Raw genomic sequence first — 144179 nt, 5'->3', positions numbered from 1 at the left:
TTCACTTTCTTTCATGCCAGCATGGGTGGTTGCAAATGAGAAAACGTAAGAGCCGTATGTTACCTCCGCTCCAACATAAAAAAAGAAGAACAAGAAAAGGAGACAAAGAAGGGTGTTGTGGTATTTAGCTCTTCGAGACCTCTGAGCAGACACTTTTGCTTTTTCCCACTTGGAGCTTTTTGTTAAGAACAGAATGAATAAAAAGAGAGAAACCACAAAAATATAAGCACCAATAACAGCATAAGCCCAAAGTAAATTCATATCATCAGGTATTCCAAGTAGAGGTTCTGAGTCAGCTTCAGGTGACTGGTTGAAGGCAGAATGGTTAAAGTCAGCCTCTGTGTGGTTTTCAGCAGGCACCACCATGCCCAGTGCCAATTTAGCCAGCAGTGGAGCCAAAAAGGCACCCAAGGCAAAACTGAAGTGTAAGGCCTGCATGTGTGGGGCTCCTTTGTCCCCCCAAATAGCCAAGATTAGGACGTTACCACCTACCAATGAAAGACGGGGAGAATGATTTAATTATAGTAACTTCGTAAAGAAAATAGTTCAATACTATTAGAAAGAAGATGAGTCTATTTTACATGGCACAAGGATTATAATATTCTAAGTTATCAAGTGTTGCAACTAAGTCACTTCTATGATTAAGGAACTCTATCCCATCAACACCAGAGAACTCTAAGCACTGTAACATCACACACTCACAAATAGAAGTCTACAAGCTAGTAAGCCACTACTAATGAGCCAGGCACATTAGCCTAAGGCTTTTCTTTTTCATAATGCTGTTCTAACAGCAGGCTTAGGAGGGGAGGCTATTTATACATTTATTTATAAATACTTTAAATATATACTGCCATCAGATAGTGGCCAAATTATCAAATCCTTCTGCACTTGCAACTGGCAGCCACTTGAGGAAAATTATTTATGTATACAGCAGATGCGAAACACACGTTCAGGAACTTGAACAGTATAGGATTCTGCTGGGCCCATTACAGGAAACAAGGAACAAGGATACTCTTTAACATCTGCAGTTACACTGCCTGTATAGCTACAAGGTGAAAGGCAAGAAATATCAAGTCTTATGTTTTCTTATATAATTCCATCCTGTAATTTCACAACCAAATTAAGTCCAAAGTAAAAAATGTTTCCCTAATCTATCAAAAAGCAGTAGAGCAGGGAAGAGAGGGACAAAGCTGGTTTTAGGGGTGAACAAATGTCACATGTGTTATTTAGTATGTTTTAAAAGATTTTAAGACACAAAGAGATGATCTCCCGCACGAGGGCAGGAACTTTGAGAGGAAAAGAAAAGAAGGAAAATAACAAAGTACAGGTTTCTCTTGGTTCAAAAGGCAGAGTGCATTTTAAACTGGATAGCTGCTTCTGTGCTTCCTCAGCCAAGTAATCGTTCCAAACTTGGTTTTACCTATTAACCCATCAATTCCTCCCATATTGCAATGATAATATTCTATCCCCAGGCGAAAGCCCACTCATTTGCCCACATGGTGGGGAGTCGGGGGTAGTGGTGGGGGTGGCTTCCCTGTTTGAATACTGTAAATCAACAATCTCTCAAAGACCAAAATTCTCTGAATTCACCCTGCGGTTAGCTGCTCCACAACCGGCACCCTACTTGACAAGAAGAGTAGTTGCCAGAAGGGTGGTTCTGACTGGGAGACCTCATGACCAACTCAGTAGATCAGTGTGTCATTTTAGGGGACACTGCAAGTGATGATTTAATATCATCTGCTCTACTTTTTTCTAGTAGAAAGTCCCTACTCCCAGAGATGGAGGGCTCACTAACCTGTATCCAGAATGCCAATTGAAACACCAAAGATGGACATCATGACAATCAGTAACACTGCGGTCTTACAAAATGGAACAAGATAAAGACCAACTGTAGTTGCAAACATCGAAATCCCTGAGAAGAAAGGTAAAGGTCAGCTATAAAAAACAACATTCATGGAAAGAGTCATGGATCAAGTCAACATCATAAAAACTCAAAAATGTGAAACAGGTCAAATTAAAATTGAGTAATAAAGAGTAGATGAGAGGTTCAGCTTCTACTAATAGTTAATTTAAAAGCTTTTAATCATCTTTATGGACTAAAAAATATAAGTTATTCTAATATAAATACATTCATAGTACTGCTAATAATCAAACTATAAATTATACCACAAGGCAAAATTTTATAGCAAAACAGACAGCTCAAAATTTATTTAAATGTTTCATATTTAAGAACCTAAAGAGATTATTAGATATGAGGTAAAAAATAAAAAAGACAAAAATTAAATGCAATTACTATAGTAGTTTGTAGTAGAAATGTATTAAATAAATTAGTTTGGGGAACAGGGAGGGAACTGTAAGAAATACATTCTTTCAACCCACTTTGGAAATCAGAGGGATTGTTTACTCATTCATCAATAGTAAATTATTTTCCTTACTTCCAAAGCCATTTTATCACATTAATCCAGATTTCCCTTAAACATTTATTCAAAAAAGAGTAAGCTAAAAGCTTTGCAGTGTATTTCAAGGGTGAGGTAGAGAGATCTGGGGTCATCATTAACATGGGGCAGGAGGGACAAAAATTTACCCTTCATCATTTCACCCACCATGTCCTCCCACCTTCATTCTCAGTCCTAGGTCTAGTCTGGGCAAATTTAAAGAGTTCATTCTGATCTGTGATGGCCCTAAGAGAACTGCCCTAAACCCTGACAAGCAGAGCTCTTTGGACATCCAGTATGTGATCCAGCAGTGGTGCCTAAGGTACAGTGCAGATTGTGAAGGCTAAGGATTGCTAACGCATGCTAGGACCAATCCAAATTTCCAGAGCAGTCTAGCATGGATTCCCAGTAACTGCCAAGATGAAAGCCGACACCAGGGAAACCTGATTTCCTCTGAGGATGCCTAAACAGTACACCTTTGAGCTGTCAACCATTCTGCCCGTTAGTATATTTCATATTTAAAAACAAACTGTAAATTCCTTGAAAGTCACAAAGAAGTTAGAATTGATGTTTACTTACCCAAAAGTAGAAAATGATTCATAGTGTCGAAAAGAACTCCACCAATCACAGAGCCACCCAAATATCCAAAGGCACGGCCCACAAAAATCAGAGAAAGACTGCTGATGTTGCGGTTCACATTTGTTGCCAAATCTTGAAACGTGGGCCCCAGAATAGCGACACTCATTCCCTAAAATTTAAAAAGACAGAACTTTTTACTTACAATTACTAAAACAATATCCATCTATGTAGTAGTTTTTTTTTCAGTATTAAAAATGGAGGAGGGGATTTCAATGTAATGTAGGAGGTTAAGTTCCACAGTCAGGATACATTCATGATGACAATACTAGTACTCGAGAGCTACAGATTCCTATTTCAGGTGTGCCAAATTCTATTGTTTTTCTAGTTTTGACAACTCTGTTTTTTTTAATTTAATTCTTTTGGCTTTTTGCTGCAATTCTATTTCCGTTTTTAACAATACCATGAAAGACTATAGTACTTTCTATTAACAGTAAAATGTAACATTAAAAATTTTTTGAAATAGTATTGTATAGTATACTGCATGTACAAATATCACAAGAATTTTGACATTAAAAATTTAAGTTATCAGGGGGAGGGTATAGCTCAGTGGTAGAGTGTATGCTGAGCATTCAAGAGGTCCTGGGTTCAATCCCCAGTACTACCATTAAAAAATAAATAAACCGGATTACCCACCCCCCCAAAAAACAAAACAAAATTTGTTATCAAGCCATCAAAATATTATTCCCATTTTTTGATGTTGTTAAAACAGCAGTATTCCTGGATGGGGTCTTTCCTCTGAATTACACATATAAAACATGCAAGAGATAAACAATTTGAACATTTCTAAATCTACATTTTTCTTCAAAGAAAACCCAAGCCTCAGGAGCAGTCTGCAAGACCTCTCTAAGAGAGTATCACATACACATACATGCAATGAGTTTAAAAATAAAATTTTATACAAGGGTGATGTAATATTAGCAGGAATTAGGGGTTACAGTTGTCTTTCATAGGAAATTCGTTGGACACTTAAAAAAATGTTTCCAATCGGTCTACATTTCAAAAACAAGTGATTCTAACTGCACTGCTTTGCTCTAAACGCTTGAGTGTAGCCCCTCCCCTCCCCAAGCCTGAGCGGTCCCCAACTAAGGGCAGGCCTGGGCAGAGGCGCAGAGTAAAAGCCTGCTACAGGAGGGAAGGCTGAGGCCCAGTTCTAACCAAATTAATTCCTGCCTGCAAAGCACTTGACAACAGACCTGGCACAGTGAGGCCTTACCAAGCGTCTGCAATGACTTTTCTTTAAATCTAAATACTCTTAAGAATCAAGTGTGGCTCAGAGAAAGACACTAAGTGACCAGAAGTGACTCTGCTCAGAGGACTCACTCTCCCACCAACCCAGGATCTCAATATTTAAGACAAGTGAAGGGGGGGGCGGGTTCTGGAGTAAGGTAATCGCGGGGGGACGGGGGGTTGCCAAAAGGCGCTTCCAGCCTTGTAGTTTGCTCTAAGAAAAACACTGAAGGACCTGAAAATTTGTTTTACTTAAGGCTGTAGGCAGAATAAGAGATATTCCTGGCCCATTTAACCAGCTGTATGATTCGGAAGTCACTTTCCTTTTTTGGGTCTATTTCCCAACCTGTTAAAAATAAAGGGTGAATCTGATCAATGAAGAAATACCAGAAAAACAGATTTGTGCAATAATTTGGGGGGTTGGTGGGGGGTGGGGCAGCGGCTATAGACCTGGCAAAACCCTTTTGCATCCCTCAACCCCACAGAGGAGAGGTAGGCAGGTTTGCTGGAGCTGGAAAAATATTTAAGGAAAAACGAGTTCACACCGGACAATAACCCTCTAAGATTACAACTGTGCCCATTTTTCAGATTACGAAATTGAGGCTCGGGCAGATTCAAGCGCCTAAGGTCACAGAGTCTGCAAGTAGCGGAGACGAGACTGAGCGCAGAAAGCAGCGTTCCCTGCAGGACGCCTGCTCACGCTCCCGCATGGGAGGATTCCAGACCCGGCTCTCTCACCAGCCCCAGGAAGGAGGCACACAGGAGTACAGTGATGAACCAGCGCAGCATGCTCCCGGCCCGGCCGCTCCGGCGGGAGCTCGCCACCGCCTGCGGCTCATTCTCCGCTGGGGCCTCGGCCTGAAGGAGCCGCTGCCCGGCAGCTGGGGCCTCGGCCCCACGGGGTTCCAGTTCCAGCTGCAGCTTGTCGGCTCGCGAGCAGCGGTCTTGCTGCTGCCCGGCCTCTCAGCGGAGCCTCGGAAACTCGGAGCCTTGCCCCGGGCCGGCGCCTCCTCCCAGGAGGCGGCCCTAGTCAGGAGGGGAAGCGCCGGAGCGCGCCGGGTGTCGCAGGCCGCGGGCGCGCGCCCTCCCACACGCGGCTCACGTGACGGAAATGTGGTCTCTCGCCAACCGCGGCCTCGCCTCAAACCGGAAGTTAGTAGCGTTGCCCAGGAGACCCGACGTCGCGCTCGGGCTTCAGCATCACGCGAAGCAGAACCCGCGGAGCCCTGCGGGCGGGTGCCTTGTGGCGGAGTTCGCTGAAGCCGCAGCCTGGGACCCGACGAATCAGGAGTTAAGATGCAGCCAAACAGTCACGAGGAAGTAGGGGTCAAGAAATGCAAGGTATGGCTTCGCGTCCGCTCCCGGGTCTCCTGGAGGGCATAGGAACTTCAAGGTCTGTCCCTTATACAACTTTCTAAAACTCCTGCCTAGTTCCTGTGAGCTCTGTCGTCTCTTGATCTGTCGTTCATCTGTTACTCCATAATATTTGCTGAACCACGTATGTAAGTGTATTATCTCAGTTGATGCTCCTGAACACTTTAAATTCCATGTTATCCTCGTTTTATAGATGGGAGGATTGAGTCATGGAAAGTAGCAGCTTGCTTGGTCAGTCAGCGAATCAGTGGTTGTATGTAAACAGTGTAACAGTAATTAAAGGAAGAAAAATTGAACCAAAGCTGCGGTTTCAAGCACGCTCTCAACCCAATCCCTACAAATAATTGCATTGTTGTAAGGAAGTGGAACAGGGCATTTGCAGTCCCCGAATAAGGTTATGCCAGGGGAGAAAGAAAGGCCTTATCTTCTGTATCCTACTCCCAACTTTTTTTTTTCTTTTGCTCTTCGACCACACAGACCACAGCCTCAAAATGTGTAAATATTTTTCTTTATCATCCATCTGAAATGTTTTTTTCCACCTGATTACTCTCCCGCTCATCCGCTTAGGCTCCCAGATTATGCACACCTGAGTCGCATCATTTCCCTTGCAACCCAGATGCTATGATTTAAGAGAACCTGTTTTAGTTTTTCAGAGTCAGGGAATGTCTCTGAGAAAAGTTTAATGTGGTTGAAACAAAAGTTTCAACTCTTTAAAAATACATATTTTAAAGAGAATAGAAGATGATATGGGAGAGGTAGGTTAGGTTCAAATTGTTAAGTATGCCATACTAAAGAGTTTTGACTTGAGTAACACACTATTACTGGCCTACTGAAGTTTAATAAAATAAAAAATATTTTGTAGGAGTATCAAACTTCACAATATTTCATCTTTATCACCTAAAACGGAACTCATCTTTTTCCTCAATAAATCTGTACCTACTCTGTGGCATTCCATACTGGTACTACCATCCACCCAGTCGTCTACGTAAGAAATCTGAGATCCTACCAAGATGCTTCCTTCTTTCTCTCCCTTCAGTTTATCGCCAAGACCTGCCTATTTTACTTCTATAGATATTTCTAAAATCAGGCGTCTACTGTGTATATATCATCCCAAACTACTTTTAAAATTTTATCATCTCACCAAGACTGTTGCCCCAACTTCCTAATTGCTTTTCTCTCCCTCGTCTTCTATTCTCCAAATCCATCTTTCACCCCTAACTGAAACGAAAATCTAGTACATAAAACCCTTCAACTCCTCCTTAAAAATAGAATCCAACTTTATCTGCCCCTGCCCATCTCTCTAGCTTCACCTTGTTTTGTCTCTGTCTTTTTATTTGCATCCCAACAACATCAAAATTGCTGTTAGGTCTTTGCTCACCTTATGTTGTTTCTCACTTTCTTACCTTTGATCATACTGTTCCTTCTGTCTAAAATGCCTCCCTTCTCTTTCACCTGCTGTGGCAGAGGCTGCTATCTATTCATCAAAATCCACTTGCCCTTTCTTCTTAAGTAGTTAAATTATAACCCAGCGCATGGCTGCCCAGCTCCACTACATCTCCCAGCGGAATCTGCAGTTAGGGGTGCCAACAGAATATGAGCAGAAAGGCCAGAAGCCTTTTGACTCTGGATGTGTGTTCTTCCTCCATGCTGTCTTCTTCCTTCCTCAACTGGAACCTGCACATGGCTGTGACAGAGTTTCAACTACAGAGATGACGATAAAGCCTTAGGGCACTATAGACCCATAAAATGAAAGGCGCCTGGGTCCCCGAATGATGTAAGGAGCAGAGCTACCCCACCTGTCAACCTGGAATCCTCCTCTATGTTATAGGAGAGAAAATCTCTTTGGCTTTTAAATCACTGATTTTTTTTGTTATGGTAGCATCATCTCCCCTAACTAATAGCACTTGCCTTATTCCTGCCTATCTTTTCAATAATCGTACATATTTTAAGGAACTTAAGAGAAAAAAAGTTTCTCATGTTAACCTAGATAGTTATATTTTTCTGTTGTTCTTCCTTCATTCCTGAACAGCCAGGTTTCCCTCTGGTACCCTTCTCCTTCATCCTAAAGAACTTCTTTCAGCATTTCTTATAGGGCAGGTCTGCTGATAATAGCTTTCTAAGTTTTCCTTCATCTGAGAATGTCTTTATTTTACCTTCATTCCTGAAAACATTTTCACAGGATACAGGCATGTGGGTTGACAGTTCTTTTCTCTCAGCACTTAAAGATCTCAATCTCTTTCTCCTCTCCTTCTGGGACTCTAATGATTTGTCCATTAGACCTTTTTATATTGTTGGAAAGGTCCTTGATGCTCATATGTTCTGTTTGTTTTTCCCCAACTTTTTTTTTCCCCCTTCTGCTCTTCAGTTTGGATAATTTCTATTGAGTTACCTATCTTCAGGTGCACTGCCTCTTTCTTTCCTCATCTCCATTCTGCTCTTGCACCATCCAGTGAATTTGCTTATTTCAGACACTGTGCCTTTCAGTTCAAAATTTCTACTTGGTTCTTTTTCATGGTTTCTTTTTCTCTGCTGAAGATGTCTGTCTTTATGTTTTTCTTTACTTTCTGGAGCGTATAATAGCTGCTTTAAAGTCTTTGTCTGAAAATTCCAACATCTGTGTTGTCTCAAGGTTAGTGTCTATTGCTTGTCTTTTCTCTTGGGATTTGGTCACCTTTTTCCTGGTTCTTGCATGACAGATAATTTTCTATTGTATCATGGACATTATGACAGTTACACAGTGCAGACTCAGAGTCCTGTTAAAATCCTTCTCTGGAGAATATTTGTTTGTTTAAGCAGGCAGTCAGCTTGGTTAAGTTCAGGCTGCAAGTTTCATATCACCTTACTTTCATATCACCTTCTGTGGACAAATTTTCAATCTCAGTTAAATTGTCAGAGTCTGTGCTTTGGATGAGAGTGAAGTGTTAGATGCATTATACTTGGGGACTGTACATCACTGTTAGGACCTATTTAATCTTCATTCTCTGGAGGTACCATCCTTTTTATTTATCAAATAATGTCTCATTTGTGCTTAAAGTGTATCATAAAAAACTAGGTGTCATCATAAGCTATCCTATCAGGAAAGTAAACAATCATTCTTTAACCTTATCACTAAAAGCCCCATCTATTAAAACCAACTCTCACAAAGATTTAATTTCAGTAAGATATGTATTTTGGAAAGTTAGAAATAATATTGAAAGGATCTAACATTGGTGTCTCATGGAACTAACGTTTTTACCTTATTAAAAATAAAAACCTACTGATTTTTAAATTTCCTTTTAAAAAATATAAACTTACAATTTCCTTTAATTGGATTCATTTGTAACATTTAGGGCTACAGGACTCTGAATTTACCATCATAGTGGTCTCCTTTGCTGTATTGATCAGATAAAATCTTTGCTGTTCTGTACAATTATTAACCAAAATCAGTTTATCAAGAGAATAAAGACAAAGTGACCATATTGAGAGCATGGATACTATAGGCTCCTCAGAAAAAAAAGACCGACATTTCTTACAGTAGTAGGTGCTTCAGGAGCAACTAGGCTCACCTGCGGTAAAAAGGGAGCCACTCTCAGCTTAGGTACCGTGTAGGAGTCTGATCTCCATCTGTGCATGGAAGAGCCCACTTCTCCCGAGCTGTGCACTGCTCCGCCCCGAAACAAAGGAGAGCTGCAAAGTTCAGGTGGCTTTCAGCGTTCTTGTTTGACACTGCCATCTAATACCTCACTTGATACTACCTGCTTGGAAAAAGTCCAGAACCTTTGGGGAAATCCCAGTCACAGTGTTTCTTTTTAAATTTCTAAGCAAACTACTTAGAAGCTCGCCTGTTCACTTATTTAGTCATTAAATAGCTGTTAAATACTGAGCATGTGCCAGGCATTGTTCTAACAGTGAAAAAACAGACAAAAATTCCTGCCCTCATGGACAAGCTAGACAGTGAACAAATACATTTGTAATAGTATGTCAAATTGTGATAAATACTCTAAAGACAAATAAAGCAGAAAAAGAGAAGAGAGACAGCAGGGGTTATTTTATGTTAAGGTAGTGTTAGAGTGATGTTTGTACAGAACCCTAGTTGAAGAGGGGGAACCACCAGGCAGAGAGAGCATTCCAGAGAGATCAGCAGGTGCCGTGATCCGAAGGCAAGAGTGAGCCGGTGTGGGGAAGAAATAATAAAGGCCAGAGCAGCATAAATGAAGGGAAGGTTGGTAGAAAATGAGGACAGAGATCAAGGAAGGTGTCTAACTGTGTACAGCTGTGTTAAGGACTTTCTGGCTCTGTTAGAAGAACACACCAGAAAGGGACAGGATGGAGAGTGGAGAGAACAGAGATCTAATTAGGAGGTGATTTGATTAGGTCAGATTTGGGAAATATATTGAAGATAAAAACAATAGTATTTGCTAGTGAACTGGGTGTATGAGAGAAACAATATTTAAAAAATGACTTCAAGGATTTTGACCTATGTCAGAGAAAACCAGAGCTGAACAGTAGTTAAGGCTAGAAAAACAGAGTTTACTCGGGAACTGTTATAATAGAGGAAAAGAGACCTCCATATAGAACTGGGCTCAATTCTGAATACAACAAGGAAGAGCAGGGATTTATAGCCAAGGAGCCCAGTTGGGGCGGGGAGTAGTCAGTGGATAGAAAATTTTTAAGATGAAACATAAGGTTAAGAGGGGAGTCTAGCTAAACCAATTTAGCAGGATTCTTCCTAAAATTGGGTGATGCAGAGATGCACATGGTAATCCAAAAGTTGACACCTTGTTGGGATGAGGATTCAGAATATCTTGACTAAAGTTTTGTCAAAGTTTGGAGGGAGACTCTTTGTCACCTTAGCAACTGGTAAATAGTGGTCCTATTTATTCAGGTGGAAAAGATTTTGGGAGGAGCGTCACTTCTCCTAGAAAGTGGAAGAAAATTAAGAATTCAGGTTGAATGTGTTAATAATATGATACTTATTAGATAATTAAATGAAGGCATCAAGTAGATAACTGGATTTTCATTTCAGTGGAAGGATCAGAACAGTGGATATAAACTGGGAGAGTTATCGATGCATAGATGGTATTTAATACTGTGTAACTGGGGGAGATCACCTAAATTGTGAGTATAGAAAGAAGAGGGCTAAGGACTAAACCCTGAGGGCATCCCACATCTCAAGATGGGATAGTTGAGGAATATCTTGCAAAGGGGACTAAGATAAGAGGAAAATCAAGAGTTTGGTTTTAGAGGCCAAGTAAACAAAATTCAAGAAGGCATGTGATCAACTGTAATCTCCTGTGGAGAATGCACTGGATTTGTAGAATCACACACATGTTCTTGAATAATTATGTAACTTTCCTCACCTTCACTTTCCAACCAAGTCAAAACTGAGAACTTCATCTTTTGAATTCAGGAAGCCGTTACAGGTATTGCAGGTTTCTGAGTGGTAAGAGTATCATGATGAAAGCAGAGGATTGAGAACATGAACAGGCAGTACTGGCCAGTTGAATGGGAGCAGGAAGAAACTTGAGAATGGGAAATGACTTAAGTAGTTTTATCACATAGTTCAGCAAAGAGATAATTATGCTTGTACCAGTGGCTTGGTGAGAATAGAAGGGTGGGTATAGAGGCAACAATTCCCATGACCTTTCTTTTTTGTCTGTTTTCTTCTGTATGTACATGTTCCATGGCAGTGCCAGAATTTCTGTATAAGAGGACGTAACAATCTGGTTGGAAGATGGGGAGAATTAGGGGACTTGTATTCAACATAAATCATTTTTACTTCAATTGTAGCTTTATTTAGAGTGACCGAGAGTAAGGGACTAATGGAGATTTTTGAGTGTGCTTACTTGGTACTAACCCTGATATAATGAAGTCTCAAATTGTTACCGGGAAAAGGGAGATAAGAATTACCTCAGTTCTTAATCACCCGAAAAAAAGAATTTTTGACGAGAGACAGAAAGCGTGATATAAGCAAGATTTTTATTAGTGAAGTAAAAAAAAAAAATTAGTGAAAGATAGTACCCTCCCGAGAATTGGGAACGGGCTAATTCAAGAGAGGAAAAATGGCGCCGTTTCCTCGTATTTCCTGTTTTTAGACCCTGGTTTCATGATTGATTGATTGACAACTCAGGTTCCCTGCGCTCTGGTTGATTGACAGCTCAGGTTCCTTGTGTTCTGGATTGTTCCTTTCTCCTTCCTCTCCCTCTGCCCAATGCTCATTTCTATCTAAACTACCCTACAAAATGATGTGAAAAATATGGCCCCAAGAACTTAGAGCTAGCTTTCAGGCCTCTTCAAAGAGAGAAATTATGTACTGTAGAAAGTGTTCACCCAGCCCAGCCCTTGATGAGGAATCTGGGCAAGGGTCAGCTCAATTGTCCATTAGCTTGAGACAAATGAGTCTTATCTCTTGTCTCAGTGGGTAGACTTATTGACAGTCTAGTGAAGCGAGCTGAAGAAGTCAGAATCCATGAGAATGGGTCATACTGAATCATTAAGCAGAGGGGCTTGATAAAGAATAGGAGCTGAAACAATAAGCTAAAATAAGGGGGTTGAGAAACCACAAGAATGAGGAGTTAAGGCAAGGATGTGGACTTAACATGCCAAAATGGCATGCTCATCAAGCCAAACATATCTGGTTTATGTAATGTCAATTAACACAAATAGTTATTGTATTACTGTGTTCCTTCACAGTTAGGTAACATTAATTGTATAATCTAAAGAATTGCTCAGTAATGGTTTATTAGATCTCCCTGATTGGGTTTTCAACTGTTTCCTAGCTTCTTTGATGATAATTTCATAAAGATGTAAAAATAATCTGCTGTGGACTGAATTGTTTCCCCCAAAGTTTACTTGTTGACATCCTACCCCCAGTGTGATGGTACTTGGAGGTAGGCCCTTTGGGAGGGAATTAGGTTTAGATGAGGTCTTGAGGGTAGAGTCCCCATGATGGGATTAGTGCTCTGTTAAGAAGAAGAAGAGTGCTCAGAGCACACTCACTCTCTTTCTGCCATGTGAGGTCACAGAGAGAGGGCAACCATCTGAACAGGAAGAGAGCCTTCACCAGGGAACTGAATCAGTCAGCACCTTGATCTTGGACTTCTCAGCCTCTGGGACTGTGAAAAATAAATTCCTGTTGTTTAAGCCACCCATTCTAAGGCATTTTGTTATGGCAGCCTGAGCTGACTCAAATATAATCTTTCACAATATTGTTTTGTGTTTTTAATGCAGGAAACAACTTTTCATGATAATAGCTGACTTAATTGCTATAACTGCATATTTTCTCCTTTATACTCAAATATTTAAAATGCAGACTGTGATTATTAAACCTAAAAGAAAATGCCCTGTTTTGTTAGTCATATTATTTACCTATTTAAAAAAATGTTAATGTATATTGGTGCTGCCATTTAGAGATGGTGAAAATGGGAAGAGAGAAACAGAGAATAATGAATGAATAACTGAAATGGATCAGCTGCTCAGGCTAGACCCCAAGGTCAAGTCTCCTCAGAGACTCTCAGCTTTCCAAGGTTAGGAACTCAATTATTAGTTCATCCAGAATTGGGCATCTCCCAGAAAACTGACTGATAAGAGCAGCCCCACAAGATAGTAATTTATAAACACAGTGCTCTGCTCTGTATGTAGTACTGCCTAGAGCTAGACCCCCTTCCCGGTGAATAGGACCAGGCTGGAAGTCAAACACTTGATTAGACAGTGGTGAGCAAACTTAAGTCCACAGGCCATATCTGGTCACATCCTGAGACAAGAATGCACACATTTGCATCATGTCTGTGTATCCCTTACTTAGATTGAAAGCCTCAACTCACATATGCATTAAAAAAAAGTATTCATTCATCTTGCCTTAGTAATTCCACTCTAGGAACTAAAGCTTAAGAAAATTATCAAATCATTTTTTGGCCTTTTGGCTCAGATCAAGTGAAGAAAATTTACCAGAATTGTAGAAGAAAAACTACATTAAAATGGTCAAAGCAGCATTCTTTTCAATAGAAAAATCTAAAACAGTGCAAATATATAAAATGTAAAAATGATAAGATAATAAAAATAAAGTGATGGTTCTACAATATTGTAAATGTATTTAATGTCACTGAATTGTACACTTAAAATATGGTTAAAATGGTAAATTTTATGTTATGTATATTTTACCACAATAAAAAAATAAGAAAATGTAAAAATAAATTGTGGTACAAAAAAAAAGTGCTGTTTTAGAAGTAGATTTACTTTGTAAACTATTAATTTCCAACAACCAGGCTAACAAAACATTAGAGCAGGCAAACTTCAGGTTCATTTGGGAAGTTGTTTGGGTCTGTCCTTTACCAATTTTATTCTTGTTACATAAATCATAGTAAAATCACAGTAAAAATACATAGTAAAAATTAGAATGTTGGGTATATATTACCACATTAATAATGACCATGTACTCAGGACATTCATTTCCAGAATCTCCCTAACATTGGGACTAACACATTTGAATGCAGGTTTAGTGTTCCTTTTGTATGTAGGCTGCATGTATTTTAAAAGAAGGAAGTAAAAGACAATTTTTCTTACAGAAAGTAAGTAGTGTGCATTAGTGTGATGTTATTTTCAAAGCAATTTTATTTTTTATCAGAGGAAAACATTTCATTTAGTAGGAAAAACATCTTCGGTGTCATGCAAATTAGATTGAAATCTCAGTTCCCTCACTTATTAGTTTGGGCAATTTACTTAACTTCTTTAAGCCCCATGTTCCTGATCTGTAAACTGGGTTATTGGTGACAATGAAACGAGATAGCATATATAAAACACCTAGTATAATGCCTAGTACAGAGAAGTTACTCGAAATGAAAGTACTGTTGGTGGTGATGTAAAGCAGTGATTCTCAACCCTGTGATATCACATGCTCCCTTGTATAACCAGTATTCCTTTGTATCTCCTTTACTAATCTGAAATAAAATTAATAATAACATAACCTACCTCTGGACATCATTTTAGAAAACGACTACATAAAACCCTCATTGTTATATACAGGAGAAAATTTTAAAAGCAATCAATGGTAAAGTAATACGTATTTCACAATGTGATTACTTTGGTCCCTTCATTGGAAGACAAAATAATCAGATGTTTTCACCTGTGCATAACAAAAAGGTTGATTTTAAAGACTTAAGAAGTCATTTCATAAAAGAAGCACAGGACATGAAGGAATAGAAGTACAGACAGACACTAGAATGAAACAAGTGTTAGTTTATGTAATAACCAACAAGATTTATTTGTAAATAAAAGAGAGGTGGGACATCTTAATGAAATCGGTAGTGACATACCAAGACAGGTATGTCAGGGTGGAGAAAATGAACAGATTCTCCAAGAGCTTGGCTTCATCAGTGTAGTTCATTATTGTAAACAAAACAATTCTCTGGATATTTTGACTTGATCAAAAAAAAAAAAACTATCTTAAATACTACTACATTTAGAGATAAACAACCTCTAGTGCATGTGTGTGTGTGTGTGTGTGTGTCTGTGTGTGTGTGTATATATATGTACACCTTGGAGTCCATATACAAAAGGTGATGAGGATAGAAGATGAATTGAGGGGAAAGAACAGTATTATAGTAACTAGTGAGTTAGGCATTTTTTTATATACATGTTGGCCATTTTTATGTCATCTTTGGAGAAATGTTTATTCAAGTCCTTAGACCATTGTTAAAGTGTGGTATTCATTTTTTTTCACTGTTAAGTTGTAGGAATTCCTTATATATTTTGGAGGTTAAACCCTTATCATATATATGGTTTGCAAATATTTTCTCCCATTCCATGGATTACCTTTTCATTTTGTTAATTATTTCCTTTCCTGTGTGGAAGCTTTTTAGTTTGATGTAGTTCCACTTGGGGTTTTTGTTTGTTATATATATATTTTTTTTATTGAAGTATAGTCAGTTTACAGTGTGTCAGTTTCTGGTGTACAGCACAGTGCTTCAGTCATACATGAACATACATATATTCGTTTTCATATTCTTTTTCACCATAAGTTACTACAAGATATTAAATATAGTTCCCAGTGCTATACAGTATAAACTTGTTGTTTAGCAGATTTTGTGAGAATCCTCCTGTATTTCAAAGTGAGAGACACTCTGCCAAAGTTGAGTAGGTGTTCTGTGCAATTCAGTGGGTAGATGTAGATGTAAATCTTGGTGTATTTGTGGGAGAGGGCGAGCTGTGAGTCTCTCTGCTCCGCCATCTTGGCTCAACACCCCCTTCCATTTGTTTATTTTTGTTCTTGTTGCCTGTGCTTTTGATATCATATCCATGAAATCATTGCCAAAAACCAGTGTCTTGAAGTTTACCACATTTTGCAATCATTTGTGCTATTCTTAAAGAAACAATAAAACCATCTTTCTGATTAGGAAAAATTTTTTAAACATTCCAGTAAATAGTAAGTTTTCAAACTTTTTAGAATGCTTTATCTTAGGAATGCTATTATCTCTGCCAACTTTTCATGATGTGCTTTGTAAAGTGGTCACTTAATCTTGATGATTTCATTGCTTCATTAGAGAAAAATGTGTTAACAAAATGGACATATGGTAACTTGATTTGTGGGCAAAGATATAAAACCCAATTTGAAATATTCGACTGAATATTGATACTTTTCTCTATAATTAATGAAATAAGGACTAAATAAGTATATTCATATAGATCAAATCATGGTGAATGCCACATTATAAATACAGACTTGTAGTAGGTGAGCATCGACTACTCAATACCATGAGTGGCATTGTCTTTGGTGATTTTCCAAAATGGAGACCCGCTCTTTGTAAAGTTCTGACTAGAGTAAAATGCAGTCTTCCCTCAAGTTACATGATAGTTTACATTCTTGGAAAATTTGGTGTTTATTGGAACTATGCAAAAAAATTTTATGTTTATATATACAAGAGAGAGTCTAGGCTGATAATTTAAAACAAGTTTTTTGCACTCAGTGGATGTTTAGCAGGACATTTAAAAGTTGGACAGTGTGTGGGACTATGTCACTCACTGTAGGATGTCTAGCATCTCTGACCCCTGCCCACTAAATGCCAGGAGATACTCTCACTTACTATGACACCCTCACAAATTTCCATAGTGCCCCCTGGGGTGCAATAAGACTTTGAAAACTACTCATGTAAAAATGTCTGCCTCAAAACTTGGCAAATAATATTCTTGGCAAATAAGATGGCCAGGGGCAACAGAAGAGAGTGACATTTTCTACAGTTGTTGCTGTAAGGATTCTGGATAAAGGTACTCTTTTCCAAGATGCTTCATAACAAAAGTTAATATGTGATAAGTAATTCAGAGATACTACCTTTGTTCTTAAACGTCAAAGCTTTTAAAATTTATAGGCATACGGTGATGAAGGATGATCATTGCTAGGTGGCAAGTCTCCTTTACCAATGAAACTTGTTTGCTCTCTAGTATCTGAAGAGATTAGTCTTTGTTTAAAAACTGTGAAAGTGTCTCCTGGGGCAGATGCCTTTCTCCTTGAGGACCATGACAACCATTCCCAGTTGCCACCAGCCCCATAACAAGATTCAAATCTCAACATGATTCAAGGGGACAGGTACATACTGTAATCAAGGAGGAAACAGCTTGCACACCAAAAGAATTGCAATAATTTATTAATGTATATTAGCAGAAACCTGGTGAATGTGTGGGAGCAGGTACAAAGGGTATTAGAGCAAGGAGAGCAGAATATAACGTTAGATCCAGCTGAATTCATTGATACGGGTACACTTTACTGGATATTGTGGATTCAGAGTGTTAGATCATGCACCTGGAGCTGGCTCTAACATTTACTTGGTTGGCTGAGTAAAACTGGGATTCAGTGGTGGTCTGCAGTTAGTGAGGTTGAGATACTAGAGCTTCCTTGGTGTGATGTAGCAGAGGGAGTCCAAATGTTGGCCTCGGTTTTTTTCCATAGCAACTTCAGTCCTCAAAGATTTTGGAGCAATGCCTATAAGATCCCACAGGAAAGAAAGCATGAGTTCTTTCAGGGGGGTCCACAGGTGACTGAGACAAGGACAGGACTGAGGTACAGCTGGATGGGGTGAGCATGGGAGACAGAAGTCCCATCTCTGTTGGTGACCACTGTGTGGAGGTAGTGAGCTTCCTATTCCTGGGGGTTCAAGAAAACACTGGTGACTCTTGAGTTGATTTTTAAAAAGAACTCTTGAATTTAAGGTTTTAGGTTCATCTGTAGGAGACTATGAGAAGAGAACTTTACATCCTAAAAGTCTGATACTATGATAATTATTTGATTGGATTGTATGTACCTCTAGAAAGTGGTTTTGTATGCACTATAGTTTTTTTTCTTTAAAAATTATTTTCAAGAGAGTGAACTTTCTCCTGTTTAGTATCAGTAACAATTTGTCATATCCATTCTCTCCCATTTCCTTCAAAAGCCCTCCGATCGCTTTATAGGCATGGATTAAATGACATATCACAAATTTCATGTTCTTGAGTTTAATGTATAAAATCTCTTTAGCACCATTAAACATCAATAATGATTTGCTTTGTAGTTAGGTCTCATCAAATAATAAACATCCTGACTGCACAGTCGGTTTTTCTCCAAGTGGATAATCCACAAGAGCAGGGATTGGTTTTTATACTTCCAGCCTGGCTGTTGATCATCCCCTGAACTTGTCCATTAGGAGGAGGTCACTTAGAACCAGCTGAATTTAATAAGTGTAATAAGTGTAAGTGAAAGAAGCAATCATGTAAGTCAACTACCAAAAAAAGGAATGTCAAATAGAAAGCTTTTGAACTATCAATGCTGTTGAATCATTTCCATTCCTCTTCTTTGCCCCAGAGAAATACCACCCCCAAACACTTGAAATACATATATGAAGCTTTAAAGTACATGGCTTAGTTATCCTTTACTCAACACAGACTGTTTCCTTCCTTTTAGTACTTTTTCCTTCTCCCCATCTCCCCAGGGAATCCATAAACATAATCACAAATCTTTATAGAAATTTGCTAAAATTGTTTAATTGTATTTACTGAGAATATCACATTGTTCCACAGTAAAATGATCTTATCCTCCAAATGATTACAAAGCTCTTTTCATTAAAAAGCTTTTGGTTATCTATGTTAAATTGCACATTATAAAAAAAATCATTTATAAATTATACTCTTTAAAAAGACACATAAAATTTTTAAGAAGGCAAGTACTAAAATAATGATCAAACCCAGCATAATCATTTCACATAGCGATACATATTTAAACAACTACTGTGCCAAAGTGGCATCCATGTAGGTAGGTAGAGAAGCAGAGTCACACTGCAGTGTGCAGCGTGCACCTGGAATAATTTGGTTTTGATGTCAAAGATACATGTTTTTCTAACTTTGAAAACATGCAAAATAACTTAAAAATTACTTTTCAGATAAACATTAAAATAAAGCAAGTTGACATGAAAAGTGTCTTATTGTACTAGGAGACACTTAAAATATCCAAGCTCTCAATTATACTGCACGGTTCGGTTGTAGCTATAACTTTCAGGCTAAAATAAACTGATAGGAGAACAAAATGACAAAATGCAAATGTATCAAGCATCGTGCAGTGTCTTTACAATCTGCCATTTCTCAAACCACAATATTTTAACAGTTACATGAGAAGTATTACTAAAGGGATAATTAATCTAACTTCTGATTAACAAGCCCCCATTCTTCCTTCCATATACAAGCCATGTTAACAGTAGAATGGAGTTAATTAGTTAACAGAGAATCCACTGTACTTTAGTAGATTCTAAATGTATGGTTTTCCTAATTAGGAAGATGATAATGTGTTTTATTTTCCTAATTTCTGTTTATAAAATCTTCTTAAAATAGAATTAAGGCAAAGTCTACAAAGACAACAAAGTTAAAAACTTATGGTCCCACTTCCTCTGAATCCTACTTACACATACATTAGGACTCAGAGACTGGCATGGAATTTGGGGGAAAGTTTTAGGTGAGTGTCACACAATCAGCCACAACCATGATACTGTTAGCCCTTGATAATCATAGGTCTGAGAATCGCTGACACTGACCCAGATGTAGTCCTTACTAATTTGAGTCTTTATGTTAAATCTGAAAAACGAAGTTATATACTTTGTGTCAGTTTTTTAAAATGTAACTTATTACCCAAGTTTTAAGATTAAAATTCCAGAAACTCCAATCTTAGCCTGAAAAATAACTTAAAATATCTACTTAAGCTCAATAGAAAAACTATTTTGTGTATATATATATAAATATATATATATAATAAAATATACATGACATTTTTGTCATATACCCTCAGAGTTACAGAATACTTTGAATAGCTAACTTCGTGCAAGAAACATTGACCAGGGACTTTTTCTTTAAAGTCATTACCTTGAGGGGCTATGCTTGTCATTAAGTTTTCATTTGGTGATTTTTTGGGGGGGTTTCATACTGCAACGTCTTATGTGTTAACAAAAATTACATACCAGTAAGTAGATATTTGAACTCAATAATTGCTTTATAGGTTTTTTCCTCAGATGTATATACAAAATGCAACATGTATAATACTGCTAGATCTGCATGTTTCCTATTGTGTTACACATGTTTAAAAAGAAAAAATAATTTTGAAAGAAGCATGAAATTTAGCACCAATCTTTCTCTGGTAGGAAAAACAAAGGCACCAAATACAGTCTGTTCATAGTCCAGGGTCAAAATACAGCAGTCTCAAAACAAACCCTGGGTCCCTGAAATATTCCAATATAGGCTGAGTTATGAGATATGTTGACCTATTACTTTCCAGCATATTAGAACACACTATGGAAGATTACATTTAGGGATGATCACAGTAGAAATGGTTTATGTGTTTATACACACATTTAACAAATGGACTCTTCTAATAACTGACATACTGAAACGTATTATCTGGTAAAGAATAAAAGTATTATCAGAGATGCCAAAATAGTATCACAGACCCAATTTGACTTCTAAAATGTTATTTTATATTGATAGTTCTATCACATACATGCTTAGTGCCATTCAACTCTAAAATACTCTTCACAGCACCCATTCTGAAAGGCTACAGACATCTTTAATTAGATTGAGAATTTGTGGATTAACTCTTACAGAATTGCCACATTCAAAGATAGCATTTTCAAAAACTACAGTGAGACAAAAATTCATTGCCACAGTCCCTGTCCCACTAGAAAGGGGGTGCCTCTTACAGGAGTTTAACATGTAAGCTGTAAGGTTAAGGCACAAGCATACAGTCTAATCCATTTCTGTTCCTTTTAAATCCATTTATCAGAACAAAGCTCTTAAGAAATTTTACTGATATTTCAACCCCCTTAACAATTTGCACTCCCTTGCCTTTTAATCACCATTAGCTGCCTTCTGATTAAGCAACAATTGATTAAGCTGGGCTTTTAGCTGGACACCGAAAGCTGAGGTAGATAGACTGCCATGGTCAAGTAAGCATCATGATCAAGTACTTACAGAGGTTTTATTTCATTCCCAATGTCTTTCCAACGTACTAATAAAAAATTGAAATCTTGTTTCATAAATGAGGTAGCCTCCTATATTATTTTATATCTGTCAAAAAAGTAGTACCATGGGGGATTTCCTTGTATAGAGACCAAAATGATTAATGTTTGCTTTCTAAAAAGTAATAATTTTTAAAAGGACAAGCTAAATAAACTACTATGCCCCAGGTTTCAAGGTTTGAGTAGTTCAGAGATGTGGCAATGAATTGTTTCATGGGTCTTTATTGTCTCAGAAGGAGTCATTGTGTAAAACTACTTATTTATGGTAGTTCAATAATTATGATTCTAAATTATGTGCAGATTTCACATTTAGCTATTCTTGGAAATTGAAACCTATCACTTGCAGTATATTTACAAAACAAAGCATTCGTCTCTGTCAACAAAGAGATAAACATGGCTGTGGCTGTCACATCACAGTGAGTCCAGGAGCTGTGTGTTGCTGTTCTCCACCTTGTTATTCTTTGCTCCTTAATGTGTATTCCAGCAACAATGAAGTTTTCATAGTTATAAATTTCACGAAGAATTTTAAACACTTATTTAAGTTATTTACATATTTTTTAATTGGAGCTAATTAGCTTATACTTTCCACTTGTACCTCTTGATTCTGGGAATTTACTCTTAATACCATTCGCCATAAAGTATAACCCAGCCTAAGTCTAAGACAGGTTCATTAGGAACTGCACCCAGAGGTCCGTCCGCTACAGTCCAAGGCATCCTCCATGATGTGCTCTCAGGACTCAGATTGTATAAAACTTTAATGTAATATGAAAATTAAAGTTAAAAAGTATGCTCTCTGAAAATATTTATGCTAAGAACTTGGCAGTCTTTTCTCTCAAAGCATTTACCTTAAACATTTAAATAAAGTTTTATACATTAGCCCAAAAGGTGGCAATTACATGATTACCCCCCAATTTTAATCACATAATTAAAAAAAAATTTCAGTGTACCATTAGAACTCTTAAGTTGAAAGCTGAGAGCAAGCCATTTTCCAGGTTACACAAAATTGGATGTGGTTCCATCCTCTGAAACCATAGGGACAAGTAAGTAGTGCAGCTAAGCAACCAGGAGCACTAGGCAAGGATGTCAGTGACTCTTCAGCAGGTTTTTGAAGGATGGGGGGAAGGCAAGGAAAAAAGAATGACAAAGAGAATATATAAAGAGTAAGGAAAAAAGAGGCATATGAAAGGGCATGGAAGTGCACCACGAGGAACTCCTCACAGCCACCCATGCCTTAGGTTGCCTATCCCTAATCTTACACCACATTTTCTATTCAGTCTCCTATTGATTTAACATGAAGAGTCATCTGGATATGGGACAGTTTACAAATAACAATGGAACAAATTAAAATGTTCTTAAATACAGTTAAAAGGATTAGAATTACCAGAAATAAACATGTTTACCTTACAAGTAAGCATTCATTTACTTTAAAAGCATGTAAAGTTGAAGCTAATAGCGTTAAACATTTTTCCATACTTGGGCAGAGCCCATGGGATCGTCTGCAAACATGTATAAACAGATAATATATGAATCATGAAATGCAAATGAAGTCTTATTTCTATTTGTAAATTGAAGCTTAATGCAAGCACTATGCAATTTTCAGTGGAAATTACAAGTCTTATAGTAGGGCTATAGATGAAGCATTGCAACTGTAATCAAAGAGCCTTATAAATTTTGAATACAGTATCAGTAATCTGGGTGGCTGAAATGGATGCATCCCAACAATATCCAATGCCATAAAACTTAACCAAAATGTTTCTGAAGATCCTTGGGCATCTGTTGCAAAGTATCAGATCTGTAAAGAGAAATAATTACTCCCCTTCTTACGTTATTGTTGGCCTCAAATGCCAGAACCTTTTAAATTTGAGAATTTGCTGAGTCCTATTAGAATTAGGATGATGAAATGAGAAAGCAAAGTCTGTCTCTATTCTTTTCCTCTCAGAAAAGTGTCTTGGATTGAACAAAAAACAAACAAAAAAATATAGGCCCATCAGGTCACTTTACTGCAATAGTAATACTCTGTTCAGAAATTAGAAAGGATTTACTTTGAAAGATTAAATATTTCTTGGTCTAAAATCTTTGTGAATATTAGTTCTTAGTTTGTATATTTTAGACTTTTAGAACTTTTTGTACCAAACAGCATATTACTAAATATGCACTGTATGGAGTTTAGCATCTTACCTTTTATGCTTTTTAACTTTATATCAGCACAGCACTCTCCATCAGTCTATTATAGTAGAGCTTTTTCAGTGTTATAGATCCTGTTTGATTCATTCCATCAGACTGAAAACTACATATAATATTATACACAAACACAATATTCTGAGATCTAAGTTTTATTATTAATACTTGTCATGTTGACCTTTTATTATGGAAAATACCAAGCGAGATCAAATCTTTGAATTTCAGATTAGTACTTTTTTTCCCTTTTCCTAAAATTAGCCAAATTTTGAAAATAAAAACATTCTAGGTCTTTACAGAATAAATTTTCTATTTTAGATCTACTTCTATAAAATTGCAGGGGAGTCAGCAGTCTGTGCTGAAACTAAAAAAATAAATAAATAAGCATTTTATAATTTCTGATGACTGTTCTTAGTTGTGTATGTTTTTGCTGATCTCAAAAGCACTGATAACAAGGAAATAATGTTTTATATAACTGGGCATGAATAAATGAAGAACCTAATAATGTATTACATTGCTATTTAAGTCATTTTGTACAGGCTTAAAATAAGAACATGAAAGGCAGGATGGTCAAAATGTAGATTTTTTTTTTTAACGTAACAGAACCTTCCAAAACACAAATTATCTAAGTCCCCTGAATATGAAATACGGAAGTACTGGTGGAAGTATTAAGTTATGGCTGTGTGTATGGCATAGTAAGTTGCTGAATGTCTTCAAGGATCAAAATTATTTAAAATCCTATTAAAAGTAAATTCCACATTTAGCATTTTTACACGTTGAACCTTCAAGGTTGCAGATGAGAAAGCTGATAGTGAAAGGAAAAATTATTGGGTTTTCTGTTTAATTAACAGCCTCACTTCCCTCCTCCTCCTCCATCAACGACTGCAAACCCATATGCTTTCTAAGCATCTCCATCCTCAGCAAGAGACAGGAATGGAGGGACTTTGCCTTTCAGAAATGATAGAAGCTGAAAAGAAAAGTAGGGAGATAATAGACTGTTTCTCTCAGTACAGAGAATTTAGAAATAGATCCAGATCTGGAGGTGCTTTAGAAAAAGACAGTATTCTCCCCAGGTGAACAAGCTACATTTGAGGAATATATAATATACATCTCTATTTAGGATTTAAATATGCTTTGCATATTATTAACTTTTAAAGACCTAAATTTAAAAAATGTACTAAAATAATTTAGAAATAGATCCAGATCTGGAGGTGCTTTAGAAAAAGACAGTATTCTCCCCAGGTGAACAAGCTACATTTGAGGAATATATAATATACATCTCTATTTAGGATTTAAATATGCTTTGCATATTATTAACTTTTAAAGACCTAAATTTAAAAAATGTACTAAAATAATTTCAAGGGTGAGAGAAGTGTTCCTATTTTTTAAAGATGAGTATGGGTCATAGCATGACTTCAGCTTTAAGTCTTTAAAACTCTAATAGCTTTCTTACAATAGGAAAAATACAGGGAATATTAATGAGGAACACACTAGGATAAATACACACAAATGCAAATTTTTTCCAGGAACTTTTGGAAATGTAGGAGTTGTTTCTCTTTGTAAATGCTTTTAGCCTTTCAAGAACCATTAATTTCTTAAACCAATTTGAGCAATTCTTCCTATCAGAAATATGTATTTTCTTCACAAAGATGTTTTTTCCCATTTGTGCCTGAAACGGCAAATCGGTAACATACTCAGTAAGACTTTGTTTAAATGTCTGGTCCTCGTGCAGCAAATTCAGAAGTCAGAAAAATTCTAAGTTAAAAATGCCAGAATTACCTTTCAATCATTCTATTTTAGTTCATTGTTACAATTTAAACAAATTCAGAAATTTGGGGTGTTTCTGGCTGCTTGAGTGAAACACACTGCAAATCCGAAGGGAAAAAATATAAATGGAAGAAAAGTCTGATTTCTGAACTGCTCTGCCCTTAGGAACAGGATCCTGTTCATCTCACAGATTGATTCTGAATACACCATTAGCACCTGCTCCATGAAGGTCCCTTGACACTGGAGCAAGTCTGAATAACTTAATTTCATAGCTTACTTAACAGCAGGGAAGTAATTTTAACATAGACTTGAGGTTTAGTAGATCTGATAGTATCTAGAATCCAGGCTTAATACTGTTAAGAAGTTCCCAAATAGCAGAAGAATTAAAACAGATACCAAAATGAAAAACACCACATGAGACAACAAACAATATTTCCAGTCCTAACCAAACTGCAATCCTTTCTGTATAGCTTGAGGTATTTTAAAATATTTGTACAAGCTAAACAGCATTCACAGTTTCCAGAGTTGCTTTTTACTGAGAGAGCTTCATATCGTCACAATATCTGACTTTCAGACATGTTTTCTTGTACATGAAAACTGGAGTCTGAGTCTCCACCCTCAGACTCATGGAAATATCGGACAGCTATTCAATGGCAGAAAATGGTTCTTGTAGTAATAAGGGTTCTATTTCCCGATTATCGTGCTATTCCTAAGGTGTGATTAAAAAAATAAGAAATTTGCAATTTATATAAAAGGAAAACTTGCTTAAACTTCTGAAAGCAAGTCCAGTCTGGTGGAGGTATATGACATTAAATAACAGAGTCAGATTCTTTCTTAAAGATTCCAGATGAGCTCGACAGCAGAGAGTTCTGGTTCTCCAACATTTTCTCCATCTTTTCTCCTTCAGTGCCTTTACCGAGCTCTCTTTGCTTCTTACTGTGGATCCATGGTATAAAACAAAGGACAGCACCTCCAATAAGGGGAGGGATTCCAGCGAGGTAGAATGCCACATCATAGGAGCCCAGCTTGTCACGAAGTAACCCTGGGAAGGGAAGAAACTGTCACCAAGAGAGAACAAGTATGGCTCTTCGGGGTCTCAGTCACACTGATGCCTGGTGCCAGCCAAATAACTTCATCTCAGCAGACTAATTCAAACATCTCAGATATCAGACATTTTTAAGGAAATGGGTCTGAAATATAAACCTTTTCTGTTATAAGGCAGGAAAAGATCTAATTTCTTTAATCTTGTTACAGGTCTGTGATAGTCCTCTGGGATATTACATGGAAAAAAAAATGTCTGCAACGAAGCTTCAGTTTTCTCAAAACTCCTTAGAGGCCATTTGGGGTATTTTGACATGTGGGATGAAGGTCCTTAACTTCAGCTGAAGGTGGACGGACCACCAAGCTGAAACTTCTCTCATACACACTGACCTCAGAATGTCTACAATTCAAACCTTTCTTGGGTCTGTTTATGAAATAACATAAAACTGTTTAAAGTCATAATCCAAAGCCGTGAAAAATTATATATCTAAGAGGATGAAAAGGCTAGGTCGTTAAATACATCTCAGAAAGATACTAAGGTTTGTCAGCACATGGGAGGAAAATATAAGAATACATGTGGTAATCTAATAGGTCCTCTTCTTCTGAAAACTGAGCACTCCTTATTTCTAATTTCTCTAACAAAATCCAGATTTTAAAAGTTATCTTGATGTTTTAAACTTTTGTAACTTTTAACTTTTACTATGCAACCTATTATCTGAAATGTCCCAGGAACACGTTGTGCTGAACATCTGACTCTGCTAAATAAACAGCCGAGGACGTGTCCAGGTAAGTACCAGCACATTAAAAAATGCGTACAGTCATTCTGGATTGAAACCTTAAATATACAATATATCTACACAAATGCTTTTCATATCTTCTGAATCAGAATATTACACATATAACTGAACCTTTCATTCTTATGAATACGAATTACGACGTTTGGCTGTAATACTGTGATCCCTCCGAACCACCTGGTGTTCTTCTGCCTGCTTTGGAAGTTTCCTGTTAACTTCCTTAATTCTTGGTCTGTTATAGTCATCTCTAGTAGCAAACACCATTTCTGCTAAAGTGCTGCTTGTAATCTGCTGTGGAGTTGGAAACCCTAACAAACTAAGCATATAAGATGTAAAAGCAGTGTAAATAGTCTGTTACCTGGGGAGAGAGGAAGGACTGGACGGTTCTCCTACAAGGAGACTGTGATCTTTAGAACTTCAGTTTTATTTAGTCTGCTCAGTAGTGGCCCTGCTTGTGTGATTCATGACTAGGTTCCCAACTGGCAAAGTTGCTGATATGTGTGGTTCTGAATATGAGAATGAATTGAACTGAACTTTCACTGAGCCTCTCATGTACCAGCCACAGATGATAGTACATACATTTAAATTTTATAGTAATTTAATCAACTCTTACCATAATAATTTACACTGGTACCCAGTTAATTCTGAACATGAGACATCTTTATATTCAGAAGATTTCTACCTTTCAGTGGTATTTAGCATATTCATAATATTGTACAACCGCCACCTCTGTCTAGTTCCAAAATATTTTCCTCACACCAGAAGGAAACTCCATACATTATGCAGTTACTCCCCAATCCTCCTTCCCTCCATCCCCTGGCAGCCATCAATCTGTTCTCTGTCTCCTATGGATTTACCTATTCTGGGTAGTTCACATAAATGAAATCATGTAATATGTGACCTTTTGTATTTGGCTTCTTTCACTTAGCATAATATTTGAGGTTCATCTGCTTGGTAACAGGTATCAGTACAGTACTTCATTCTTTTTATGGCTAAATAATACTCCATCATATGGGCATACCAATTTTATCCATTCATCTGCTGGCAGATATTTGGATTGTTTCCACTAAGTGTTACTTTTCACTATTTCTCAGGGGGATATGATCTTTTACACAAAGCATACATAATTATAAATCTTTCAGAATCTCTACCTCTTCTAAACAAAAAATCATATTCCCATTCCTCCAAAACACATACTAAGTGAAATATAGGAACTCTGAAAGCTTAAAAGTCCAGAAGCTAACTGCTACATATTTTACTGAGTGTTTTGGATATAAATAAGAATAAGAGAGCCTCTTCGGCAGATTTTTCCAACATGCCCTCTACAGCGGGTCTTATTAAAAATGTATAAATAAAGCACATACAAAAGCAAGAGACCAGTAATCAATAAAATGTAATGTACTTTACATATAAGTGAGACTTAGGACCTACAGTAGAAAATGTTATAAATCAATTTAACTTACCTGCAACAGGTGGGCCCACAGTCATGGGTATAGATATGAATCCGAGCAGAAATCCAATTGCTTGGGAGACATCCTGAGCACCAACTAACTCAAAGGCAATGGGGGCCATGATGGAAATGAAGCATCCATCAAAGAGACCCATGATGAGACAGACGGCAATGAGGGCCCCAAAGACGCTGCACAGGGGAATCATCATGGACATCAGACCAATGAAGAAAAAGGAGAGGACCTGGGACAGACACCACAGTGTCAGCTTGGCTCTCAGGAAGAGTGATGCACATGCTTAGGACTTTTGAGTGCTACTGATTAGTTGCCTCCCCAGCCCAGATGACCTTGATTTTTATATACATAATCAACTCCTATAATCATCTCCCCCAAGTTCTTCAGCACTCTCTCAGTATTTCCATTAAGGACAAAAAGAAAGCTCTTTGAGGCCAGAATCTATACAAAAGTCATCTTTGGACTATATATTACATAAGGTTTAAAAATGCTGCACCTTGTTAGTGCTCAGTAAATATTTGTTCTTTGAATATCAGCTCAAGTTTACTCATCAAACATGATTTTAAAAATTTACTGCTGAAATTCCATGAACTTTACTGGTATTAGTCCTTTGCAAAATGAAAATATGGCAGCCAGATCCATTCTCCCAGTTTGGGGAATACAGTGATGTAAATAACCTGTAATATTTTACCCGCTAATATTCCAGACATGGTGAGCATAGTTAGACCAAGTGAGAGAGATGAGAATAAGTAACTATGATTTGCTATTCTATAAATATATACTGAATTTTGATTATTAAAATTCTAATTAAATTTTGACTGTCATAGGAAATACAGGATGCATAATATGCAGTGAAAACAGTAAACATAGTCCACTATAACATCCTAAGAACTAATTATATAGTCCAATTTTATTACTTTGACAGTGTAAATCAATATATTATTATCAAAGAATATTTTCAAATATTATGTCTTCTGATGAAACAGATATACCCTATTAAGCACCCAAGTTGAGGCTGAGAAATATTTTAAACTATTAAACACTTTTATTTTAGTGTTAGACTAATTAATAGAGTGAAACACTTAATTTTTCCTGCCACTTTGGTAGCTACTGTGTTATGCGAATAAGACCTGGTTCCTACCTTGGGTTGTGGGGACTTGACCATTAAATAAATAAATGCACGTGAAGTGTTTGATGTGCTATAGTTGTATATTCAAATTATGGTAAATACCAAAAAGAAAGGAGCAGACAATTCAACAACTTTTTTAGGCAAAGAACTAGTTAAAACTGGATAATTCACTTGTCAGCAGAAGAAATGTTTCTAAAAGAATCAGTTTTTTTAAAGTATGCATATAGTAGCAACTATAATTTTTTTAGTGTTTATTAAATGCCAGGCAGTGTTCTAAGAACTTTAGATGGTGATCTTCCTAATAACTTTGAGGTAGTAGGTAGTAATGTTTTCCCTATTTTACAGATGAAGATAGTGATACTGATGCTGGGAGGTTTAGTAGTAACCCTGGATGGAGCCAGCCTGGAACCCATGGTCCGCATTGGCAGTAAGTAGCAGACAACAATGGAATGGTTCCTGGAGGGTACCCTCCCGTGACAGTGGGGCTGGGGAGGGAGAGGGAGACCACATAAAGCAGCCATCTGAACCACCATCTTCATCTGCTTTGTTTTTCCCCGGACGCACTAGGCACATCCAAGGCATACCAAGGTTGGCAGCATGCCTCGGGGCAGCCCCTCACAACCTTAGTGCACCTCAGGATCACCTGAGGAGCAGAGATCTGGGAATGGTGGTTTTCATAAGCTTCCCAGGTGACGTTGACACAAGTAGTCCCCTGGCCCCACAATAAGAAATGTACTCTTGAAAAGGGTCTCAAACTCCAGGTTGGTCTCTTTTTGACACCATCATATTATATAGCTGAATAAATTTTTCTTCATTATTAAAATATGGCTTCATGGTAGAATTAGTTTAAGACTCTGAGTTGGCTATTTGAAAAATACGTCTGGTACTTCACATTTCCTAAAGAACAATCTCCCCATTTTGACTTTTTATTTTCTACTTAAACATCTTTTTCTCCAATCCGATTTCCATTAACAACTAAGCATAGTTTCTTGGTAGTGGGTAAGTCCTGGTTTTGCAGCCTGGAAGCTGGAAAGAACTAAGGCTTACAGGGACAAGACTAGGTTCTAGCTGTCTGTGACCACTTGATAAAAAGACTCCTTGATGCTTCTCATCTGTACAAAAAGAGACCTAAAGATATATCAAAATGGAGCAAGTGTTTGAAACTAACAAGTAGGTAAAGATTTAAGGAGTTATTTTTATTTAAAAACTAGTTAGACAAGTCCTAATATCCTTAATTAGATACATTTTTATTCTGTCTATAAACACAAAAGGAGATAAACATTTGAATCTTAGGAATTAATCCTTCATCACACATCCCAGAGAATCTGGAATAAAATGTTAGGACATTATGGGACCAGATTCAATGGGTTTAATCAGTAAAGCCACCGATCAAATAATCCCACAGCACCACTGTAGTTAGACTAGGTTAGTTCTGCATGTTTCCTATTCTTTTCCTGTTCCGTTCAGTACAGACAAGACAACCAAAGTGAATGCTGAAAGCCTAGCACAAAGTCAGTTTTGCTCAATAAATGCATGTTTTCTTGGACCAATTTATGTAACACGAGACCCAGGTAGTTAACTTACGGTAGTTATCCTGATCTTTGTATCCATTTTTGGCCCCTCCAAATTTTTGTTTCTTGGTCAGTTTTGTAAGAGATCATTCATGTAAGAGTTTCAAATCTATTATTATATATTTTGAGCATATTACTTTTTAATATTTTACCTAACTGCAAGTTCTCATTTTTCTTAATTCAAATTACAATAATTTATATTCTCTTTTTCAATTATCTGACACTAATTGTTAGTTGTTATTTAAAACTGTTAAATTTTAATAACAATTATTAAATAAAAATTGTTGTTTAAAATTCCTTATTTTTTCTTTAAGAATTGAATTTATAAAAATTTACACATATATTTTTTACCATTTCTCAGAAACTACCTAGCTATTTCTGCCTTATTTGTCGCTGTAGTAGTGAGAAACACTGCTCTATTCCAGCAGGTGTAACTACCCACAAAGTAGCTAAATGAGGAGGTAAGCAAGACGAGCTGGCGAGGTCAAACCTATTCCCCACAGGCAGGGACACTCGAGCCATGAGGAGCACGGGCGAGGTTGAGCACATACGCATATAGGAGGTTCACTGCCTCCCAAATATCTATTGATTTGTAGACAGCAGTCCCCAATTTGAAAGATGAATATTTTAGTATTACATACAATCTCCCCCAAACACAGAAGCTCTGATGAGATTTAAATAAGGGACTCAAGGGTTCCTACATCTCTCCTATGCTCCGGCACTGCCATTTAATAAGGCCTCGACTGTTGAGATGTCTTTTGTGCTTCTGCTTTCTTAAAATCATACAAGGAAATAGCTTCTCTCATAACATTACAGCTCTAGAATAACCCCCTGCTTAGTTTATATACCTAATAACAAAAAACAAACCAAAAAAAAAATTTTTTTTGCTGTTACCTTTCTCATTTCTGTCACAGAGAGCATTTTTGGAGAAATGTCAGTGGAAGTTTTGCTCAGAAATCCAAGCATATGGCTGAAGAGGAAAAGTAAGCTGCACCTGAATAAGCAGGGAGGCACTTTAAGAAGCAGACGCACAATTGGCCACAGTTATTCAAGTGTTGCTCCTATAAATTTATTCAATATAAAGTTTCCAGACCTTCAGAGCCTCTGGCTAGGAATCCCGTAGTTGGCAGCAGCAGTCTACTGGTCCATCACACTAAAAGGAAGCGTTTAGGCCACAGCCGAGAGGCTGGCTTCTTCTAAAGCATAGAGTCCTTTCCAAGTGTTTCACAGGGAGGCTTTCAGCTTCCCCAGGGTACATGAGTACCACTTTTCCTGCCTGACGGAGGAACTAGCCCCTGTGCCACAGCCCAGGTGAGAACAGAGCGCCATAGTCTGGTTTCTTATTCAGGCTGAGGAATTGCTAAATATTTGGATACCATTTTGGAAACAGCTTCTGTTTGGAAAAGCATATACCTTTATCCCAAGGTATCTTTAGGAAAATGTAAAATGCTAAAAGACAACAACATCCCCACACACACAAAATAAAAAACAACTGGGCAACACCAATCAGTTCATTCTCCTTCAACCAGAAGTACACAGTACACAGGAAGATGGATCTGAAAGTGATTGGTTTTTCTAAGTTACAAAATTTTTTTCTGTATTACAAAAGTAACTCATGAATACATTCTTATCAAAATTCAAACCTTAGAAAAATGTATACAGTAATACATGTGAGTCGTCTTCAACCCCCTCCCACCCTCAACCCACGCCCTCATCAGAAATAACCTCACTCAACAAATTGGTGATTCTAGACCTTCCCTGTGCACACACGCGTTGTCTGGGCTTATCTGCTTTACATACAGGGATATGCTGTCCACACTTCAGTATGTCCATGTCACAGAGAAATACGACACAATGGGAAAGTGATCTAAATGCAAAGTTTTCAGTTCCTTCATTAGAGTTATAACTTCCAAGCCTCTGAATCAGTCACATATTAAAGACACAAATCTGTAGTAATTTAATGGTGACTAGAAAGATAGGCCTGTGAAATTAAAATAGATGGTTAAGAAGATACCAGGACACAGCCTTTCCTCTCGTAATAGAGTATGTACCCCAGGAACCTTTGCAAAGATATTCGTTAACCATTCTTCTACATAATGCAGTTCAGTCATCTCTTTGCTCAACATTTAGAAATGTTAGGCTGAAAATACCTGGAACCCAGGACCCTGATGGAAGTTTAAATTCAGAACTCTACAGCAAAAGTGTAAGATACATTCCTAAACTCTGTTACCTATAAGCAGAGATCCCCAAATCAAGATAACAAGGTCTTCTTTCTTGAGACCTGTTCCAAACCAGGATCTGCCTCAGTGTTTAATAAAATATTAAAACATAATAAAAGCAAGGATTCATTAATTATCCGCTCTGAGCCGGCACTTTCCATAAGCTGTCACCATGAATCCTCGCACAGCCCTCTGCCAGGTGTGGGGACAAGCCATCCCTCACCCGGAGCCTGTGCTTCCCTGCTCTGCAGCCCCCAAACCCAAGATGACTGGCGTCAGGGGACAGGGCGGGAAGAGAGCTGCCACGGCCCCACAACGGCTGAGCTGTAACCGACGAGAGCCGGCAGTGGGTACGTCTGGGAAAACGGCACCAGCGATGGGAAGGACAGGAAGACAAGCAGCAGGAGCTTTCCAGCCACAGGGCAGACAGCGGGCAGGGAGAGCGCGTGAGGACAGAGCAAATGGGCAAGCCTGGAGTTGGTGGCAGCAGACAAGATTAAGGGCCAAGAATAAAAACCCACTGAACGTTTGGGAGTCGGGGCAGGGAAGCCAGGAAAAGGAGACAAAGCGGGGAGTGATATAAAGGAGCGAGCCCAGCAGACTGCATGGATTGGGCCTGTGTTGCCTCCTGTGCCGCTGTGTTCACAGGACAGAGCCCATCGGTGGTTCCTGGCATCACAGGACACATGAAGGCTACCTTTCTCCTCCAGGGGCTCCCTGGACTGCAGTCATCTCACCTGTGGCTCAGCACATACTGCCAGGTTCTCTGCACCACATCTGGATGGAAAATACCAGATACGACCGAGAAGCAGCCAGGCTGTGGCTAACCTTTCATCCAAAATGAAAATACTCTTAATTCACTGCCATGTAAATGCAGACCAGCATGGGACTAGTTAGGAAAGGCCATATCTTCTTTTGTAAATTACATGAAATACTAACATATGTGCCCCCAAAATGTTGTAAGTGACCTGACTGCCCCACCTGTAGGGAGGAAATTTTTCTTAAGTTGTTTTGGAATAAAGTGTTGCCATATGAAACATACCATGACTTCATCCATCAAGACCTCAGTCTGAGCCTCTGTCTCTCACCTTCACCGCTGTATTGCTCTCCTAACTGGGTTTCCTCCCCTCTTGCACCCCTCTGAGTCATCCATCCTCCACACACAGACTTTAAAATGTAAAATGTATTCTCCAGCAAAGACCCACTACACTGAAAGTAAAATCTCTTCATCTTGGGTTTCAGGGCCCTGTATAGTCTGGCCCCTTCTCTTCCCGTGCCACACTCTTTCCAACCTCTTCCCAGCCCACTCTCCCTGCCTTCTTGAATTCCCAGACACACCCAGCTTTTCCTGCCTCAAGTCTTGCTCCAGGAACTCAGGGACCATGTCTGTCGTGTTTGTATCACCCCACCAGAGTCTAGGCCGGTGCTTGGTGCACAGTATGCACTTGGAATTTTTTGAATAAATGAAAGGAAGCTGAAACTCTGCAATGCAACAAATGTCCATTAGAGGGCTCCCTTGACACTTGAGAACAAGACATTGTTCCACTAAATGTCCAACAGGGATATCCAGTTAGGTATTACTAAAAGAGGGAATGACCATAACACAGTAAATACTTTAAAAAGCTGCACTCTGCCAGCTGTCTGCACTTCCTCCTGGCTGCGTGACCAGACTCCTTCCTGCAGCTGACTGCCTGCACCTTACACACAGCCCCACAGTGAAGCAGCCTCTGTTCCTGTTCCTTGTGTCCACATCCATTAGTGGAAGTACCTTCCTCAAGGAGCTGGGGTGAGGAGTAAAAGAGATAATGTATGTAGAGCACTTAGTTCATTGTCTGCCATGAGGAACTGCTCAGGAAATGGTTTTTTACTTCAAATCAATTAATGGCAATTTATCTGTAACAAATGCCTTTTCCAATCATTTTCATGCACCCACGTTCCACCCTCCCTTCAAAGCCCTGCTCAAATACCTCTCATCTCTACAGTGAACAGACATGCTCAACCCTCAGTCCCAAATTCCCCTTTTGGCTCCCCTCTACCTTCTTTTCCATAGCCAAGCCTTGGGACAAAGTCGCCTGTGTTTCCATTTAATCAACTGATCATGATCAGTCTTCTGATCTGCCCCTCCACTGCAACTACTCTCTGCTGCTAAATCCAGTGAAAATCTTTTAGTGTTTAACATGCCTACACTCTCACTAGTTACTGACTGCTGGCCCCTCCTGCCCCGGAAACACTGTGTGTCTGGCTTCTTTCCTACCAATCTGGCCCCTACCTTACCATCTCCCTGGCACACCCTCCACTCACCCCACACAGTGCATAAAAGCCAGAGTCCCACGGGTCTCTTAGCCATACTCTCATGAGCTCCAAACTCGACTTGGCTTTCCCACAAGCACCACAAACTTAACATGGCAAAAATTAACTCATCATCCTACTCTGATTTACTGAATTACTGATCTTGATAAAACAGCAAAACTGTTCACTGTTACTCGAGCCACAAACCCCAGACCCAGGTGGTCCCACTGAAGTCTCATTCCCTGTATCCCTGTTTAACTTCTTCATCAATCCCAACATCTCTGCCTTGGTTTTTCTGCCTAGACTGTTTCAATATTCTCCAACTAGTCCCCAAGCCTCCAAAAGCTTTACTGAAATATAAATTAACATGCCATAATACTTCAATTAAAAAAAAGGAGAAAAAATTTTTAAAGAAAACCATATATACTTATAACAATTAGTATTATTGGATATAAATAGGAGACAATTTAGACTAATTTTTTTAATCATTTGATTCTTGCCAGATAGCACTGCCTTCCAAATGCTTGGAGCCCAAGGCCTGATCTTTCACTGTGAAAAGAGCAATTCGTTCAAGAAATGTAAAGGGTCTATGTTTCTGAATAGACTCTTTTCTTGACATAATCTGAAGAATTGAAGTAAAACGTCAAAACATAATTCTATGTTTTTAAAAAAAAGTAAGTGGAAGAAAAAAATTGTCCCACAGAATCATCTAACCCTCTGTGATTATATATTAGTGTGGGGTCTTCATTTTAAAGATGTATATATGTGTAAGTGAGTCACCATGCTGTACATCAGAAATAAACAGCATTAAATCAACTACACTTCAATTTAAAAATTTTTTAAAATAAAGATGACTGCTAAGAGGGAAAAAAATTCACATACTATAAAATTCACCCATTTAAAGTGAACTATTCACAATGGGTTTTAGTTCATTATCAAGTACAACCATCACTGCTGTCTAGTTTTAGAGTATTTATCTCCCCCACAAAAGAAACCCCCAGTAGCAGTTACTCCCCGTTCCTTCCTTCCCCCATCTGCTGGCAACCACTGCTCTACACTTTGTCTCTGGATATGCCTGTTCTGGACACTTCATTTAAAGGGAACCACACAGTATGTGGCCTTTTGTGACTGAACTCTTGCCCTCTCCTCCACTTCATTCCACCCTTCACAGTTACTGGGTTAAGCTTTATGAAATACAACTCACGTCATGTCACTCCCTTGGTTAAAATCCTTAATGGCTCCAGATAGAGTTCAGCCTCTTTTATGCTCATAAAAGCCCTTCCCAACCTGACTCCTGCCTGCCCCCTAGCCAGTCAACCTAATTCTTCTCTTTATTCCATTCATTCAGTTTCCCAGGTATAACATACTATGTCACACCTCCATCTCTTTGCCCGTGTGGCTTCCTCTGCTTGGAACATCCTTCTCTGTTTTCCTTATCTAATCTCTTAACACTCCCCCAGCCCAGGAAGCCTGCCCAGACGCTCTCTAGTGATTCAGATGCTTTGTGACTGTGTTCCTATGGCACCCATTTGCACACCTGCTATCCCACTGTGCTGCAGCACTGCGTTATCTCTCTTCCCAGGAGTCCCTGAGCTACTGAGGGCACGGACCATGTTTCACCTGTAGCATTTAGCACAGTATCTGGCATAGAGGAGTCACTTAAATATTTGTCAAATGAGTGTCCATATGACCTCGGAAGAGCACATCCCACAACGCCCTGGAGGCAACCTGCAGTAAAGAAACTCAAAACTCACACACACATGCCTGAATTTCACACGGTATTTGCAAAAGGCACATGACTATGAGAACTATGCCAAAAATAAAACATTCTTAGAAAATGCAATGGGCAAAAAACATTTTGGTTTGCTGGAGTTCCATGACAAAACAAAGAAGACTGCTGTTTGTCTGCCAGTTTCTCATGTCAGAAGCCCAAAACTTATAAGTGATTTTGCCCTTGGAAAATTGTTGGTAAAGATTAGGTTCTAGAAAATATTTCTCATTTTTACAGAAGAATTTAAGCAAATATGTGCATACAATGAGCCATTAGGTGATAAGGATACATTTGCTGGAGAAAAAAAAAAGCCTTATTAAGAAAGTACCTGTAGATAAACTTTCTTCACACCAGGCACATAATCTGCAATCCGGCCGAAGAGCAGCCGTCCGACGCCTGAAGTGATGCCAATGCACATGAGAACCACCTCTTTATTTTTCTCATCTTGAAACCTCTCATTCACATGTTTCATCTGTAGACCAAAGAGAAGGAAGCCACAGTAAGGATGGTAGGACAACTTGACAAGTTTGGAAGCTTTGTGTCTACCATGTTATGGACTCTCACCCACTTCCAAAGTCAAAGATTTATAGAATTTGTTCTGATAATTTTTCACAAGAACATATGAAGAAAAGCTAACATGGTTTAGCTTGCATAAATGAAATAAGAATTTTTATGAGGGTTAAAAAATTTCTTTTAATAAAAAGTAACCAGCACACATTCCTCAGTTACCAGCAGGCCGTGAGCTAGAGGGAGAGAAGAGGCCTTTGAACACACCACGCCACCTGGTCCTCTCAAGGTCGCCCAAGGACCCAGCACATTGTCTGCCCCTCTGCAAGGCAGCTGAAGGCCTAATTCTGGAGTTTCATCTCTTCTAGGAGGGCCTGAACCAAACTGAAGTAAGTTGTACTAGAGCTTCCAGGATAAAAGTATAAGGTTCTCTACCTGTGGGTTTGCCTATTTGTGTGGCATTAGCACAGATAAAGACACAGAGTCGGTTTAACACAGGGGATAGAAGAAAGGTCCCCAGAGAGACTGCCTGCATTCAAGTCCTGGTTCCACCCCTTATAAGCCTTGTGACCTTGGATAAGATCTTAACCTCTAGAGCCTCAGTTTCCTTTTCTATAAAATGGAGATGGCAACAGTGTTCCAGGAGAGTGCTGGCGAGGATTGGATATTTGTGTAAAGAACAGTTAATCATGATCAGATAGGAATTTTAGCCTTTTTTTAAAGGATCTTTTCCCTCAATTTACAGTCTACTTAGAACAGTGACTGCAAACCTACAACCTGACAATGTTTTAAAAGGATGTGACTAGCAGGTGTTCTAATGGGTGACAAGACACGCGGCTCAGCACCCACTGTCTAACACACGCTTTCTTCCCACAGCCCCCAAGTTCCATGCTGTCCACCCCTTGCTCACTGCCATTTTCTCAAGAATCACCTATCTGTGCTCACAGCAAAAAGAGAAAGCAAGTCTGTGCTCCGACTGCTTCCTCTGAAATCACTGAGCTATTGTAACAAACACAGTTGTTTGAAACAATCAGACTCACTGTCCCTTACACCAAATGTTGGCCTGAATTCTGGAAGCCTGCAAAGCAAATTTCCCAGAAAGCTCAAAGGCCCAGATGGTCCCCACGTGGCACTTGTAGCCTTTCTGGATGGTTATCTCCTCAGAAGACCTCTATTTGCATTTTTAAGCTTACCTGGATCTGCCAACACCATGGCATCTGTCTCTTTCCTGTCAAAACTGGCTAACTGTTCTCCCTGACTTCTGTATTTTTCACACTGATCCCGAATAATCCTAAATACAGCTTTAATCTCATCAATCCCTTATTCACCAGTTGCCCACTGACTACATCTATACCCCTCAGTTTGGTATTAAAAGCCCTCCATAATCTGTCACCAGTCTACCTCTGTAACTTTATTACCTACCAGTCCCTGACTCAGAAAACGCCAGTGTCTACAGGACTCAAGCAGATAACATAAAGGAGTAAAACAGACTTGTTGGAGTGAGGGGACATCCACTCAGATGATCTTTACCGTGTAGGACCACCAGTGTTGTCAAAATCTACCTCCTGGCCACCTTCTAAAGAGAAGTCAGAAATCTGGATTTTTGTGTGGAAATGCTGGTACCTAACTTAAATTTAGAACACTGCGTGATCCAACCGCATGCATGCCAAACAAAACATGTCTGCAAACTGCATTAGGCCAGCTTTGATCTCAGCCCTAATCCAATCTGGCTCAGCAGGGTTTATTCACGGTGTCGCTTCGACATGTCTGATACCTTCTCATCTCCCAGCATTTCTGCTGCCTCTTCTACCCTTCTTTAAGACTGCTTATGTCCCACCTTTTCTGCCCTCCGTTACCTCACCCTTACATCCCCTTCTGGTTACTGCCTAGTGTTCACCGGCACCTTAAGTACTGAGTGTTCCTACCCAGCCTTTCTCGCATCTAACTCTAGACATTCTCTTGAGTAAACTCTTCCATGTGGAACTAGACATCTACCTGCCTATTCCCGAGGCACCCCAGAGCCACCACGCCCCTGCTGCACTCACCTGCCCGCACAACCCGCCCCCTCCACTTCAGGTAACACCAGGCTCTTGGCCCAAGTTCCCAGAAAGAAGCGGACAACCATCCTAGATTACCCCCCTCCCTCCCTTCAGATCCATCCAGTAGTCAACACCAAATTCTGATGATTTTACCTCCTAAATCTCTCAGACACACTTCCTTTGGTCTGTGTTCCCATAGGGTTTTAGTTCCGGGTCTTATCACTCCTTACCTGGACCACTGCAACAGCCTTTAATATGTTTCGTGCTTGAGCCCCCACTCCCAAAGCTCCAACCTGTATTCCCTGAGGCCACCAGGTTAAGTTCAAAATTAAAAATAACACTGCTCTGCTTAGGATCTTTCTATGGCCCCAGAGTCTTCAGGATAAAGCTCCAACTCCTGGTCTGACTGATAAAGCCTCCCTGCTTTGCACCAAGCCTCACATCCAGCTGCCACCTCACACCTCACGCACACCACGTTCACACTGTGCTGTCCAGGACGGCAGCTGCTGGCCGCATGCGGGCTGTCGAGCACTTGAAATGTAACTAGGCTGAATTGAGATGTACTTTAAGTGTAAAATACACAGAAAATTTACAAGACTTAGTGGGAAAAAAAAACCATGCAAAATATCCCAGTAATTTTAAAACATTGATTCCATATTGTAATAACATTTTGGCTCTACTACTTAAATTATGAAACTAATTGCATTTGTGGGGTTTTTGTCTGTTTTACTTTTTAAAATATGGCTACTAGAAAATCTTAAATCACATACATAGCTTGCATTATATTTCTGTTGCACAGTGCTGGTCCAAGAAATCTACTTGTGGCTGCAAAGATAAAACAGCTTTTGACAAAAGCTCAAAATGGCTAATTCCTCTAGGTCCTTATCACTCCCATGAAGTGAGATTAGATAAAGTAGAAAAAAATGGTTTCCAGCTCAATTCTGAAGAAAACGAATAACCTGATCTTAAGGCAGGTGACATATAATTATGTGTATTCATCAGCTTTATTTGGAATTTGAATCCAGACTCTAATGTACTAAATCCACTTCAGGAAACACCCAAAGGATCTAGTATAACTTTTTAAGAGACATTGTTTAGTATTCAAAAAAGACAATTTACCAGTCATTCTTTTGATGAAACTAAAAGCACCTGCCAGCCAAATTGCTATAATCTTTTTATCAGTGGCTTACTTCCCCTCCACCAACCACTTTGTAATCCTTAAAAGGATTAATAAGGTGAAATGTTTTGGGTCTTTCAAAAGAAAATAAATTTGGTAAAATCAAATTATGCTTAAGTGGAAACTTAGCTCTTCAACTACAAGGGGCATTATTTCATTGAATTTTGTTATTGTTGTTTAAATAAAGCAAGAACTTCAGCTGCTGACAGCCACTCTGCCACCCTCAGCCAAAATTTGCAAAATAAAAGGTTTTTTTTTTCTTTTCTTTTCTTTTCTTTCTTGTCAGAAAGGGGATCTGGGGGATGGGAGAATAGAATCCGGGGATGCTGCATCTCTGGGTCCTGGAGACCCTTCCTCACTGGGGGGCAGCACCCAGGGGAGCTGGTGGGTTCTACCTGTGGCCTAAGCCGTCCATGATTGCTGCAAACTGTTTCATGAATCCCCACCCATCTCTCATCCTCTGGAGACTGGCACACATTTTAGTTCAGCAGAAAGCATGAATATTGGGTAAAATTGGTATTTCTAATAAAGAGTCGGGTAGGAACTCGAAAATGTTTAACAGGTATCTCCATATTTAACCTAACTTATTTGAACCAATACAAAACCTATACTAGAAGCCATTATCTACCCCGGGAATAACATCACTTTATAGAGCAGTTCTTTAAAGTAGACTTTATTCAAATGTGTGCCTTTAGGGCAGAAATTAGTCTTTTGTTTATGTTCTCAAACACTTGTTTACTGCACACCTCAGGGATTACCAGAGCCTTGGTGACTGACAGCCTGAATGCCGCCTGCTCCTGAAACTTTTTCCATCATTCAACTTTTGCTAAACACAGAAGCCATTTTTGGATTGTGTGAAACCCTATTTATTGTTCTGTTATCCAAAGATAACTAAGAACTTAAATCTCATAATATCTGCTCATTTCTTACCCATGGGTAGAAGAAGGAAAAAAGACAAAACTGGTTCACAGTTTACAGCCCTTCCCCTAACCATCCCTGCCTTAAATGGTGATACAGCCTCTCTCTATGGATGACATGCTTCTGACCAGACGCCTGAAGAGAGAAGTTCCTCTGCCTTCACTAGAGCCCAGAGGCAGATCTGTTTGTGAGAAGTTGGAGGGAGCAGCCTAAGAAGGTGACCATCTTGCTGGACTGGCCTCAGCCCTGGTTTCTTCCTTCTCCACCTCTCCCTAACAGGGGAGCCACAGTGCCAAACATTTGGAGAGCCAGACAGTGTTCTCCCACTGAGGACCCAGGCTGAGTCCCCTGGCTCTGAGAGAGTCAACTATGAAGAAAGTTCAATGGGTGGCCACAGTATAAAACCAGCTCCAATACAGCTGATGTAATAGCATTAGAACTCAAGCTTCTGAACAAATGGTTTCATAATAGAAAAAGGTGCAACAGGAGACCCCAAATCACTTTATCTATGGAGCTCCTGAAACCCAGTGGTGCTACATATCTGCAAAGCAAGGAGGTCACTGGTCCAAAAGGTCCAACAGTAATGTTTTCTAAGACTGAGTTATTTGGCCATGCTATGACAGTAGCCTCACTGTCCTTCTCCTCCACCTTTTTAAGGGGACGGGGGATTCTGTTTAATGTCTTTTATGTAATGTTTATATAATTCATTACATGAAAATATAAAACCTTGGTACATACAAGTTAAACTATATATCTTTGGGGAATAGTAGTTAAGAAAGGAGGGAAACTATAGGGGACATAAAACAAAGATAACTTTATTTCTGACAGTGGGCTTATGGGAACAGCTGACTAACTCAAGTACCAAGTGCTAACAAGGGCAGCATTTTAGGGAGGCCAGGAAAGCTGAGCACTGCAGGCTGTGGGACTAACAGAACCACAACAGCCTTTGCAATACTGAGGGAAAAAACAAAACAGTATTTATCATGCACTGTTGTTGCAGTTACTGTGCCCTCTGGGAGATAAACAGATTCCAGGCACACAGTCATCATCTGTCCTTGTGTGTGAGGATTTGATTCCCTGGTCCTCGGCCCTTCCTCTGCAGATCCACACCATCAAACTGAAAAGGTGGACAACGGAAGTCACGTGCACTCCTTCCGCCTCTGAGAGAATCAGCTCTTGGCGGGGGTGGAGGGCCTGTACCGTGTACGTTTACACGGTATGTCCACATGGTACATCCAAAAATGGGGTAATAAACGCTACACAGTACTTTCAGGGGTTTGGAATTCAGAATGATTTCTGCAGCTTCCTACTTCCCAACAGGGATGCTGAGTTCAGAGCACTTCTGCTCACTTGTTATTCACTCCCGGGATTAGCAATTTCAGCTTGTTGCCTCTCATTCGCATGCAATGTAGAGTAATTTCTAAGAATATATCCTTTCAACATCTGAAAAGCTACTCTATAACTTTAAGAGACCATTCTACTTAAATGTACTAAAAAATAAATAAACACAAAGAAAAGAGCCTGGCTCCTTTAAAAGTTACATGTACCTTTGAAAGGGAGTAAAAGGCCTGCAAGGGTGGTTAATGGATAATCTCAGATTTCACTGCACATCAAAACTTAACACTACCCTTTGACTTCAAAGAAAGATGAACAGAAATCTTCTGAACGGAAGAGGGTTTGGTTTTTTTCTTTCTTTTTTTAAACAACTGTTTTTTCTATCTGTTTTCACTAAGAAAAGAAAAGGAAGTAAGAGCAGCAGGGCACTGCCGGGGGAAGTTTTACACGGGCACTGTACAAGCCCGCTGAGGTGACTAAAGGTGGCAGAAAACTTAAGTCCAGAGATCTCGGTACATAAAATTAAGTGCTTTACATCATATAATAGTGAAACAGGACTTTATTATTAAGATCATTGTTAAGTCAGCCTCAAAACACAATTTTAACTTGTTAAATTTGATCAACTGTGCTTTGAAATAAAATGGCTCTAAGATGTGCTTGAAGTGAAAACAGTTCCTTGCCTGCCAGCATTTTTAAGGACTAACATCTTAGGCAGCCCAGTGTCGCTTTACTAATAAGATACCAGTTGTGACTAAATCCGTGGTGCAGGTGCCTCCTGCCTCCTCAGCAGCTGACTCAGTGGAGAGCAGACCTTTGGCCGGACAGGACGTCAGGAGGCATGGGTGGTTGGTTCTGTTTGTTTTTTTAAATGGCCAGTCTTTCCATTTCATTAAGATGGATTTCCATGGTGCCAGTAATCACACATGGTGCTGTTAAGACACATAAAAGTCAGGGACTGGGAAAAAACAGGGAAGGGTTTCCAGGGTTAAGATTATTTAACAGCCACCAAAGAGTAGAAAAAGAAGAGTTTGGAAGGAAGATGGCTGATGGTTTGCAAAATCTTCGTATGATTTTGAAAACATTATTTAACTCTAAAAAGTCTTTAAAGCTTTTATTATTTTTCCATTAAAAATTTTTTTTCCTTAGATTAAAAGAAAAAAAGTCCATCCTTGACATAGCATTATTTAGATCAGATCAAAGTCTGGCAAAATATTTTAGAGGAAATATCAGTTAGAACCAATTTGGATTTAGCTCAAAAATCCTGAATTTTAGAAGTTAAGATGAACTTCATCTTAAAATAGAAAATAAGTCACTAGGATTTTTAGGTAACTTGAAATTATTTAGTGACCCTGACATTACTTCCTGTGCCAGATATTTCTCAAATTATCAAAAATTATTCTAGTCCTTCCTGAAGGATGAAAGGTGTTAATCTGTTGGTTTATTTAAATTTTTATTCATTCCACCTAAATCCAAATTTGATTCTGAACAGTTTCTGTCCTGAAGTCTCATTCTTGGCATACCAGGTTCCCCACTATCAGACCCTTGGTTCCAGGTTAGTTTGGATGATCACAATGAACTGTGAATTGTTAACAGGTAGACTACCTCTACTCTGCTCATTAGGATGGCAGGGTGGGCTCAGCCATGGTCCAGAGCTCGCCTGCATGGCTGCCTGACCAGTGCTTCAGCAGAGCACTCTGAAGGTACATGGTGGTTGCCAAGGCTCCGCAGACATGGACTCCTGGTTATCATCAGTGCTTCTTTGAGACATCATGTGTTTTCATGTTTGCACTGTTTTGTTTTATTTTTTTAAAGGGATCTGCTCTTCTAAACTTACTCCTGGGTTTATCTGGTGAGAAAATCACCTGTTAGCTAAATGTATATGCAAATAAAAGACAGGTGTGGGTTATGGAGTCTCTAATCAGTAGCTGAATTGCATGAATTGGGAAAAGTAGCCCAAAATGAACAAATGCATCCAGCAAAAGGTTAGTAAAATTAAGCCTAAATTTTAGAAGTTTAAGATGGACTTCATCTTAAAATAGGAAGGGATAATTTCAAAGAGCATTGTTTAAATCACTAGGAGATTCCAGGTAACTTTATAACTTTACTTAATGACCCTGGCTCTAATGTCAGTAAGCCAGACATTTTGTAAATTATCAAAATTGGTTCTATTTCTTCTTGAACAAAGAAAGATGTGTAGACTGTTGGCTTACTGAAATTTTAATTTATTTAGTTTAAGGTAGATCTGATTTTTGAGAGAAGCAGAGAAATTGCAGCATTACTAGTTCTCATTCAGTTTAAAGTTTTCCCTTAATTCTAAAGTGAAAAAAAGATTGATCCTTCCATGAAAATTCTACCTTCTTCTAACCTCTCCTCACTAAAATTCCCTCAGACTAGTGACACTGGCTACAGAACTCCTTTCTCCTCCAGTCTTTGTGAGGTACACAGTATTGAGTCTTTTCTATTAATTCTGAGTTATCTAACTGCCAACTCTCTCCCTAGTATCACATCAAATTAAAAAAAATTTTTATCTGAATGAAGATACAAAATTAAGATTAGGCCTGGATCAGTTTCCTTCTGCTGTTGTCACTTTCACGTACTTCTGAGATTGTCTACCCCAGTTTTTTACCCTTTTTGACCCTTTCTTAAGAATAAGACTTTTTCAGAGTTGGAGGGAGGTGGTGATTAACATTATTTTCAACATGGTCAGTTCTGTCTTGTGATTTTAAAGTGTTCAGGAAGGAAAGGACTGCACCCTTGTAGGAGAATTGATAAGAAAGTAAAAGACCTGAGTGGTCTGGATGAAGGCCGCTGGTGTGGCAGAGAAAACTTCTGTGAATTGAGAGTTGAAAGGTGTAGGCAGAGTGGGAAAAAAGTCTTTAGAGTCAAATTATGAGCTCTACTCCTTCCAGAGTAAGATGCTGGGCACCCGTTTCCTGGTTTCAAGCCTGTGCTGCACACGGCTTTACAGTGCGGGCAGTACCGCCCCCTCAGGGGCGTTTTGGAAATCTGTGGAGGCTCTTTTGATCTTTCATAGAGTTGTGCCCAAGCATTACCTTTTTTTCCAATTTAATTATTTAAATAAAATTTATATCACCTAACATTTATCATTTTAACTATTTTTAAGTGTACAGGTCAGTAACATTAAGTACATTCACCTCCTTGGGCAACCATCACAACCATTCATCTCCAGGACTTTATCATTTTCTCAAACTGAAACTCTGTACTCATCAAATAATTCCCAATACCTCCCCTTCTCCAAGCCCCTGGCAATTCCCATTCTACTTTCTGTCTCTATGAATTTGACTGCTCTAGGTACCTCATCTCAGTGGAATCATACAGGATTTGACCTGTGTCTGGCTTACGTATTTAGCATGTCTTCAAGGTTAATCCACGTTGTTGCTAGTATCCCAAGCATTACTTTTTAAAATACATTATTATTCAAAACTTACTCTTTACTTCTCCTTTAGGTTACAAGTGGGGGCATTATTGATTTTTTTAAATTATGTGTATAAGTAGGTTTTACGGTCTAGGGATTTTGTTTCAGGAGAGAAAAGGAGGCACTGGGTCTGACACCCTGCTCTAGATATGTGACAAGGTTGTTGTGAAAGTGAATGTGATACAGGGCTGAGAAAGCACCTCAAAAGGAAGAGGAAGGACAGAGACCCTAGGAACAGGCAGTTCCTCTGACCCCAACAGCTGAGAACAGGAGCCAGAAGACACTAGCAGAGAACTGTGAAAAGTCTCTGAGACAACTCTTGAGTAGTAAGAAACATGTAAAAGGAAACCATGTGTTCACAGACGTACCATTAAGTAGGGACAGGGACACCTGATTTATGCTGAGGCTATTACAATGCTTCATAGATCCAATGATCAACATATGGCAACATTTTAAATTTCACAGGTGTGAGCATGGGTCAGGAGGGGTGTGGGCATCTATGTGCCTTCCTGTTAGGCTCTGGTCACCTCACGTGTTTCATTCTCCTGGAAGCAGCTCGGGAGTAGGTACAAGACATAAGACGTGTTATTTAACTTCAGCAGGGATGACTGTGTACCTCTAGCCACCCACTTCTGTATCTTTAAATTACTCCACACTGAAACTAGTCTAGATAAGCATACTTTGACTTCCATGATTTAAGCTTTAAACCACGCCCTGTCACTATATGTGTATGACTTCAATCTCTAAGCCAACTAACTCCTCTCCTTGTAAAATGGAGATAAAACTTACCACCTTCAAGGGCTATATATTGAAGATCAATGAAAACAGAATTTGAAGAACATGAAGTGCTATTCGAATTTAAAGTTGGTCATGAGTAGGGAAATGAGGAGACATCACAGTCCAACAATTCAACCAATCTATAATCTCAGGCTGAAATTGGCCAGAAAATATCTGAGTGCCAGGCACAGCTCACTGCTGGGATGGAGCAGTGAAGGGGCGCTGTCCCTACCTGATGAAGTGTCCAGTCTGCGTTACCTGTTGCTTCTTTATCATGCCCTAAGGTGTTAGGACGCTTCCCACACAGAACTCCCCAATGTATTTTGGAGATAAATCCACAGTGTTCACCAGCCTTTCCCATACTTACGTTGAATACATTATTCATGGTAAGGGCCTAACAAAAATACACTACAGCTGCTTTCCAACTTAAGTTAAAATTATTTTTAAATGGTTGTGGATTTCTTTCCCTCCCATGTATAAATCTTTTAGCAGTTTGGGCCTACATTCTAGGGATAATTTTCATGCCTGAATAAACCATGCATCATTTCTAAAAACTACTGTTGAATTATTTGTAAATAATTATTTTTAGCTAAATAAAATTTCGAACACATGACAAACTTACTCCACCTTACCAAAAGCAGCAGCTCTGTTCTGGCGTCTTTGTAGATGATTGGTTTTCTAGATTTCTTACATATTAATTATGGAGTGTTCTCCTATCATGTTCCTATGCTAGTGTATTACAAGTTGAAAGGAAAAAATACTCAAAAAAAAAAAAAACCCCAACTAGCTTGTTTTGATGAGAGTTCTGTAGATACTTAACCTCCCCATTAGTGAGTCACAAGTGGCCAGAAGTAAAGATCCTTATCCATCTCAAGTAGGAGAATGCTGGTGAATACTGCCTAAGGCACAAAACTGATAAATGGGCAAATTTTCACTAACCTGAGCAGTCAAATTGCAGCAGATGTTGAGATCTGCAGGGAAATAAATGCAAGGTTAGAAAAGCAAGAAAAGCATAGACACCATTGAAAATATCTGAAAAAAGTGGGGATAAAGTGATGGAGAGAGGATGTCTACTCACTCACATAATAACTACATGAGAACTGAGGAAGTGTATTATTAGAAGATGTAAGTAGTGAAGTATCTGGAGGAAAAGCAATGCCTGGGTCCTATGCGAGAATTTTTAATTTTTAACATGCATATTTTAATATAACACATCAGATAAAAATAAGCTGGCTTAAAAAATTCATCAACTGTTGGCTGGCCTTGAAGACAGAAACTAGAGAAATTCTATGTCATAGGCTTCTCACAGACCATAGGAAGCTGTCTTATTTTTGTGTCTTCCAAATACCTAATACTGCCCTTCACCCAGAGAATGCACCTACTGCCAGCCCTCAAAGAGGCTGTCCCTGACTTTCGAAACTGAAGTAACCTCCCACCATCACCTTCTATCTCATTTTGTTTCCTTCAAGGGAAGTATTACTATTTGAAAACTACCTTGTTTATTTATGTTTACTTATTCACTGAGCTTGGTGAGAGCAGACACTACATCTGTTCTCACCACCGCATCCCTGCACCTAGAATGCCAGTGACACCCAACAGGTACTCAGTCAAATGGATGAATGCTTGAATCTGGTCAACTTGAATCTGCACAACTGAGCTGTAATTAGAGGAAGTCACATACATGTAAAAGAAAAACAACAGTGACAGAATGGAATAACCCATTTTATTCTGTTCTAATAACATCCCTGCCATGTACTGTGCAACCCTGAGCAAAATAAAACCTTTCTGATCATCAAGGTTCTTATCTATTAGTGGGAGAACCAGTATCAGTTCTCCTCAGTTCTCCTGCTTTCCTCATGAAAGGCTGCTTTAAGAGTTGAATCAGAAAATCTATGTGTAAAGTAATTACTGCCATACTTTTTCTGGAAGTTCACTGAGATGAGAATGAATGAATGAAAGGAAATGAAAATGAATGAACAGCAAAACATTCCCAGACCACATTACAAAAAAATATGTAGGGGATGGGCATCTGTGTATATAATCACAGTGAATCTCAATGCCTAATTCTGATAATTAAATTAATATACTATACAAAGAAGTATTCTTGTGTCATAAGCCTATTTTTTTAATGAAAAACAGAAAAACAAAAATTACTTTAAAAATCTTGGTGAAAAAGCAATGTGATTATTTCTTCTTTTGCAAAGTGCCAAAACATTCTGCATAGCCAAAAAAAAGTCAAAGCGACAATAAAGATAATCAGGATAATAAACCAAAATCTAATAGAAAGAAAGAAGGAAGGGAAGGAAAAAATGAAACTTTAGCCCCTAGTATTTAGAATCTAGTGTTTAGCCTCCAGGCTAAAAACAAAATTAAAATGTCAGCTCTACCTTTAATCTGGCTGCCAAAAAGACTGAGATAGGGCAACTCTTCAGATTACACAACTCCACTGTAAATCATTTTTAAAATGTTTCCAAAACCCTGCATCCATCATCCCCAAGGCTGAGGACGCGTAATGGGCCCCAAGGCTTTTCCCCTGTCAGAACCTTAGAGAGGACACAGATAAACACAGCAAGAGAGGTCCGTTCAGCAGCCAGTCCTGGCCCAATACACAAGAACTTCTGGTTTACAAGGGTTCTGCTATAAGCCCTGCATTCTCAGGGCACTGCCACATAACAGCCTGACCCTGAGCTCTAAATATATCCATGAAAGACAGACAACAAACCCAGTACAACTGTTACTGGCAACTTTGAAGAACTGGACTGTGTCAAAATGGCAAAGCAACCTTCAGACTGGAAAATGAACCTTATAAAATGACTAAAGGGTTATGTTAGGTGAAGAAATTTCAGTCCTCTAATAATTCTGGTTCTGCTATGTACATGTTTACATTTTAGGCTACAACAAACTTCCACTTATTTCCCATGGATATTCTTGGATATTACACCTGGCTCTGCCACTTTTATAACTATGTGACTTTTGGCAAGCAACTTAATCTTTCTGAGCCTTAGTTCCTTTACCAGTCTTAAAAAAAAAAGTGTGGGGGAGGGTATAGCTCAGTGGTAAAGTGCATGCTTAGCATACACAAGGTCCTGGGTTCAACCCCAGTATTTACATTAAAATAAATACATAAATAAAAAACCTAATTACCTCCCCCACAAAAAATGTTAATTTAATTTTTTTTTAAAGTGCAATTAAATGACCTATATTTCCCTTCAACTCCTAGATTACTGTCATACTTTTTTTGCAGGCACCTAAATGTTTTACTTGAAAGTCACACTCTTGAAAAGACCAGGTTTAAGCCCCAACTGCACCACGTTCCAGCCTTGCAAGCCTGAACAAACTGTCTTAAGATCCCAAGTCTGGTTCCTCTCCTGCTAAATGGAAACACTGATCCTAGCCACCTTCTAGTGTGGCCCCGAGGCTCCAAAGAGAGATAATGTTTGTGGGAGCTTCTTATAAACTAAATGTTCATAAAAATGTGGGAAATCAATAAATATTACACTTGTTTAAAAGAAACTTATAGTTTGAAACAAACCCTTGCATGGCCATGAGGACAGAGTATGCGGAATCTTAAACCATGCTCTGAAGCATGAATGCTACAGTTGTTCTGGCCATGTTACTGTACGAAGCAATCAGTTCAATCTGACATGGACACAGACACAGCTGGATTGCATAACTGCACACCAGCTGTCCATGTTTGCAATTCTGCCTCCAAATGGTAGGCACTGCCTACCACTAAGTGAGCTTTTCTCCAGTTTGTTACAAAGGACTATAAACTTTCTGATTACATGTGAGCTGTCAACAGGCTGGAAGGAAGGGGGACTAGATAGAGAAAATGGGGAGAAAAGCAAAGGAGAAAGTGGACAATGTGGCGTGGGCTTCTGGGGGCTAATGCGTAAGAGATGTGCAGCCCTCAAACTTTCCTTGGATCTAAAGACACTTTCCTATGGCAAGAATACATAAGCCCCCTGCTCCAATGCTCTGTAATCCTTGGAGTTAGTGTCTACGAGGGCTTTTCCAAAGAGATGTCCCAGAACTTAGAGACAAGGTTAAACTAGCAGAAATGTACTCTCAATGGGTCAGACAACTCTCTCCACCCAATAGAGCCACCTGGTAAATCTGGGGTAAAAGCCCGTGCTCAAGTATAGCCTCACAAAGGAAGAGTCTTCAAATTAAGATTTCTATTTTTATTTATCCTCTATCGTAACAGTTTATTTTCTAGTTGATATAAAAATCATGACAGGACCCTTACCAGCTAAATTTAGGTCCCTCAAAATTTAATCTGATATTAATCCAAGGATTTGAGGGTTAAGCAAATATCCATATTAGAGTTAGAATTTGAGATTATTCAAAAATATATTCTAATAACAAGATTATACTGTATAGCACAGAGAAATATATACAAGATCTTATGGTAGCTCACAGAGAAAGGAATGTGACAATGAATATATATATGTTCATGTATAATTGAAAAATTGTGCTCTACACTGGAATTTGACACAACATTGTAAAATGATTATAAATCAATAAAAAATGTTTAAAAAATATATTCTAATAAATAAAACCAGAGACATTTAAAAACAAAATTAAAAAAACTGGTGAAATTTACACAGATACAGAGAACTAGTAGTTACCAGTCGGGAGAGGGAAAAGGGGAGGGGCAAGGGACTAAAAGTTGCAAACTATTATGTATGAAATAAATAAGCTGTGAGGAGAGAAGCAAGATGGCAGAGTAGAAGGACACTTGTAGCTCACCCTCTCCCACAAATACACCAAAACTCACATTTACGGACCTACTCAGCCAACCAGAGCACCTGCTGAACTCCGAAGGAACATCGCCCTCTTAGAAAGACAAAGACACCAAAAATCTAGTAGGAGAAAAGGGAAAAAGAAAGAAGAAAAAACAAAACAGTACAGGACCTGCCCCACAGGGAGGGAGCAGCAAAGGAGGAATAGTACTAGCTTGCTGGGTCTCCCCTCTCCAACAGAGAGGGCAACGGGATGGAGGGGGAGCCTCCAAGGCTCAGATCTGCCCCGAGCACCCCTTGACCGACAGAACTAAGATAAACAGACACAGAGGGTCCATGCGACACCCAGCCTGAGATGTGAGCCAGCAGCTGGGGTCCTAGACAGGCTGCCCAAGCCAGGCGGACGACTGGGGCAGCTGCACTGAGGCAGCCCCAGGGGACTGCAGGGTGCTGCATGCCATGGCTGGGAGGGGATACGGAGCAGAACAACCTCGGTCCCCCATAAACTGTGAAAAAAGCAAAGCAACAAGGCTGGTGTGCCCTGGGGGAGGGACACCATAGCCTTTGTCTCCTCAGATGACCCATGGTGCTATTACTGGCGTTTCTCACGAAAAGAGAGGTGGGGCTAAGTCACAGCTGCCATCTCCTGTGCGTAGCGCCCAGGCAGGGGCGAGGCTGAGCCCTGAATCTGCACCCAGAGGCTCCGCAATCTCCTAGGTAGCACTGAGACTTGTTTACAGCCCGAGGCAGATAGGATCTTTCTGCCCTGGCACCTCAGAGAACTCGCACCACCAAGACAGACAAGGAGCTGAGATTTGGCACGGAGCAGGGGTGGGGCAGTTCCACGGTCTTCCCCAAGCCCGCCTACAGAGCGCGGAGGCGGAGCAGGCAGCTGCACAGAGCAGCGAAGCGACCGGTGCCGGGAGAGGGAGGGGGCGCGATCCTCCCATCTGCCTCACCCAAGCAAAGCATCTGACTGCGGAGCATCGGGAGGGAGAGTGACCCGCCTGCCCACTGGCCACAGTGCAAGAGAGATATGAGCAATATGAAGAAGCAGAGGAACCACTCCCAATTAAAAGAGCAAGAGAAATCCCCTGAAAGCACGATCAAGGAAACAGACATTGATGGCCTACTAGATCAAGATTTCAAAAAAGAGTGATCAAAGTATTGAAGGAACTAAAAGAAATAGTGTTTAGAGATATAAAATATGTCAAAATGAAATAGAAGCTATAAAGAAGAACCAAGCAGAATTAGTAAACTCATTTGCTGAGATGAGAGCTGACCTAAAGGCTGTACATAGCAGGCTAGATAATGCAGAGGAACGAATAAGTGACCTAGAAGACAGGACAACAGAAAGCACCCAATCAGAACAGCTGAGAGAAAAACAAATGAAAAACAATGAAAACAATATAAGGGACCTGTGGGATAATATAAAGTGAGCCAATCTACGCATAATAGGGGTTCCAGAAGGGGAAGAAAGATCAAAGGGGATTGAAAAGGTATTTGAAGAAATCATGACTGAAAATTTCCCAAACCTAAAGAAGGAATCAGATAGCCAAGTACAGGAAGCTCAGAGGGTCCCAAACAGGAAGAACCCAAACAGACCCACACCAAGACATATCATAATCAAGATGGCCAGAGTCAAGGATAAAGAAATGATCCTAAAGACAGCAAGAGAAAAACAAAGAGTGAGTTACAAGGGAACCCCCATATGGCTCTCAGCTGATTTCTCTACACAAACACTACAGGCCAGAAGGGAGTGGCAAGATATATTCAAAGTCCTGAATGAAAAAAAGATGCAGCCTAGGATACTCTATCCAGCAAGGCTATCCTTTAGAATAGAAGGAGAGATAAAGAACTTCACAGACAAGGAAAAACTAAAAGAGTTTAACAACACTAAACCCATGCTAAAAGAAATACTGACAGGTCTACACTATATAGAAAAGAAGAAGGATGCTACAAAAATGAGAAACTCATAACTGAAAAGGAGAAAACTACCATGAATTACAAATAGAATAAACACAAAATTGTAAAAGAAGACATCTAAATCATTAAGAGTGGGAGAGGGAAGCAAGGAAAGCCACTGTGGAAAACAGTATGGAGATTCCTCAAAAGACTAGGAATAGACTTACCATAGGACCCAGGAATCCCGCTCCTGGGCGTATATCCAGAAGGAACCCTACTTCAAAATGACACCTGCACCCCAATGTTCATAGCAGCACTATTTACAATAGTCAAGACATGGAAACAGCCTAAATGTCCATCAACAGATGACTGGATAAAGAAGAGGTGGTATATTTATACAATGGAATACTATTCAGCCACAAAAACCGACAACATAATGACATTTGCAGCAACATGGATGTTCCTGGAGAATGTCATTCTAAGTGAACTAAGCCAGAAAGTGAAAGAAAAATACCATATGAGATCGCTCATATGTGGAATCTAGAAGAAAAACAACAACATAAATACAAAACAGAAACAGACTCATAGACATAGAATACAAACTTGTGGTTGCCAAGGGGGCAGGGGGTGGGAATGGACAAACTGGGATTTTAAAATGTAGAATAGATAAACAAGATTATACTATATAGCACAGGGAAATATATACAAGATCTTGTGGTAGCTCACAGTGAAAAAAATGTGACAATGAATATATGTATGTTCACGTATAACTGAAAAATTGTGTTCTACCCTGGAATTTGACACAACATTATAAAATGACTATTACTCAATAAAAAAAGTTTAAAAAATAAATAAATAAAAATAAAAAATAAAATAAATAAGCTGTAAGGATACATTATACAGCACAGGGAATATAGCTAATATTTTATAACAACTTTTAATGGAGTATAATCTATAAAAATACTGAATTTATGTTGTACACCTGAAACTAGTATTGTAAATCAACTACACTTCAATAAAAAGAAAAGCAGTATAGACATAGCTAGAAAAACAAACAAACCTATCCAAGGGAGAAGAATGAGTTTGCCAATACACTAACTCTTTAGGGCTTTCTCAGGACACTTAATGATTCACCAGTGGCCTCAGAGAGTTTACATGTAACACTAAATTTCATTTGCTTTTTTCCATTTCCCTACAAAAGTACTTATGTTATTAATCAAATATAAGATAGCACTTGCTATAAATTCATACACTGTCCATTTTTTCTTCTGCTATGTTTAATGCTCACTGTAAGAAATAAAACTGAACATGAACTATGTGTATTCCATGTTCTGCTTGTCATGGGCTGTGAAAACCAATTCAGTTTTCTTATATTCACAACATACTAGACACTAGAAGAGGAGATGTGGGGGCAGGAAAGAGGACATGAGATACCCTCTCACTTCAGTAGCCCGTTTCCTCGGGAGTCCTCTCCGTGGTGTGCAGCAACCTCTGAGTGCTAGGCTGGTCCCACACTGCCTCTGTTCCTATTTCTCAGAGAAGAGAGGGGAAACTCGCAAGGCAAAGAAAACTCTGTCCAGGCCCAGTGCAGCAGACAACAGGCAGCAAGCACTCCACCCTTGAGGTGACTTGATGAAGGACAAGCAGACTTTTTTATAAAAAGAATGTGAGATTTAGAGTCTAAGACCTGTGTTCAAATCCCAGCTCTGAGCACAACTCAGTGAGTGACTCCCAACAAGCATGGCTTACTTTACTAAGTAAGTCATTTCCTTAGGTGCAAGTATATGGTTATTTATTACACTTACCATACCCATCCCTGTGATGGCTGTAAGATTTTGTGAAAATGTTTCGCACATGATAGATTCTCGACAAATGTTATCTGGCTTTCCCTCTGAGGAAGCCACAGAGAGATGAAAGCGTGTCTGTGCTTCCTATTTGCACGGCTCAGCGCCCTGAGCTCTGGCTTGGAGCAGTACTCCTGCTGCGACCACCACATGCACAGAGGTGCCCTGGCCAGTGAGGTCCAGCAGCCACATTCCAGTACTGACCCGCCAGAGCGTCTGGCATTAATCAAAGCCATAAAATATCTCCTGAGGTACTACACGCCCCATTTATTGACTTGTTTGCCTCAAAATCTCCTTGCTAGTTTAAAAATACAACTTGTTTGTCCCCAATTACAACTGGACTTCATGTCAACTTAATTGTCCTGTTAGCAGGTAAATGATGTTGCTTTAATCACAGTATCAGATAAATGGGATCGTTCTACCAGATCAGATTTTCTCTTGAGAACTACTATTATCTACCACAAAACCGGCACACTTTCATCTTATGGAGTTTTTTTGAAAGCAGGTTACTAAACACACATTGCAGAGTTCAACACATGAGTCAGTCATCTTCTCTCTGACAGAAAACTACGTGGGCCAAAGCTTAAAAACTAGAACTTGACTGCATATGTTCTGGAATTAAAGAACAGAGGCGCTAAATAGCTGCTTTTCAAGGCGAGTAGTGATGGAGGGACGTGAAGGCATCACCCCGTACAGAGGACAGAATGTTTTCTCTGTTGTCATCTGTAGGCATTATCAGTCATCTGACTCACGCGGCTGTAGTCAGTGCCCCATCACAGCGACGCGGACTTGGGTCAGGCTCCGACCCCTGCATCCCCATTCCGTACTCACACACCACCCCGCGCTCTTGGAGAGCTTCAGCTGTTACAGCAGAGCAGACACCAGTCGTCTAGCTTTCCTTGTTAATGCGGATGGCCACAAGAACTCCTGCTCCCTCCTTCCATACACTTAACAACAGTGCCAGAGACTCAGAAATCTCTTCCATTTGTCAAGTTTTAATTTCAACATGCACATAAAGCTCTGGCTCAAAAGCAAAACACATCAACTTCTCTCCATCAACGGGTGGCATTAGTGTTATTCAGTCTGAGGTCTGCTGAGTTTGAGCTTACTCATTAAGTGCTGAATGAATCTGCTACCATAATGTCCTACATGTATAACAAATGAAACGTCATTCTGGTATCAAAGTAGAGAATTTTAAAGATCAAAATGTTGAGGAAATGAACGTTGCTTGTACAGTATCACTCTGGACTTATTCAGTCATTTGACAAATATTTGGACACCCACTGTACATTAGGCACTGCGCTAGGTGCTTGGCGTCATTCACTGAACACGACAGGGAAGAACCCTCAGCCTTGTGATGTTCACATTCTAGCAGAGGTAAACATACAGGGAGCAAACCAGAATCATCACAAGTAACCTACATAACATGTTAGCGGGTATGAAGTGCTCTGGAGAGAGACAGAGTAGCGTGAGGGGGGCTGGGAATGCTTTGGAGGGGAGAGGCAAGGTGGGAGTTTTAACCAGGTGGTCAGGGTGAGCCTCACTGAAAGGTGATAGCAAAGAAGCCAGAGTAGCGAGAAGATGAGATTAGGAGGGGACGGACCACAGAGGACCTTGTAGGCCACTCTAAGGACATTAGTTTTTATTCTCAGAGCAATAGGGAGCCATGGAAGGATTTTCAGCAAAGTGACAGTGGCTTCTGTGTAGAGAACAGACTGCAGGGGGCAGGGAAAGAAGCAGGGAGACGGGCAGGAGGCCACTGTGGTGACCCAGGCTAGGGGTGATGGTGGCCTGGTCTGAGGTGTCGCAGTGGAGGATGACGACAGCTGGACGGATGCTGGATACACTCACTGTGAAAGGAGAAGCAGCAGGCTTCCCAGACTGGATCAGGAGTGCGGTGTGGGAGAAGGAAAAGCCCAGGACAACTCCAAGGTTCTGGGCCCAGTGGAACTGCCATCTCCTGAGAGGAGGAGGGCTGGGAGCAGAGCAGGGTCCGGGTGGGGGTGAGATCAGGACTTCAGGACTGGAAATGTTAAACCTGAAACATCTAGCAGCCATCCAGGTGGAGATATTAAGCAGTTGGCTACAAAAGTCTGGTGGAGAATTCAGCAGAGAGGTCTGGGCTAGAAATACAAATCTCGAGTGTCTGGGATATATGTGACGTCTCAACTCAGGAGACTGGATGAAACCATCAGTTGGAATGAGTAGGAAAAAAGACCAAGGGGCAAGCCTTAGAACATACTGACATTCAGGATCAGGGTGAACAAGAAGGAACCAGAAAAGAAACTAAGGAGGAGTGATGGAGAGGTAGGAGGAAACTAAGAGCACGTTGTGCTTCTGGAAGCTAATGAAGGAAAACCGGATGAGGAAGAGCCATAAAAACTTAACCCAGAAAACAAAACAACTCTCAGGCAAAAGGAGCAATTCATAAAAACTGAAGCCACTGCTACTAGATCAACCTAAGGTGATCTGTAAGATTTATATCCTTACTGTATTTAAGTTTACATCCATGAGATGATGGACGTTCACTAAACTTGTTGTGCTCATTATTTCATGATGTATGTAAGTCAAATCATTATGTTGTACATCCTAAACTTATTATATCTCCTGTAAATTATATCTCAGTAAAACTGGAAGAAAAAAAAAGGATTCATATCCTTACAATGAGATTTTAAGTGTGTAGTCCTAAAAGAGACCATTTGACTGCTTCCAGGAAGCAATCTGATTCTTCATTTTTTTAAAAATTCAACTGCTAAAAGAAAACTTCCAACTTTGCTTTGAGAGTAAGAATGCCACAAAGCATACATATTTTCTCTCAAATCATCATGTATAGTCTAATGAACAAGTAAAGATCTTAAGAATTTTTAACATAACCATGACAGCACTTCACTATATTTCTGAATCTTCAAAGGAGACCTAGATAGATAAATTAGTCCCCTAGTTGAAAAAGGCTCCAGTTTTAACAACAAATCTCATGCTTAAGGACCAACTCCCTTCCTGTGAAGCTTTTACTAACTACTTTTCCAAACGGTATCATCTTTCTCCTTTGAGTCTTCTGTAGCCCCAACTAAAACCAGTCAATCAACAATCACACTGTCTTAGGTTTAAATAACTCTCATTTTTATACCAGACCTGGATAGATACTTTATATAGATTTTCTAATCCTTACAACTGTACAAAATTGGGTTTAATCCCTATTTTACAGATGAAAAACTGATGCTTAGAGGGGCTACCCAAGATTATGAAACTAGTAAGGGACAAAACCAGCTTTTAAACCCAGATCTGTCTTACTTCAGAGCCTTTATTTACCTTTACCCACTGCACAATAATGCCTTGTGTATAAAAGTACTACACTACTAATTTTCAGTCACTGTGTCTTGCAACCCTGGACAAGTTTGTAAACCTCTCGGTGCATCAGTCTTCTCATCCATGAAATGAGGATGACACATTACAGGTACTGCATTGTCATGAAGATTAAGACAATGTATGTAAAAGTCTTTTATAAACTGTAACTGCTTATATTATTACATGTAATAGATTTTATGCTCCTTCGGAACAGGTTACGTGCCTTACATGTAACCCCTTCAACACCCAATGAAGGGTTTACCTACCATGAATTGAACATCGTCTCCTAGTTTTTGGAAAGATCTGAGACATCTATTCTCCCTCCAAGGAGGAAAGTACTCTCCCATTACATGAAGCCTGGATTAAGTATCCATAATCCAAACCTTAAATTACAATACAGTGACAAATTCAGTGTACCCACAAAACATGAGGTTTAAACAGCCTGCATGGCATCAGCTGTCTGGTGTTTGCTCTCCAACATGGCTTTCAGTGCCAAAACAGTCTTACGAAGAGAAAATCCCAAATGAAAAATTCAACATATTTTCTAAGAAAACATGCCTGGAAGGAGGGAGAACAGAAAAAGGCCTGGTCTGTTATCTGAGTTAACAGAGACTTAACTGTTTTATGTACTGTCCAGTACACAGCCGCCTGATGACAGCAGTTAACTAACACTGCCTAACCCATCACTCACTATGAAATTTCATTTAAGAAGACCAATAGCACATTTATTAAATTTCCTCAGGCATATTCATTTTTCCCTCAATAAGACGGACATATCTGGTGGTCAGTCGGAAGGGACCCCATACGCCCCAAAGTCAGACTGTGCTAGATTTACTGCCAGGTAAGCAGACCACAAGGCAGCCAACCCTTGCTCTGCTGCTACGTGGCTCTCAGGAAGTCACTTAACATATTTGTTAATGATGGATCTGTTTTCCATTCTGTAAAATGTAAGCTGACATTATTTATTTTGCCCACATCACAGGGTTATTGTGAGAGTCAAATGAAATAATATATGTGAGATTAATTTACAAATTATATCACCAGAGGGGAAGGGAAGGGGAAAAAAATTATATCCCCAGAAATAACCAGATAATTACCTACCACTTGTCCTTTGATAAATGTCTGGTATTGGCAAAGCTGAGATATTAATTTCTCTGGGAGTGTTCTTGTGGCAACAATGAGAATTTTTTTTTTAATCTACTTATTTCTGAGAAGGACAATAAATGTTTTCTTAACTACAGAAACTACAGAAGAGGTAATTGGTAAAGTTGATCTTTCCACAAAGGATCTATATTTCAACAAAAAATAGCTTCAGATGGTTCAGCTATGCCTTCGTAAAAGTGTGAAAATGGACTATCAGATCAAGATGTGGCCACAGACTGCCTTTGTGACAGAGGTCACAGACTAGAGCATTTCACCTTGCACCTCAGTCTCTGCCAAATGCCAAGTGGCTCAGAGTAATAAAGACTAGTCCTCCCCTTGCCTCCCCACTGGTCATCCCAACTGCTTCCTCAGTACTTCCAGCACAAAGGGAACAAGGAGAACAGAGAAATCAGAATCACCTTAGATCCCAGACAGCCTACCGCCTCCCTCTGGGTTTCCTTTCTGAACTAAATGTAGGAACTCACAACGGATTGATGATACAGTTTACTAGCTGACCCCTTGAGCCCAATAATTCTCTGAACTACATTGCCAACTTGCGCCAAAACTTTAAGGAAAAACTGCACAAATTCTAAAAGTAGACTGAAAGCTAGAAAGGATCCAAGTTCACACAAAAGAATAATGTACCCTAGTATCATTTTTTATTTATCATTTATCAACTATGTTGAACTATAAATACATTTTCAGCCACAAGAGTTTTTTTTTTTTAAAAGGAAGAAACATAATAAGCACTCTGGAGCACATTTTGCCAGGGGCAAATACTTTAGACACTGCTTATTCTTATTTCATTGTAAAGAGGCTGAAATTTGCCTTTGAAATAGAAATAAACCATACAAATTGCTTGAGCACTTGAAATCCTAATTTCCTATGAAACCCTTGTTCTCCCCTCTCACTTGGAACTTGCTAACGTTTCTCTAATAATCCTCTTAATAGAATTCCCACTTTCCCAGAAGTGTCCCCCAAGTAGATGTAATGCTTCTTTGTGTCAAAGACATTGGCTTTTACTGTGTAACTAATATGTGCACCCTTTTGAAAAACAATTTACTGATGCTGACAAAATCATTGCAGCATCTCTGTCCCTGATTGTGATTTGTAAGCCACTTGAAGAAAAAGTGACCTCTCAAGTTTTTTGTATTGATGACTTACTTGTGTTCCAACATTTTAGCCACCTTCTCTCTCTTTTTTTTTAAGTTGTTTTTGTTTATATAGGCTTGGTGTTTGTTAAAATACCAAAGCCCATGAAACATATTCACTGCTTAATGATCTGGTGGATGTGCTGACTTTGTCTCAGGAGACCCTGAATTTTCCAGAGTCCCTGCAATACAACCAGGATAATGTTTAAGGCCACTTCAACCTGATCTACCTTGCTCTTCTAAGAGGTTTTCATGTATGAAATAATAATATCCATTACCAGTAAAACCAGAGAAGCATACTCACCAAGTGAACATAAGGCACAAAGTATCCAAAAAGTGCAAGTGGTATTCCAGCTGCCCACGCTGCATATGCTGTCACCTTGAAGATGGCAAAATTGAAAATTTTTTTTGGAGGACTGAATTTTCTCCTGGAAAAGAGGGAGAATCTGTTGCCGCCTTTGGTTCCACTGTCTTTCTCTTTGGCACTGGAAGCAAGAGGTCGGTAAGTAAAGGCAGCCAAAAAGAGAACAAACATGAAGATGCAGAGGACCCTCAGTGTGTAAAAGAGGCCCACGCTGTCCGTCAGAACCCTTAAAAGGAAAGGCAGCAAAATTGTGAAGACACTGCTGCCGGCAGTGACGATGCCATTCACCAGTCCCAGGCGCTTCTTGAAGTAGTGTCCCAAAATGACCAATGACGGCTGGTAGGCGAAGGAGCAGCCACAAGCAAATATGATTCCATAGGTCAAATACAGAGGCTCGATGGAGCTGTGCAAAGATGGAAAAGACGGAAAGCAGCTTTCATTATTTTTATCATGTGCTTAGTAAAATAAAACCTTATAGTCAGACAGAGTGGGTTAATTAACGGAAGTTAATCAATGTATTTTCTACAAATAAAAACCAAAGACAGAGGTGAAAAAGTTAATTAATCAAGAATACAAACTAACATTTAAATTTAATCTGAATGAATAATTTAAAAAATGCCTCAAGTATGTGAAAAAAGACCCCTAAGGTCATCAGTGATTTGATTCGTCCCCCTTTTTCTATGGATTTCAGGTGAACCATGCAGCACTGGGTGAAAACTGTGTGCCTTCCACAACTCAGAAATAAAGGACAGTGCCAGGAAGGGCCTCGGTAAAAATGACCAAGATGAAACTAACAAACAAAAAGCCTAGTCTCCATAAAAGTTATTAAAAATTATAATTAACTATGAAAATTCACTATTTTATGGAGTTTTTCCAGGCACTTGCTAAGCAGTCTATTCAAACAAAAGGCTGCATTTGCTATTTCCTCCCCAGGGTTATGTCAGGATCATTTGCACAGAGGAGCAGATGTGTCGCATTTTGCTGGCCTAAGTGCTGCAGACCAACCTTCGCCCTGGACTGCGTGGCTCTCACTGTTGTGCAAGATAACAAGAAATCACATTCTGATTGCAGGAGGACTAAACAAAGCGTGTTCACTACTGATTCCAGGTTTAAGTGTTAGGGCACGTAAGTGTCAAGAGAATAATAAAGGATTAAGAATTTAATAGTTTAACCAAATAACTTAATTACATCCTTCTTACAAAAGTAAAGGAACATAGCATTACATTCTTTGAAACAATTAAGAAAGGAGAAAAAGAAAATTAAAGTTCTCTTCCTTTGAAAAGTTCAATTCAAAAGGTTATTTATTAGTAGTAAACGCGAACTATTTATTAGAAACTAAGATAAAATTGGTTAATTAAATTTTGGACAATATCTAGCTGAGCAATACGCTGAGGTTATCAGAAGGAACTCTAAATCTGATAAAGTTAATTCTGTTGGCAATCCTCTCTCTCTGAGATGCCCTTTCCCCCTCTATTAATCCACAGTAAGCACCAACTTCACATCAGGCTCAAGAATCACTCCCAGACTTTCCCAAATGAAGCCTACCTCACTATGATCACCCTTTACGAATCCCCATGCTTTATTCAATAAATATATATTTAACAGCTATTATATTCCAGATACTTGGTGAAAAAAATACTAAAAATGTGGTTATGCCCTACTTCTAGTCTGCTTAGTGAAAAAAGACATCTACCCCAAACAATAATAATACTACAATACAGAACAAAATATAAATACTTCATCCACACTGCATCAGTTTTTCCACATTAGTAGTTTTCCAGATAACTGCCACTTAACTTCTCTAGCTGCTAATTTACTTTTATTTAACAATTTTAAAGGAAAAACCTAAATCTAAATATATTTCTCTGCCTTCTTCAAAGTATATATTAAAAATAGCATTGACAACATAGTTCTCATCACAAACATGGACATCAATTTCTAAAGTTATACCACGGTGCTGTACTGTGCTGTCAGCTGGAAAATCAGGGAGCCTCGGACATAAATCCAAACATTCTCTTACACAGCACTTAAATAACTGAGTGCTGGGTAATATTAGCTTTGTATCTCTCCTACACATTGTGATGGTGTTTTCACTCCCGTTGGAACCTTTTTCACTTCTAAATTTTCCCTTAGGAACAGATGATTCAAATTGCTGACGTTTGACAACAGAATAAATGCAATGTAAATCAGAAAGATGCCAATTATGTGTGCAAAAAGGATTCAAAGAAGGGACAATGGTGTGGCCTAACGTTACTCTAGAGGAAGGCTGCTTTCCTAAGAAGGCAGAACTTGAACTAGAGGAAAGAGGGTTGGTCCACTGTTCAGCACTTAGAATTTATACCACATCTCTCCTTGCTCCTATGTATTGCTCTGAAAGTTCAGTAGCTTTCGATCAGTGGGTTAAATAATGAAATTGAATAGAAAATATGAGACATTATGTGTAGTAAGGTAAAGATGGTTTCAGGACATTTTGTATCTGTTAGGGATGAGGGAGAGAAAGGGAGGGAGAGAGAGAGAAAAAAAGAACTAGGTTGCAATGTAAAATACACTTCATAATTTTTATTTCTCAACAGTCAAAAAAGTTTGAGAAACCCTGCTTGCTGTAAGTAGGTTTGTGTACATGTGTTTTATCTACCAAACTAGGTAGTAAGTTACATGGATTTGCTATCTCTTAGTTCTCCCTCCACCGAAACCTGAGTGCTAATGCGTTCGGCAAGTGCTAGGATCCCAGGGACTGACAGTGGTACCTACAGGCTTCCAGGTCAAAGGAGGTATCTGATGAGGCAGTAACAAAACAGTGTTGTATCACTGATACAGAAGAACTGAAAGTAAATGATTTCACAGAGTTACCTAAGCAAAATCTTATTCCAAACAAAACTGGGTTTTGTTTCTTTAAAAAAATTACTTTACAAGAAGAAAAAAGAAATCTCAAAGGCGCAAAAGAAAGCAAAAAGAAATAAAAAAAATAAAAAAATAATAATAATAAAAAATAAAAAAAAAATAAAGAAATCACAAAGGCATTTTAAAAGTGAAATATTTATTTTCTAATAAGAAATAAAAATTGTTTAGAATATATGTATGTATATGTACGACTGAAACAGGGTGTACACCAGATACTGACACATTACAACTGACTATACTTTCATAAAAAAAAAATTGTTTAGAAAACAAATAAAATTTCTAAGTTAGGTGAAAGAAAGAGGCTCTCTTTAGTGTTGACGTCGGGGGAGTGAGAGATAAAATCAGTAAACCAAGGATTCTGATGATTAAATCCCGGGTATTTAAAAATCTAGAGGACAAGAAATGTAAGTGTGATTTTTTTTTTCTCTAATAACCACAATAACGTTTTCAACTAGAGCATAAAGATAGCTAGGGAAGGGAAAGGGACAGGAAATGAAGATAAACCACTAAAGTAGACAGAGACCGAGGATGGAAGTCATCCTAAGGGTTTTCTTGTTAATCACCTCCTGTTAGCCAGAGATACCTATTAAACCAGCGCTTCTCTAACTGGGGATTACTTTAACAATGAAAGGGGATTTACCGGCACAGCTGGAGCAGGAGGGAGAGGTGCTTCCACAGCAATGTGCCCATCAGCTCTTTACACTTAGTTCCTCTGCAGTGCACTGAATCTTTTAATAGACACAGGGAAAGTATACTGATAGGAAGTTTTATTTTAAGCTGCATTTGACCACTTCATTTTGTCATGATCTTTTTAAATTTCATCACGTTTTTTTAAAAAAAAAATGCAGACAGGAATTCTCTACCTGAGCTGAAATAAACAGCAAAACTTTTATCTCATTAATAAAAATATTTCATATCAAGCCTATGAACAATGCTTCCAAAATACTTCTTTTACCCTTTGGGCCTCGGACTGAGCTGACCTTAAACGAAGGCCACTGCTTTAGACAACTCACTGTTATAACTTGAGTTCTTCAGGATTTTTATGTGAGCGGGAGAAAACATTTTTTCTTGGCTCCAGGGAACACAGGTATCCCACTGACACCTAACTCTTAGACACTGGAAGCAACAGCATTCAACCTCACAGGCTCTGATTTGCTGCTGTGGACAACAATGTATAAATGATACTGCTTAAAGTTTCAGCAACGAAAAGGAGAATTTTTCCTTGTAAACAGCAAAGTGTCTGAAAGGAAGACTCTGAAGTATCTAACAGTTTTTGAAAAGCAACATGAAGAAACTGAGTCCTTACCTTACAAAAGAACTGGACATGAGTCCAACAAATCCAAAAGCAGCACCCATGACAGCGGTTTTCCGACAACCAAGTATGTCTGTGAAGACGCTGACTATTGGGCAGCAAAAGAAAATCATCCCCATGGACAAAGAACTTACCCATGCTGTAAAAGAGGGGGGGAAAAGGACGTTATGACATGGTAATTCTGTTTCTTTTTATCTCATAGGACATAATATATATTTAGAAAAGTATTGTTGCAAAAAAGAGATCACGCAGACTGATGAATGGGGAGAAGTTGGAGTAAGCTGGTAACAAATTTGAATCAAAGCTCAAAGGATTGGCCAATACTCATTGTAATTAGCATAGTAATTATTTGCGTTTAATTGAACTTTTCAAGGTTTGGATTCTTAAATAAGCCAGTCTCCTGTGACCTAAACACTACCAATCTCTATCCTGGTATCTATGATTTTAAGCGACTTTTAATCCACGGAAATTCATTTTTGAATGTATGCCTAGGTAATCAACCCACAAAGAAATAATGACCCCTGAAGTCAAGACATTGGTGACCAAGACAGGGGAGGAAAGGGGATTATAATCATTTGGACCCAGTAATTGCAAATTGAATATTTGCCTAGGCTTGGTGCTTTTGTTAATGGAATCAAGTCATACACAGGTAGGCTATTTGTTGAGCTGGACAATAGTTACTAGGTATTTATCTTCTTTTCTGAAAGTATGTTATCTTTCACAACAGAAGATTTAGGAATCGGAAGTCCTAATTTCCTGTTCTGATTCTGTAAAGACCAAAATAAAAGGAAAACAAGAAAGAGAAACACATCAAGTACAAATGATCACAAATTTGTGCCAAAGATACGAGTGATCTTATAGGATATCAGGTCTGTAAATCCTTAAAAGGTATAATAAGCTAAGGGGACCTAAGTGAACATGGGCTATATAAAACAAACAGCTCTGGGTCCAAATCCCCCAGCTCTGTAACTATAACACATCCTTTACCAAGTCTCTTCTCCTGAGTCTGTTTTCTCATCTTGAAAAAGGAAGGAACACATACCTTTCCAGAATTATTAAAAATTAGAGAAAATATATCTAAACCTCAGTATCTAGCACAGAAGCACTTAATAATTTAGAGTTTTAACAACAGTAACAAATTGCCTTATAAAATGAAACAAATTATCTCTAGAGCTCCATCCAGCTCTGACAGTCTACTAGTATATTACTTACTCTACGTCCTCAGCAAAGGAAGTAAGTCCAGACTATGCAAATGACCACTTTTTAATAACCAGGGTCCAAATGGAGTTTTACCAGACTAACAACTTCATTTAAGTCTTTGCCTTCTCACATTTTAAATTATTTTGTAAAGTATCTATATTTTAATCAGCCATATTTCTCTTTCTTTTCTTCCTTTACCAGAAAGAAAGGAGACTGTGATCTTAAAACAAAACACAATGAAGAGACTGTAAAAACCAATGCAGTCTTGACTTAGGTGTTGGTGGAGGGATTCAGAAGTGGACAGTAGAGAGAGAGAGGTGATTGGCCAGATGAATTAGCACAAGCCCCTCCCTAGATGTGCAGAGCTGTTCGGTATGGGTCTGCTCAAGGAGAAGTCAGATTTTTTTTAGTCTATGTCACATTAAAATGTCACTGATGCATAATAATGTAATCTTATTAAAAAAAAGTTAAGTCATCTATCATGTTTATGAAACAATCTAAACCACCTAGGAAGACTAGAAGTAGCATATTAATATCTATTTTTGTGAGGTTTTTCTTTTTTTTAAGAAACTGGATTATCTGTGTTTTTGTTTTGTTTCTGGTGGGGGAGGTTATTAGGTTTATTTATGTATTTTTTTTTAACAGATGTACTGTGGATTGAACCCAAGACCACATCCATGCCAGGCACACACCCTACCAATGAGCTATACCCTCCCCCAACATCTATTTTTGGATAAAGGCACTTTTACAATTAAGTGAAATGCCAACACTAATAACTTCATAGTACCTCTTTGATATTACTTCTCAATGAATTGTACTTGAATATATTTACTGTTGTTTGTGGGGTGGTATATGTATGCAAGAAGTTGATTTTGAGGCTGACATTCGTCTATGATTCAAGTTAGCCATAGGAAGAAAGGGAGGATGGAAAGAAGGAGGGAAGGCTTTAGAATGTGCTTGTACATATTTTTTAAAAAACACGAAGCTTAGAAACTTTCCAATTTCCCCATCCAGACCCTCTTTGTTTCCTACTCCATGCTGAGAACAAACCCTCAGCTCTCCGTGTATGGCCAAAGGAGAATGCAAATCACTCAGAGGAAGTGGTTAGGTTTAAGATTTAAGAACACTTTCCCACATGTTAAGTAAAACAAGATGTTATAATTATGCAGATGTAAATGATCGCAAGGACAAAGTTTCTGCAATGGAAAACACCCAAAGGGAAGATTTACTACAGTTAAAGGTTGATAAATATTCTTTTGCCCTGTTTTGATAGCTCCAATCCCCATTTCCACTTGATCTTGGCCTCTTTCAAGACGACAGCTTTGCTCTATAGTATCTGAACATCGGTATAATAGCCTCAAGTGAAATGAAGCAATACCATGCAAAACCGAGATTAAAGTGCAAAATATTATTTAACAAAGTCCCAATGGCTTTTAGGGCATGGAGTTGTCTGGCAACTACACAAAAATTCAGGAATGAGTAGATTGTACTTAACCATTTTACTGCCACCCTAAAGTTTATTAAGAAGTTATATTTTACTTAGAACTGTTTTTAAAACTATTTGCTATCAACTTATGTTAATGATATCAGAGGGAAGTGGTCAAGTAAACCCTCCTGCAGACGATAATTAAATAATTGGGGGTGGGGGTACTTATTTAAACACACTGGAAAATGTCTAAAAACAGAAGTGGGAGGAGAGTTTACTCTTGAAAAGCTGCAACTGGAAGAAATAAGTAGTACAAGTTTGTGGGCTTTCCTGAGGATCAAGAAGCTATGCAGGTGCTGGGTAGATTAGTAGGCGGCCAGGTTAAAGAAAAGCAGCAGCTGGACAAAAAGGAAAATGCAACAGTTGGAAGTGTATGAACTGAGCAGAGATTATCAGCTGCTACAAATCACATAGACAGATTTTGTGGTTTGAGTCCAGGCAAGCTAACTGCCTACTAGGAACAAAAACTCAATAATCCTCAGAAGAACACAACACTTATTCAGAATTGCTTCAAAATCTTATCTGCAATATCTATTCAACCTAAAATTACTAGACATGCAAAGAACAGGAAATCCATATTAACTGACTCTGGATGGGCTCAGATGTTGAATGTATTAGACAAAGACTGCAAAATGTTTGTTATAAGCAGCAGGAAGGTATAGCTCAGAGGTAGTGTATGTGCTTAGCATGCACAAGGTCCTGGGTTCAATCCCCAGTAACTCTGTTAAAAATAACTCAATAAACCGAATTACCTCTCCCCCAAAACTAAACAAAACAAAAACGTCTATTACAAATATGTTAGAAGTATTAAAAGATAACGTTTTCAAAGAATTAAATTAAAATATGGTTTTACTGAGTGAACAGATGAGAACTCAACAGCAAAATGTAAACTACAAAGAATACTGAAATTCGAGGGGTGAAAAGTACAATGACCGAAAAAAACGCATTCAATAGACACAGTAGCAGATTGGAAATAAAAGATAAGAATCTGGGAATTTGAACAGAAATTACCCAATCCAAAGAAGAGAGGAAATAAACAGTATTAAACAAAATGATCAAAGTCTTAAAGGTCTGTGGGACAAAAATCAAGAAGCCCAACATAATATAATGGAAGTCTTAGAAAAAGGAGGAAGAGAAAGGAGCAAAAAAAGATATATGAAGAAATAAGAACCCCTCCACCTAAATCACAAATTTTGCGAAAAACAGTAACTAAGATGCTCAAAGAAACTCCAGCAGTATAAACTTTAAGCAAATCATTCCTAAGCAGACCACAGTTAAACTTCTGAATGCCAAAAATAAAGAGAAAGTTGTGACAGCAGCCAGAGAAAAGACGATCTCCTATATCCAGAGAGGACAATGATACCATTGTCATCTGGCCTCTCATAAGAGATAATGGAGGACAGAAAACATTGGAAATGTCATGTTTACAGTGCTGGAAAAGAGACAAAACTGTAAACCATGAATTCCATATTCAGCCAAACTAGCCTTCAAAAACTTATGGCAAAATAAAGGTATTTTCAGAGAGAAAAAACTGAGAGAATTTTTCACTAGGATATTTCCACTACAAGAAATATTAAAGAAAGTTCTTCAGACTGAAGGGAAATGGTATCAGGTGGCAACCTGGGTCCAAAGGAAGGAATGAAGTACACACACATACATGCGTGCGCGCGCACACACACACACAAAGAGTTTCCTCATAATTGCTTTACAAGATACATAGCTGTTTAAAGCAAAAATTTTAACACTGTATATAGATGTACTATATATAGGATATCAGCACTAAAGATGGAAGTAAATGAAAATTTGCAAGTTTCCTATATTTTATCTTAAGCAAGTCCGTCTTAAAATACATTGAGATAGCTTAAAGATGTATATTATAATCCCTAGAGAAGGTACTCAAAAATACAGGTATAGCTTGAAAGCCAATAGAGGAATTAAAACTGATTACTAAAAAGTACCTGATTAATGCAAAGGAAGGCAGAAGAGAAAGAACAGAAGAACAAAAGGCAGCTGAGACAAATAGAAAATAAATAACAAAACATCCAACCTAAATATGACCTATCAATAATTACATCAAATAAAAATAGACTAAAGACCCCAATTAAATGGCAAAGATTGTTTAACTGGATTTTTTCAAAAATCAAGAATCAATTATATTCTGTTTAAAGAGATGCACTTTAAATACGAATAACTTTGAAATAAAAGATGGAAAAAGATATGCCATGTAAAAATAACCCTAAGAAGGCTAGAGTGGCCATACTAATACCAGACAAAACAGACTTCAAGACAAGTAGCATTAGAAGAGGGATACATCATAATGATAAAAGTGTCCATGCATCAGGAAGATATAACAATGATAAATGTATGAATACCTAATAGAATGGAGCTTCATTTGAAATATAGGAAGCAGGGAAATTTGATCCCTACCTTACACCATACTTTAAAATTACCTCAAAATTGATCATTAAATGTAAAACTATAAAGCTTCTAGAAGAAAAATTGGAGACAATATTTGTGACCTTGGGTTACGCAAAGATTTCTCAGATACAACATCAAAAATAAAACTCATGTAAGAAAAAACTGATAAATTAAATTTCATCAAAACTAAGAATTTTTCTTTGAAAGACACTGTCAAGAGAATGAAAAGATAAGCCACAATCTGGGAAGAAAGCTTTGCAGGTTATATATACAATTTAAAAAACCTGTAACCAGATTACATAAATAATTCCCAAACCTCAATAAAAACCAAGCAACCCAATCAAAAAGTGGGCAAAAGATTAGAACAGTCACTTCACAAAAAAAGACGTACAAATGAAAAATACACATTTCTGAGAAGATGCTCAGTATCATGGGTTATGAGGAAAATATAAATTAAAACCACATACACCCACTAGAATGGCTAAAATGGCTAATCACACCAAGTGTTCATAAGGATGCAGAGCAACTGGACTATCATACGCTGCTACTGGGAATATAAAAATCGAACAACCACTTTGGAAACAGGAACAAGAAGACATGCCCAAGAGTCCTTCATTAAAAACCCACCAGGCACCCATAGCCAGCACCATGCTCGATGTAAATGAAAAGCTATCCTTCCCCGGAGAAGCTCACAATCTAGTTAAATTAAAACAAACTCCAGACCTCAATCAAGATGACACAGTAAATCAATGAATTCATCCTCTATTCCAAATTAACAATACAGTTAGATTATTTTTAAAAAATACACAAAAAAGACCAAGTCATGAGCTACAGACTCACTGCAAAAAGGGATGGGCTAGTGGGCTAGGCTGGGCCTGCCTTCTGGTCTCCTGGTCGGGAAGCAGGCATCAGCGATCGTTAAGAGGACTGAAAGTGCTCCTTGTGAGACAGAAAAGGAGAGCCAAGCTCATGGACAGAGGCCAGAGCCGGAACTCTCCCACACCGTGTGACAAAGTGCTAGAGGTGAGAATTTAGTGATTCCTATACACATTAAAGATATGGAACTCTGCAAGCCTCTAGGGGAGGAGGAGGCTACAGACAAAGAGGCTCATTGGCAATCAGAAAAATGCAAATTAAAAGAATAATAAATCACCATAATTTAGCCAAAATTAAGAAGGCTGACCACACCAAGTTTTAGTGAAACGATGGGGAAATAACAACTCTTATGTATACCAACAGAAATTGAAATTACCATTGTGAACAGCAATTTGGCAACATCTAGAAAAGCCAAGATGTGCATACCCAAATTCTAGCAATTCCACTCCCAGCTATGTACTCCAGAGAAACTTCACACAGGTACACAAGGAGACACGAATAAGAGTACTCACGGAAGCACTGTTAATAATAGTAGACTGGGAACAACATAAATGCCCACCCACCACCATTAGAACAAATAAAGAAACCTGGGTATTAATACATGCAATGGGACATGGTTTTTTTGTTTTTTGTTTTTCTATTTTCTTTTCTATTTTCATTATTTTTTTTAACATGCAATGAGATATGGATTCACACATATGAATTAACAGTATAAAACATGATGGGAATAATAAAAGCAAATTCAGGATAGTGATTAGCTCTGGGAAGGCATGGATAAAGATTAGGAATGGAGGAGGGTACACAAGGGACTAACAACTGAGTCTAATGTTTCACATCTTTTAAAAAGGAGAAAATATTTGGAAAGGAGGATATAGCTTAGCGGTAGAATGCCTGCTTAGCATGCACAAGGTCCTGGGTTCAATCCCCTGAACCTACATTAAATCAATCAATCGATCTAATTATCCCACACAAGAGAAAAACATTTTTTTGAAAAAGGGAGAAAATATTTGAATCTGAGTACTAAGAAGTAGCTATATAGAGTAGGCATTTGTTATACTATTCTTACATTTTTCTGTTTATTTCAAATAACTGAATAATTTTTTTTAAAGATATATAAAGCTAGTTTTCAGATCCTCAAAAGGTTATTCCAGGAGAGGTAAAATACCTTTACAAAAAAGGGCTAAAAACAAGGAAAACAATTTCAAACTGCTTCCATTTTAAAACTCACTTTACGCTTTTGTTTTATTTGGCAGGAAGGTAATTAGGGTTTTTTAAATTTACTTCTCTTTAATGGAGGTACTGGGAATTGACTCCAGGACCTTGAGCTTGCAAGGCATGCACTCTACCACTAAGCTATACCCTCCCCACTAAAGCTCACTTTAAAAATGAGAGATTATTTTGGCAAAATTGAAACCTTTAAATTTCAAATATTCCACCACTCTGGAATTAAAGCTTCTCTTCACTTTACAATTATTAATGGCTCTTTTTAAAACATCAAATACAAATACAAAGGAAAAGCTATTACTCCTCCCTCCTCCATCACTTTTGTATACTGATCACATTTCACGATGTTTACAGAGGAGAAAGGCATCTTTTGCGGGGGGTACAAGTTCACAGGTGCTGGCAGTTAAGATCATAGTTCCGACTATGTTCTAAGGCATACATATGCCTTAAAACCACAGGTAATTTGAGGTTATAGTCTGTGGTTTCACTGATACTGACTGCGTGGCTAACTGGTATATATAATTCTTGGAAGCCTCATTTTCAGATAAAAACATTCAAGCCTTATCTCACTTGTGAGATCCGAACTTGAGACTTTTCTTTTTAAAAAATAACTTTTGTTTTAGAATAGTATTAGATTTACAGAAAAACTATGGAGACAGTACAGAGAGTGCCCATATACTACACATTCAGTTTCCCTATTATTAACATCTTACACGAGTATGGTACACTTGACATAATTAAGGAACCAAAAATGATACAGTATTCAGCCTATACTAAAGTCCTTACTTTATTCAGATTTCCTTAGGTTTAAGCTTTTTCTGTTCCAGGATCCCATCCAGGATCCCACGTTATACGTAAGTCAACAAATCACCTTGGGCTCCTCTTGACTGTGACAGTTTGTCAGACTTTCCTCATTTTTGATGACCTTGACAGTATTGAGGAGTACTGATCAGGTATTTTGCAGACTATCCCTCAATTGGGTTTTGTCTAATGTTTTTCTCATGAGTAGATTGCAGTTAGGAGCTTCTGGGAAGTTAGACACTTATAGAAGTAAAGTGCCATTTCATCACATCACATCAAGAGTCCACAGTACCAATGACTTACCACTTTTGACATTAACCTTGATCACGTGGCTCAGGTACTGTCTGTCAGGTTTCCCCACTGCAGAGCGGACCTTCTTTTCCCCTTTTCCATACGCACTGCCGCAAGTCACTAATCGCAGCTCACATTTCAGGAGGAAGGAATTATGCTCCACTTCTTTGAGGGCAAAGTATCTACCTATTACATAAATTATTTGGAATTCTTCTGCATGAGAGAATTATCTATTCTCCCACATTTACTTGTTTATTCAATTATTTATATCAATACAGACTCGTGGATATTTACTTTATACTCTGACATAATCCAATACTATTTTATCTGGCTGGCTATTGGGAGCTCTTTCAGTTGGCTCTAATCACCCTTGGACACACCCCCAATTATTGTGGAATGAGGTTCGTGAGTTGTTAGGCTTCCCACAGAAAGCTAAGAGTTGGAAAACACCTGGCTTCCTTGAGTAAGAGGTCCATGTTCTCCCCCTTAAGCACGTCCACCATGCTTCCCTTTTCATTTTGGTGCCAGGAAGCTTCCTCAAATTTGTTACTACATTATAACACAGGCCCTGCGGCTTATGGATTAGGTACTATTTTCCCCCTGGTCTTACCCATATACCATATATTTTCAATGGCTCCTGGTTTCTTATTTTCTGTTCCCACCTTACCATTTTATTTGTGTAGTGTTTTTATACTGCTGAAAACCAATTCAAATTCTTTGTGGAACAAGGCAGCATAAATTAATATACATATAACCCTGTTATTACTACAGTTGATTAAACTCTGCAGGAATAACAGGATTAATGGCCTATAGTGGGAAATTCAGTCAAGAGGAACTCTTTTTTTTCTTTTACTAAATTCTTATATATGGTATTGAAACATACCCTTCAAAATGTCAAGGAAATAAACTGTTTTTCACCTGACCATCATTTCCTAATAAGGCTCTATGACATGATTATAAATTCTGGGCTATGAAGAAAAACACTTTTCTAATTAGATCCCCTTCAAACAGCCATTCTCCCTACACCTATTTCTGTCTACCTCTTCTCCCTCCGGGTGAACCTTGGTCTCTTTTCTTACTTGCAGGAACCATGGGTATGGTTACACCAAAAATTAAAACTTGAACTAATAATGGTCATTAGGAACACTAAACATATATTCCGAGCAAAAAACTAGGGCACAAAAAAACTAGGAAGGATGGTTGACTTGCTGATTGACAAAATCAGGACTCAAAATCCATATAAAGAAAAAACTGAAAGCAACAAAATGAAATTTAATGGAGAAAAAATATACAGCATTTTACATGTAGAGTCCAGGAAATTACATGGACAAATACGAATGGGAAATAAAGCTTTATTCACGCAATAAATATATACCAAGTCACAGACTCTGCCGGGCCTTGGGGATCTCAAGTCTCTACTATCAAGGAGCTCAAAATCAAGACAGACAGACAAGGACACAACAGTGTACAGTGTGATAACTGACCATGCTGTGAATCGTGTATTATGGGATCACTATAAGATCACTCTTTCCTCCAGAGTACCACCCACACTGTCTTGAGGGACAAACAGGCCTTTATCAGGCAAGGCTGGAGGAAAGAGAAAGCAGGAACATTCCAAATAGAGGGAGAAGCATGTACCAAATTAATATCCGAAAGGGACTGCTTAAGGGTGCAGCCAGGAATCATACCACAACCTTGCCTGTCAAACACAGACTTTATCCTTTGGATGTTAAGGAGTCATCATTAGTTTCTAACCTGGGAATTACACGATCACACAGTATTTTAGAAACTTCACTCTGCCAAGTTTGGAGAGTGGGAGATTGGAAGGGAGGCAGTTGGACAGCTGCTACAAGTGACAAATGGCAATGATCTGAACTCTGACGTAGTGGGGTATTCAAAGGGGCCGAAGGAAGAGACAGAGTCAATAGAACTTATGATTCATTAGACAAAAGAAGATGAAGGGAGTAGCAAGAAGCTTGACTCAAAAGATCTGACTAGGTGACAATGTGGTGGAGGGGCAGAGTCTAGGAACAAAGAAAATGGTCAGGTTTGGGGAGTGAGGAAAGGGGAATATGGTGAGTCTGTTTGAAAAAACATCAGCCACTTACTCAATATTCCTGAATGTAAGATAAGTTTCTTTTTCTGAAATTATTCCTCAGGGAAGAAGTACTTGCTTTATACTACATTCTCCTTCAAAGGTTCCCATATTATGGGGCACTTTCTCAATTTCCATATTTTGAATAATTATTGTTGGGGAAGACAAATAAGCCAGAAACTACCTCAATTGTTGCTTGTTTTGGATGCTCCCCGAGTCACCTAATGGACAGAACTGGTTAAAAAGAAGCAAAGAAATTTAACACAGGTTTATAATTGTCCTGGGGCATGTACCTCACCCTTGGGTGTTTGGATGTCACAAATTCCAGAAAGCAACACCATGAGTAAGCAGTTATGTCGTGGGGATCACAAATAGGCTCCCATAGGACAAAAACACCTGTCCTGAAATTTTTTGAGTAGAGACTTGCCACAAGGACCCTTCTTTACTCCTCAGCCTCTAGTTTCCATTCCGGGGACTTTCCAGTGGAGTCAACTCAAGTCCTGTCTCCACCCCTGAGTGACTTCTCCTGAGGACGAGGACTACCTGCTTGGTGCTGCTATTAGAAGGAACTGAGCAGGCTCAGTCAGCCCTTTCCAGGCTTCTCTCCTCCTTCCTGGTGGCTTGTCCTCAGGAGGTCCAAACTCTCTGATCATCCAGGATACACCTTACACAGCAAAGCCTGCAGGAGAGATTTACAGGTGGCCAGCTCATTTGTAAATGTCACCAGTGCCATCCTTTAAAAGCAGAGGGAGATGTTAGATGGCTGTAGACCTTAATGATATTGATGATGATGGTGACAGCTGAAATTTATTTAAAACTCACTATGTGCCAGACATTCTGGGTGCTTCATACTTAAGTTGTTTAACAGCCATAGCTATCCTAAGAGGTAGGTTATTCTTGAGGAAACTGAAGTACCAAAATTAAAAACTTGCTCAAAAGCATACAATTCTAGTGGGTGGTGAGGCTGAAATTCAAGTTCAGAGCCCTGACTATGTTATACTGCCTCTGAAATGATTAAACCAAAAATTGCAATATAGCCTACATTAATAGGATAAGAAAAGGAGTAGGATAAAAGAGTTAAATCTTCATCTTCTAAAGAAGGAAGTCTATAGATTCAGCTAAAAATTCAAAATACAACCATATAAGCATTTCATTTAGAAATATGACGATAACCATAAGAAACGGCTGCAAGAGTTGAAAGCAGCTGCCTTTGCAGCAGGACGCCCAGAGTGAGGGGGAATGGGACAGGGGAATGCTACTTTCTGTTATAAGCCTTACAGAAATTGGGTCTTTAATACTATATACATAAAAACTAATCACATGATAACATAAAAATTAAATAATTTTAGAAAGAAAATTGATACCAAGTTTGTTAGAAGTTATTAATCAGGGCATATACCAAACATACAACCCCTTTATGATGAAATAATTTAATAAAACTACCCAAGCAAACAGCCTAAGCTGAGAACAAACCACTGGGAATAGGAGAGTCATGATGGTGGTATGGTCTGACTCAAGATTTGAGAACTGTGATCCGAATTCCTAGGAAGAGATTGAATCTGTGAGTCAGACATCAAGGATAGAGGTCATTCCTAAGCCAAGTCAGAACACAGCTTCTCCTGACCTGGGAGCAGGCAGGTAGGTAATAGAAAGCAACCTTATGCTTATAACTTGTTTTGTCTGAGCTAGAAACTTAGTGCAAGCACTAACTTGCCAGGACATCTAGCCCTTGAAAGCATAAAGACAACTGTCCTTCTTTTAGCAATAAGAGTATCTGCAATGTGAAGGGGAAACGGAGGGTTAAAGTAACAGCTAGACAGCAAGCCGGAGAACGGTCCTGACTGCCAACAGGCTGCTTCTCCAAGCGATTTATCAGTTCTGCCCAGGAAGGGAGATATCAGGCCAGCACCAGTAGAGGAAGACAACTACTTCAAAAAAAGTCCTTTGTGGGATTTTAAAGAACTTAAGTAATTCAAAATCATAAAGCTTTATCTTGCTCTTTAATACTGAACAGCAGCTTGAGTTGTTTTAAAAAGTAAAAGGGAATATTACACCTTGCAGAGCTCAGAGTAACACGGTCATCCTAGACAGCCACAGTCTTCTTGTTTCCTTCCAGAGGGAAGAAAGAACTGCTCACTGCACTCCAAGGGGTTTATCTGGGTACAAGTAATCCAGTAGGTCTAGGACAAGCTCCAAGGTAAAATTTCCAGTTACTCTCAAACCGTCATCCTTTCTGCAGCCCAACACAGAACTTCGTATATACTTCCTATGGTTTTGTGCTATGTAACATTTATACAGGTTTTACTATGTGCCAGTCTTACCATGTGTTTAAGTTAATACTTTATATGCATTACTCGTCTAATCCTTACAACAAACCTGACTGATGTGCTCTTATTATCCTTGTACGAAGGAGGAAACTGAGGCAAAGAATGATTAAACAGGGTGCTCAAGGTCCCAAAGATGAGAGTGGAGAAAGGGAACCCGACAGTCTGGAGGCCGTATTCTTAACCACGCCTTACTCCTCACCAAGAGCAGCCAACTTCTATAAAGAGCTACAGCAAACCTTTGGCAACACACTGAGGCACCTCCTCCTGAAACTGTCATGTACAAAACAAGTCTTGATTATCTAAGAAAACATCAACCCACATTGGTAGAAACCCATCTGTTAGGTAGAAACCTATCCCTGTGAATCAAATGCCTCCTTGCCCTGTCCTAGGTACCAACTAAACAAAGATACTCGGATAAAGCATTCCAAGCTACAATCTGCCAGAGTCACTACTAAATGGCATGAAATTAAGAAGTAACATTTAAACTGCCAAAATAAACATAAACTGCACATATAGGCAGGTTACAAGACAAGGCTGTAATTATATTCCTCCCTGACAGTGGATATTGGACCCAGATCATCTTTTATATTAAAAAATTTATTAAGACAAGTTGAGTTGATGAATGACTGAGGGAAAAAGAATTGCTTAAAAGAAAGAAAGAAAGGATACTAAACCATTCACCCTTTGCTGCTTTCTACTATGTTCTAGAAATCTTGATCTTCTCGTCCATAGCATGAAAGGAAAGAAAGATTTGTTTGGGACAAATCAAAATTATCTCTGCCATTCTGTTTAATCTCAAAATCAAATTTAAATAACAGGCATCTATTTTATTGACAGTATAATAGTGAAAAGGTAGACTGATGACCACATACGGCCTAAAGGTGGTGTGATGTGATCAGCAACACTCCCCCGAGCTCCACAGGAGGGGCCCAGCAGATCACAGATGCACACGCTCACGGAAATCTCATTAAACAACACATGGATTCTCGGCACGGATACAGTGAGACTCTGAGCACTTGCCCTCGTTCAGAACTCAGAGGAGCGCAACTCCACACCTGCTGTCCTACGTCCATAAAACAAAAAGGGATTTCATCCAAATGTCACAAAGCTGTGGCTATGCCACTGCCAAACTCAGACACTGGCACCACAGAGGACTTGACTGGGTATGTGCAGAGGACCTGAATGGTGGAAGCACTTAGGTAAGACAAAAGCAAAATTTTTCCTCCACGAGAGCAGGAATATAACGGATTCCTGCGTAATGAAGCTTCACTTCCAAGTACTGCTGAGTGGTCGTTTTCTTGCCTTTCTTCCTGTTCCAGGTCACAGTTCTGGTGATGGTTCTCACTAAGCAGCATAGCAGCCACAGCCATTACTTTTAAATGCGTACACATGTTGGTGGAGCTAACATGAGTGAAACATGATACTGACTGTGTTGGAAATTAATAGACACTGAACACTAGAACAGTTTGATTTTATAAAGACTATTTAATAAGACTATTAAATTTCAAACATAAATCAAACTCAGCTATAGTTCTTATTTTGAAATATAAGCTATTGATTTATATTCTGTATTTTGCCTTTTTCCCCCTCATGTAACTATTTTAATAAAATATCATTCACATACCAGAAAACTTGACCTTTTAAAATATAAAAGTCAGTGGTATTTAGCATACTCACGAATGCAACCATCATGATCATCTAATTACAGACCATCTTCCTCACCTCCAAAAAGAAGCCCTGTACCCATTAGCTGTCACTCCCATACCTTACCCCCACCCCAGCCCAGGCAACCACTTTCTAACTTGTCTTTATAGAACTACTATGCTGGAAATACAATGTGCTTCTGTTTTTGTCCAGCTTCTTTCATTTAGTACAATGTATTCAAAGTTCACCCAATTTGTAGCATACATGAGTACTTTGTTCCTTTTTGTGGCTGAGTAATATTCCGTTCATGGATACACCTCATTTTGCTTATCAATTTATCAAATGATTTCATTTTTCGGTTATTATGAATAATGCTACTATGTATGTTTGTGTATAAGGTCCTGCAGGCATAATGGCTGGGTGTTATGGTAACTTTCTAAGGAACTGCCAGACTGTTTTCCAAAGTGACTGCACCCTTTCACATTCCCACCAGTAATGTGTGAAGGTTCTAATTTCTCCACATCCTTGACAATATTTGTTATCGTTCAGCCTTTTTTGTAATGCCTATCCCTAGTGGGAGTGAAATGGTACTTCACTGGACTTCTATTTGCATAACGATTACTGACGATGAGCATCTTTTCATGTGCTCATTGGCCATCTGTACATCTTTTTTGGAGATAAGTCTCTTCAAATCTTTTGCCCATTTTTAAGTTGGGTTACTTGTCTTTTTATCATTGAGTTGCAAGAGTCTGTTATACATTCTGGGTGATAGTCTTTTTTTTTAACATTTTTATTGATTTATAATCATTTTACAATGTTGTATCAAATTCCAGTGTAGAGCAGTTTTTCAGTTATACATGAACATATATATATTCACTGTCACATTTTTTTCTCCGTGGGCTACCATAAGATCTTGTATATATTTCCCTGTGCTATACAGTATAATCTTATCTATTCTACAATTTTGAAATCCCAGTCTATCTCTTCCCACTCTCTGCCCCCTTGGCAACCACAAGTTTGTATTCTATGTCTATGAGTCTATTTCTGTTTTCTTGGTTTCGAGTCTTTTAAATATGATTTAAAAAAAATTTTCTCCCATTCTGTGGGTTCTCTTCACTTTCTTCCCGTTTCCTTTGAAGCACAAAAGATTTTAATTTTGATAAAGCCAAATTTATTTATTTTTTCTTTTGTTGCTTCTGATGTTGTATCTAAGAAACCACTGCATAATCCAAGGTCATGAAGATATATGCCTATGTTTTCTTCTGAGAGTTTCATAATTTTAGCCATTACATTTAAGTCTTTGATCCATTTTGAATTAATCTGTGTATATGGTGTGAGATTAGAATCCAACTTCATTCTTCATGTGATTCTCCAGTTGTCCCAACACCACTAGTTAAAAAGACCATCATTTTCCCTACTGAATTGTCTTGGCTTGCATTTTTATCTTAATAATTTTTAATATTTAGAAGAAAAATAATAACACTGTAAAACAAAATTTTCATTTATTTTTTGGTTTTTATAGACATAATTGTTATGCAATAAACTGCAAAGTGTTCAATAAGAAGCTTTGACAAGTATACGCTCATCCAACCATTGCCACAATCAATGAATTTTTCTATAAATCATTATTCATTATCCACATTGAATATTTCTATCGCTCCAAAAGTTTCTGCATGCCCCACTGTAATTCCTCCCTCCTGTCCCTTCCCAGACACCTGCTAACTCATTTTCTGTCACTATAGATTACTTTGCATTTTCTAGACTTTCATATAAATGGAATCATACAATATCTATTTTGGTATTTACTTTAATTTACGTCTTTTCTGAAAATCATCCAAATTTTGTGGCCTGAATACAATTACTTTTTAATCCTTAAATCATTACTGAAACTAGACCTTGTTATAAGTACACCAAAATATCTTGATTATAATAATAATTATAATGATTAGTGATTTTGCTGAAATAAAGGCAAATTATTTTATAGAATAATTACATAGTAATCTTTGAATATGTCTTTATTTATTACTCATTAAAACACCACAGGCCTGTTAAAAGAATACTAAGATATGCGAAATAACAATTAAATTCAGTCATCTTTGGTATTTTGCTAACTTTCAATTATTTAAAGCCATAACTTTATTTCCTAGTTTTGTTGCTATGAAGGTTGTCAAGGTGGAGAGCATACTTTAAGAGTTTTTAGACAGAAGACATGCAGGACTCCATTTGTACTTTAGAAGTGGGCTGGGCTGGCAACATTCTGTTTCTTCATAAGGGGGTTCATAACTATCCTTCAAACTACACATATATGTTTTGCACTTTTCTGTACAAAGATTATATTTCACAGTAAAAGAAGGAGGAAAGGAAAAGGAAAAAGCAACTCAGAGGGTCACAATACTTGACCCTGATGGACACTACACATCTTCCAACTAAACTTCAGATAAAGTATGGGTGACGTGGCGTCAGCACACATTCACTGTTTGTGTACGAATTCAGCTTTTGGAGGATCTGAGTCAAGCATACAGCTCTCCAGGATCCTCGCTCCTTGAGACAACCAGGGACCTTCTAAGTGATCAACTCCAATACTGTCAGAAGAGCTGGGAGTGAACCAAGGGAAAAGAACGTCCAAGGAGCACCTGGCCAGGCACAAGCCAAAGGCTTTCCATATACAAATGTCATTTAATCCTTGTGGCAACTCTGCCAGACAGGGAGCACAGGCTCCACCTCACTGGTAATAAAGCTGAGGCTCACAAAGATTAAGCAATTTTCCAAAGGGCCACAGAGCTAGCTAGTAGAGTGCTGGCTCAGGGCCAGCTTGCTGAAGATTCACTCATCAAATACACCAAATTTATTGATTCATCAACAGTGAAAGAAAGATCTAGGAACTGGAAAAACAAGTGAACCAACAAGATGAGTAAGACAACCAGGCTAAGGATTCAAAGACCAGATTCTAGTTTTAATCCCTTGACATTACACACCTCCTTGCCTGAAATGCATTCCTGCCACCCTGACACCTCATTTATTTACTCATTCCAACTCTTACTAACTAATACAACCTTTCTGAATTCTCCAGGTCTTCTACAATGTTAGTGAATTCTATAATTGGGGGGAAAATTATTTGTTTCATTTTATGCTTATACAATGTTTACCATATATCAGACATAGTTCTAAGTGTTTTTTTTTTAATGTTAACTCACATAATCCTTATGAGGAAGGCATCATTAGGATCCCCCTTTAACCCAAGGAAACCTAGGCACAGAGAGATGAAGTAACTCGCCCAAGGTTACGTAGCTAGTAAGTAATCCAACCAGGATTCAAACACAGGCAGTTGGATCGTGCTTTTAACTGCTATACATCGCTGCCTGTCTATTGAAAAAAAAGATTATCCTGGTGGGGAAGCACTACTCTATTACCTTAGAGGACTCGAACAAAGCAGACATGGGCAGGTGGGAGCATGGATGATGGCCAAATGGAACTCAAGTCTGGTGCCCAGGGAGGAGAGTGCACTCGCAGAAAGAGAGGTACTGGTAAACAGCAGCAGCAAACACAACTGGCCTGGTAAGGCTGCAGCCTCCCGGAGAGCAGGTGTAATGCCTACCAAACCACAAGGCAGCTCCACACACACACACACACACACAAAACAGGATGTCTGGTGCTCAGAGTACAAAATGTAGCCATTCAACTGCCCAGCCCAAAATAGAACAGCTTGGGGAAAGATGCTTCTTTCTAGGCACTATTTATACGTAAACAAAGGACACCAAAGACTGTCACACAAACAAGTTTCCGAAGTACAGAAGAAAGCCTCAATGTGAACTGAACAGGAAGACCTACTCCCCCAGAAATCTCACGGTGCTGTCCACTGTGGTGCATTTCATTTAGAACACACGCCCCTGACCTATATATATGCTCCAGTACTAGCGTCTATAGGGGGAAAAGTCTCAGAGCACACAAAGAATTGCTTTAAAGCCATCTACATATTCTGATACAGTTATGTGTCTTATAATTAAATACTCCAGTTGATAACTCAAATGTAGGCTTCCTTAATTCAAAGTGTGAGGGCCTAAACTTAACATAAAACCTGATTCTGGAATTCTAGTTTATGTAAATTACTTCCCCTCAACCAGATGGAATTCAATGTGACAAAGCCATTAAAAGAAAAAAAAAGTAAAATTCAAAATCATCTCAGGCCTTCTCCACACAGGTCTAACAGGATTTCTACTTTGCCTTTCACTTACCTCTTGTCACATCCAGGAGCCCAAGAGAAAGGGGGCAATTTGGATGGGGGAGCTATTGGTAAAGATGCTGAATATGGGATTCCATCCTCAGGGTGTCCCGATTTAGATCTTGGAGGCCTTGAATGCCAAGTGGCAGTCTATAGTTACACAAATTGGAAACTTAGAAAACACTTTGAATTAAACTGAATTTAAATACAGAATAAAAGCTTTATCACTAAAGTAGTATTTGTCAAGTATGTACTTTGTTCTTCCACTCCAATAAAGCTGGTTTTATAAACAATAAGTAACCATTAAAGCCATCGAAAAGAGCAAAATACTGATAATTCTGACAAACTCTGATGCACTGTCGCGTCATTAAAGCTTTACCCTCAAAGTACCATATCAGGTAGGGATTGTTTTTCCTCTTTTCCAAACACCGAGCTCAACCACGTTGTTCGTTTCGCATGGTTCCAAATCACTGTATTTTTCCATTTCCTCCTGGCTTTCTTGGAAGCCTGACAGACTGCACGGAAAGATGAATGAAGACTTTCCAAGGTGCAAACACACATACACACACACACACATGCAGCTGCTCCTTCCAAGGCCGGCTCTAAAACTGACGTGGCAGACTGGTAGGCATCACCCCAATCAATCATTAATGCCTTGTAGCCTTTTCATATTTCACTCCTGTCCTTTTCACTGGAGAGGCTTCCTGCTTAAATTAAAAACCCATAACATAATGTTAAGTGAAAAATTAATACTCTGTAACTATGTACAAATTATACACCAAAAAAAACACAAGAACTTGGAAGTGAATGTGAGAAAATAAAAGCAGTTAATGTGCTGGGGTGAAGATTCTTCTTGATTTATACATTACTATCATTATATTATTTGTACAATAAAAAAATAAAAACACCAAGGAGGTAATAATCCCAGTCTCTCATTGAGTGAGCCCTCCTCTATAAAGGAACAACACAACCTCTTTTGAAGAAACAGAGGTATTAGCTCTCTCCTCAACAAACAGCCTTTCTTAAAGGATTGCACTTCATGTGGTGTAGAAGTGGAACCCCTCAGAGTAGAAAGGTTTATTGTATGGTGCTATGGAATTAACTTCTATATTACTCCTTTTTAAAAACAACTGGTATTACCTTGATCAGTTAGTCTACTTTTCCCAATAGAAGAACGCCACCACCCCTCTTCTTATAGGACTTCTAAAGTAACTGATAAATATATAAAAGTGTGAAGAAGTGTTAAGAATATAGTCTCTAGTCTAGAGTGAAGCATGGATTTGAGCCCTGGCTTCACTGACCTGCTCTGGGACCACAAGCAGATTAACTGAGCTTTCTGCCTCGTTTTCCTCATTGGTAAAATGGAAAGCACCACAATGGAGGGTTTCAGGATTAGGAGAATAATGCAGGTAAAGTGTAACTAGCTCTCAGTAAGCACTCAATAAATGTTAACTACCATGTTAATAATATATGATTAGCAAAATGTTCATTGATAATTATCATAGCTAAACTGGTGAAATGATTCAAAGAAACACACTTCCAAAGGACTGGAACCCTGTTCTGTCTGAGAAGAAAACACAAGAGCATCCCTGCCCCTTTCGGCCTCGGTAGAGATGAGAAAAGATACATCGTCTCGGGCTACAGAGCCAAGGCAGCAACATTGGAGGCTGCATTGCCTGGATTCACGGCAAGCCCATGCAGGCTCACCGGGCAACCTCGAGGAGTCACTGTTTAAACAGCATCCCCCATCTCTGTGCACAGCAGGATCTTGCTTTTCTCTTCACTCCTCTACTTCCTAATCTCTATTTTGTACCCAGTGTTCAGATATAGCCTCTTTACCCTTTTCCCCCACTGTCTCCACCGTCCATTCGCTTTAGATTGTTAGAGAAGCAGAGAACAAGAGCCCTACCACTTGAGAGCTGACTCTGCGAGAATGCGTGAACAGCACCCATTATCAGGTGAGGCGTACACCAGCAGAACACTGTGCGTGCTCCCACTGCTCGTCTGCCGGGCGCTTCTTTTATGACACAGAAGATTCTAAGCTATACCTCTGTTTCTTTCACAACACCTGGCCTGGTGCTTGTCCCAAATGAGACACATCCCTTCCCTGCTCAACACCCCACACTTAGAAGAAACCCAAGCTCTTCCCCCTGGCCCCTCCACCTCTCCACACTGGACAACGACTTCCTGTTCTGTGATGCCCTCATCCTTCCTCTCAGCCTTTACACTTTTCTGTCTTGCTCCTCCTGGAAGACTATCACCCGAAGACCTTCACATGGCTGTGGCCACTCAGGTCTCAGATCAAATGCCACTTTCTCCCACAGGACTTCCCAGCCAAGAATGCCCTTTCCAAGCACTGTCCCACTTTGCTTACCTCAGAGTCCTTGCCACTCTATGAAATTCATATTGATGCACTTACCATTTCTATCACTAAAGCGTAAATTCTGTTAGACTAAGGGCCCTATCTGTCTAACTCACCATCATGTCCCTGATAGCCTAGTGACTAGCACATAGAAAGGGCTCTCAATTTTTGTGGAGTTAATAAATAAATGAGTAATAACCCCTGAAGATGGTAACGCTACCTAATACTTACTGACTGACTGCTTGATGCCTTCACTGTTCTAAACACTTTGTATTCATTATCTCATTTAAACACTCAACAACCTTACAAGGTCCCCCATTTTACAGATTAGAATACCAAAGCTTAGAGAGATTAACTTGTTCTCAGGTCACTCAGATAGTAATTGGCAGAGCCAGGATTCTAGTCTGATTCATAAAAAATATATAAAAATATAAAAATTTATATTCTTAACCACAGTACTGTACTAGCTCCAAGTCAGATTTCTTCATTTCTAATATGATACTAACCATGTCATCTTACATGACTTAACAGGTTTATTACAAGGTGCAAATATATAAAAACAGATTGGAAAATATAAAGTGCTAGGCAGATATATTACAATCCTAAAATAGTCACAAACTGCCTAGGATACATCTAACTAGGTCAAAAAGAAACTCAGTATGGAATAAAATTCTTTAATCTCATACTTCATCTCTGGCACAGCTGTCAGCCGTGCCATGAATCTGACATTCCTAGTGATATTTCAACATAAGTCAATACATGTCCTACCCACCTACCCTTCAGCTGCAACGGCCTAAGTCTGCAGTATGGGAAGAAGCTAACCAAAGGATTAGCATCAAAAAGAGGACCTATAGATACCACAGGAACGCTCCTTGTGAAGTCAGCTTCATCTGTATAACCAAACACCGGCACATTGGTTCCTTCATTCATCATGTGGGGAAAAATGAGATTAACACACAATCTAGGACACTGTTTTGAACAGCCTTCAAAATCTTAATATCTCTAATAAAAAATTAAAAATTAAAAATAAACAATTTTAAAAATCAAACAACAAAAATCTTAATATACCTGATTCTTGGACTTAAAGATAATTCCCAGTAACTACCATTTCTACAAAGGTTCACCCTAAACTACTTCCACCAGCCCTGGAGACGAACTAATAATCCATAATTTAATAACATTGCTTTTAAGGCTGATAATGTGAGCTTTAGTGTTGTCAGTTATAGAAACAGAAAGATCTTTGGATTAAAATAAGTCTCTAGAGATTTCATTATTTAGATCTAGTCGAGGAATTTAGAAGCAAAAATAAAGACATTCAGGTTTAAAATTAATTTTATTAATAAACTTTAAGATATTTTAATAAAATACTTTTCTAATTATATTTCATCTTCCCAGTACAGCAGTACTAAGGTATGACTATCTTCATTTAATGAATTGTGCTATTTAGCCATCAGCACTTAAGAAACTAAGCCCCCCTAAAACTGAGTTCCCTTACCAAGTTCATAATTAATCTCTCTATCCAAAACTTTATTCCCTTTCTGTCCTCTCTGACCTCAAACCTGTGCCAACTGAACACTAATCAACCAGAGTCAAATGACTAAGACTGCTGTTGTCAGTAGCATCGTTATTGTACTAAAATTGCTGTTGCAGATATCATCATTAACGTCAAACTCAGGTTGTCTCTCCAGGGCAAGATGAGCTCAAAGTTTCCCAAGCCATGGACCACCTGGACAGAGGATCGTAAACTGGAGACATCCTGACTTCCGAAACTACAACTCAGAAATGTCACAAGATGATGATTAACCCCAGATTTTTTCTTCTTCCCCTTAAAATATCCCTGAACTCAAAGGCCAAGATGAAGTAGATCTGAGACTTATCTCCCATTCCCTTGCTTGGCACCCTGCAAGTAATCCCTTATTTTGCAGCAAACACCCACTGTCAGAGTTCGGCTTTCTGCACCGCAGGCACACGAGCCCTCGCTCAGTTACATATATAATTCAAAGTCTTACTAATTAACAGTGAGGAAAATTTCCAGATACTGTGCAATGAACTGAATTTGAACTCTTATGGTTATTAATGGATGAAACTGCAGAGGTAGGAAAAACAAACAGCTGATAAGCAGAGTTTATAAACATTTATTTTTCCTATAGAAAGACTGTAAAGAACATTTTCTACTTCCTATCTTCAGAGATTTATTTTTACATCATACTAAAAATGACCACTCTACAGCCACTCCCACCTAATAACCTAAGCCAGAATAGAGATTTAAGGATTCAACAAAGGAAAAGCACTCTAGTGGGGAAAATGAAAATCTTTAAAAGTTTTTTTTTTTCAAACAAAAGTACAAAAGTCTATTTCTTAGCCATCAACCAACCCTGAACACTTAAGCTCAGAATAAGGAGGTAAAAGCCCTAACTTAAGAGCTGAAAGCACAGGGCCCCATGTACTTATTTCTATGGCCAATCCCATCACCCAGCATTTACATACTTCATGGCAATGAGAAAGCCCACTGGTAATCAAGAACCCCTCCAACTTATGTCTTAGGATGAGACCATCCTGGATTTACAGCGATTTTCTCTTAGGACCTTGGAGTGTTCTGTTTGCTCCAATGCTTCCTCTCAACGTGCCCTGGAGCAGAGCACTGGGGCCCTTGGCTCCTTCCCACTTCTGACTGGTTAACCTTCCAGCTTCTTCTCATCCACTCCTGACCCCTCAACTTCTTGGAGATTTAAAAAGGAAAAAAAGAAAAGGTAGGGTGGGATTTAAGCCAGCATCTTCCTGATGGTAACATAACACAAACTGCACGGCTCTTCTTCTGATGCATGAATATTGGCACCTCCTTCAGGAGGGTAGTTAGGTGAGAAAGGACCCTTCGAGCTCAGAGTCACAGAAGTTAGTATGAGGGAGGACAAAGACTTAAATCCAGCATCCCAGGGAAACCATCCCTGATAAGGGGCTCCAATTCAGATTCCTATTTGCCCCTTAGACCTACATCAGAATATTCAGGAATGTTTACTAGTTGTTAGTCTATTGGAACACAACAGATCAGACATAGTTACTGTCACCTCCTGACTCTGAGGCTCAAACAGAAAACCAAATAACTGAGGGAACAGTGAATCTCAGCTAGCAGGTCTCCCCAGTTTAGTCTTCACTAATGAGATGCTGAGGAAGGAGGCTAAAGTCAGGCACAGATCCTTCTCCAGAGGGAGCCACAGTCTCAGTGCTACACCAACACACACCTGAACAAGGACATGAATTACACAGGTGAATAAATAATTGATCCGGTAAGCGACAAGATGCTGAAAGGAGAAGGATTCTTTTACGCCACAATAATCTGAAGAGACTTCCTTGCAAGCATTAAAACATCCTGGGCCTTCACACACTGCAATTCTCAGGCACAGTTGCTCATGAGAGAATCATATTTGACAGGGGAGGAAACAATATGTAAGGAGAAGAAATTAAAATCCAAAAGCAAAGTTAGTGTGGAAGCAGGCAGAGATCAGCCTATTAGGATGATGACAGGTGGGAAGATGGGGCTGGAATCCAAAGCAGTGCCTGATGATAAAAACACACACATGGGGAGTAACAAGATCCAGCTCACACTAGCTCCAAGATCACGCTGATCTTCTCAGAAGGAAAGTTAATATGCCACATGCGAGTGAAAGGCAAATGTGAAAATATTATGCCACGAACAGGAGAGGCAATGTTTATTCTCCAAATGAAATGGTTCTTAGTATTGACGAACTGGTAGTAAATAAAATACCTACAGCAGTATCTAGTGATTATACTCAGCACCCCTCTCCCAAAAGACCGTCAGCAACTGAGAGTGAACTCCAACCAGGCAAACAGCCTAAACAGAACCCACCAGTTCTCTCCTGGGAAGCAGGAAGCTGAAGCTGTGTTGAGTGTGCTAAGAACTCGTTAAGAACAGGGCAACAAGAGGCCTCACCTAAACCAAGTGCTAAGCCTGCGTGGAAAAGCTGCACCTAAGGATCTCAGTCATGCCCTGGAAGCTTTAAAGAGCACAGTGAGATAAAAGGCCAGAGTTCCTCGCCAGCCAGCCACTGCGGAGAAAACAGTTCTCACTGGTGGGCAGCGCAACAAGGATTAACATTTCTCTTGCAGGGAAAATCAGTGACCCAGTTCAAGCCAGAATCAAAACTCCTTTTTGATAGTCAGCATATTGGGTTCCACCTTTAAAATCCCAAAGCATCTCCCTTGTCTGTGCAACTGAGGTGGGTTTCTAGAGAATGCCGAGAAGTAGACGAGACTAAAGCCAAGGGGCAGAGTCAGGTCCAAGTTCAGGACATACAAGAGCAAGACACAGGCGGCTGTCAAAGAGGGAAATGATCAAACGAATGAAGGGCCATATCCATCAAGGCGAGGAGACTCACAAGCAACCACAAGGGCAAGCCATGGTCAAAAAGGACAAGGGCTCCCACAATCAGAAACCAGGAAGGTGACAGGCACAGGGATGGCAAAGCAATTCAGTCTGAAGCAGAAATCATTCCTGGCATTACATGCTCACGTAAAAACTGCATGCTTTAGTATAGGAAAGATGTGTTCTGGCAAAATTTACTGCATATAGTTGGGAAAACAGTAAATTGAGTGAGATTACTCTTTTGACAAAAAAGCTTCACAACTCCACTTATCACACATCGGATTTCATGTATGTTTGTATGATCCAACTTGAAGAGAGCTTATCTTTCTATCTGAAACAAATCAATAGATGCCACTGACACTGTGCAGTCATACATTTTTATTTAAAGTACGTTTTTTAAATTATTAACATGAATTTCACCATCATCTTTATGCTGTGCAATGGCAGTCTTAAGTGCAAATATAAGAATGTTTAAACTATATGCAGAATCACTGAAATTCCCAGGAGGTACCTCAAGCTAACGAGAAGAGACAAATTCAAGCCAGACTCAAGAACACTGGAAGGAGGGAAAGTGGGTGCCCCGGGCCTGTAGCTGAACCAACAGGAGCACTCCTTTGGGCACAAGGATACTCATGGGAAAAGTGTGGACTCTTAAGGGGCAAGTGGGATGGGGGTGGAGCATTGCAGGTATCTGCTCAGGCCTGAGGCTGCTGGGTTTTCCCTTCTTTCTATGGACCAAGACCAAGGCTGTGGGGAAGCAGAGCCAGGCATCTCTCCAGACCATTGGTCAGCCATTGTAATCCATGGTAAGGGATCCCCAAAGGTTTTTAAACCTCCACACCTGAAAACGCCAGGCACATGGATTGAGGGTGAGCTAAAGGCTGCCAGCTTGTCACAGGGTTGGCTGCCACCTCTCCCTACAACACTGAGAGACATGGAAGGTGGCAGCAGAACATGGGCCTCCTCCTCCCCAACATGATCCAGGTGCCACCCTGGGTGGCAGTGGACATAGCCAGTGGATGGAAAGGGGAAGCAGGGCAGGGCCTCCTGGGGAGGTAAAAAGGCAGAACCACACATGAGCCAAGGCCCCAAATCCAAAGCACAGGCTCCACTGTCCCAATGGATTTCATTTATAGAACAAGATCAAACATAAAATTATTAAGAATTTCAAGATCCTGACAGCGAAGCACTAAACCAAGCACAGAACCCCTCTGAGCACAGAGCCTATGTGTCATGCCTAGGAAGCCAGCCCTGCCTGATTCTCTGCTATAACATGAAAATTTCTTAAAAAGAAATTAGGTTAGGCTGTAGCTTTCCATCAAGTTTCCTTAAACTATGCTTTAAATGGAAATGGAAGAATTACTCAGAATCTCTCCAAAAATTATGCTCTTCCAAATACAATGAAATCTTGATAATGCTAGTGCCAAGAACTAAACTAATCCAGGCCTACAGGGTAACCAGGATGCCTGAACTCCAAAAAAATGTGAGAACCGTTTGTGTCATTATATTTTACAAGTCATTATTTGACCTATAGCTCACTAAACTGGAGTTCTAAGGAGATGTCGTAGTGTATATTCCAAAATCATTTGGTAATAAACATTCCAAATACACTTTGAATGAATGAATGAATGAATGAATATTTGACAAAACACTTTAGATTTTTTCCCATTAAGGAAATAAAATTCCTACTTGCCTCATATCCACATACATACACATACACACACAATTTAAAAATTATTCCCCACCAAATAAGTTTTACTTCAGAGTAGGTCAGTTTATACCAGAAGTTCTGAAGAGTAAAAATAACCCTGACACCTTCAGATAGATATTGTCAAATCAATTCTTAACAACAACAATAAAAAAAAAATCACATTAATCACTTTGCAGTGATTGAGACAATTCTACCATCTTGTTCAAATACTAATAACCAGGGAAGTCATGATGTTCATCCTCTTTTTTAAAAGGCTGTCAAGTAATCTACAATACCCAGTGGCAAATAACAGAAGTTAAAGTTACCAAGACCAATGCTTAAAAAGGTCCACGGATACCCATGAACTGGACCATGAACTATTACCAGTTAATGACATGATAACTAAAGAAAGTTGATAGTGCTTAGAAATGTTTATAGCAATTTGAAATAGTAATTTTATGTCTGATAGACTTATAATAGAAAACACAAATCTACAATCATATGCCTGCTTTTTTCTTTTTTTTCTTTTTTTTTTTCAGTAACTCTGGACTGCAGATAGACACACAATTTTAGATTCCTATTGGTATTTTATTTTACTTTCATTTAAGGTATGAAATTTATATTGTGTGCAAACTCTTAACTATAGAAAAACATATTGAAAATGCAAAGGCTGCCAAAGTTATCTGGCCCTAAACTAAGTTAAATAGTTAAATCTTTAAAATGGTGACATGTAGGAAAACTGACATTTATCAACTCAAACCTCTGAAGTAGGGACCCATTTTTGCATGTTTATGCATATTTTAAAACAATCTTAATGAGCACTTTTCACACTGGTTTTATGCCAATGATTATAAATAGACCCAGAGGAAAATGTCTTGATTATTTTTCCAAGAATCTGAGGAAGTATTACACAGAGAAAAAGAAGAAATAGAAAAAAAGCTTCATGAAACCCAAACTAGAGATTTTGGAAGAACAATGTCAGCATGTTTCTCTGAAGATCAGTCTGACTCTTCAATGTGAAGACATGTGGAAATAAAGCTTTCATGGAAACAGATACAGGCAATGCAGTTATGACTACATTTTTTATATTTCCAAATATTTTAAGTTAACTTCTGTGATGGCTATCCCCATTAACACTGCTTAATGGTTTAAACCAACTTCATATTTAAAAACTGCCCTTAGTATGATTTAAAAGGAATTCCTTTATCATGGAAATTATGAGTTTGAATAAATATAATATTTGATGGAAGATATCCAGAATAAAAAAAATAAAGAGCAGAAATCATACCAGTATCATGGTTTCCAAATCAGTAAGGTTACAGTGTTCTTTTGCAGTGTTGTTTAGTTTCCAAAGTTCCAAGTCCTAGGTAAGGCCTGGATATGATCAAGTTTCAGACAATATGAAATATATTCACCATAACTTTTTTTTCTCCTGAGAGCCAAAGTTTAGAACTCATGGCATAGTGGGGTTAACAGCAATTATTTAAGTCCAAAATAAATGCATCTTTTTTATTTGGATTACTCACTCCTTACACTGAAAGTTGAAAACTTGCCTCTTCCTTTCTTTTATTAGGATATCTGCTGATATGCTAATAAGCACATTTGTGGATTTGATTGTAAAATCTAAATATGATACAAAATATTCCGAATTATCCTGCCTGTACATTATGGTTTCAAAACGCCTCAAGTGAAAAAAATGGCAACAACAATTTAAAAAACACTTTAAACAAAGACAGAAAGCAAATGACAAACTGGGGAAAACATCTGCAACTCGCGTCACTGACAAATGGCTGAGTTTCTCAATAAATTAGGAAATCCTACAAATCAATAATAAAAAAAAAGCCAACACCCCCGTAGAAAAATACGCAAAAGATATAACCGCTCACAAAAAGGAAAAAATACAAGTGACCTTGTCTACCAGGAGAAGATCCTCGACTTTATTCATAATAATTACCCATATAAGATACCATAATAATGACCCAAATAATTATTACTAATACAATCTTACCCAAAATAAAAGAAATGTAAGTCATACTTAAAATAACATTCTTTCTCTAACAGACTGTAAGAAAGTGTAAATTAATCGTGTTGGTGTCGTTGAGGGTAAATTATGCATTTTCGTGTACTGCTTTTGGGAATGTAAAGTGGCACCACCTCTACGGAGACAATACGGTAATTTTTATTAAAATTAGAAATACATACCAAAAAAGGATATAGTTGGGTCAAATGATGAAACTGAATTCAGATGATATATATTAGAGAAATGTACTTCATCCATGTTCAGTTTATTAAAGTTGATAACTCATTGTGGTTGCATAACAGAATATCCTAATTTTGAGGAAATATACACTTAAGCATTTAGAGGAAAAGGGTTATAATATATTCAACTTAAATGGTTCAGAAGTATGTTTTTTTCTCAAATATATGTGTGTATATGTATATGTACACAGAGAAACACAGGGAAGAGCAAAAATGATAAAGTAAATGGAGTACAATGTTAGGAGGTGATGAAGGGTTTATAAATATTTATACTACTATACTATTCTTATTCTTGAAACTTTACTGCTAAGTAAAGTTTTTAAAAGCGTGAAAAATGCACATACCCTTTGACTCAAAACTTTCATTTTTCAGAATATATCTACAAGTTTACCAATATATGTTAATAATTTATATGTACAAAAATATTCATTATAACATTGTTTAAAAAAGACTGGAAACCATACACGGTCCATTAAAAGGACCAGTTAGATATCCAGTTTAATTAACTGGTCTAGGACAGTAAAAGGATGTCCAGGTAATTATGGACATCCACACAATGGAATGTTGCAGAGCTGTACTATGTAACAGAGTGGCCAGCAGCCACATGTTGTTATTAAGCACTTGAAAATTAAACTTAAACCTGATAAGCAATTTAGTTACGGGAAAACTTTTAAGTACGTTTGCAAAAACTTTATGTATGTGAATTTACTTTTTGCCAACTGTACATTTTAAGAATTCTAAATACAAGATCAGTATCAAGCATCCAAATTGAAATGTGCTATAAATGTAAAACACACAACAAATTTCAGACTCAATACCAAAAAAAAAAGGTCATTTTTACCTTGATTACATATTGAAATAATAGTACTGAGGTATACTGGGTTAAATAAAATACAGTACTAAAGTTAATTTTACCTGTTTCTGTCTACTTTCTAAAATATGACTACTAGAAGATCTTGATTGGCATTCACAGCTTGTGTTATATTTCTATAGGCAGTGCTGCTACAGAGCCAACAAACTATTGCCTGCAGGCCAAATCTGCTCAGTTTTTGTACAGCCAAGCTAAAAGTGGTTTTTACATTTTTAAGTGGCTAAAAAATATCAAGAGTACATCATAACAAATGAGTATTATATAACATTCAAATGTCAGTGACCAATAAAATTTTACTGAAACATAGTCATACCCATCATTTACCCACTGTGTGCAGCTGCCTTTATACAACCGCAGAGCTGAGCAGTGCTGAAGAGACCATCTGGCCCACACTAAAATATTTAACATATGGCCCTTTACGAAGGCCATTTGCCAACTACTGCCGCAGGCGATGAAAAAGAGTGAAGCATCTCTGTGTGGTCTGATGGGGCCCACCTCTAGGATGTCTAATTTAGTTTTGAAAGCACCATGGAATACTTATTACTTTTACCCTGCTTACTTCCATATATTATCTGAGGGGAACTATTTGTGTGTCAGTGATATCAAGTTAAATCCTCTTATCAGAACTCCTGGGCTGATTTAGCCCAGATGATAAGGTCTGTTCAGAAGATGTGGCACATGGTTACCAAGGACAGAGAGCCCACTCAGTCCCCTTTATCTTGGCTTCACTAAACCACACTTGGCTTCAGAGTCATAGCAGAGTGCCACCCCTGTCTTCTTCAGCAGGACACCCTCCAGTAACCGTGCTTGCCTTTGGTCCTGCTTCTGTTTGGATGATTCTCTTTCCTTGGCTTTGTCTTCCTGGGGGCCCTGAAGTATCTTCTGCTTGGGGATGAGGACATTCCCTCAGTCAGATCTGAATCAGCTTTCCTAGTGAGGAAAGTAATATTGGGTGCTGATACCTATTCTCAACTTGGAGCCCTCACAGCTTCCTTTCAGTGGTCCACTGTTGGCAAATGTCTCCTGAGACCATTCATCTATGGGTGCCAGACAGGACTGAGCGAATAAATAAGGAGGTGTAAAGCTACCACAATTTTCATGAAATTCCCTTTCCAGGTTGTACATTGCCGTTTACTATTTGCACCAGTTTTCCCAAGTATAATCACATTTCCTAAAAATAGAGCTAGTCAACAAGAAGCCCTCTAAGACCAATGGTCTGAATAATAAAGTTCATATGTAAATGTTTCACCGTGAGGCAGAAAGATGCATTTATTATTCACATTTCTTCAATGCCATTGCATATTTTTTTGTGTTACTGTATTTCTTCTTTGGTGAATTATCTGTTGATGTCTTCTATTTTTGTTTTGGAGTGGTCGTATTTTACAAAAGCTGTAACTAAATGATAATGGTATCATATCCAATGTTCTGTCCATCCTGAAAAAGTAGCCCCTAAAAGGTCAATAATTTTGCTCTGCTCTCTCTCCCTTTCCCTCCTCCTCTCCTTGCAGTACAATAGAAAGGTCACTAGATTTGAAGCCTTAAGACACAGGGTTCATTGCTGAGTCCCTGAGATTTTACTTACCTATAAAGTGAAGGGGCTTGATTAGTTGGTCAGAATTAGATGTCTAAAATTCTTTTGGTCTATTAGTCTTTTTCTAGTACTTCCTCAGTCATCACCAGCCCCATTCTACCTATGACAGCAAATTGATTTGACATGTTAATTATGACTTTTTTTTTGGCAGCATCAAAAACAAGAAATGTAGGGAAAAGAAATAGTCCTTTGTGTCCTCAAAAGTTTTGGATTCTACCAAAAGCATGAGAAATCTTTCCATTTCTTTGTGTCGTTTCGGTTTTCAGAGTACAGGTAACCTCCTTGGTTAAGTTCACTTCTAGGTTTTCTGTTGTTTTTTACGTCATGGAAATATCTCTGCCAGTTATAAAATTCTGGTTTTTGAAGTGGAAAAAAAAAGTGAATGAAGGGCCATAAATGGCAAAATAGTCTTCTTTTTTATGAGTGAGTTATATTCCATTATATATATATATACATGCTGCATCTTCATTATCTATTCAAGTATTGATGTGCACTTAGGATGCTTCCATATTTTGGCAATTATAAATAATGTTGCTGTTAATAGCAGGGTGTATGTATCTTTTTGAGTTACTTCTTATTTTGTGGTTGGCTGTATTCCTTTGATAACTATGTAAGTTTAAAAGCTAAAGCTCTAAACGTTCTTAGAAACAATGAACAGTATATATATGCAAATTTAAAAATATATGTGCAATAAAAAAAAGTGATCTATCAAGCCATGAAAGACATAGAAGAAACTTAAAAGACATATTACTAAATGAAAGAAGCCAGTCTGAAAAGGCTACAAACTGCATGATTCCAACCAAATGACATCCTGGAAAAGGCACAGCTACAGGAATAATAAAAAGATCGTGGTTTCCAGTGGGTTGGGAAGAGGGAAGGAGGGAGGAATGAATAGATGGAGCACAAGGGATTTTTAGAGCAATGAAATTATTCTGCATGACACTATAGTGGTGGCTACATGTCATTATGCATTTGTCAAAACCCACAGAATGTACAACATCAAGAGTGAACCCTAATGTAAACTATGGACTTGGTTGATAATAATATGTCCATGTTGGTTCATCTGTTGTACCAAATATGCCACACTGATGAGGGATGTTGAGGGTAGAGGAGTATATCTGTGTAGGTGGGGAGGGCTATGTACGAACTCTGTATTTTCTGCTCAATTCTGTTGTGAACCTGAACTGATCTAAAAGAATAAAGTCTATTAAAAATAAAAAATAAAATTTTTTTAAGTTTTGGATTCTATGTAAATGATAAAATTAGTTAAGATTCCACCATGTCAGGATCACACTTTGGCTCTGCTGAGGATGTTAATGGCATTATTGCAAACAAATAGCTTCAAGGCAAATAACCCAATATTGACTGACACAGACACAGTCCAAATTTTGGTTTATTTGGTAGAGCAAAAGAATAAGCCACTCACACTGGCTGTGATCCTCCCACTTCTTGTACCAATCCTCTTCAATATTCTGATTTCCACACAATTGCCCTCAGCCAACTTACTTCTAAAAGACAAAATTTAAATAATCAATTTGTGCATTGCTAAAGCAATCCTGGTTTAGAATGCTTCAGTTTTATCATCAAAGGGGCCACTACTTTTCATTTTCTAGTATCCCCCATCCTAACATCTGCCATTTTTTTTAGAAATTCACATTTATCTTTAAAAGATCTGGCTCCTCCCAAAAAAATAAGTACAATTTTTTTAAATGGCGAGGGGAGAAATCCACTCAAAATTCTCTCATTCTAATACTATTATTGGTTTGTTTTTCCATATCCCCTTCATCTTTGTTCACGTTCATGCACATTTTTAGAGTCATAGTCATGTGAGACATCTGCTTTTTTCACCATTTTTCACGTTGCTACACAGAAGTCAATATCATTTATCAGTTGCAACATAATTCATAAAGTAGACTGACATCATTTATTTAACCACTTCTATATTTGAGGGCATTTAAGTTGACTCAAGTTTTACTTTTTTATACTAAAATCTTCATGCATAAAGCTTTTTCTTTCTTATGAATCATTAGGCAAGGTCTTAGAGAATGAGATTCTGGGTAAAGTGGTGCAACTCTATTTGGCACTTTTTTTTTCATTTTCATATTCTTTTTCACGGTAAGTTACTACAAGATATTGACTATAGTTCCCTGTGCTATACAGTAGGAACTTTTTGATTATCTATTTTATATACAGTAGTTAGTATCTGCAAATCTTGAACTCCCAATTTATCCCTTCCCACACCCTTCTCCCCCCTGGTAACCATAAGTTTGTTTCCTATATCTGTGAGTCTGTTTCTGTTTTATAAATATGTTAATTTGGCTTTTTTTTTTTTTAAAGATTCCACATATAAGTGATATTATACAGTATTTTTCTTTCTCTTTCTGGCTTACTTCACTTAGAATGACATTCTCCAGGTTCATTCATGTTGCTGCAGATGGCATTATGGTTATTTTTTTATGGTTGTTGTTATTTTCATTATGGTTGTTGTTTTGTGTTTTTTGTTTGTTTGCCTTTTTAGGGCAGAGAGGTAATTAGGTTTATTTACTTATGTTAATGGTAGTCTCAGGGATTGAACCCAGGACTTTGGGCATGCTAAGCACAAACTCTACCACTGAGCTATACCCTCCCTGCCATTATGGTTATTTTTTATGGCTGAGTAGTACTCCATCATATAAATATACCACAATTTCTTTATCCATGCAATATCTTTATGCATCTGTCAATGGACATTTAGGTTGTTTCCATGTCTTGGCTATTGTAAATAGTGCTGCTATGAACACTGGGGTGCATGTATATTTTTGAATTAAGGTTCCTTCTGGATACATGTATATTTCACATTTTTTAATAGATCTTGCCAAATTGTTTTTCAATCAAACAGTAAAGACTATTAAATACCTAAGTGTGATGCTAAAAATATTATGCAATATGAAAAATATTATTTTTTCACTATCGTAGGAGGCAATGGGTCACTAAAGGTAGCGTGATACAACAAATATCCCTCCTCAAATGCTTGGGGTATAATAAGCAAACATCCTACTACAGTTCTTTCATCTGGGGTAGAAGGGCAAAACTCTCTTTCTAGGTTTCAATAAAAGGGTAAAAAAAGAGTTTGTAAGTTTCATGACCTCATTTTAAAAATGTCTCTTTATCTGATTTCTAGGCATGATACTATTTATTTTAATAGTACACTATTTATTTTGTGATAGTACTTATTTTTGTTCAATTTGTACAATAATTCTTTTTCTCAAGACCTGACACTTCTCTAGACACCATATGACTAAGAAAGAAAGAATAAGGGAGCAACCTGAAAAACAGCTTCAAAAAAAAAGGGAAACATTTTCTTGTTACTTATAAACAGCAAGAAACAATACCAGTCAATTCTACGTATCCTATAACATCTTTATCATTAACAACCTTCTCCTTTTTATCATTACTGAGACACCACAATACAGCTTTTAATTCATACACAAAAATGAAGATGTAGAAAGTTCTCAGCCCTCCAATAATAGCAAAACAAAAACAAAACCAAACCCCACCACTGGAGTATCACAGATATAGGAAAGAGTCCGAAAGAACACAAAATCCCATACAATCGTCCCTCAGTATCTACGGGGGATTGGTTCCAGGAACCCTCTTGGATACCAAACTGCATGGATGTTCAAGTTTCTTCTATAAAACGGCTTAGTATTTGCATATAACCTATGTACATCCTCTCATATTTTAAGAAGGAGAGGAAGAGATTGTGTGTGTGGTGGGGGGGACTTTAGAAAATGCAGAACCTACTCCCACGTACTTTAAATCATCTCTAGATTGCTCATAATATCTAATACAATGTAAATAGTTGCCAGGCATGTAGCAAATTCAAGTTCTGCTTTTTGGAACTTTCTGGAGTTTCATTTCCTGAATATTTTCCATCCATAGTTAGCTGAGTCCACAGACACAGAACTGCATACATGGAGGGCCAACTCTACTATACTAGAAAATAAAATAGGATCCACTATACAAAGACTTTTGCAACTTGCTTTTTATGTAGCTTCTAAATATATACTTTTCATTATGAAATATTTACAGAAAAATTGTAGGAACTCACCAATCAGCTGTATCTGATCTTATTTTTTTTGCACTATTTGCTTTAGATTTAAAAAAAATAAATTATAGATCTTAAGCTCCCTGTGTGGCCCCACTATCTAACCCCCTCCCTCCCTTCATAGAGATGAACTACATCCTAAATTAGCTTTGTATCATTTCTATGCATGTTTTTACATTTTTATTACATAAGCATGTTTCAGTAAAATGTATTTAACTTATTCAATACTAAAATGTGCATCTCTTTCATATTACAACATCTCTAAAACTGGGATACATTTTATAATCCATAATAAAGCATTACATCACAATTTAATCTGTAGGTTTTCCCCTTTGTCAGTGTACATAAAATTGGGGTGCATTTTAGCATCAATAGTGTTTTAGATTCTACTAACTGTGGTAGTATTTTTCTCCACTTTTTTTTAAAGGAAATGTAAATGCTATCATATTAAACATCCTACAACTTCATATTTTCATCCAAAACTATGTTTTTGAGAGTTACCAAATGTTGTTACAAATTTGTATCACCTTTAACCATTACACACCACAGGATTAGGCAAGGAGCAAGTCCTAGTCCTATGCTTGGTAGTGGAAATATTAACCATTTTTGTTCAAATGTGTGCACTTGGCTAAAAGGAGTGACAAGATGGAAAAACGGGAAGGAAAGAAGATAAACAGAAGCAGCTTCCTTGATACGTAAGTAGCTGGCGAAAGCAGCATAGCCAAACATGATGATTCAGGAATAAAAATGATGACAGGAGGAACTGTTGCCTGGAAATCTGTGCTGTTGCTACTCCAGAGCCCAGCCAGAGACGTCAGCCAGGCAGGCACTAAGACCCCTGACCCGGCCATTACACAGCAGACTCCTCTCACTCACTCAAGGGGGCCCAACACCAGCACAGGGCAGGGCAGGGCACAGGGATGGAGAGACAAACAAGTGGCATTTACACAACAGAGACTGCAGCCTCAGACTGTTTCCTCTGCTTCTGTTCCTCCCTGCCTCTCCTTCCCACCTCCTCTCTCTACTCCCCTCTCCCTGTTCATTTATGTTCCTCCTTCTATTGCTTTACTGAGGACGTTCATTCAAAGACCTGTGTGCACTGTCTGTCTGTCCATTCTCCCACACACACATCAATGAAAAGCCACAATAATCACTCCATAATAGATTTTGCTGATGGCACATAAGAAAATTTCCATTACTGGTTCCTAAAGCCAAACTCGAGTTACAGCTTATTAAGAGTTAAAAAGGGTAATCATAGAATTAGAGTTCCTAATAGCTTTTTCTTTTCTGCTCCCATATGATACAAAAATACCTTGGTGGAGGCAGATTTTATTTTCTACAAAGGGCCTCAGTGGGTTTTTCTACATATACAGAGCCCTTACCTTTCAAAATCAGAGGACATATTGTGATGATTCTTACAGGATGTGTTATATTGTTAATTAATTTGTATTTTGCCCCTTTACCTCCATTTAACCATAATTATATGATACTACTTTACTGAGTAGTAGCTAACAGAAATGCCCTTATTTACACATATTTCTTAAATAAAGTATTACTAATTTATTATTAAATATATCTTTAAAAAATAGAATTCCTAAATTAATTAATTAATAAACTACATCTTTTCATCTTTAACAAAGGTAACATTTTAAACTCTAGTGTATTTTACTTAATATAGGGTAAGAGAACCAAACAGCTCCCAATCATTTTATTGGTTTTCTTTCTCCAAAACATTACTGTAAGTCATAAAATCCACTGGTATTCTGGTGTTTGGGGGCATTCTGCAACTAAAGTTCCTGTTACCTGCTGACATACTTGGAATGTGTTTCAACATAAGTTATTGGAACATTCCTTCAACCCTCAAATTTGATTAACTCACTTTCTGTCAAATTATCCTAATTAACCTACAGCCTTCAAACTTTGGGATTATTGCTGGCAATTCTGTACAACCATTTGTTTAATGCACAGTCTGCTCTAATACCCTGCCAGGTGAAATTGCAAATATAAACCCTTTTTGATTTCTACTCATTAACCAGACATTGGAATGTGCCATGCTATAAAATCTGCATTAATGTGTGAATACAAGTTTTGCCTACTTCATATGCAGCATTCAGAAAGAACTTATTAAAGAAACAAATTCTCTCAGTGAAGGACTTTCATTTGTTCAAAACCTTCACTGAACACCTGCTACTTGCCAAGCACTATGCTGGGCAACACAGATACTGTTGTAAACAAAGTAGGCAGAGATAGCCCCTGCACTCAGAGACCTTATACATCTAGTAAAGAAGATAGACATTAACAAATAATTACTACTAAGTAGCAAGAAAGCTAAAGCCACAATTTGTGCCTCGCATAGCACCTGCCAAAGTTAAGCTCAGTATATACTCCTCAATTTCAAAAATACAAATAGTCTACCCAGCAAAAGACTTACGCTAGTTTATAAATCAGGAGTGATACAAAGGGAGGAAAAGAGATGACAAAGTCATGCTTCAAATTAAAATTGTAGTATAGTGGTGATGGGTGCACAACATTGGGAAGGTACTTAATGCCACCAAAGTGTACACTTAAAAATGGTAAAAATGGTAGATTTTATGATATATATATTTTACTAAAAATAAAAAATAGCATTTAAAAATTGCATTCGGTTGTTAAACGTTTAATTGGCTTCACCAAAGACTTAAAACCCATGAGTACTTCCAGGTCTCAGAATGGTGCAGAAGAGGTGAAGAGAAGAGGAAGCCGGCAGCAGACAGCTAAAACCAGACAGAAAACGTGGAGTTACCGTGCTTTGATTCTCTTCTAACTTTACTGAACTGTTCAGCTTACCTTCCCTGCTCCTGTAGCCTGTAGAGCGCAGCTTGTGGGGTGGGGGGAGAAAAGCCACAACCTTAGAAAAATGGGTTTCACTACAAACTCATGGTTTTCAACCTTGGTTCAGTTCTCAGAACTGTTATCAGTCCCTCTCCTTACCACTAATCAGCTCCCAAACCTTTGCCGTTTTCTCATCTGCTACTCAATCCCACATGCTGCGCTTAATACGCAACATCCTCTCCTCGGGGAAAGCAAAGGCCCCCTGGCTTCCCCACCCTCACCAGCCCCATCTCCACTTCCTCTGGTTCTTACTTTTCTTTCTCCAGGTCCTGAGTAGCTGGCATCTCTGGCAAATACCATCCCCACCCCTCCAGCTGGGCTCTGGATTCCTCATCTCTGCCCGCCTCATGAACCCTATCCCATCCATTAACCACTGGTAACTTTACCTTCTCCCTCTCTAGAGGCTCCTGGTCCTCAAGCTACTCCCATGTTTAAAAACTTGTTACCCATCCCAACCCTAACCCTCTTCTAGCTCCCACCCTCTATCTCCCCTTCCTCTTTTCCTAGCCTGCACCCCAACCCCTACCTCCCATTCACTGCTCCACAGACTACAGTCAGGTCCTACTCCCTGCACACCCAGGCCAACGAGTGTACACTGGCCGACATCATCAGTGACTTCCCGTTGACTCATTTTAATGGATCCTCTTCAATATTTTTTAAAAATAGAAACTTTTAGCCATATTCAACTGTCTTGACTTGCAGGACCACCATTCACCCAAAATCACTCAAGTCAAAAACCTGTCTCTCCAGGTTTTTCTCTCACTATTTCACCTTCTTATTCAGTCACGATTTCTTTTGACTTAAAAAAAAAAAAAACAAAACATAGTATTATCTTCCTGTTAAAATTTAAAATACAAATAAGCATATAGAACAAAATGAAAATAAGGAATAAGGTACACAAGAAACACCAAAATATGTCCATACAAAGACCTTCACACAAATGTTTGTAGCAGCACTATTCACAGCAGGCAAAAACTGGAAACCACCCAAATGTCCATCAACCTGTGAATGGTTAAAAAATTGTAGCATAGACATACAATGGAATACTACTCAGCAATAAAAAAGAATGAACTGTGCTCATTTCGGCAGCACATACACTAAAAAAAAAAAAATGAACTACTAACACAGTCATCCCTCAGTATCTGGGAGGGGTTGTTCCAGGACCCCAGCAAATACCAAATTTGCAGATGCTCAAGTCCTTTATATAAAATGACAGTATTTGCATATAATTTATGTACATCCTGTTGTATACATACTTTAAGTCATCTCTGGGTTACTTATAATGCCTAATGTAAATGCTATGTAAATAGTTGTAAATAAAAAGTAAAGGCTAGGTAAATAGTTGCTGGCACGTGTTAAATTCAAGTTTTGTTTTTTGAACCTTACTAGAATTTTTTCTCAAATATTTTTTATCTGTGGTTGGTTGGACCCATGGATAGGGAGGACTAACTGTATGTGCAACAACACAGGTGCATCTATAAAAGCAGCATGTGAGCGAAAGCTAGACATGAAAGAAGGCATACTGTGTGATTCCGTTTATAGAAAATCTTAGAAAAAGCAAACCTACAGTGACAGAAAGCAGATCAATGCTTGTCAGGGGCAGAAGTATAGGGGAAGACTGACTGCAAAGGGGCACATGGGAACGTGGGGGTGGCAGAAGGCTCTATATCGATTGTGATGGTGGTTATATGGCTGTATGCGTTTGTCAGAACTCTATTATTGTAAACCTAAAATTAGTGAATTTTATCATTTGTAAATTACCCCCCAATAAAGTTGACTTCTGAAAGTTAATTAAAGTGAGTCTTCTAAAGTGCATCCTAGTTAAGATTTCTGAGTCTGCATTTGTTTTCCATAGTCCTAATTCATATTGTAGTTCCAGGGTAATTCAATCCTATACAGAGTCTTGTGTTTCTCATAATGATGCAACTCCTTCTCAACTGACTGGAAACAATACATAGAATTCTGTTTTATTTCCAAAAACCTTACCAAGGCAACAATTTACAACGTAAAAGAGTGAATTCTGTTATCATCAACAGAGTAGTACTTTGACTATGATAATTAGGTAGTATGTCACGGATTCCACCTGCTCATTTACTCTCAAATAAGGAAAACTCCTGAATGAAGGAAGACCTCTAACTCCAAAAGGCGAGAACACTGGTCTGCCTTTGAGACACTGTACCCATGTAGAAAATACAGGACAAGGACTTCCTCTTTTTTAACTTTTTTTTGGGGGGGAGTAATTAAGTTTATTTATTTATTTTTTTTATATGGAGGTACTGGAGGTTGAACCCCAGACCTCATGCACGCTAAGCACGTGCTCTACCACTGAGCTATACCCTCCCCTATATTCCTCCTCTTTTTATTCCTTGGAATTGAAATATACATTTTTCTTTATTCCCACCCGAGCCCTAGCACCTAGTAAATACAGTGCTTAATGTTGACTCCTTCAAAATATTTATTTATTTAATGCATAAATAAATGGAACTGCTGTCACGGGAAGATTCACTTCCTAAACAGTCTATATTTAAACAAATTTTATAATGTTATCAACTTGCCTAATTCTAATTACCAGAAACATATACACAGGTCACAAGCCTTTACCTGTTAAGATAGCTTTTTAATCTTTCACTGAGATGAGTTATGAATGCCTACCTGAAAACCACAAGATGGTGTATCAATGTATGTTCCCTGTGGTTGTACATATAGTTTCCAGCGTTATAGAATAATCATGCTATAATGCAGGGGAGAAAAGCTTGAAGGCAACTAGTTTCCATTCACTTATTATTAGTCTTAGAAAAGATCAATTTTGACAGTTCTACTGACTCACTGACTTGCTTTCCAAAAAACTAAGAAGATTTCCAGCTAACCAGAGTAATTATCCAAAGATTAGTGACCAATGATTAATTTATCTTCTTAAATGACCATAAATAATAGGGATTATATTGCCTTGACATTCTTCCATAATCCATTCTCAGTTGCCACCAGACACCCGAAGTCATCATGATGAATTAGAGGAAGAAGACAGATTAATTGGATTAAGCATTACTTTTACTTGATTTTTTTTTCCAAAAAGAGTAACAGTCTGCCTTTTGATTTAAGTAGCTCAATATCTGTTTCCTAATCAAAGTTACAGAAAACAACTACCATATATACAAAATTACAATAGCACAAACTTAACAAATGAACACTAAGTTATAGAAAACTGTGTATTTTGAAGTCAATACTAAAAAGCATACATTGCTTTTTTGTGATTCCTGACCTTGGAAATTAGCATATCCGTCTGGTGTGTTGACATGGGATTTAAAAGACTATATGACTTCTGTTTCCCAAACTCTTGAGGGAAAAATGCTTTAGTTTGACTTCCCTTTGCCTCCCCCTCCCCAGAATTACTGAATATCAAGTTCACTTGTCAGCAAGCCAGGACCTCAGTTCATCTCAACAAGCACAACAGCAGCCAGGCGTGGTCAAGACAGTGCCTCAAACCCTGACGGGCGCTTTAATACAGACCTTGTAAAGAAGCCAAATGATATGGAAAGACGAAAGGGTTACTGGAAGGGTAGGGTGTACTGGCTTACAAAATAAGGCAGATACCCTCCCTCTTCCTGCACAACTATCAGTTCCCTTTCATCCATCCCCTGCTTTTACTGGTTCTTCCTCCAGGGTCACTGCACTTCCAGCATCTTCAGCTGGGTTTCAATCACAAGAGAGCAATTCAGGACCTGAATTCTGAGAGATTACAGCACAGCACGTGAGTCAACACATATGCTCACATTTAGGCAGTGTGCCAACCTACTCAGTAACAAGAGTGTCTGACATCTCTGCGGTGCTCTGTGCATCCAAACCACTGTGACATTCCACTGTCTTACCGGAGTCTAACCGCTACGCTGTGCACCAGGAAACCCGGGTAAAGCAAAGCTGCGAGTGGCTTTTTTTGAAGCCAGGCCGTCAGCTTTTATCTGAATTAGGACTGACTCCACTCCTGGCCAGCGAGCACCACAAGATGACACCTCCTCCTTTTCATCAAACCTCAGACGCCTGGAGTGAATGTGCCACAGTCAAGTCCTGTTTCTTAAGGAACTGTATAATATTCCACCCTAGTCCTAGTCAACAGAGAACTTCATTTCATTTATTCTGGTTTTCTAGCAGCTTTCCTAGAAGATGCTTTCAAAGAGTGGGCCTACACCTAAAAGAGCTGTTTTCATTACGAATTGTGAGTCAAGTAGCTGACTCAGTTCCTAAACTCTGTGAAAGCTGATTTATAAGATAACATCTTCCTGTTGAACAAGTTTTTCACCACTGTCAATACTTTACATTTAAATGAGAAATATATAAATTAATTGAAAAAATTCTAAGCCATTCTCACAGGCTCCTGGTCTAGAAAATCTTTAAAGTAAGATTTATAGACTGGCTTAATTACATCATGAATGCAAGAAAGAATAAATACCAACAATCTCAAAGGTCATGTAAACTAAAAGGAAAAAAAAAAGTCTTAGAACTAAGTTTTGGACATACTTAAGACAATGATAGTAAAAAATACAATCTGACTTTTGGAAAGCTGCAAATCTGAATTAGAGAAATCTAAATGCTGGGAAGTTTTTTGTTTTTTTTTAAGAATGAAGTTTCGTTACTTTTAAATAAGGTGACTTCAAAAGAAACCAACTAAGCTTCCTAGGAGCAGCCCCTGGGGCTTCTTGAGACAGAATTTCTGTTTCTATTATTACACCACGTTCTTCTTAGAGACAAGGGCTCTTCCAAAGCGTGGTCCACCTCCGGCCTCAGCGTCACTTGAAGGCTCCCAGTTCACATGCCCAGTTATCTACTTGACATCATTCCCTGATGTCCTGCTGGCATTTAACGCTCACATGTCTAGCATCTGAGTCAGCCTCTCCCTGTCACCTCTTCCTCCACATTTCCCTGGCCCTGTCAATGGCACCATCCAGGACTATCTACATCATTTGCAGGGCCCAGTACAAAATGAAAATGTGGGGCTCCCAGTTCAAAAACTATTTAGATGCAGTCTCCAGACACAGGCATCATCTCTGTTTCCGTGTTACTGTCCACATCCATCATTTCCCAGACTTCTCTCAGTCTGTCCTTTGAAATGTCTCACATCTGCCCCTTTCTGCCCGCTTCCACTGCTGCACCTCAAATCCATCCCAGCTCCCAGCCAAGAACTCTGGAATTGGTGTTCCTCTTACTTCTTTCCCTCTGCAACCCGGTCACAACCTTTCAAGGCACCCTTCAGAAACCCCTAATATCTCCCCATTGCCTGTCTATTAAATCACATCCACATTTCTTTACTCGGCACTCAAACCTTCCATTCCCCGGCTCCACCATTCCTTTCCCAGCCTTATCTTCTGGGACTTTCCTCTACATACTCTGGGCTCTAGCTAAATCAAACTCCTTGTCATGCACTTAATGAGCCCAGTGTGTAGTCGAGTATAAAGAATCGTGATACCAGAGACTTAGGTTCAAACCCAGCTCCACTACTTTCTAGCCTCAGTTGCCCACCTAAAACGTGAGGGTCATAACAGCAGTTATACCACAGGATTCCTGGAGAGATAAAACACTATAAAATACACAGTGCAGCATGGCTACACATTCGTTATTAGACTGCATCCTGGCCCCTACCCAGGCCTTGGAATATCTTTTTCTGTTAAATCTGCTGAGGAAAATCTACCAATCCTTTAAAACCTAACTCTAAAGCTACCTCCAGAAAGCCTTCCCTGATCAGCTCAGTCAGAAGTCATTTTGCCTTCCTCTAAAATCTGATACCTTGTTTACACTGCATTTAACATGGCTGGCACACTGCCTTCGAGTTATTTATGTACATAGCATTTCCTCTCTTCTCATAACCTCAAGAGCATGGAATAAGTCAAATTCCTGTTTGTGCATGGCCCCTAGTACAGTTCGTGCTCAAATGATATCTGTATCACTTTTAAAAATAAATAAGAGCAGAAATAATAATTGTAAACACATACACCCAAATTAATTAATTAAAGCTATTTCAAAATTAGCGGGGTCCAGGGGAGGCTAAGGCAAGGTGACAGCACAGAGAGCATGAGACAGGGCTGCTCTTGCAGATGAGATGTCACCTGAAGGAGTCACTAACTCCTCGAGGCCAAGTCTCCAGGTGCTAAATTACCATCCTCTCTCCCAACCCCAAGAAAGGCCTTCATCGACACCTGGGCTGAAAGAGTGGAGGAAAGGGAACAAGAGAAGAGCATGCCCCACCTGCCAAGGTGTGTCAGATGAGAATCTAAGGCACAGGATGATCTCAGGCCTTTCCAGTGTTCCCACCTGTGGTAACCAAGTTTTACTCCAATATATTTACAGATGTGTGTTCTCTTAGATATCATTCTCAAATCATTTGCTGCTTCTAAAGGGCTCAAAAGCTGGAAAATGCACTGCCCTAAAAGCAAGGAAATGTGATTTAAAACTAATTTTTAAAAGTACCATTGGAGGGGGAGGGTATATAGCTCAGTGATAGACGGCATGCTTAGTTCAATCTCCAGCACCTCCATTCAAATAAAACAAATATATAAAACCTAATTACCTCCCCCAAAAATAAAAAAAATCCCATTGGCAATTATCAAATTAACAAATATTAATAAAAATAAAAGCTAACATTGGTAGGTTTCTCAGGAAGCCAGTATATTGCTGGTGCCCAGTAAAATGACTCAAGTTCTGTAAAGAACAATCTGGCAATGTATGACACGTGTTATAAAGTTGTTCATTCCCTTTGAACTGGTAATCTCACATTTGGACATATACCCCAAGGAAGCAATCCAAAAGGGGAAAAAATATAATTTGTTCAAAGATGCATACAGATACGCCATTTACATTGCATAACACGGCCTATGATTCAAAGACCCAGCACAGGAGGCCTGGCTGAGTAATCCAGGGTAGGTCAGCATGGCTGCTGAACACTGCACATATTGAAAACAGAAGCAGGTACATTATGTGATATGTGAAAAACATACCTAAAATTCTGTTCATTGAGAAACAGAAAAACAAAATATTCACAAATAAACCTACAATTTCTTATTTCCAATTCTGAAATCCTCAACCCAAAGTTTTTTGTAAGATGGTATCAATACTCACTTGGAAGCAAAACACGATCTGAGCTGCCATGCGGCTATTTATGGTTTCTGATTACTCTGAACAGCCATACATTTTATGGCAGAAACATCAGTGTATTTGATGGGTGCTGCCTCAGACTCCCTGGGAATGCGAGGTGTTAATATAGGTGTATGAATCAGGTTACTTTTTAAAAATCCCAAAACACAAATGGCCCCAAGAGTTTCAGATAATGGACTGTGACTCTGTACTGATGACATCAGTTATAAATTTAAAGTAAAAGAGGGGCACGAGGAGTATAGCTTAGTGGTAGAGCACATGTTTGGCATGCACAAAGTCCTGGGTTCAATCCCCAGTGCTTCTGTTAAGAGGCAAAATAAAAAATAATAATAAAATTAAAATAAGTTAAAAAAAAAGACCACAAAAAAATTTAAAGGAGGGGAGGGTATAGCTCAAGTGGTAGAGCACACTCTTAGTGTACACAAGGTCCTAGGTTCAATCTCCAGTACCTCCTCCAAAAATAAATAAGTAAACCTAATTACCCCCCCAAAAATGAATAAATAAAAATTTTAAAAAATAAAGTAAAAGAGTTAAAGTTTGATATTCCTTGGATTTGTTGAAAAGTGTTCAAAAGGAGTGTATTCTCTCAGAAAGGCTCCTTATAATGCTAACATCTTCAGGAGTGCATGAAAAAGACAAACCAAATCCCAAACCAATAAAACTGAACTTCTCTCTTTTTACTTAGATTCAAGAAGATTTCACAGCATTTCTGGAGAACAGTCAGTCTTCTGTCCTACCGAGCATCATTTAAAGACACAAGTTTATTAAAAGAAATGATAAATGCTCATGTTTTATGAAGAACACTAATCTAAAATTTAAGCCATGTAAAAGCATTACTTTAAATCTTTTAGTTTAAATGAACATTTAACATGTAAACATTTTTTTACTAGGCAAAGTTTTTTCCCCCCTGGTGGCAACAAAATGTGTCTTTGAGATTTTTTTATTTCTGGTGGCCAGCAGCAAAATGCGGGAAAACATTCTGTTTGCCTTTGCCCCCATACAAGGGGCCTGTGTACCAGAAACACACAAGTACTATCAAACAAGAGGATTTTCGATTATGAATTATCACTCTGGATTTAATGTTTCCTATACAATTATGCATACAAACACAAATACTCATCTATTATCTCTTCTGACCTAGCTCCTCTATCACCCTTTACCCCTAAACAGAGAAATATCAACAAGAAGTTAATGGGCAGTGTCTGGCTAGGGCTCAGGTGTGATTAGCATTGTATGATCTCACTTTTAACGATTGTCCATCTGATATTATGTAGCTCCATTTTCATCCAAAACAAAATGTGGCCAAATAACCTGATCTTATTTAAAATCAGGTCTCTTTACCAGTTCCAGCCTGTTCTATAATTAACGTTTTTTCTCTGAGGAGACAAAATATAACACCTACAACAAAAACTCCATACATCTATCATTTATTCCTACAAAACTGCTTATTCTTAGGACAAGTTTACTATTATAGTCATTAAAGTTAATATTTCTAATACTAATGGTTAATTATTTTTAATATTAATATTTTGCTATTATAAAAGTAACACTTGTTCAACATAGAAAAATTAGAAGCTACAGATAAACCAACAGAAAGCAAGAAATCCAAAAACCCAGCACTGGGAGGTAACTTTGGAGTTGGGGACATTGCTGTTAAAGGTCAAGTGCTGCATTACTATAGGACAACCACAACTTTCTGCCCCTATTTGTGCTAAAACACCAATTAACTTTGTGGAATGTCACTGTTTAAACAACCATGGACAAATGTGAATCCTCTGAAATGCTGCCATTTGAAATTGGAACATGAAGTCAAAACTAATAAAAAGGATAATTAAGCAAGATGAAAAGGTTTTTACTGCTAAAAACAGTCAGCAGACTAACCCACCTGACTTGGCATTCATACCTACCTACCCAGAAAAGTCAATAAATATCCCCACTTAATGAGTAGTGGGTGGTTTTCTTCTACTTTCATAAAACCAGGTTTTGGATCCAGTCTAAGTTTGTCACAAGACTAAATTTTGATTTTCAGATCACATACAGAACTCTCTTGATGCAATTTACTCTTTAGCAAAAACAAAAAACGATTAATAGCTGAACTACAGACCAATGCACCTTTCCCTGACTTTTATCCACTAATTTAACCAGGGTCTTTCACTAATGATAGAAAAGCATATCCTGAATTGAATGTAAAACTTCAGTCAGTGATTCTCAAGTCGGGAGACTGGAGGAGGAAGGCCCCAGAGAGGCACGTTTAGTTTTAAAAAGCATATTCAATATTATAATTTTGTATTTTAAAAACACACACAAAAAAAGAATCCTAATCACTTCCATAATACCACTAAAAGTAAAGTGACAAAATCTTAGCTAGTGGGTAAATACAGATGCATCGCTTTATCTTCTGGTTATTAGGGAATCTCACTCAAAAGGTAAACTACCCTTGAAGGTGTGTATCACAGTGTTCAAGTACAGCAAGATTTTTATGTTTATCAAGAGGGAACAAAGAGGGTTAGAAACACTGCTTTGGTTCATGAATATTATTTCAAATTTTTATTTCATGTGTACCCCGTAATTAAAAACTAGTGAAACAAAAAAAGACTTCCAACTTGGGAATAAGGCAAGTCATCTTCACAGTTCCTTAGCTGTAGTTCCAGTGTGTAAGGCGGGGAGTTACTTTTGCTGTTAATGAAGAAAACTTATTAGCACATTTGGACCATGGTTTACTAAAAGCACTACTTTTCTCCACCACTCCAGTCCCAGAGGTGGAGGGTGGCTCTGTGTGGCGCTTCCCTGCAGCTCCCAGGATGGGTGGAGTTGGCCCTTCTCAATCACTGCCAACAAAAACACCCACGGTTCCTACGTGGGTGGCACCAGATGAGGCCAGGGCACAGAGCTGTGGTGAGCTCTCTTTGAGCAGAGTTTGGGGTTTTGTTTGTTTTTGTTAAGGTTTGTTTGTTTCACTTGAATATGAGATCAAATCCCTAGTTGAGCTGTGATAACTCTAAATGGAATTTGACTCCAAAAACAACTTCAGAGGATTTCTGGTAACTTGGGTAGGAGACACCATTAAGGTTCTAGGCAACATACAGGTAAGTACAGAGAAAACTGTTTCAAGGCAGGGAAAAAGGCAGGGTTCTACAATTCAAGACAACTTTAACATACGGATAAAATTACACCCAGCTAAAAAGACGCTTTTTAATTCAACTTAATGGATGTAAATATTGATATCATGTGCCCAACCCTAAAAATGTGCACGTCGTAACTTCATTATCTAAAAATGGAGGTAATGACACACCACAGGACTATTCTAAAAAATAAAATGAAGTAATGTATGTGAAAGCTCTTTCTTTATGGTAAAGGACTATGCAAATTATCGCCTAAATATGAGTCATCTTAAAAGTGTCTTTCACAGAATGCTAGATTAGAATAGGCTGAAATAAGGTTCTCTTCCATTCTCAGCTTAATTCATAATCCATCTGAATTCTTGCTACCCCCAAAACATTCCATGTGCACATATGCATCAAAAATATAACAATGTAAAATAAACAACAATGTCCTACTGTATAGCACAAGGAACTGTATTTAATATCCTGTAATAAACCATAATGGAAAATAATATGACAAGAATATACATATAAAAGAATATACATATGTACACATATATATGTATAACTGAATCACTTTGCTCTACACCGGAAACTAACACATTGTAAATCAACTATACTTCAATTTAAAAAAAGGTAACAACAGTTGCATAAAAGCACTGTTTACCCCACAGCCATGATAAAAGGGAATAAAATGGCTAACCATTTCGTCAGAATCTTCTAAGGACCAACAACCACACTGGAGAGAGGAGTGGCACACATAGAGGCACAGAGGCAGAAGACAGCAGGACCGGTTTAGGAAAGTGAAAGACCTTCAGTCAGGCTGGAGCGTAAGAGCTAGAACAGAGAGAGGTGAGAAGCAAGGCGAGAGGGTGAGAAGGCTCGAATGCCTTCATAGGAGTTGGACATATTCCTAGAACTAATGGTTTATCACTGATGGCTTTTACACAGAAAAATGATATGGTCTAATGTTTCAGAAAAATCACTTACGTGTATAACCGAGGACAGGCAGACCAGTTAATAGGTTAAGAAAATAACTGAAGCCAAAAGTAATGAAGGCATGAATGAAGGCACAGCACTAAAGGAAAAGAAGGATTGACGGATGATGCATTAAGGAGGTAAACCCAAAAGGACTCTGTCTGATTTAACAAAGTAGGAAGGGAAAGGGGGGAAATAAGAAATTAAGGTGGATTCCAGGTTTCTGACCTGAGTAGCCAGAGGTGCTATGTATGCACTGAGAATTCAGAAAGAAGGCTACACCCATCCACAGGTGGGCTGTTGGTTTTGGTGGTAGATGAAGACTATATGGGGTGGCTGAAAAATGAGTTCATTTTAGGTTGAGTATGATGCACCTGTGCATCCAAATGGACCTGTCCAGAAAGTTAGTATGGGACTTGAATACAAAGAAGAGTATCTGGAAATAACAACCCCAAGAAAGTGGCTGGAGCCACTGGCATGTGAGACAGGCAGGAAAGGCAGGAAAAGTGATGCAAGTACCTGGCCTGCGACTAAGCCTCCAGGAACTGCAACATGGGTTCAACAGGGACCCATATAAAATGACTCAGCAGATCACACCCAGAGCACCCAGAACACTTTCTTCTAGAAGCCACCTCAAAACCTCTCCTGAAATAACTCGCTAGGCTTTTGTCTTGGGTTGATTTGGTTCCTTTAGCAGTTAGTTTTATTGATAAAAATCCCACAATAAAGCACCACAGGAACATTCACATTGTTGTAGTTAATCAGAACTCACTATACTCTATTTACACTCTTCAGTCTTGCTCTGAATTCAGACACATTCTGGAAATGGAATATGAAATGCTCACACCATGCTAATTTCTTTATTATCCCAAAATCCTGGAAGCATTTTTGTGGTTTAAGGGCTTATTTTAGCAGCAGTTTAGATGAATCATGTGGACTATAAGGTTGGATATTTTAAGACAGAGGAGAATGAAGGAAATTCAGGCATCCTAACAGCTGTCAAAAGTGAGTTCTCTTAGCTTAGCAACCTCTCTGAGTGCAAATAACAGGTATTTTTCTAATAGTGAAAGATGTACAGTGTGGGACCATGAGCCAGATCATTTGTTCACTGTAACCATCTCGACAAAGCACCACTACTAAAAACTTTTCTATGATACAGGAATGGTTAGTTACACAGGGAGCTTTCTCCACCAAAAATAAAGCCTTCGGCATAAAAGCCAGACATACCAGTTCAAGCTCTGAACTACAGCCAAAACCTCCTGTAAGTTCAGGTGCAGCATACAACTGCAGTATGAAAATAACAGCAGACTATCAGTCTGTAGATGCAAAACTTTAAAAAACAAAAAACAAAACAAAACAAAAAAAATCTTCAGGAATAACTATCTGACTTAAAGTTTCAGAGGTGCCAGGAAGACTATACTGAGAGGTGCTGCAAGATGCATTCATCCCTAAATGCTACTGTAAATTCTACTTTGTGACTGTAACTGTCTAAAGAGCAATCTGCCTCCATACAGGAAAGGCAGGGTTGCATTAAAGATTGTAACCAAAGAGCCTCCCTTTTGGAACCTTTTTTGATAGCCCACTTTACTTTAAAACTATTTAACTTTTAATACCTTGATTTGTAACATTTGAAATATTACCTTGATTGGAAATATCCAAGAAAGGAAGATAATGTGCAGTGTTTCCCAAACTTATTTAACCACAGGCCCCTACTTTAAAGAAAGGCTATTAAAGAACACATTTTGGGAAGCAGAGGTCTTTGTGACCAAGACTTTGGACCATAAAGACATGCTTTCTTCAGAAGAATATTATTAATGACCCTAAATACTGATTCTGAAGACATACTTGTTTTAAATAGTTATTTTTTAAATGTCAATATACCATTACAATTTTTTTTTCTTTTTCCAGGAAGAAAGCAGATAAGTAAACAAGATTAATACCCTAGTAAGATCCCAGAGAGTGTCCATGGCACTTCATCAGGAAGCTAAAAGAAACCTAGGAACTAAAACAGATTATCCAATAGCCAGCAAAGTGAAAGCAAAGCTGCAATGTCTAAGGGAAAACAATATTCCACTTAATCTGTTTAAGTTTTCCCAAAAGTGTCTGATTTCCCCCCACTCAGGCAAGAAGGATGCACATGTGAACAGATGCAAACTGATCTGAGAAGAGACAGCTCAAGCTCAGCTTGCTCCCTCTGATGGACCTTACTAACAGCAGTACGGGCAAGGCATGTCTCCCAGTGCCATGTCACCTGCGGCCAGGATAATATAATGGAGCTGTGATGCACTCAACATTTTTCATTGGTTCTACTGCTTAAGTTGGAGTTCAGCTTGCTTCCTCTTTCCAGTCTTAATTTCATAGTGAGATTTATTACCACAGAGAAAGAGGCCATCAAATGCCTTTCCCAGCCTCCACCATTCGCTGGAATTTCCTTTTTAGAGTCCTATTATATTGCAAAGGGAAGTATTCTATCTGTTTACTTATTTGTACCCCACAGCAGATCAAAAGCTCCTTGGAAACAGCTGACCTTGTCTCTCTCAGTTACCACCTCCAGTGGACAGCACAGAGGGTATCAGATAGGTGGTAAACATTCATAGAATGAACGAGGAGTAACGTTGAGTAAACTCACTCATATCTTAGTGTGAAAGAACTTCTTCAGGCCCTTTCCTAAGAAATTTTGGGTGGATCATTAGTTACATAAAGAGAAGTAAGACTGAGGAATACTCCTCTGCAGTTCTGCCTGGAAATAACTGTTCTGCTGCAGATCAGTCTAAAGGAGCCTCGTTCTTCAAAGCAAACTCCAAACTTTTGCTTGAATGCCCTATGAAATGATCTTGTTTCTCTATGAACATCTTCAAAGATCTATTTCAATGAATATTAACAATTGGCAATTGTTTACTGACAGCAAAATAAGACCAATAAGCAGGGACCCTAATCTTTTAGACTTCTTTTCTAACCTCAGAATTATTGGTATAGCATTCAATCAATTGCTAACACTTGAGTTAATCAAACATAAAGAACATTGGATTAGCAGAATGTTATCTAGCCCATGCAATATGATCAACCAAAAACCTAGCTTCTGGACTCAAGATAAACCTGAGGTTGAACCCTGGCTCCACTGCTTAATCTCTATAAGCCTGAGTTTCCACATCTGAAAAGAAAGATTAAATAAAGCCTATCTCACGAAGTTGTGGTTAGGTTTAAACAGGAATGAATGTAAAGTGCTTAGCACTGGGCCTGGCACATAGGAAGTTCTCAAGAAATGTGAACCACCATTTGGAAGTCTAGGCTCCCCTTCCACCACCACCTCCCTGTGTGTCCCTGGGCTACTCACTATGAAGAAGCTAATGAACACATGGAGACAATTAACTGTCCTCTAATAACCAGATTCTCAAACATGAATAAGATAATAGAAAATGACCAAAACTTTGAAAATAAAAGCCTTAAACAATTCCCAATTAAAAAACAAAACAAAACAATTCGCAATATTCCTTGCATTGTACTTGAAGCTTGCATATGTTTGATTATGGGTGACTCAGCATTACGATATCAAAATTTAAAAAGTATGAACAGTCCAACTCCAAAGCAGGTATTCTCCAATACTTCAATGTCTGTTGTAGAGGATGTAGTTTGTGTGAAACACCTGTGTGTGAGACAGCAAAAGAGTGGGGAGAGAGGAAAGGAGGGGGAAGAAGGGAGAAAGGAAGGGAAGGACAGAAGGAGGGAGAAACAGAAAGCAGTGGAGGAGAGCGAGAAATCTCAACATTAACTGGCTTTAAAGACTATCCTATCACCATTTTTTCACAGGTGAGGTTAAATCTGTTTTCTTCCTCAAAGCTTAAAATTTATCTGCTGTACATGTTTCACATATCAACTGTTGTTCAGGCTGTTGTTCCATCCAGCTGCTGTGTTACACAGGGTCACTACAAGTGCACAGGGCCCCTTCACAGGAATTAGATAACGGGCACGCAGAGTGCAGGCTGGTTTTCAGTCACCATTTACCTGAGTTGTGCATCTTTGTGCAAGGGCACAACTATACATGGCAGTCACGCAGACAAGCACAAAGATCTTCAATATTAACTGGCACACCTGTATAACTGTTTATATGATACACACCCACACATATATAAATATGACTGAAAGCTGCAAAGGATTTAACTGAGTAAATAGAAAAAGATATTCAAAGCTGAAAATATGTTTAGAGTTTTCAAAAAGCTCAAGAGAGGAGGTCCCTGTGGCCTCCCTTGCCCTGCAGCTATCCAGAATTGGGATATTGTAATCAATGGGAATTTGGGGGACAGGAGGAAGGCAGAGGCATCCACACTGCAAAACTCTGACCCCTGGCAAAGTTACAGTCTCTCTCTAGCAGTTGCTCACACTCTCTCTCTCAAAAACCGTTACGAAGGAAGGAGAGAAAAAAAAAAAAGAAAGAAAAGATAACCTCCATAGACACCGATGGACCTACTCACCTGAGTTTGCCAAACCAGTGGTAAACAAGACTATTCTGTCTTGGAGTTTTGACTACATTAAAATCTGTAATCCCGGGCAAGAATATTCTAAATGCACAAAATTATTTTTGTTTACTACTGCATATGCATATCTATCCTGCTAAACTTCACAATGCCTGTCTTCCAAGGAAATACATGGTATTACATTTTGAACACTTCTGTACATAGCCCTGTGACCTGCATAACACAACAGCTTCAAGAGCTATTTAAGGAACAGAAATTCCAGGTTAAATATGGTACCTGATTCACTTCAGCAAGGAGACAATATAAGAATATGCATGGCAGCACTGTCTATAATAAATCTAGAAGTAATCTAAATATTTACTAAAGGAAGAATGCATAAAGTATAATATATTCTTACAACAGAGAATGGAGTTAAAATGCAAAGACTTTATGCTATCAGCTCAAATTGAGGTACTATGGGGATAAATCACAAACATAATGCAGAAGAGAAGAAAAGCAAGTTGCACAATATACATATAATACTATTTATACCTAAGGCTTTAAAACTCTCAACCTTACCGCTCCCTTAGAATTTGTTATGACAGTCTTGCATATACCTTGTATGCACACTAAAAAACCTAAGGAAAAATTCACTCTTAAAAAACTTGAAAATTAAAGTTAAAAAAAAACAGACTATTTTATATAAAGTTCCCCAAACGGTAGGGAGGGAGCCTGATTTAGTATTGTAAATCATTTAGCCCTTTAAGACATAAGATGTGTGTTCCATCTCCATTCTGGGCTCACTAAGATGCATTATTTCATCAAGCTTCACTTTTCTCACCTAAATGGGGTGGACAATGCCTGCCTTGCAGGATGAGGTGAAATAACGTATATAAAAAAGTCATGCAGAAGGTCTTGTTTTTTGCCTAATCAGTCAAGAGATCAGGTAATGGCCCTCTACAGGGGGAAAAAAATGTTGAGTCTGCACCTTTTTCATCTAGTTTGTTGTATAGTTAATTATGACCAAAAAAAAAAAAAAAAAACCCACACACAACAGGAAAGGGCAACCCTTCACCTTCCTCTTCCCAGATCCTGATCTGGCTGCCTCCTATGTTTCCTATATCTCGCAGGGTGAGACCCTCACTCCACTCCCCACCCCCTTCAAAAAACCCACGAAACTGTGGCTGCTGCAGGGCTCCCTTCGGAACTCCCCGTGACCTTGGAATACGTATCTTTCATCTTGTCAACCCTGCCTCCCCCCAGTATACACAGCCCTCTGCAGCGCCGGGGACAGATGAACAAAAACCCAACCGTCATGGTCACGAAAGAGACCGTAAAAATGACAGAGCGTGTAATTGGGTTCAGAAGGTTCTGTTTGTTTTCAAAAATCAAGACAAAGTCTACCGTAGACTCTTAGCACCTATTCTGCAGAGAGGAAAGCAGGAAAATGTAGGCAAATAAGTTTTCCGACTTCCTTCCAAATCCAGTCGCTACATAAGGATTCAATACAAAGACAGGCGCACCAAGGCCCCGGGAGCTGCAAGCTCCTTTTGCCACTGGACAGACCCACCCCTCACACCCTCCAGCACACACTGGAGCCATCGAGGCGCAAGCCGCGGCGCCAACGCGCACTCCACACGCGGGATGCGCTGGGGTCCTCGCGCTCGCCCCCCGGGGCTGCCGGCAGCCGGCGCTGCGCCTCACCTGTCTTGAAGACCATTTTGTCATCGTCCTTGGACCCGAAGGTCTTCAGCATGGACACGAAGAGCACCCCGCAGGCGTTCTGGATGCCGAATACCGACCCGTTGCACCACATGGCCGCCAGCATCACAAGCCAGCCCCAGCCGCCCTCAGGGGGCTCGGGGGGCTCGGCGCCCGCCGGCCCCGCCAGCTCTACTTCCACCTTCTCGGCCGCCGCCGCCTCGGGGCTGTCCGAGGGTCCCAGGCCGGGCAGCGGAGCGGCCCCAAGGGGCGCCGGGCCGGGCGGCTGCGCCTCGCTCGTCCCCCGCGCGGCGGCGGGATCCTCCTGGGAGGGCACCATGGCCCGAGGCGGCCCCCTCGGGCGCCGGGGGAGCGCGAGGGGCGTGAGTTCCCCGCCGGCTGGCGGAGGAGCCGCCGAGTGGGGCTGGCGGGCTAGCGAGGCCGAGGTGAGGGCGGTGGAGCCCCCGGCGGGCTGGCGGGTTGGCGGGCGACGCAAAGATAGGACTTCGGCTTCCCAGTCACGCACCCGGACTGAGCAGGCGGTCGGGCCGCCAGCTCTTAAAGACGCCCCCGGCCCCGCCGCCTGGGGGCGTGGCCGGTGGCAGGACCTGCCCCGGAATCTCCAGATGATTGGGCTTCGGAAGAGAGCAGGGGGCCCGCCCCCCGCCCGCGGCGTGCGGACCCAGGTGACGGGCTTTACGCTCGCGCCTGCAGCGGGCCGCCTCCTACGCAGTGGGGGTCACAGTTGTGTAGGTCACCCGGCCTCAAGGTGTTAACGGACAGGGAGCGTCTCCTCGGTGCAGACTAGGTGGTCATCAGGACCGCAGTAGGGGGCCTTCTTTAACCTCAGCTCACTGACACAGCGTCACAGCCAAACTAACATTGTCTCTGGTTTTGTTTCGTTTGGTTTGGTTTGGTTTTTGGCATTCACCTCTTATTACTGATTATAATATATAAGGTAGGTTGTGCCACCTGCTTACTTAAAAAGGAAGTTGGAAAGATCAGAGGCCTTATTTAATTACTTCATTTCTCCTAAATTCATATACAGTTTCCTATGAGTATTTGGCATATTGAAGAGGCTCATTTTGCACCAAAGTCTTCAAATAACATTTTTGACAGCTAGAAAACATTTCTTTTAAACTATAGCACAGTTGTTTGCACTTGAAACAAAAACTAACACCTGTATTCAACTCCTTGGTCTCCCCTAAGCATGGAGCAACAATGCATGTAAAAGAAAGGAAGAGTAACTAGCTATGCAATATTGAGCACAATTCTTAATTTCTCAGTTACTCATTCTTCACTTCAAAGTCAAAATAGCTAGTTACTTTATAATGGAGTACACAAATGAGTATGATCTCATTTCTGCTTCTACCTGTTCAAAAACTAGTAGGAAGAAGTCCTGGTCTAAAACAGGAGGCTCAGATGATGTGTTATAATACATGTACAACAAAGAGAAGTGGGATAAAACCATTAAATTCTCTTCAAAACACTAGAGAAGAGGTTCTATAGCAAATAGCCTTTGAGCCGAGCCCTGAATCATACAGGCAACTTCAGTGAGCAAAAATAAGGGAAGAGCATTCTAGGTGGAGAAAACAGTGTTAGCTAAGGGAAAGCAGGATGTGATTGAGGTACAAGGAACAAAGCTCAAGTATAATACGTCTTAGAGATGAGGTTTCAATGGTAAACTAAGAAATAGTCACACATGTGCACAAAAATAAATGTGCAAGGATGTTATTCCAGCATTGTTGGAAATAAAGAAAAAGTGGAAGCAAAAATGTGCATCAGTAGAGAACTGATTAAATATGTACTATATAACTACTAAAAGTTATGTTGTTCACCTCTGTGAACATTGAAAATTGTCCACAATGTTTTATTGAGCAAAAACACATCCAAAAAAATATACAGATTATAACACAAATTATAACATAAATATCCATGAGTCAATAGTGATCTAAGTAAATAATCAAGTACATAAATAAGGGAGGAATAAATACACTCTTGCCTATCCTCCTTTCCCCTTTTCTGAATGGTGAATTCTTACTCTATCTTCAGGGCTTAACTCTAAAATGAAGTCACCTTTATTAATTTTCCTCCAGACTTCCATGTTATTTATAACAGTTTTCTCAGTCAGTAGAGTGGTTTTCAATCTCCTTAATTAGAGTAAGAACTTTCAGACAGGTCAGATGATGTCTCATAGAGCTGAACCATAGTACCATGCATAGTGTAGGTACACAACAAGTATTTGTCGAACCAAATTGAATCGAATGCAAAAAAATTTTGAGAATCACAAAGCACAAAGCATGAAATTGAGCACATCAAGTTGGTCCTATATTTTCAGGTGGAAAATATTCAATATTTCTTAAACAACATGAATTTGTTAAATTATAACATTAATACTTATTACAGCAGATACTATATTATACATAAAAACAAATTTTTAAATAAAATTTTAATATATTTTATATGTATAAAAATTACATAAAAACAATAAAAATTTAAAGTTTATTACTGTACCACTGAAATAACTTCATAACCCTTAATAGTTTTTAATTATATATATATAATTATATATATATATATATATGGAAGATAGAGCATCAATTTTGTAACTACAGTTGTTGCATATTTCCCCTATAAAACATGGTATATGTATCACCAAAAAAATACATGAGTCTTTTAACTTTCAGTAAAAATTGCTACGTATAAGATGAGGAATGAAACAAAGAAACCTAATGAGATGAGGATGCCTGGTAGACTTTACCATAGGCCATCTTCAAACACCCTTGTTCCTAGCAGAGGTTCTGGGCTCTTGAGTTCTGCTCCAGATGGGATGAACAATTGGAGTTCAACCTGTGAGCTCAGTATTACTTTAAAAGAAGGAAACAGCCATTAAACCTACATTTAATTTATTTTATTAAAATAACATAATTGAGGAAGAATTGGATAACTGTATTTTGTCAGGCACAATAAAAACAAAATTAACACCCCCCTCCCCTCCAAAAAAGTCCTTGTGACTTAGATTTGTACATGAGCAAAGTTATTTACCAATTACCATGTATTATGAATCTTCAGGATTCCTGACAAAGCCACAAATCTACTACATTTCCTTCTAGTCTTTTTTTCTCTGCATTTTTAAATAAAATCAGAATCACAATGTTGTAGACTGAATTGTGTCCCCTCTTAAAATATTCATCCTGAAGCCCTAATCCCCAGTACCTTAGAGTGTGACTGTATTTGGAGATAGGGCCTATAAAAAAAGGAGTTAATGAAGGCCTTAGAGTGGGCCCTTATCCAATCTGACTGGAGGACTTATAAGAAGAGTAGATTAGGACACAGAGAGAGAGAGAGATGCCAGGGAAAGGTCATGTGAGGACACAGGAGAAAGGCAACCATCTGCAAGCCAAGGACAGAGGCCTCAGAAGAAACCAAACAAACCTATTGACACCTTGATCTTGGACTTCCAGCCTCCAGATCTTCGAGAAATAAATTTCTATTGTTTGAGCCACCCAGTCTGTGATATTGTTATGGCAGCCCTAGCAAACTGATATACAATTTTGTAACCTGCAGTTTTTTCACTTAACCTACCATGTCATAAATAACTTCCCATATTATTAAATATTCTTCAAAAAAAGTTTACTGGCTATAAAAGATTCAGCTATAGAGATGGCCTATAATTTATTTAACCACTTCCTATCACTGCACATATAACTTATTTCAGGCTTTTCAGGATTATAAATAATACTGCAGTAAACACCTTTACACACAAATCTTTATCAGCATCTCTGATCATTTTTAGGATAAATTTCTAGATGTGAGATTACTGGTAAAAAGCATATGAATATTTTAAAGCACTAAATACACTGATCAAATTTAAAGTGACTTTTATGAATATGTACTCCCATCAGCACTACATGAGCATGCCCATGTTAGTGTACCTCAGGAAGCATGGAAAAATACGACTTTTTAAATCCTGCCAATTGAGGATTAAGATGAAATCTCATTGTTAGTTTATTTTTCAAATCTTTGGTTAAAAGTGACAAAGATCATATGTATTAATCATCTGTATATCCCTTTTTATAAATGGTCTCTTGCTAGTCATTCGCCACAATTTCCAACGGGGAAATTGATGTTTTTCTTATTGATGCTGTTGATGTTTCTCATGTAGATCCCACACATCTCTTGTCAGGATTATTTTCAGGCAGCTCACTTTCATGTTCTTGTTGCTGCTGAAATTGTTGTCACTACTTTTGTGAATGATTTTTTTTCCATGAGAACTTCTAACTGGTTATTGCTAACACAGTAAAAACGATTACATTTTTATTTTTACTTTAGTCTAAGTTTGACAGTAAAGCATATGCTCTACTAGATTAAGACAATGAACATCAGCCTAATACAGATACTCTTTTCATTTTATAGCTGATATTAGACCCAGTCCTACATCTTTAATGGATAAGTTTTCACTGTGTGTACACGTTTACCCATTCTACATTTCTAATTGAAAGTAACTTCAACATTTCCTTTTTTTCTAATGCAATAACTTGTAATGCAGTGACTTCTTTCTTGAAGTGTTTTCATATAAAGTGTCTTTAAAAGCAAAATACTGTGCATCAGTTTTCATACTATTGATTGTTTCATAAACCTTTGCTAACCTCTAGTAGAGGATCCTAAACCAGATTAAGAAGGTTGAATTTGGGGGAGAGTACTGGGGATTGAACCCAGGACCTTCTGCATGGTAGGTCCTGGGTTCAATCCCCAGTACCTCCACCAGAAGAAATAAAAAAATAGATAAACCTAAGTATCTACCCCCACCAAAAAAAAAAAAAGAAGAAGAAGAAGAAGGAGAAGGAGAAGACTGAGTATTTGGGTAGAAAATGTCTCCAAGCTGTGCTACACTGACACCCTACAACAGAAGACACAGGCTATGGAAGCAAGAGCTCTTGTAATCAGAAGATGAGCTTCTGTCACTTCACCATCTGTGTGACCTTGGCTCAGTCACTTGCCTCTCTGCATGTCACTGTTGGAGACCCAAACACAATTCCTCAGCGTCTAACTCTAATCCACCCACCCCACACTCCATCCTTCCATTCCAACAGCATTAACTCAGTCATACTACAGTTTATCTCAGATATATTTTAGTATCACTAAAGAGGTTTGGGGAAACCCATCCTTTAGCAGCATTGCCTTTGCAAATATTCTGAAATGAGAACTGTGGATTAGATACTTAATCAGCTTCATTTGCAGAGGGTAACACTGTCCACCCCTATCCCAAATTGTAAGGGTGCATCCTATTGGTGGGATGCACCCTTTGGCTCCCCATGCTTTGTCCATCTACACCAAGTGTCCCCAAAGTACAGCAGGTTTGTCAACTGCAGTGTCCCACCACTGGCATGGGCTCTGCTAATATTTGTTGAAGTATATTGAATGGAATTAAATTTACTGTCACGAGAAGGAAAAACATATTTGATCATTTAAATTTGGTAAGAATAGTCCCTTTCTACGTGGTACAATGGAATTTAACAGGGTTTTGGGCGCAGGAGGTTTGAACTCAAGTCCTAGCTCGACACTTCACAAGCTGCTGACCCAGGGCCTCAGGACTGTTGAGGAGATGAAGTGGGATAATGACCAGAGGCTGTCTGTGACCTGTGCCTCCCTGCAGAGGGGCTGTGGCATTACTGTTGCTGGAAAAATGTCCTTAGATGTAAATATTTCTTGAAATCGTAAGATATTCCCTCTAGAGAAGGGATCTTATTATTTTGTTTCACTTCCTGCTTAAAGCAAGAGTTTCTTTTAAAGCATCACCACAAAACCAAAGGGTCTATGATGTGTGAGAAACTCTGTCCATATATAAAAAAGCCCACACGATGTCATGGAATCCACTGTTTAACAACAGGGCTCACAGTTACACCTCAGCCCCTCCTTACCTTCTAAGGTTCTGTGCTCATCACAGGCTCAGTGCAAAGACTGCTGCTTGGTTTGAGGGTGTGGGATGGTGTCAAGGAAACTTATTTTCCCAAATCACCATGGAGGTGAATCTATTGGGAGTGCCTTCTGCAGACACAGGAAAACCTAAACACCAGGAGAGAGGAGCCTCAGGAATCATGAGGATTTAAAATATTTTTACTGTGATCCACAGAAACACATTTGCTTTCACAGACACACACACACACACACACACACACACACACACACACACACACACACACACACACACACACATATACACAATGGAATAAAAGTTTAACAAAACAATTTTTTATGATACTAAGAACAGCAGCACATCTATTTCATTCCATGGAAGAAAAAAAACCTGCTGGTGAAAACTCTAAACTGATTTTACAGCCTACTAATGAATTTTGATTTGAGGTTTGAAAAACACTGTTTCTATCCAATGCTCCCATCTTACAAATGAAGAAACTGAGCATGGGAAAAGGGAAATTGCTGTGCTTGGACTATTCCATGAAGCACGTACATCTACAGCATGAGAGTGACAAGGTTCCAGGCCTCCTGATCCTCGTCGTGGCCTCCCTTGGAACCTCCTATTACTTCTCCTGTCTTCATGGATAGAGACACCATATTTCCTACCTCTATTTTAGGAGCAAGATATCAGTCCTCCATCAGAGAGGTGGTGAAGTGTCCTCCTCTCCCTCCCATCTGCCCTGGATTCCCCCATTGTGGTGGCTGCACAGGTAGGGGGCCCTGCAAGCTCTTCTCCCAAAGGCCTAACATACCAGTGACCCCAGAAGAGAGACCCCTCTGGGAGGATGGAGGTGACTATTTCCCCTCTAGTCTTATGTTTGTAGGGATTTTTTTCTTTGAATTACTTAGCCAGTTCCTGTGAAGGGTCACCTGAGAGCCTGGCCTCAGAAAGTTAAGATAAAGCATAATTCCTTTCTATGGGAGAGATGGGCTGTGGGAAGAAGCCTGCAGAGAACTGGTCCATGATGAACTCTGGTTGGTCAAGGGCTGTGGGGGGCAATTTGGCACAGCTGATGGAGAACCCATACCTCGAAACTAGTTGCGATGGACTTCAGAGAAGCAAGCCAGCAAAAGGCAAAGAGCTTCCTCTGCACTCTTTCCTAAGACCATTCCGTCTCCTTGCTCTGCTCCCCTTTGCCATCCTAAATGAGGGGCCTTGAAAGGGTGTATATTTTTCAACCAATAATTCCTGATGAGGTGAGCACTATCTTACAAACAGTTACTAAAGGAGTGATGAAAACAAAGACAGAAACAAAATCCAGAGCCTCTCTTTTGTTGGTTTTTTCCACAGGCTATATTTTTGAACATGAGGAAGAAGGCTCTGGAGATATAAAGGAGGAAGAAATGGTTAGAGAAGAGAAGACAAGCAAGGTAACTACTGGCCATGAGAAGTTCATGATTGAGAGGCTTTTATTTATCTCTTCTTAGAAAAAGAATGTGCAAACTCTAGGAAGTTTGATCAGCTTTTCCTTAGAGGTCCACAGTATTTCCCTTAGCTCTTTTTTATTTTCCCCATCCATCTGCCCAGCCCATCCCTGTCCCGCCATCAAACGGTAAGACTCAAGGCCAAGAGATAAAACTAGAGATAGAGTCAGGACAGGAAGCAAAACTGCAAAATAAGCAGGTTAGAGACCAATTAACACTGGAGAAAGTGTTGTGTCTTACTTATCTGCCTCTGCCTAGAACCCAGATCAGCTCCGCCTGGCACTTGGTGTGTTGCATATGCTTACAGAACAAATAATTGACGTCTACAATATGAGAACAAGCAGAAGGTCTATAGAAAATCGGCTCTGACTCTGGATTCCAGATGCCAGGAACCTAGTCAGGGGACTAGGAAGTATAGTCAGGAGAGAAGACTGAGCTCGACTTGAAATTCACAGACAGTCAAAAGTCAGAATCCAGAACGGCAGAGAACTGGCTTTCCTTGGTTAACACAAAATGGATTGCTCCCATTATATGGCAGGTGTATTTAAATGGCCAATGACGATGGATTAGCTCAGCATCATTAAAAAAAAAAAAAAAGCTTAAAATGAATCTATGGGTACTCCAAAGCAATGCAAAACTAAACTGTCTTATAAGAGGTATAATATCTAGAATTGTGATGTTCAATGTGATAGCCACTAGCCACATGCAGCGATTTAAGTTTAAAATAAAGTTAAATCAAAAATTCAGCTCCTCCTTTCCATTAGTCACAGTTCAGATGCTCAACAACTACATGTAGCTAGTGACTACCACATTGGACGTCATAAATATAGAACATTTCTACTCTAACAGAAAATTCTGTTGGACAGCACTGATCTAGAGAGCAAGGTAGTAGTTCCCCTCCGCTCTGGTGCATTCAGTCAGTCAGTCCTGGGCATCATTCTTCAAATGAAACATAGACAAAGAGGGGGGAAAATCATTTGAGAAGTAGTTCAAAGAACTAGAGATGTTTAGTGTGGAAAAGAGGACAACCCAGAGCAAATGTGAAAATCACTTCCAAATATTGAAGGACTGTCATATTGTTCCACGTGACTTAAGGGCTAGAATTAAACCCACGGGTCAGAGTTAGAAGGAAAAAGCTTCTAGCTCAACAGAAGAGAAAACTCTTCTCCATCAGAACTATCCAAAGGCAGAATGCACCGTCTTATTAAGGGATGAGCTCTCCGTCCTGGAGGTGTTCAAGCAAAGGCTGAGCACATGTTGAACACACAGGTATTTAAAAAAAATCAACAAGACTTGTGAAAGAAAGGAAGTTATGTGTCAAATATATTAGGGAGGAGGTGTGAATCCAAACATGAATGAGTAGTTGGACTTAATAATCTCTGAAACTCTTTCTAACTCTGAGATCTCTGACTCCTCTGATTGCTTTTCAGACACCGGGTGAGAAATTCTGCAGAACATGGGAAAAGTAGGGAAAGAGTCTGCTATTTTGAGCAAGATCAGGTAGAAACTCAAGACTGTGACAGGGTGAGAGAGAGAGAGCTCCAGAGGAAAAAAGTGGATGATTAAGCAGTTTAACTGGAATTAAATGGAGCAGAGGACAGAAAAGAAGGTGCAGGAGGAAAGGGGGATTTTGAGAAAAAGAAAGACAAAGAGAAGAAAGAATCGGGGTGGAGAGAAAGAATGAGACGTGTGGGAGGTTTGTGATAAAAGGCACAAATAGAAGCTTCAGTTTTCCCTCCTCCTGACTTAATAAGGTCTTGTTAAGATAGTTTGCTTAAACAGGAGGAGAAAAAATATGAATGGGATATGTAACTAGAGAGCTTGATAAAAGGAGAGTTAAAAACAGATGACTATGATAAACATAAAACCTTACAAAGCTTTTGAAATACCAAAGCAGGAAAGATCCGATGACCCACAGAGCAAGAAGGGTTTCTTCTTCTACCACCTATTCACCCTCCACCCTTCAATAGTCTAATAAAAAATAATAGAACCATTTTGAAATGAATATTGTATTATTTCCCTACTCACTGCTGTAACCATTTACCACAAATTCACTGGCCTAAAACAACGGAAATTGATTCTCATGCAGTTTTGAAAGTCAGACGTCTAAAATGAGTCTTACTATGCTAAAATCAGAATGTCATCAGGGCTGATTCCCTCTGGAGGCTCCAGGGATAAATCTGTTCCTTGTCTCTTGCAACTTCTGGGGGATGCCAGCATTCCTTGGCTCACAGCTACATTGCTCCAATTTTTGGCTTCTGTGATCGTCTCTCCTTTTCTGATTCTGACACTCCTGACTCCTCTTTAAAAGACCTTTGTGATTACTTTGGGCCCATCCAGGTAATCCAGGATAATCTCCCCGACTCACATTGTCAAATTCCCTTTCACCATTTAAGTAACATATTCCAGGTTCAGAGGATTAGGACATGGACTTCTTTGGGAAACTATTATTCTGTCTACCATAAAGATGGCAAGCATTTGCTTTTCATAGTTAGAAATGTGATGTGAAAGTATTCGAAATTGAGGTCATTGACCCAGCAGTTGTAGGACACGTGCTATTATTAGGGAGCATGGTGGTAGAAAAGTTATAATCAGGATTCAGGGGGCCTGCGTTCTAGACTTCTCACTTCCATTAATTAGCTGTATGACCTTGAGCAAGTCACTACCTCTTCCCTGGAATTCTCCTTGTCTACGAAACAAAGTTTATCATTCTCCAATGGGGAGTTGTTGTGCCAGTGTTCTCGGCCTATTCTTTCTTTCTTGTAAAGGGCAGAAATCTTTCCTAACAGTTCATTGATTGCTGTTGTGAAGCCAGTTTTCCTCTTAGTAGCCAAATGGTCCAGGCTGCCCAGACGAACTCTGGGGCACTTTATGAAGCATGTCACTTAGTCTCTGTAATGATGTCAGTCTGTACTTTGTGCATGTCAATCAAGTCTCTTAAGAAAACAACGTTCTGAAGTTTGTTAAGATAAGATCTCTGAACTCATGTGAGTACAACATCCTAGGCTTGTTCTCTCAAATAATACTTGAAACTATGATTTAAATACATCTATTCATTTATTCAACAGACATTGATTGAGAACCTACTAGGTGCAAAGCACTGCACCGGGCTGATCCCTAGCAAACTTGGTTCTTGAGGATAATAAAGATCTAACAGTACAACATGAGAAAACAGCCACTATTTTATAAATAACAATAAATGAAGTATAACCTTTAAAAATTGTGAATTATTATATTATATACAACATATAATGTACATAAACTACTTCAATTTTTAAAATATGATACTGTAAAATAAATGCATAAACAAATTTTTAAAATAGTAACTATAGAATATTATGCTATATAAGAATAAAATAAGCAATTTATCTGGAAAAAAAGACCTAATAGCTTAAGTGGAACCCTTGAACATTACTAGTCAGCAAATAATTCAATAAGCATTTATGAGACTAAGCACAAAAGAAACTCAAGTTCTCTGACCTCAAGTAATACCATACAAATATAATACACATGAAAAATGCCTTAAGATCAGGCTTCTTCCCCAAAGTTTTCATTTCCCTTTGTGTTTATAATTTATAAAATAAATGTCAGCCTCCACCCCTATTCCTTTCTGGTGCTGCTTCTTCTAGTAGAGGGATATGAAGGCAAAAGTTTTGATCTTAGGTTCTCAGTGTTTTTGCTGTTACAAATAGTATAATCCCACCATTTTTTAATTTTAAAAAGTATGTGTTGTGATTGTTGCCTATAGGATGGGATTTTTTCATTTATGTACATTTTCTAATTTTTCAGTAATGAACATTTATTTACCATTTAATGAAATACATCAACATGTTTTAGTGGAAAATAGGTCCTTACCACTTATGGCAAATTAACCCTCAGTGTAATCTTTCTGTTGGAAAACGTAGATGTACTACTCAATTTCCACAATAGTAGCACATGTCTAAACCACCTGATAGCTTCAAGTAATAATTATAGTCATAAAGCATTTATGAGATGGTAAGATTAAGTTTTGACTCATCTCCAAGTTCATTCTGGAACTTGGGGAGTTGGTAGACTTCTCTGCATTGTGGCTGCTGGCCACATTTCACTCTGGGATTTCTTCCCTGACCTGGCACAAATTAAGAGGGATATGGGCTTTGATGATCAAACAGCCTTTCTAATTTTCTATTTATTATATTTATATCCACTAATGGTCACTTTGTGATATAAAAAATTGAAGGAGTTAATTGGGCACTATTATTGCAAATCTCTTGAAACTGGTAAGTCTCAAAGCCTGACAAGTTAATTAATTCCCAAATTAAAAACTAACCCCTCAGTGTAGCTTCCTGAAGTTCAACCAGGAAAGACAAAGCTAACGTAAGCACCCACGTAAGGTTATAATTTAACCAGTGGTTCCCATTTGCAATGACCACATTCCTACACAGAAAAGGAAATGTTTGTTCAACAGTTTTATCTGTTTTCTTCCATGGGATTCGAAGGGATTTACAACTGAAAGGCAGTCATGTGTTATTTTAATTCCAGCTACTTTCTTGAACAAACTTCAGGATGGAGCCCAATTCACAAACAAATAAAGTATATCAAAGGTGGTCTGATGATACGGTTGTACTCCTTTACTCAACTCCAAAGAGATTAAGTCACCCAAGGTCACATGGTTATAAAAAAAGAGGCTTGAGAACATCGAGTTCCTAGTCTCTGGGATAATCTAGAAGTCCTGTTTGGTGTTTTACTGAATCATACAGGTCTCCTCTTTCGTTTTCAGCCCCAACAGTCTCTAGTTCTCATGTATTATAGCCTGTTGTTTCAGACCCTCTCCCTCAGCCATTTTTTGAGCACCTGCTCAATGCCAGCCACTGTTTTAAGTGTTGGAAGAATAACCAACACATTGTAGTGCTGGGCCACTCACAAGCTCTCTTCACCAACACCGTATCATTTGGCTATGTAATGTGAGCTCTTTACAATGCGAACTCAATCATGCTTGCGTTATCTCAGACTTAGTTTGGTGCCTGCTCAATGTACCAAATGTTTGTTGAACTGATGCATAAATACAGGAGAGAATGAAGAAGTGAACAAATCTATAAAACCTCATATTTCAGTGTCTGCATTTTTTGTTTTCATGGGATTAGTAAACATTCATTTACTTTTTTCCTTAACTCTTTTTTCCCTTGGAAAAGATTTCTGGTCCCTCTCATTTCTTTCTCCTTTGTAGAGCACTTCCTAATGATACTCAGAGGCAACACCTCAGCTCCCCAGAAGCCCCTAAACCTTCTGCCCCTTGGCTGAGATCCTTGCCATTGGCTACTAACAATGTCTGGATGAGAGGATGCAGCTCTGCTCTGGCCACTTTTTGGAAACTGACCAACTATTCCCCCCACCCCAACAACACAGATTTATTATCTTACACTTCTGGAGGTCACGAGTCTGAAATCAGCTTCATTGGTCTGAAATCAAGATGTGGGCCTGTCTGCTTTCCTTCTGGAGGCTGTAGAGGAGAATCTATTTCCAGCTTCTAGAGACATCCCTCCTTTTCTGGCCCTTTCATCTATGTTCCAAGCCAGCAGTATTGCATCTTCCAGTCTCTGACTCTGTGCTCCTGCCTTCTGCTTGAGATTACATTTGGTTTATCTAGACAATCCAGGATAATCTCCCCACCGCAAGATCCTCATTAGTGACACCTGCAAAGTCCTTTTTGCCACATGAGGTAGCGTATTCACGGGCTCCAGGGGACCATTGTTCAACCTACCACAGTTTTTCTCTCCACTGCTAGCAGGAAAGTTTCCAGGGAGTCTAGTCTATGATCAGAGAAACTGACCAACTCTCGATGAAAAGTTTGGCCATCGGATTGTGATACGTATTTCGCACTCCTCTTACTACTATTGTAGAAAAATTTTAACTGGGATAAAAAGCTGTGTAACTAGGGTTTTTGTTGTTGTTTTTGTTGTTATTAGATTGGAAATCAAGAAAGCAAGATGTCAAGAAACCCAGAAAACAGTAGTGGAAACCCTAAGCTAAGCTGCTGTACATTTAGTGCTCAGGCTGAAGGCAACAGGAAAAAACCAGGAAATGGATGGTGTTCAGGGGTTGCTAAAAATATTACAAGCAATTTTCTACTAGCCTCACAAATAGAAAGGTTTTTTTTTTAAGTACCAAAAATGTTAAACTCTTTCAGAGCATCCCCTTGAAAACAGCCCCAAAGGTCAGACAGGCTCCAAGAAAACAAGATTCCTCTCTCCCACCTAAAGTGGCAATGATCTAGTTCCTTCATGCACTCAGTCAACACCTATTTACTGAACATCTATTTGTCAGGCACTCTGAGGATACAGTGGTTAAAAAAAAAAAGATGAAGACACTGCTGTGAGGTCAGGAAAGGAGACACACTTCAGCCAAGCCCTGAAGGATAAGAGGAACAGCAAAAGGCTCTGGGCTGCTCCCCAATCCAAGAAACCAGGAAGGGATAGGGTATGAGATGAGACCCTGGGGGCAGGAGCCAGAAGGAGAAGAGCTTGGAGTCAGGGGAGATGGCTGGGTTTATTCTGAGTTCAATGGAGAGCCATCAGAGCAGGGAAGTGACAGGTTCTGATGTGTTTATCTGTGCCACACACGGTGGCAAGAATAACATTAAGGTAAAATGGTCATCTGAAGCAGTGCAAAAGTTACCGCCCATCCCCTTTGCCTCATCTATTTGGATATCTCTGTAGAGGACTGGCTGTGTCAACGTATGTTTTGCTACTTTACTAACCACTTCTCTTTTAGTAAAGACTGTGCCAGGTTTTTAGTACATTATCATATTATAAATTGTCATAGAAACTTTGTCTGCACCATCTGCAAGTTTCTGGCAACAGACCCTGGAGGCTCCGGATCCCTGCGCACCTACAGGATCGTGCCTTGACGAGATGACGCTCCGACAGTGTAGCAGGACGCAAGTCGAGATGAGGATCTTCCGCAACATCTTCCATGACATAAATAAATGTGCCTGTAGATTGTGATCATGAGTAGGAGCGTGTTCCTTCTTTCAGCACATATGTAGGGGCATTAGAGACAGAACATAGCTCCAATCCTTTCCTTAGCTGAGGAGGAGGGAACCTAGTAAGAGCTCATATCTGTTGCCCCTTTTAAGTCCCTCCCTCTCCATCTACAACCCTTCAAGTATTTCTGTGATAGATAATGGGAGAGAGCTAGCAGGCGAACCTCATGGGAAGAGGGAGAGTGTTGCGCCTCGTCCATACACGCAGAACCATTATGCATGAGATCAGGTGCACACTGAGCTTGAGGCTGGTCTTTGGAGACAGGAAGGCAGGCTGGGAATGTGGCTAAAAGCATGGGCTCCAGCACCATCCAGGCCAGGCCTTGGGGGCATGTTCTGCCACTGACCAGCAGTGTCACTCCTGGGGAGTTCCTTAACCTCTTTGTCTTTACTTCTCACCTATTAAATGGGGGAAGTAGTAGCTACCTCACTGAGTTGCTGTAAGGCCTGGAGGAAGTGGTATGCAAAGCACCTGGCTCAGAGCCTAACATATTGTGTCTAATAATTGGTGGCTTTTCTTGCCCCAGAGAATAATGGAGGAGACCTAGTTGTGGACGGGAGGAGAGGCTGTCCCACCACTGTATCGTGGAGGTGGAGGAGACAGGCTGGGCTGGCAAAGACTGAGCCCACCAGAGCACACGTGAAGTGAGATTCAGGCTTCCTCTGCATCTTGTGCACATGTTAGGCTCAGGTCAGAGGGAGGTAAGCAGGGGACTGGTACCATTGGGAGAGCCCTTCCCCCCTTTCTCTGAAACTGCCAGTACCTGCTGCTCATTGAAGGCAATGGCAGGGGGCATTCACAGGGTGGAGACCCTGGGAGATGGGGTCTGCTTACTCTCCTGCTAAGTTGCTGTCTCTCTCCGCTGCTGTGGCCCACTCCATTCATCCAGCCATACTGAGGAAAACGGACACTTTAACTGGGCATGAAGGAACACACTGCGGCCCAGAACCTGCTGACTTTACAGTCTTTATATGTCCCACAAATAGTTATCAACTGCCGGCACATGCAAGGCCACACTTCTCCACATCGGGATGACACCTACCAGGGGCATGGTAGGTTAGAGGAAGGAGGCAGGGAGGAGCGACCACATCCCGTGGGGATGCTTCATGGAGCAAAGGGCTTCCGAGTCAATGGAAGGAAGGGTGTGTACACCACAGAGACTATTTTTCAAGCAGCTTAGCTACAGAAAGAGAGAGAATTAAGTAGAATAAAACAGGTCAGAGAAGGGCTTGTTTGAACACCAGAGTGACTTGAGTGTGTGTGGGGGCGCTGAGAGACAGAGCAGAGGTGGCTGAAGGAGCGAGCTCCCTAGGGGTGGGGAGGGAGCTGGGTGGGCCTGAGCAGAGGGGACAGCCTGCCGTGATATGGGGAGAGGAAGTGTGATTCGCAGTAAATGTAGGTAAAATGGAGGGGGAGCAGGTTTCCCAAGTTCTTAAAGCTTCCTGGCTCAATTTTCTCAACGAAGTAGGGAGTCAGTTCTTGAGATTGAATGAGGAGGGTCAGTTGGGAGGGGCTTGGGGAAAGATGTGAAGCTTTGCTGATTGGTACGGAGGGCCCAGGTGCAATTGGGGACAGAGACTTGGTTAAGGCCCTAGTCCTCAGGGGTGTGCAGTTTCCCTTAGCAAATGACAGAGCCTGTGTGTTCCATGGAGGGAGGCCGACTATAGAGTGAGCAACAGAAAGTTGGAGGAGGGGGTGGTAAGGTTCAGGTCATCAACTGTGTGGTCACGGCTGGGGAGGAAAGTCATAGGTCAACAGAAGACTGACACTTGGACACAGTAGGGAGATAGTGAGACTGGAGGTCCCCATGAGCAGAAAGATGAAGTGTGGGAGGGTGAGATAGCAATGGCTGGAGAAACTCTGCACCGGGTCGAATGGTGTCCTCCAAAAGTCCATGTCCACTCAGAACTGCAGGAAGTCACCTTATTTGGACGTAGGGTCTTTGCAGATGTAATTAGTTAAGATGAAATTGGAAATGCACTAGGGTGGATCCTAAATTCGATGACTGCTGTCCTCATAACAAAACAGAGACACAGAGACACAGAGAGAAGAATGCCCTGTAAGGACAGAGGCAGAGATTGGAGTAGCACAGGTCAGGGACCAAGGACTACCAAAGATTGCTGGCAACTACAGAAGCTAGGAGAGCAGAGTGGAACAGATTCTCCTTAAGGGCCTCAAGAAGGAACCCACCCCGCCAACACTTTGATTTTGGATCTGTAGCCTCCAGAACTATGAGACTACATTTCTGTTGTTTAAGGTGCTCCATTTGTGATATTTGCTACAGCAACCCTAGGAAATAAGTAGAGACAGGAAGAAGGTCACAGTTGGAGAGTTGGGGTTGACAGTGGCAGCGTCCCCTTTCCCACTTTTGTGCTTTGCCACAGCAGCAAGAATAAAGAGGGTTGGTAGATGCTAGAGAGAGTCTGTGAGGTGGACTTGGTGGGATCTGGCCACTCATTAGATGATGGGCTGGTGACAGGGAGGGGATGTGGACAATAGGGGCAAAGAGGACTTGAAAGGTTCCCAGCCAGTAAATGAAAGACCCCTGACTTCCTTGTTCTGGGATTGGCACTGCCAGTCTCCCAGAGAAGACGAGCACATGGTCTGAGAAGACTCAGGAGGCTGGGAGTTTTCTCAGGAAAGAAGTGGAGGAGGGGGCCACACTGCCAAGTGATGAGTGGGTTTGTGGTGAGGAAGTGGAAGTAGACAGGAGAGATGACGTCTTCAGAAGTTTAGGAAAAAAAGAGAGGAGTTTCACGCAGCACTGTTCTTTGCTGGGCTAGAAGAGGTGTGTTCTTTGGACATCAGTGTGGTTTGTCTGCTAAAAGGTTATCTTGGGCCAAGAAAAATTAATATTACTGTCATTTTTTTCTCTCCCAACCCATATATGTATATTAAACATATATTAAATTGAACATCATCTTGTGTCATAATCCTAGCTATTACAACCTTCTACCTGAGTTAGCCACAAACAATGAAACAGAATTGAAAGGAGATGCAAAGGAAATACATGCCTGTGACCATGAATGATTGTGTGTGTGTGGTGAGGGGCTAGGAAGTACTTAGCAATTAGGTGTCTCATCCTAACAATGCTCTTTGGTATATCTTTGTGGTTAATTTCTGGGATGGTGGCTCCCACTCCTACCTGTTACCACTCTGCCCACATGATGATCTCCCTCTGGACCACAGAGCCCGCCTTCAGGAAGTCCTGGGTCTGGGTCTCCTCTGGTCAGCCAGGGCTGCCACTCAAGTTTCCCCTGGAGGCGATTACCTCCTCCCCTGTGTTTGTAGAACACAGCCAAGCCTGCTCTTGCTTTTTGTCTCTGCTGGATAAGGTCCCATCCCTAATACTGTCTTATGTCTAACTCTGACAGCAATTTGTTGTTGTTATTCTTTATTACTTCTAAGTACATCCCCCTAGTCTACATTCCTGGCATAGAAACAAAGAACTGGTTAAAGCTAATACCTTGTTCTAATGGAGCCTGGAGATCAAAGATCAGGGTGGGCAACTCTTCAAGAGCCTGAAAGCCATTTTCTTTTCAGCACAATCTTGATGTTCCTCCTTTCTCTATTTGTTCAAGTGATTCTTAGTTGTAATAGAATCCTCTGGCAGCCTGATGCCAAGAAAAAATTCATGCTTATTTATTAAACCTTTACAAACAATAGAGTTGAGTAGGATGAAAATTAAGAACAGAATCAAATCAAAGGTTAGGTGTTTTATGATGCATACCGCCACCCACAGAGCCCAGGTCTGCTGATTGAGAGATAAGGGGGAAAGGGCTGGAGGGAAGGAACCAGGGAAACTAGTGAAAGAGAAGTTTTCTTTGCTTCTCTCATTCTCAGCTCTATGTTGCCCAGTGATCTGACAACATTTGAAGGCCAGTATAACATAGTAACCCTCAAATAGAGGTACAGAAGAAATGTAAAACTTTCTTAATTCATTTGACATTTGAGCATCTACTGCGTGCAGGGCATTGAGCAAGGAAAGCTCTAGGAATATAAAAAAGAATACTATACAATCTCTGTCATGCATAGTAGTAAGGATTAAGGATTAAGGCCTAAAAAAAGTACACAGAGAAGGGAGTTGCAGATATCACCCAGGGAAGTTGGGAAGGTTTCAGGGAGGAGGTGATAATTCAGGTAATTCTGCAGGACAAGTAGGAGATTGCTAAGTATTAGAAATAGCATGCACTCTAATACAGAACTGTAAAGAACGTATTTTGCTCATGGAACATTAAGAAGCTAAAGGTTGGTGTAATTGAGGCAGTGGTAGGGATGTGGCCAGAGAGGCAGGCTGGGAATATACTATGAAGAACCTTTTCTACCACACAAGAAATTTGGATTTTATCCTGTGAACGGAGCTCTGCTGGGAGTCTTTAAGTAGGAGAGCTGCTTGGTGACAGACTAAAGACTGGGAGACTGAGGATGAAGGGTGATTAGCGAGCTCAGGTATGGAGAGGAGAGAAGAACTGGCAGACCAGAGGGAGAGGAAGGAGTCAAGGTGAACTCTCAAGATCCCTGGCTGGGCGACTGGGTGGGTGGTAATGCTGTGCTATTAACAGAGCCAGCAGGTTTGGCAGGGGAAACTCAGGTTCACACCAAACCTATTTACTGCACCTTTGAGCTCTCCACAAGAAATTCAGGAGGCAGCTGATAACAAGCCTGTAGAGCAGGAGGTAGGGACTCATAGCACAGGCAGGGACAGACCCACAGGCAGTATAGGAGTTAAGTATGACATCATGAACTACAAACAAGAAAGTACCCAGAAGAGTCTGTGACCCAAGAAGTTAGAACATAGTAGACAGAGGGAGCAGATATATCCAGCCAGGAACGCCTGACTCTCCCAAACTGGGCAAACATCTGTGGTGAAGGCGGAGAAAAATCCCTCAGGTGGAAGGCAGCTGAAATCCTTCCTGTCTTTCTTTCTCTGACTCTGCCCACTGAGTCTCTAGTACAAATCTGCCCTTGTGGCTGGAAGGGGAGTCAAGACCACGTGGACAGGTTCGTCCTTCTCTGGACAGCCCAATTGTTGCAACCTGAGAAGGAAAAGCAACTTATTTTCTTCGTTATAAGGTTTATTTTTTTCACCATTATGAAATAAAAGATATAATAAAAGAAAATTTGGAAATAATGAAAAACAGGAGAGAATACCTATAGTTTCAGAAACCACTATTAACCTTGTGGTGTATCTCCTTCCAGCTTTTTTGTATATACATAAGGGTTTTGCTTGTTGTTAGTAATCAGTAAAGTTGTTAGGTTTTGTTTATTGTTAGCATACACATAATGATTTATTTAAAATGATATTATAAAACAATAAGTTTCTACTGCATAGCACAGGGAACTATTTTCAATATATTGTAGTAACCTATAATGAAAAAGAATATTTTCTGTGTATAACTGAATCACCATGCTGTATACCAGAAACAAGCACAGTGTAAATCAACTATATTTCAATAAAAAATAAAATAAAACAATATTATAAACTATGTCATTATACATGTTTCATAAATACCACTTTTAGTGGCTGCATAAACTGCTTTGATTGGAAATAATAATTTATTTGAATTAGTTATAACATGCACATGGCAAAAAATACAAAATGGAAAAAGGGTATATGTGAAAAATAAGCCTCCTCCACTCTTATCTCCTAGTCACCCAGTTCCCCTCAACCATAATACTGGTTCCAGTCTGTTGTGTGTACTTCCAGAGATATTCTACATACACACAAATACGCATTTATAATAGATAGTCTTCTTTCTCCTCCCCCTAATGGAAGCATACTATACACACTGTCTGCGCTTCCCCCCCCCACTTATCAGCATATCTTGGAGCCTGTTCCAGATTTGCCAGATTAAAGCTGCCTTGTTCATTTTACTGGAAAAACAATTTTTAGTAGGCAACAAATGGTGGCTCTCCCAGGAGCAGCAGGCCCTCTCTTGAGCCAAACTGACAGGCAGCAAGTGGCCTCCCTGCCAGGTCTGTCCGTGTGAGCCAGGAATGTTAAGTCTGATCTCTCCATCTCCCACCCGCAGAGTAGAGGCACTCAGAAGCCCAGCAGGCAGGAATGCCTCTTGTTAATAAATGGAGGCAGCAGAGAAAACCAGATTGGAAGACTAATCCTTGCTCCAGAAATAAGGTTGTGTTCTGTGTCACGTTCACTGGCTTATGGAAGTCCACACGCTCTAGGAAACTTCCCCCGGCCCTCCAGGCTTCAGTTTCTCCACTGCCTCAAATTCAGATGAGCTGCTCCAAGGATGGTGTGACAGCCTTGCCCACAGAAGTCCCTCCATCTCCTTGCCATGGCCCTTTTCTCTTAGTTTTCTTGAAATTTGCCAGTTAGAGGAATAGCCTTCTGCCCTAGCTGTATCCTGCTAGCTTGTTAGGGTGCCTTATCTTACCAAATCAACTAGTCCATGCACTGAATATTCAGAAAGGCACCAAAAATCTGAGGTTTAATATGAGTCCTAAAAAGAGGCAGATTATTGAAGAGAAATGTGAACAGAGGCCTGAAGCACTTGTTAGAAACAAGATCTCCTATTTTGCTGAACTTCTAAGACCTTCCCCTACCCAACTCCAGACAAAGGGGAAGGGTGGGTTTCTCAAGTTCATAGTGGCAAGAGGACCCAAAGAGCCACACTGTGTGACTCTTGATCTCAAGGAGTGTACAATCCACCATATGCCAGGCACAGTGCTAGGCAATATGGATAGAAACAAAGACAAAAGAAGGCAGGCAGGGACTCATGGTCCAGGTGGTAAGACAAATATCAATGCAAGAGATATCACTAGATAGTACAGAATGGATGCCAAAAGAATGGTAGAGATTGTTTTCTCAAACTATGTATGAGAGTAAATAGAGTGAGTGGTGGATCTTTTCTAAAACAGTGGAATAGAATGGAAAATACTGAAGCTTGTGGCACATATTTCAAGCACTGCTTTGTGAAACTTTTCTTTGTCAGTTATGTATCAAGTTGCATATGCTCCAGTCATGATATAAAAATATATTTATTGGGGAGGGTATAGCTCAGTGGTAGAGTGCGTGCTTAGCACGCATGAGGTCCTGGGTTCAATCCCCAGTACCGCCATTAAAAAAAATAAACCTAATTACCTCCCCAAAAATTTTTTTAAAATTTTAATTTAATTAAACGTATCACTGTAGATTATGGACATAAAGTTAAAAATAGCTGATTTCACAAGGAGTGATCAATGTACTTTTGAGTAGTCAGGAGGAAATACCTCAAAAGTACAGAACCTAGCACACAGTAGGTGCTCTGAAAACGTTTACTGAGGCTGTACATGCTATAGGACTTCACGGGAAGGCCAAATAAAGCAAACTGGGCTCAGTGGCCCCAATAAATGAGAGGAAATTCTGGGACCAAACGTAGGCACTGCTCAAGCATTG

At 39.2% G+C, this 144179-nt stretch overlaps 2 protein-coding genes across 2 annotated transcripts in view; both read right to left on the bottom strand.

The window, feature by feature from the left end:
- MFSD4B (major facilitator superfamily domain containing 4B) overlaps positions 1-5360 on the bottom strand; it is a 6308-nt gene extending 948 nt beyond the window's left edge. Inside the window, exons 1-4 of the mRNA XM_015240441.3 lie at positions 5040-5360; positions 3015-3183; positions 1796-1912; positions 1-488 (exon numbers count right to left, since the gene is read on the bottom strand). The exon at positions 1-488 is cut by the window's left edge and continues 948 nt beyond it. Coding sequence (XP_015095927.3) covers positions 1-488; positions 1796-1912; positions 3015-3183; positions 5040-5090 — 825 coding nt within the window. The 5' untranslated portion in view covers positions 5091-5360. The remainder of the gene's footprint in view (positions 489-1795; positions 1913-3014; positions 3184-5039) is intronic.
- An 18129-nt stretch (positions 5361-23489) lies between these two features.
- SLC16A10 (solute carrier family 16 member 10) lies at positions 23490-122869 on the bottom strand. Its single transcript, XM_006205662.2, has 6 exons — positions 122361-122869; positions 66288-66432; positions 62021-62483; positions 37723-37866; positions 28416-28644; positions 23490-26159 (listed from the first exon to the last, which is right to left on the bottom strand). The coding sequence occupies exons 1-6, from the start codon at positions 122695-122697 to the stop codon at positions 25927-25929; spliced, it is 1551 nt and encodes a 516-aa protein (XP_006205724.1). The 5' UTR covers positions 122698-122869; the 3' UTR covers positions 23490-25926.
- Positions 122870-144179: the final 21310 nt, after the last annotated feature.

This window comes from Vicugna pacos, chromosome 8 (genome assembly GCF_048564905.1).
Source record: "Vicugna pacos chromosome 8, VicPac4, whole genome shotgun sequence".
NCBI lineage: Eukaryota > Metazoa > Chordata > Mammalia > Artiodactyla > Camelidae > Vicugna > Vicugna pacos.
Note: the sequence above shows the minus strand (reverse complement) of the source record. Positions and strands in the feature narration are given on the sequence as shown.

Excerpts from the sequence above, each read along its gene's own strand:
- SLC16A10 (XM_006205662.2), bottom strand. The coding sequence starts at position 122,697 with ATGGTGCCCTCCCAGGAGGATCCCGCCGCCGCGCGGGGGACGAGCGAG. Across the intron at positions 66,433-122,360 it reads CAAAATGGTCTTCAAGACAG|CATGGGTAAGTTCTTTGTCC; the intron begins GTGAGGCGCAGC and ends CCTCTTTTACAG. Across the intron at positions 28,645-37,722 it reads TGAAGAAAGTTTATCTACAG|GTCCTCTCCTTTTTCTTCAT; the intron begins GTACTTTCTTAA and ends TGTCTGTCCCAG.